Source organism: Panthera leo, chromosome D2 (genome assembly GCF_018350215.1).
Source record: "Panthera leo isolate Ple1 chromosome D2, P.leo_Ple1_pat1.1, whole genome shotgun sequence".
Lineage (NCBI taxonomy): Eukaryota > Metazoa > Chordata > Mammalia > Carnivora > Felidae > Panthera > Panthera leo.
Genome location: NC_056689.1, coordinates 8,122,779 through 8,266,102, shown reverse-complemented (window position 1 = coordinate 8,266,102; position 143,324 = coordinate 8,122,779). Strand labels below are relative to the sequence as shown.

Here is a 143,324-nt window from a genome sequence, read left to right as displayed (position 1 = left end):
GTCTCTGTCCATCGCGGCATCTTACCGCAGAGATTTACGCACGATTTGATATCTGTTTGGCCCAGAAAGTCCACGCTTCTCTGGCCCTGTCGCTTGAACTAATGAAGACGAATAGCACAAATAAAAAGAGCTGACGTGTGCTGGGAACTGTCCTGAGCAGATTCTATACCAAACCTTTACACTAGGACCTCATTTTATCCCACAAGAGCCCTGTGCACTTGGTATTCCTCCTGCCCTTTAACAGATGAAGCAACTGAAGCTGTGAGTGGTCCTGCCCCTGGCAGAGGGGCAACTTGACCTTGGTTCCAAGCCTGGTTCTTAGCTACTAGGCTGCTGTGTCTCAAGGAGTAAGCCATACAGGTCAACGTCATCGGGGGCTCCTTTTAAACGGGCACATTCTTGGGTCATAACCAAAGCGTACTGAGCTAGAATCTCTGGAACCACGGCTAGGGGCTTGAGTTTTCGTCCGATTTCTCTGGTGAGAGGCCCCCGGGGGGCTCAGTCAGTTGAGCATCTAAATCTTGATTTCAACTCAGGTCATGATCTCACCGTCGTGGGTTTGAGCCCCACATCAGGCTCCGCGCTGACAGTGTGGAGCCTGCTTGGGATTCCCTCTCTCTCTTTCTCTGCCTTTCCCAGTTTCTCTCTCTCTCTTTCTCTCTCAAAATATTTAAAAAAGATTTCTCTGATGCCTCTTTTGCACAGCAAAATTTGAGAAGCACTGTAACATGCTGCGACGGAAGGAAATTTCCCAGTTGCAGGATTACACTTACCAGGCAAGGGCGCTCCCTACGTCCTACACTTGAACTTAGGCATTAGTGCAGACACCCTGCAGCCAGATCGCTTTGGTAACTGAGGCAGAAATCACCAACCGTTCCCGTCATCACTGCAGAGTTTACATAAAGTAAAACAAATCCCCGCACTGTCCTACTCGTATCCACCACCAGAGGACGCGGGCTCTCTAGTCAGCGAATGAGGGCTTGGAATAGTCCCAGGATCTGAAGGAGCCATGGCCAGAGGGTGCGACCAGGAGAGCCAGAACCACTCACTAAATGAGCCTAAGTGAGTCGCCCCTTCCTTGTGAGCACCCAGCTTCAGTGTCTCCGCACCGTGCACAGTCCTAGAGCAACACCTCCTCCCCTTGATTCCATAAGATGCCCCGTGATTCGAAGGGCTGGACAGAGTCTCGTGGATGAGCCCGAGATGAATCTCGAGGAGATAAAACCAGCAACATAAGTCTTTGTTGTCAGCGTGGCATCATTCCTGCAGCCAGGCTGAGCTCGAGGCTCTCCAGTAGGATTTCGGACACAGAACGGCCTGGAGAAGAGTTCCTGAGTGCGGTGAGGGAGGAGGCTGTCTGAGCCAATGCACACAGCTCCACCAGGAGCCATGGCTACGACTAAGCCTATTCAAAAAGATTTGGAGGGAAAAAAAGAGATGGAGAAGAGGAGGCGGAGGAGGAGGAGGAGGAGGGCAGCCCTAGGTGTGGCTGTTCCTCATCAGCTCACGAAAACCAGAGTGCAAGCACTGTTCATCCCTGGGAGACCCAGGTTAACTCAGTTACCGTCTCCAGAGCACCTGCTGTCAGCGAGGCCTGGGGCAGGTGCGAGCGCCATGAAGACAAGAGGCAAGGTTCTGCCCACATGGAACTTTCGGTCTACGAGGAAGATGGACGTTGAACAGGTGGCTGGGTGCTCTGTGAGGATTACAAAAGTGGACACGTGCATGTGGGGTATCTTACAGCCAGGGGCTCAGGGGAGGCCTCCCTGGGGAGGTAATGCTTGAGAGAAGGCGTAAAGAATAAGCGTTAACTGGGAAAAAAGGGTGGGGGAGGGAGGGGTGTTGAGGCTCGGGAAGGGGAAGTGGGGTGTCCGTGGCGTGGGTCCCCGGCAGAGGCCCAGAGAAGGGACAGCGTGCACCTGTGTGGAACAGAAAAGAGATCTCCCAAGAACTGAACCACGCACACACTCTAGAAGTTTGACTACGACCTGATTGTAATTTTCCAAAGCAGAGTTCACCACATTTTGCCCGTGAAATGTCTGGCCCGAAGTCAGACAGCAATTGTAAGAAATGAAGACCATTTTGAGTGAGAAAGTTGGTATCTGATTCATTTGCCATTCACAACCACCTCATCTGGAGGGGTAAATTCTTCTTCTCCTTTCCAGAAATGCACCTCGGAAATGAAGACCCCAGCACTGCCACCTCTCTAATTTGTTTCCGATGGTGACAGCCATTCTAGAATGTTCTTGTGATAACTTCATGGCCCCTTTGAAGACCGAAGGGAATACGAATGATTACAGCTTGCCTGGTTGCCTTTGTGACATAGGCTACCTTTAAGCAAAACTGAGGACGACAGAGGCTCTTACGTAGCGTAGTTAAGGGCAGTTTTTCGGAAGCCTGAAGTTCAGAAATCCTCAAGCAGATTTCCTATCCTTGGAGAAAAATATAGGGCACTGTAGACACACCAGTCAAAAGATGGTATTTTCATATTCTTCTTAGGTCACGTCTCTTTCTTTGCCTCCACATTTCGTTTTGAAGTTTATTCCTCTGTCTTGTCATTGGATTGATTCTTGCCTCCCCTTTTAGATCTCTCTGCATATGCCACAACCTGAAACACCTTAAGAAATGCCCTAAAATTGTTTAACATCAGACCTTCCTCTACAAAATGGCATCACCTGCCCTGGGGCGCCCGGGTGGCTCGGTCAGTTGAGGGTCCGACTTTGGTCATGATCAAAGGGTTCATGAGTTCGAGCCCCGCATCGGGCTCTGTGCTGACAGCTTGGAGCCTGGAGCCTGCTTCAGATTCTGTGTCTCCCTCTCTCTGCTCCTCCCCTGCTCACATTCTTTCTCTCTCTCTCTCACAGAATAAATATTAATTTTTTTTTTTTTTAAAAGGAAAAGTTTGTGATTTCAGACGGACGTCCCCAGGGAGCCCTCTTCCATGCGAAGGCATAAACCACTGACTCACGCAAAGCCAAAGCAGGATTTAGATGCCATTAGTATGGCTGTTGTTGGTTGATCTCTCTTCTGTATTTCTAATCCTACCCACTCCAGAAGAGTTGACCATCCTTGATAAGATAAAATTCTTCTTCTGAACATGTTCTAGTGAACTTGACGAATGCCTGGGCCTGGGTGCCCCACAATAATAAGCATGTGATGACAGAAGGTTCTGGGAGCCTCAGGCATCTTCATCATCGGCTCTGATTTTATTATTAAAATTTGACTTTCACAGAATTAAGTCAATAATGTACCGCTCTGTCAAAACCACTATGGGACACCACAAAACACATCTATCATAAGACAAAGTGTTGGCAAAGATGTGGAGAAATTGGAACCCTTGTACATTGCCGGTGGGCACGTAAAATGGTTCGGCTTCTGTTTTCTGTGGAATACAGTTTGGTGGTCCCTCAAAAAGGTAAACATAGAATTACCATATGACCCTGCAATTCTACTCCTATGTATAGACCCTCCAAAATGCAAACAGATACTCAAAAAGTACATGTTCATGGGAGCACTATTCACAATAGTCAAAAGGTGAAAACATGCCAATCATCCACCATTGGATGAATGGACAGTTGAACTGTGGCATACCCATACGATGGAATATCAGCCATAAAAAGGGAGAAAGCGCTGATACATGGTATGATGTGGACAGACCTTCAAAACTCATGTAAGGTGAAAGAAACCAGACGCAAAAGTTCACGTATTGTATGATTCCAAGGATATGAAACACCCAGAGTAGATAAATTTATAGAGACCGCGGGCATCAACGGTTGCCAGAAGCTAGAGGGAAGGAAGTAGGAGGAACAGCTTAATGGGTCAGGGGTTTTACTTGGAGTGATGGGAATGTTTTGGAACTAGACAGAGGTAGGGTTGCACTATATACTGCATACGTACTAAATGTCCCTGAATTAGTCGCTTTAAAATGATTAATATGGGGGTGGCTGGGTGGCTCTTGATTTCAGCTCCGGTCATGATCCCGGAGTTGTGGGATTGACCCCCGTCGGGGAGTCTGCTTGGGATTCTCTCTCCCTCCCTCTCCCACTTGTGCTCTCTCTCTCTCAGAAATAAATAACAATACATAAGTAAATTTAAAAATGATTAATTTTATGTTGCATGAATTTTACCGCCACAAATAGTTTTTTACAAAGAAAAAAATAAAAATAACGTGTGGCCCTGCAAAAAAAACTTCAGTAAGTGTAAAATTTTATTGCTGAAAGGAACCTGCTAAATCAGTAATTCATACACTTCATTTCCAGACCAAACTGAACCGAACATATACTTTATTTCTGTAGGTAAGAAAACCTGGCTTGAAGACAGGAATACAGCAATGTCTTCTACTTGTTTTGTTATGTTTTCCTGGTGCATCAGCCTCTTATTGAGAGAAAACGTTATGAAACTTTTTTTTTTCGAACCATCTGTCAACGCTTTTCTCTCTTGGAATAACTGCACAGGAGAATTTTACACATCCTCTTCAGATTCGAGAGTATAGTGTCATCACTCAGTCCCCTGGTACATCCAGGACCCACGAGGACCGTGAGAACTGGAATAAACCATTTTTCATTTTCACAGTCACTGCAGGGGTATAGGTAATCTCCCTTGATGGAGGAGAAAAAGTATCTCCATGGTTTTAGACAGTCTTTTGGTCTAGATAATGCCCACGGTATTTGCTTCAAACAATTCAGCACAGCCAGTCTACAACACTCAGCCCGTCCCCATTCCCCTTCCCCAGGCCCTTCTCTGTTATTCTGTTTTCTGTCCCTCATCGTCTGTACTGTCCCAAACAACTTCACCCTGAATTCTGGCTCGTTTCCTTTCTCAATAATGTTCTCTCCCCTAGATTTTTATCCCTTCCATTTCTCTAGCTCCCCTTTGATTATTCAAACTTGTACACGCATATGGATTTTATTAAATTCTTTTAAATATAAAAATATTATAAAATTATGGGGTGGCTCAGTTGGTTAAGCGTCTGACTTCAGCTCGGGTCATGATGAGGTTGGTGAGTCTGAGCCCCGTGTCGGGCTCTGTGCTGACAGCTCAGAGCCTGGAGCCTGCTTTGGATTCTGTCTCCCTCTCTCTCTGTTCCTCCCCCGCTCATGCTCTGTATCTCTCTCTCTCTCTCTCCTTCAAAAATAAATAAACATTAAAAAATTTTTTAATTGTAACAAAATTAAAAGCATAATTATAAATCATTATCAGTACAAAATATATTGCTTTAATTTAAAAAACGCTTTCTTTCAAGAAGTCCGTTCTTGAAATCTGAGACCTAGTATGACTTAATCACCTGGCCATTCTTTCTGAAAACTACCTTCATAATGAGTAATTCTGTAAAACTATTCGAAGGCATTTTAACACCAGATCACAGGGAATAGAATAACAGCGATTCATACTCATGAATGGTGCTATTTAATGTAATTATGGGATTTCGGGAGGTGGACAGGACAGCTTCCATAACACATGGCGAATGGATAAACTATCAGCTATTTGGCACTTTCCTTGCTACGGACTGAACGTTTGTACTCCCCTCCCCCCAAATCCATACGTTGAAGTCTAACCCCTGGGGGGATGGTGTCTGGAGGTGGAGCCTTTGGGACGTGATTAAATCATGAGGGTAGAACCCTCATGATGAGCCCTTATAAGAAGAGGCTCTAGAGGAGAGAGATGAGGTCTCTCCACCATGTGAGGACATGGCAAGAAGGCAGCGGTCTGTAAACCTGCAAGAGAGCCCTCACTCAGAACCCAACTGCGCTGGCTTTCTCTCAGACTTCCGGCCGCCAGGGCTGTGAGAAATAAACGTTGGTTAAGCCACCCACTTATGGTATTTCCACGAGAGCAACCCAGACGAAGACATGCCTTTCGATAATTAAAAAAAACGAGTCTTCTCGGACATCCGTATGATGAATCTCTAAAAGCCACTAACCAATGTTCTTGTCAGCTGTCCCCAAGGAAAACACCTTCTTGCCTCATGAAGAGCCAAGACTTCAAGACTCAAAAAGGAAACACGTCGCTTACAGGAACAGAGAAGAGTGTTTCGTCTATTTGTTCTCTCAACAAATAACCAGCTAAATTCTTCTAAGAACAAGGAGCTGAATGCCTGCCTCTCTTCCTTGATCTGTGCCAAACCCATCACATGTCTCAAGCATCTTCTTCACAGAAGACATTCGCTTGCTACCTAATTCTGTAAGATGTGTCGGGTGAGAAACACCTGTTTCACCATGTTTTGAGGCCATGGTGGCTGGTTTCCCAATGAAAACCTCAGTCCCGGTCCAAGTGGTTGTGACAACGTATCCTCCAGTGTGACCTGTGTGGCGGCAGCATGGAATGGAGTGGGGAGAGACACGGACCACCCCTATGATACAACCTTAACTGACACCGCACCTCAAATAGCATGCCAGTCGCTCCTCAAACAAAATACTTCTCGAGAGAATCCAGGAGCAATCTCAGGAGCGGAGAATAACCCACAGACATCCTGCCTTGCTTGTCTATAATTGACAAGGTCTAGGGACAAGAGAGTCATTTCTGCATGACAACAAAGAAAGTCATTTTCAATTCCGTCTGTGAGAAAAAAAAAAACCAAACAACTTCAGTAAACATTTATCGAGTGCTGTATTAGTTTGCTTGACTGGCATAATAAAATACGACAGGTTGAGTAGTGTAAGGGACAGAAATTCATTTTCTCACAGCTCTGGAGGCTGGAAGTTTAAGATCAGGGCATTGGCACTTTCGGTTTCTTCGGAAGCATCCTTCCCTGTGGGGGGCTGTCTGGTCCCTGTGTCCTCCCCTGGTCTTCCCTCTGGGTCCCTGCCCTAATCTCTTCTTCACATCAAGACACCAGCCATATCGGATTAGGGCCTTCTAGTGGCCTCAACTCACCTTAATTACCTCTTCAAATGTTCTACCTCTCAATAAGGTTACACTCTGTCTCCACAATTGTTTCCATTCTTAGGTTTTTCCCACTAATTCAATTTGCCTACATAGCACACAAGCCGCCTATTCCTTGTATTTCATCCCTATCTTTTGATCCAGGTAAATGTTTTTATTATCTAGGTACCAGTCACAAATCCCAATCCAAGCCTGATTACACCATAACATCGTAGTTGTTACCTTATTCAGTCTAAAGAGATTTTTCTTCCAATTTCCCATGCCTTGATTTATATGCAGATACTTTTCATTGCAAGCGTGCTTTCCAAATTATTCTCTTATTTATTCTTTTCGGCTGAAAATTATCAGGTATTTCCTACACTTCATTTCTCCTCCCCATCACCCCCGTTGACTTTCACGGTAACAAGCCGTCCACTTTAATCTGATTCTTTTTTTCTATTCTTCTCTCAAGCGTTTCTGCGTTCAGTCACCTAAATCAAGTTAGTGAATCGTCTGCTACCTCAAGCCCTCGGACACCTGCTCCCTGAGCTCACCGTTCTGGTCTCGTCCATTAGGACCCCCGCAGACGGATCTCTGAGCCGGACTTGCTGACATTGAACGAAAGACGGCTCTACCGCCTGCGGGCATGTTTCTTCTCGCACGTGAAAACTGCTCATCTTTTTCCGCCGGGGGGAATGACTGCAGAACCAGATGGCCTGCCTTCGGACCGCCTGGCACTCAAAATTTCTTGTTTGGAATCACATGTTTCAGGAGCGAGTTAAAGAATACAGCGAAACAGCTAAAGATCTGAAAACATGCGCAGAGACCTCTACAAATACTGGACATATTGTTGTTTGCAGCAAGATTTATTATCTGGTCATGGTATTTGAGTACATTCACAGGTACCGACGTAAAAGCACTGTGACCTCTCCGGAGACAGGGCAACTCAAAAAGAGAACTTCAAAATGTGCAGGAGCAATAAATATCAAACTTTCTGATCTAAAACGTATAAATATAAAATATCAGTCACTTCAGGAAACATCTTAAGAAAATTCGGCAACCACACGTCCATGGGTAGATGTCTGGTGTTGACGGTACTAATCTTCAGAACACGTCACCTTAGATCCAGCATGGTTATTTTTATGTCTTTTACCAACACATGTTTGCATATCTAGGTAAGAAGAAATTGGTTTTACGTCATAAGGTTTAATTAACACGGTTCTCGTCAGAGAGGGGATAGGAGTTCCCTGATATAAAAATGTTCCCAATTTTGAAAAGATTCCCGATCAGAACGGACAGAATCATGTTCATTCATTTCTGGCACGAACGGATTTACGAAGGTTGCCAAGTAGTTTTCATTTTAAGTAGATTCTAACTTCAAAATAATGTTTCTCTGACCTTCCAGCCAGGGAACCAGCCCGCAAGCAGTTAGGAGGAAAGATGGAGTCAAATAATATTTCTTTTGGGCTAAATCCAAGCCAATCAGCAGGTATGATTACGGGGGCCCCTGGGTGGCACGGTCGGTTAAGCGTCTGACTTGGGTTCCGGTCATGATCTCACAGTTCGTGGGTTCGAGCCCCGCACTGGGCTCTGTGCTGACAGCTGAAAGACTGGAGCCTGCTTCAGAATCTGTCTCCCTCTCTCTCTGCCCCTCCCCTGCTCGTGCTCTCTCTCTCTCTCTCAAAAGTAAACCAACATTAAAAAATTTTTTTAAAAAGAATTACGATTACAGTTTTCATTGAACCATTATGAAAAAATTAATGTGGCCACATCGAGCAGAAATAATTCATAAGACATTTAACATCATTTTCTTTAATTGTAAGGAGTCTGAGGAAAACTCTATTTCCATGCACAAATGGAAAAGTAACTTTAGGCATATCAACTCTGCTATAGAAATACTGGCATTCTCTCGTAAATAAATTAATAGTGCAAAGAAACCAGAAGTACCTACAAAGATTAATTTTCGGGATAAGAAAACAACAAACTAAGCAGTACGGTGTTTTATCCATATCATACTCCTACTGTTTCTCTCCTTAAAAAAAGAAAGGAAAAGGTGAAAAACAAGTATCTGTAAAAAATAGTCAACACAGGGGCGCCCGAGTGGCTCAGTTGGTTGAGCGTCTGACTTCGGCACAGGTCATGATCACACGGTTCGTGAATTTGAGCCCCACGTCGGGCTCTGTGCTGACAGCTCGGAGCCTGGAGCCTGCTTCAGATTCTGTGTCTCCTTCCCTCTCTGCCCCTCCCCTGCTCACAGTTTCTCTCCCTCCCTCCCTCTCTCAAAAATAAAACATGAAAAAAATAGTCAACACAGCCTACTCACACTGAACAGCCTGGGGTCCTTGGTGTGTGGATGAAAGCCCTTCTTTTTACAGGCGGAAACCTCGAGCATGCCGGCGTTGGTCAGCCTGAAGATGCCCGTGCTGTTCCAGGGTGGGAACAAATGTACAAAAGTTAAGGATCATTTGGCTTTCCGGGGGCTTTGTTTGAATGCCCCAGGATACATTTTCCTCAAAACGGGACGGAGACAGAAACCACAAAACCAGGAAGTCCACAGAGATAGTTTGAGCCGATTTTGCAAAAACTGGCCCAGAGAGAAACCCCCAGGGGGCCAACGCCAACTCCATGCACCTGCTGGGCTAGAATGGGGAACAGGCAGCTGAACTGTCGTGTGAGACCAGAGTGGAAAACTGACACCCCGAGGGAGGAAATTACAGGTGGCGGATATTTCTACTTTTTCTAATAACGTGAATACTGTTTATAGAAACAGCAAATACTTGTCGAGTGCTAGCTACGGTGCCAGTCACTGTGCCAAGCCCTTTACGCCGACTGCCACGTAGCCGCTTCTTCACGTCAGTCCCGCTGGGCAGGTGTCAAGGATAAACAGACCACGGCTCAGAGCGGTCACGTATCCCGCGAGACACACACCACGTGAGTGTGGAGCCGGGATTCCACTCGAAGTCTGCCTGACTCCTCTGCTCATAATCATTCGACAATAACCACTGTCTCCCAAACCTAGAAAGGCTTTGGAGGTAATTCAGCTAAGGCTGGAAATTGTTTTTCAACAGGAGACGATACAGTGGAAGTAAGATCTCACAAGGCGACCCGGAATAATGTCGTCACTAAATAGAGCCAGTGATTCTACTACGGAAAGGACCTTAGAAAGGAAGAGACAGCAGAGCTACAGGTATAAAGGGAGCTGGCTGGCACCAATCTCTTCTTCCCAAGGGCACGGTGCGTCTGCCTATCTAAGCGCCACCAGCAGCCCCAGGCAAAAGCCTTACTTGGACCCCATGGATCGGCGCACTTACTCTTTGTGCTTCGGTGAGCAAACAATGGCGATGGCCTCTGGCAACATGAGCTGATAGGAACAGTGAGTGTGAAGGTCAACACTGGACAAGAACGCAGTTTGGGTCGGATGTGTCTATAAAAAGAAAAGAGGACAATCACACTGGAGGAGTGGAGTCTTAGCCAAGACCATAGCCCGTGCTCAGAGAAAACTCCAGTGAGTAATCCATCATTAATTAAATAAGGATTTTAGAAAATGGGTCACTGACATCACCCTTCCTTTTGTGCATCTTTGGGATGACCAAGACTTGCAGAAGAGGCTTTTGGAAGTGTTCATGTACTTTCTGCTTATTGGAAAAGACAGAACCGGAAATTAACGCGTATATATATGTATATATATATATACACACACACAACTCCACGCACCTGCTGGGCTAGAATGGGGAACAGGCAGCTGAACTGTCGTGTGAGACCAGGGTGGAAAACGGAGGCCCCATGGGAGGAAATTACAGGTGGCAGATATTTCTACTTTTATGGAAGTATATATATATATATATAGTATATATAATATATATATATACTATATATATATAGTAGTCTCTCTCTATATATGGTATGTACACCCACTCAGACACACACACACACACACACACACACACACACACACACACAATGGAATACTACTCGGTGATGAAAAAGAATGAAGTCTTGCCATTTGCAACAACATGGAAGGAACTAGAATGTATTATGCTAAGTGAAATAAGACAGAAAGATAAATATCACATGACTTCACTCATATGTGGAATTTGAGAAACACGACAGATGAACAAAAGGTAAGGGAAGGAAAAATAAGATAAAAACAGAGAGGGAGGCAAACCATAAGAGACTCACATGGAACAAACTGAGGGTTGATGGTTGATAGGGGATGGGGGTTGGGGAGGGGGGGAAAGTGGGTGATGGGCATTGAGGAGGGCACTTGTTGGGATGAGCACTGGGAGTTTTATGTAAGTGATGAATCACGGGAATCTACTCCTGAAGCCAAGACTACAGTGTGTGTTAGCTAACACAGTACGTATAAAAACTAAAAAAAAAAAAAGAGAGAGAGAGAGAGAGATTCTCATTAAATCATGATAATGAAGCTAGGGGATAGTTTTATTATTATCTCAATTTTACACACAGGGATCCCAAGTCTCCTTTAAGTAACTTGCCCGTGGTCACACAGCTGGTCAGGAACAGAGCTGTGATTGGAAACTCACAGATACTTTATGCAAAACTATGGACACAAAAGCAATGTTTCAATGAATTTCCCACATTTTGCTGTGTATCTTTTCGTGGATGCATCATTCCCTACAAATGGGAGAATGGAACTCTCCAAGTTGTTGAAGGGGTTTGGAACTAATCTTTCACAGCAAGTAAATACCCATATGATAAGAAGGAAGGGGAGGTTATAAACCCAAAGAAGTATCTTGCAGGTTTGGGGCTCTATACAAACGTGTGTTTAGGAGAGACAAATCAGAGGTTCACACTTGAGTATGAAAATACATGCACCTGTATTGATGTGGGCTCAGGCCATGGCTGATGCACAGTCAACCCCAATTCCCCTTGAAAAAGGAAAGTGACCATTTTAATCAGGAAACCGAGGTCCCTGGCATGGACTGCCTCGGTCCTGGTCCCAACCCTCCCTGCCTATATGACACTGAGAAGATTACTTAACCCCCGTGCCCACTTCGCCAGCTGTAAAATGAGAACAATAATCATTTTCTTCATGGGGTTGCTACATTAAAATTAAATGGGACAATCCATGTGAAGTTCTTAGAACAGTGCCTACCGCATGGAAAGGAATCAAAATCATTAGCTGTTTTTGTTGCCGTATTATTGCTGTTGTTGTTTCTTTTAATATTGTCATTGTTAACTGAAGGCCATGGGCCGATAAAAATCGCTTCATGGCCTTTCCACGTAACTACGGTCCGCTAAAGAAATGCAAAATTTTACAACTCATTTCCACTTCACTTTATAGAATTAATAGAATGAGGGTAGAATCCATTGAAATCTATTTACAGAAGATATGTGTTCTGCGAGGAAAAAGTTACCCTTGGTTTTAGTCTATAAAGACGTAGGTCAACAGAAGACTGGCAATTATCCTGGTTTTTAAAACCCAAATCTTTAGAGAGGGTCTGAGTAGAGGGGGTCTAACTGCCTGTTAATCTGATTCAGTGCAAACCTCCTGTCACTACGCAGAACCGTCCATGCCTTGGCGAGGAAGCAAGAGTCACTCAGAGGGACTCTAGTGCTGCAGAGAAGCAAACAGAGTGTCAGACAGACAAATCACGCAGCCTGTCCATTTATTTGCACGCTCAACACACACCACGAGCGTCCTGAGCCCCTCATTTCTGCCAAGAGAATCACTTCTACTCTGATAATAGCAGCTCTCCCATGGGAGAATGGTGCTCCCACCCTACCCCCTCTATGGAAATCAAAATGACCATGACCATGACCATGACCATGACCATAAACCATGACTGTGACAATGGCTGCCGATGCCATTCACTGCAACTCGACAACGTGCCAGGCACTGAACGAGCCACTTCCCACATATTATCTCCTTCGACTCTTACAACAACATGGGACAAGTGCTGTTATTATCCCCATTTTACAGATGAGGAGACTGAGCTAAGAAGAAGAGTAAATAACGTGCAGAAGTTCACAGAGCCAGTCAAGGTGGGAAGGCTACATTTGAATCCAGCCCTATCTGATTCTGATTCAGGCCTTCTTTCCCATGACTAGCTCTGGAACCTGTTGCCACCATTAGGTCAATAAAAATCACAAAACGTCATTTCCAGCCACTACAATTTAGGAATAGGTTTTAAACACGTTTTCATGGAACTTCAATGACTTGACATGGAGAAATAAATAAACAAAAAGCAAAATCCTGGATTTCTAAAATTTGGCCAAATCCATAATCTAAATGATGTAACTTCCTTATTGCCTACACTATATACACAGGTCATACGGGGAAAACCGGTTTTTTAATTTGGCAAATGTTTTGTAAGAGTAACTAACATTGACTCTTCAATGTAAGTATAATATAATGGACTGTCATTCCTTCTCAGTTTATGTTAGAATTTCTTTGCTACAATTTATTTTGCTTTAAAATGCATTCCTGTCGCAGAAAATCACATTAAACTGAACAGCGCCTTGAAAATTCAGCAATTTCTAGGGGCACCTGGAAGACTCAGTCAATTAAGTGTCTGACTTTGGCTCAGGTCATGGTCTCATGGTTAGTGAGTTTGAGCTCCCCCCGCCCCCGCATCGGGCTCTGTGCTGACAGTGGGGACCCCGCTTCGGATCCTTTGTCCCCCTCTCTCTCTGCCCCTTCTCCCCTCTCAAAGATAAATAAACATTTTTTTAAAATTCAGCAATTTCTAAGCACACAGGAAGGCACACTACTTACTGTTAAATCAATCAAATAGACATATTTGGGAAAGTTTTGCAAACTCTTCATTAGAAATAATTTCTTTCATTTGGGAGGCGGTTTTATTTTTCAAAGGGGTCTCACACTTGGTGTCTTACTTATGTCTCACACGAATCCAGTGAGGGAGACAGGGCACTCACTAGCCCTGCCTGGTCATTGAGGGTCCCTAGAAACAAGGAGGAGACTAAGAGAACGTAGTAACCTCTAGGCAGAGCTGGGACTAAAGTCTCCTGCACCCTCTGAAATTACATAGCACCAAGTGCTTGGTGATTTTGTGTGTGTGTGTGTGTGGTGAGGGATCTAAGTATGTGTCCTGCCCCTACTCAGTGCATCCTTGAAAGTCAAGTAAAATAAAAAATGGTCACTAATTGGGGCGCCTGGGTGGCTCACTCGGTTAAGCGTCCGACTTCAGTTCGGGTCATGATCTCATGGTTGGTGGGTTCGAGCCCCGAGTTGGGCTCTGAGCCTGTTTCAGATTCTGCGTCTCCCTCTCTCTGCCCCTCCCCCCTCCTCTCTCTCTCTCTCTCTCTCTGCCTCTTAAAAATAAATAAAAATGTTGAAAAATCTGTACAAAGAGGTCATTAATATCTCTTTCGGGGCTCTTGGATGTGCCCTGAAAATCTTGGCCATATCTCATTCCCACTATCACGGGATGAGTTGTCCTTACCCCAGGTCCAAATGTATAAGACTGAAGAGAAAAGTGTCCCCCCAGACAGATTAAACCATGGAGAGGAAAAGTAGAGCACTGTCACCAAAACCAACGGCTACAATTATCTGAGTTCCTAGAAACATGTGCTTCAAAATTCACTGACGTTATCTCATTCTAACACAGACAATTATCATGGAGTCAATTATTATGACATCTGTTCTATGGATGATAAAAGCTGATGTCCAGATTGCTTCATTTGCCAACATTTCTGTAAAGCATTCTTAGCAGAGCCGAGATTTACACTCAAATCTTTTCATTCGTAAGCCCTTTCTTGATTCTATGATGGCCTGGTGGAGGTTCGAACCCAATATATTCGGCCCCACCACGGCTGTTTATGCAGCGATAAATTCATCCTTGGCCTGTAAGGGAGATGCGGAAGAATGTACGGTCCCTATCGGACGTTTACCAACATCTGTTTGAAAGAACTATTTTTGAGGAATCTTCTTAAAATCATCTACTTTTGACCCATGGCACAGGCAGAGAGAACAGTAACGGCGTAGTCAAGATTAATGAAAACTCTGACTAGGTCTCCATTAGGCCATACAAAAGTCATCAAAGCAAGTCATTTATTACAGGACATTTGGTACACTTGAAAAAAATTACAAATAAGAAGCTATTCGAAGGAAGCTACATGTCCTCAAGGAGGCAAGCAGCACCCCACAGAAAACTGAGCAGAAACTGCAGCTGAAAAAAGGTCGCACGTACGTGGATCCATCCGAGCGTGAGGAGGCCGTGCTGGTCCTGAACGCTGAATAACTCTTCCACATTTTCCACGTCACAGTAGTCCGGCCCCGCAGACTGCTTTGGCACAATCACATGGGTGATAGTAAATTCATTATGCGTCTAGAAAACAATTGGCAAAAAGGATATCGAGCATCTGAAAGGGAAAAAACCGAAAAAACAAAAAACGAAAACCCACAACCTGAAATGGAAATACAGTGATTTGCTGTAAGACCAGAGAGCGTCCGGGCCACCCGGTTGGCTCAGTCGGTTAAGCGTCCGACTTTGGCTCAGGTCATGATCTCACGGCTCATGACTTCGAGCCCCCTGTCGGGCTGTGTGCTGACAGCTCAGAGCCTGGAGCCTGCTTTGGATTCTGTGTCTCCCTCTCTCTCTCTGCCCCTCTCCCGTTCACGCTCGGTCTCTCTCAAAAATAAATAAAAATATAAAAAAAAAAAAAGAAAAAGACTAGAGAGCATCCGTCCCACCACCTGCAACCTCCCAACCCATCGACACTCAAAATCAAAGCCTCCCTCTTAAAAACGGGTTCTTTGCCAAAAACTTGAGAATCAGCTCTCTGGAATTCAAAACCTATGTTCACAATGGAAGATGTATAATAAATAGGAGTTCTTAGCATCCCAGGCTGGTCCACGATGGCTTAGTTAATAAATAATGCCTTGATGTATTACATTTGCCGTGGAAAAAATGCAGAACAAAACAGCAGCAGGTTGATGCGGGAGACTAAGTGCTTTTGTGGTTTTACCGAAGGACGTTTCTAAGGCGTGTGGAGGTTGATGGTCTTGTTTTTATTTTATTAATTATGTTTAATTTCACTTCCAGACCTAATTTTCTTCTGCTACTGGGGCTACTCACGGGGATTGCCCATAATTAAGGTACTGTTCTGGATTTGCATTCAGAAAAAGAAAAAGGCAAAACAAACCACTCCCTTCAGGTAAAAGGTAAGAGTCGAAGGAAAAAGGCTGAGAAGAGCGGGTACGATCCTCAGGCAGGAGATGTCATGCTGACAATGGGTGCCCACTCCTCCCTGAGGACCCCTTTCTCTCTGCTCTGACGGGGCTCTGTTCCTTCGGCCTGGATCGTAACTCCTCCCTCCATCCCCCCTCCCGCCTTTCATGGCTAACTTTATGTATTATCTTCAGGCCTGGCGTAAACGTCACTTCTCAGGGAAACCCTTCTTGACCTTCCCAGACAAGGTCAGTTTCCCAGTCACACACGGCCATGATGCCCTGCACTTCCAGGGAGAGCACCGGCCCCACCGATAACTAGTCACCTGTCTGATTCTTCATAGACACCATGTGAGAGTCACAGGCAAAGACTGTGGCTGCTCTAGGCTGCAAATGCCAACACCAAGCCCAGCGTCTGCCAAACGCAGGTACTCAGCACATGTCTCCCGATGAAGAATGAATGAAAAATCAGTCAATCCATCAAACTAGGTACAGCATATGGTCTTGAAGAGGAAGCGTCCACAGTCCCCGCCCCCCACCCCAAGGGCAAACAAGGTGGCTGTGGGGAGACAGCGGCAGGCCGTGCTCTTGTGCTTGTTGTCTGTGCTTCGTCTCTCCCGGAGGAAAAGTGAAGATGTAGAACTGGAATACGGTAGGAGAACACGTGTCGACTAAAGCGTATTATTCAAGTAAGCAGCAGTTCCCAAGCTGAATGCGCAGGACAGAAAATGTGCCTGGACCCAGAATTGAAAACTGGTATCCAAATGACTCTACGAAGGGCACTTTCAACGAAACATTATTCAGCCTTCTTGCAAGTAGGCAAGTGAGGCTTATGCACATTCTCTCTTCTGTCCTCCTTGTTTTGACATTGTCGTTTCATCGCATATTTCGGATGAAATCTTCCGTATGTAAATGGGACCTGTGCTGTAACATTTCAGCTTCCTGAGACTACCGTCTGAAACCCTCATTTTATTCCACATGTGTCTGAAAAGGGTGGCAAGATGTCACCCACCAAACCCGCTAGAGTTAATTACATAAATACATGTGAAACTAACCGTTGCAATGGAACTCTGGTTTAGAAAACTAGATGGTTTTGGAAATTGTAAGACCTGTAATCCATCATTTTTCTAAACAAAGGTTTAATATGTGGTTTCATTCATTCTTCACGACCAGCTTGTACGGTATCCCTGAAATTTTGCAATCCATTTCCCAGGATTCATTGCATTCATAATGACAGTAGTCTTGTGTCATTAATCCAGGTAAAGATAATTTCATAATTTTTGCAGCTCTTAGGATGCTTTTATTCTGTTCTGCTTATCGCAAGAAAGCCATTACTACTGAACGTGTATCTTGGGCAGAAAGATATGAAACAAAGACCATACCAGTTTTCCACAGAGTATTCCACACGTTTCTACTCCTCTCACTGTATTAGATTCTGCCAGCAGCAGAAATTTGTGGCAGAGGTCTCTGGATAAAACTACACAGCGCAGTCCTTCAACCACTAAATCTAAGAAACAGAAAAGGCAGAAAAAGCTAAAAAAAACCAGATCTTCCATCCCATCCATCAGAGCTATTTTTGGCAAGCAACTACCGGGCGATATAAATATAAAAAATGAGGGGTGCCTTGAGAGGCTCAGTCAGTTAAGCATTCGACTCTTGATTTCGGCTCGGGTCGTGAGCTCACGGTTCACGAGTTCGAGCCCCGCATGGGGCTCTGCGCTGACAGTACAGAGCCTGATTGGGATTCTCTCTCTCCCTCTCCCCAACTCACTCTGTCTCTCTCAAAATAAACTATATATATATATATATATATATATATATATATATATATATATACATATATATATATATACATATACATATACATATATATATATATATATAATTGCACCATATATATAAAGCGTGTGTGTGTGTGTGTGTGTGTATGTATATATATAGTGAAATTATCAGGTGTTCCACTTCCTATATTTTATTTTTAAACTCTTAAAAGTACACATTGACCAGAAGGAAGGTAAAATTCCACTTTGCATATAAATTATTTTGTGAACAAGTGGGAAGGTGCAAGCATTTTTCCATCTTTGTGCCTCAGGTCAACTGTCTGCATAGATGTGTGAGGCTTTTGGAGGTACCAAGCAAATATACCTTCACCTGCACAGGCTGCAGCGAATGGATCTCACGGACCATCAGGCATAGGATAGATATTCTTTCCTGTGTCTTCCGTATGTTTCTGAGAGCTTCGTGAAAGTTGGTGATCGTTAAGTAAAAGCACTGTTTTCAGAACTAATTAGTGATAGGGTAACTTATTAAATAGTTGCCTATCGTAACTCTTTTAAAATAAATGGAAACGCAGACTGCAGTCCAACAGTGTCTGTGGGGAAAATCTACCCCATTTGGTTTGGGAGCTTGCCAGTGCCGACGGAGGGGCACCAAGCAGAAGCAACTGTTGGCAGAAGCTTATAATCCATCTGGAGGGTAACGACCTGTGTGCCGGAGAGCCTCCTGGGCAGGGACATGCTAAACATGTACATTTACATTTGTATTTGTATTTTTTAATGCTTTTATTTATTTTTGAGAGAGACAGAGAGAGAGAGAGAGAGAGCACAAGCAGGGGAGGGGCAGAGAGAGAGGAAGACACAAAATCCAAAGCAGGCTCCAGGGTCTAAGCTATAGCACTGATGTGGGGCACAAACCTGTGGACCACAAGATCATGACCTGAGCTAAAGTCAGACGCTTCACTACTGAGCCACCCATGTGCCCCTACATTTTTTAAAATGCAGGTTTTTTTAAAGTTTATTTTTATTTATTTTGAGAGATAGAGAGCAAGCAGGGGAGGGGCAGAGAGAGAGAGAGAGAGAGAGAGAATCCTAAGCAGGCTCTGTGCCATCAGCACAGAGTCCGATGTGGGGCTTGATCTCACAAATGCAAGATCACAACCTGAGTTGAAGTCGAGAGTCAGACGCTTAACCGACTGAGCCACCCAGGCGCCCCATAACATTTATGTTTACATTTTTAAGCAAACGATTTTCTTAGCATCTTCTTCCCTCTCCGGTGTAAGTATTTACCTTTAACATTCATGTGTTTCTTGGCTAAAATGCATGAAAGAAAAATAAATGCTTGGAATTCTTCTCATTTCAAATCTCTATACCATGACCAGATATAGTCCTGTTGATTACAGCGTGCTGTTCTATCCGGGCGGGCAAATTTTAAGGTTACGGACAGGAAGAGCCAGGTGGCACCCTTCATACCGCATCGTGTGGGGGCCCTATCCCACTGGATGATGAAAAGAGGGGGGCGCCTGGGTGGCTCGGTCGGTTAAGTGTCCGACTTCAGCTCAGGTCACGATCTCACGGTTCGTGGGTTCGAGCCCCGCGTCGGGCTCTGTGCTGACGGCTCGGAGCCTGGAGCCTGCTTGGGACTCCGTGTCTCCCTGCTCACGCTCTGTCTCTCTCTCACTCCAAAATAAATAAACATTTTAAACAATTTAAAAAAGAGAAAAAGGAGGAGCACCTCCCAGCGGTTAGGGGCCGCGGCTCCAGCGGAAGAGAAGCCGTGTCTCGCGGGGATGCGTTTCATCACTTACTCTGCACGGCGCTCAGAGTGGCCGCGGGCTTCAGAGCCCTGTTGACGGGGGGCGAGTGGCTGGCGGAATTGGCCGCGTCGCTTTTGCCAGGCTGGTCCGCGGAGACGTGCAGCAGGGAAGGGCTGTGGCGCGGGCACAGGCAGGACGCGGCGCTGCCGTCGATCTGCTCGGACAGCGCGGGGGGCTCCGGGCTGCGCATCTGCCCGCGGGCCAGTTCCTGCTTCTTGAGCTGGTCTTCGAAAAACAGGAACTGCTCCGACTCCAGCTGCTGCTGGCGCATCCGAGCTACCCGCTTCCTCTCGGCCTCGATCAGGCTCTGATGCTCCAGTCGTTTGAGAATCTCGGCGTCGTACTTGTTCTGAAAAAAAAACGTGGCGGCCGCAAGAAGAGGTTAGTTTCCAAGGCAGCCGCCTCGAAGCGGGACTGGACACTTGCAGGCTTCTAGCAGACGCAGAGACACAGAGGCCGCGGTCCGCCCACGGGGACACTCACGCGACAGCGAGGAAAATGTCAACCATCACGGCCGAGGCCCCTTACGTTGGCCAAGGGGGCAGTCCCAAAGCCACCCGCGTTTTACCAGAGGCGGGCTATGGTAGTCAAGTTCCCTCCATACCCCGCGCTTTTAAAAAGAATTAGGAAATCAAGGGCAGGATGGTCGGGGTGGCCCGACGGACCAAAGCAAAATATCTCAGAAATGGTCACATCACCCAAGACCGCACCGTCCAAAATCACAGCCACTGGCCACATGGACTACTTAAATCTAAATTAAGTTATATGCAATGAAATCGGAAATTTAGTTCCTCGGTCACACCGGCCACCTTTTCAGCACCACGTGGCTAGAGGCTCCCATAACAGCGCCACACAGAACGTGTCTATCATCAGAGGAAGTTCTACTGGACAGTCCCTGCCATAGAAGTTTTTGCCTCTGACTCGAGAACTCTTCCCACTGGGGCTTTTTGGAGAAAGGGGAGTCACTAGGAAACGGTCCAGCCAACTCTATCAGAACGAATGGGGAATTTTGTTAAGATGATGAATCCCAGGTTCCCTAGTCTCAAAAAAAAAAAAAAAAAAAAAATCCAGGCATTATTAGGTCAGAGAATACAAATCTTTAATAAGTTCCTCAAATGATTTTGATAAAAACTAACTTTGGGGATGCTTGGGTGGCTCAGTTGATTAAACGTCCGATTTCAGCTCAGGTCATGATCTCACGGTTCGTGGGCTCGAGCCCCGCGTCGGGCTCTGTGCTGATGGCTCAGAGCCTGGAGCCCGCTTCGGATTCTGCGTCTCCCTCTCTCTCTGCCCCTCCCCTGCTCACACTGGATCTCTCTCTCAAAAATAAATAAACCTAAAAAAAAATTAACTTTGCCGGCTGCCTGGCTGGCTCAGTCAGTAGAGCACACGACTTTTGATCTCAGTGGTGAGCTCCAGCCCCACACTGGGGGTAGAGATTACTTTTAAAAAATTATGTATATAAAAAAAACAAAAACAAAAAGAAAACCAACTAACTTTGGTAGGGGTGGGGTGGGGCACACAGCTTCCAATAGCACTTGGGGTACACACGAATCACCCGGGGTTTTGTTATGAGGGCTGATTCCAATTTGGCAGCTGTGGGCTAGGGGCCGAGATTCCCATTTCTAACAAGCTTCTGGATGATTCCAGGGCTGCCTACAGTGAGGGTTTACTGATGGGTAAACCCATCTCTCTCTCCTCCTCTCTCCTCCTCTCTCTCTCTCTCTCTCTCTCTCCTAGGCATAAAGGCGGCCCTTCTGTCTCCACAGAGATTGCCACATGACATCTACTTTGGGACACTGTTGTGGCCTGTGATATAACTGCTATCATCAGAGGCAGACCAGGCCTTTCCTCCCTGGGAGATCCTGAGGGGGCAACCACATGCATCGTTGACGTGAAGGAAGACCGGATTGGGCTTTTCTCTCCTTTGCTGTTGCTTTGTCTGGGTCCCCCAAATCATTCTTATCTTTCATAGTTCCAGTCAAATCATCAATATGCACACTTGAGGAGTTTCAACATTTCAGATTTCAACATTCCCGCTGTCATTTAATGGAAGCTCAGCACTCAAACCTGGCTATGCCCCCAGGAAGCAGAGACATTCTGCGACCATGTGCCAAGTTCGTGACATTGAACTGAAGCGGAAGTCAGTACAAGCGACAATCCCAAAGCACATAAACACACAATCCAACAAAAAAAAAGGAACGCCACCTTTATAACAACGTTAAAAACAGGAAGAATTCAAGCTTTGAACTTGAGGCCCTACGGACTGGTCAATTTCTTCTTCCAGTGCCTTTCAACCTCTTAGACATCATTATCATGATCTCCACCGTCCATTGGTGATACGATTACATTTCATTCATATGGTTAGCTATTCATCTATCTTAGTGCAATATTGACTGTAATATTCAAGAATCGAATTTACATTTCCAAGGCCTACATAATTAGATCAGAATAATCTAGATCAGAATAATCAGAAACTGTACACTGTTTTCCCTACCTCCTACTGGCTCCGTTCATCACCAAAAAGTGGTCATCTGCCTCCAGGTTCCACTGGCAAGAGTTGGTCAAAAAGCTGTATTTAAATCACCATAAAAAATCCATATTCTAAGTCATTCTCAACGTTATTAGAGTTGTAAGGAAATAAAAATACCACATCTTTGGTGCAAATGCTTAACCTGCATATCCACATGAATTTGTTATTGGCTTTACAGCCCTGTATCTTTAATTTTTAATTGAAAGGCACATGACATTTGAAACACTCACATGAAAATGAAATTCAAAAAATAGTTGCACAGAAAACAGTCGCGAAATAAATGTACCAATTGAACTTACTTTGCTTTGCAAATATTCTTGGTATTCTACGTTATATTTCTTTAAAAGGTCCTTTTTCAATTCATCTGTCCTTGGGAATGCAATCTCCTTCAGTTTCTTTTAAAAATATATATATACATATTGATTAGTGGGATTCTCAGTACAGTCTTTCAGATCATCAGCTGAGAAAGAAAAACAGCTGGTATGCATATTAGAAATCAAGACACAAGTAACCAAAGACGATGGCGGAAATAGAAACTTCTCTTTGCCGTGGCTCCAAAACACAACTTTTCAGTAGGAAATGGAAAGGCTTATCCCTTTTGTAAGAGCCTCTGTTGACTCGACTAGGTGGACAAGGGTTCTGTGGAGTTAGGTACCCCGTGTTTACGTGGTGGGTTTGTGACTGCACACCGCACAGCAGGCAAACAGTGCGGCATCAGGATTAAGACACTGGACAGCATGGTAGGGAGGGGCCGCTGGGCTTGACAGACCGTAACAGGCAACTGGGGCGCTTCGTGTACAAATACAGATTCCCAGGCCTACGCCCGGTTTCCCCGAATCAACGTGTTTCGGGGCAGGGTTGGGGAGTCTGGACCTCAAACAACTTCTCAGTGATTCTTAGTGGCCGGAAAATCCGGGAAATCTGATTTAGCCCAAGCACCACCCTCCTTTTCAGAGATGAGGGAACAAAGGCCTACAGAGACGAGAAGTCTTCTCCAGTATCATGCAGCTAGCTGGTGGCCCCATTATTACTAGAATCCGAATCTAACTCTGGCCAGGCTGTCCCACTAAAATGTCTTTTCTTTTAATTTCCTGTCATCCATCCATCCATCCATCCATCCATTTATTCAACAAGCATACACAAAGAAAACGTATGTGCTTTTGGAGAATTTTTTCCTATAAGCAAAAATAAGAATAACACTAAATTAGAGCAAAAGGCTCAGCTTGGTGGCTGGGCCCTTGGGTCCCCTGTAGAACCGTCTGAGGTTGAAAGAGGAAGAGGATTGAGAGAAATGCTACATAAGGTATGGCAATGAGGGCCCCTTCGGAGAAGTGTGTATAGAGATTTTTAAAAATGTAGATGGTCGTTTGACAAAATCTGGGTTCTTACAGGCCACCTCAGGCCACATGTAACTGGTAAGAGAGCCTTTCTTCTATTATATGGTCAAGTATCTTCTGAGAGCTATTTAAAATTCCAGGCTGTGATTGGCTTTGTATATACGGTTTCATCTTTCTCCATGTAAGTTCAACCAAACTACTTAAGGCAAAGGAGAAACATTAAAAACGTGTTATTTAAAAGGATATATTCTCCAGCTAAAATTGTTTGAAGCTTGATATATCAGTTGCAAATGTTGATGGTAAATAAATAACTTTTCAACAACTCTCTCCTTTTCCTTGAGAATATTTCAGGCTATCCACAAACACTTTATTATGCCCTTAGGCTAATCCTACAAGAAGAAAATAGCTAGAACTTTGTGGCCGCCTTAACAATCGGCACTGATTTTCAAACAGTTTTGGGGTTCGGGACTATATGGGATAATCAAAACCAGTCAAGATGACGCTGAAACAAATCTGGGGAATTGGACACACTTTCCGACAGTCTCTGGGAAGAACAGTGAATAATTCCTCCTCACGCCACAGGGCAAATTGAACACATTCTTGATCTTCTTTTCTCCCCCCGCCTCCCAGTTTCAATTAGACATCCCACACTGGCTCAGTAACGATGATTAAAGGTCCAAGAAGAAATCGAAACATCTTGGCTAATGGAATTTTCTGTGCTCAAGCTCTCAAGAGGATGCGACGAAGGAGGAAAGGAGGTAGGGGCAGATCAATAACGGAGACTCGGGGAGCATTTGATCCCTCAGGGGAGAATCGACCCCACGATACCTTCATAATATCCTGTTTTTCAGGTACCGCACACTGCTGGTAATCTCGATGGCTGGGAAGCTTTTCTACAAACAAGCTAGAAAAAGACAAAGCACATCCTTAGCATGATATAACAGAAGAAGCAGGTGGGCAGTGGTTTCTAGTATGAGAAAGAAACTCCTTTTCCAAATGGACATGTTTATTACATTATTATTACCCAACATCCTTTCCATCAGCCTTTTCACCAAAGGCGGACACGAACCTATGATTTTGGCATTACAGGGAGGTAAGCTCAGCGGACGGAGCACTGAGGTTACGAGGGTGAGGTTGCTCCCTGACGGACCGTGTCACATTGGTCCTTCTCGAGGTGCGGGGTGCTCAATCCCGCCACAGCGCCACCTTACTCACTTGTGGGGCTGGCAATACAGAGGGTCGTGGAAGAACGTTAAGAGTCTGAAAAGATCAATGTAATCTCTTCTCAGCCCTGAAAAAGACTCAAAGGACCACTGATGAATCCGTAGTGCCGTGGTGTCTGCTGAGCAAAAATTCTTCGCTGAAAAGTCACAACTAAGAGAAATAACAGCCAGAATCCCTAGTGGATTAGGAGGTGCTCACTAGGAGTTCATTATTCATCACCTTCTTGAGGAACAAGGGACAGTGGACGTAAAGGGAAATCCCAAGAGCAAACCAGATGCATCACTTTCAGGGTAAACGAACATTTTGTTTCACAAGGGCAGGGAATTTTGGGTGTGTGTTTTTTTTTTTCTTACTGATGTATCCCTACTGGTAGAATAGGGTCCAGCTCATAATGTGTGCTCAATAAATATTTGTTAAATAAAGAAATAGTCCTTCCTTGATGGATCATGGTGGGCTATAAACACTATTTTTGATCAGCTAATATATGATACCTTATCATTATTGGCGTTCTCCTCCTTACAGATCACACCTGCTTGCCTTCGTCATGCTGCCTACAGGCGACAGTGGAATGGTAAAATAACTCTCATTTCTTCTTTTTTTAATGTTTATTTTTCAGAGAGAGAGAGAGAGACAGAGAAAGGGGCAGACAGGGAGACAGAATCCGAAGCAGGATCCAGGCTCCGAGCTGTCAGCACAGAGCCAGATGCAGGGCTCGAACCCACGACTGCAAGATCATGACCTGAGCCGAAGTCGGACGCTTAACCAACTGAGCCACCCGGGCGCCCATAACTCTCATCTCTTTGAATAAGAAAATTACGGCTTAAAGAGGCTATGTAAAGTGTTAGTTGCCTAAAGCTTTATAAACAGAATAAAGTCACAAACGTTTAGAGTTGAAGAGAGCTTAGAGATTTCTGCCCGTAAGTCTTCCATTTGTAGATAAGGAACTGAGGCCCGCACAGGACAACTGAATTACAGGTTGTCTCGTGGTTAATAACAGAAGGGAATTCACACACTCTGATGACTCAGTATAGTGGCTTTTTGGTTTTACCACACTTAACGTTTCCACAGAAATGTGTACAAACACGCAAGGAGAAGGCAAAACAAGAAATATTAACTTAGAGTTCAGAAATTAAGACTTTTGGAACACGTGCACTATCCATGATGCCTGGTGGCCTCCAATTTCACATTCATTGGTTGGCTCTCTAGAAACTAACGGTCTTCCCCAGTAGGCTGAGCGTTGCGAACCACCAACTTCTCAGAGGTCCTCGGGTTAAGTCCCCAGTGGAACTAGTGAAATCAACCAACATGTGAGTTTCAGTTAAAATAAAAGTACGAGTTTCAGCTTAGATTGAACAGTTACTGGTAACAGATCCTCCCACCAGTAAACGGGCAAATGAGGGAGGAAACTCCAGACCTCACTTCTGTTAATTCTCAAGCCGGGACACATTACTAAAAAGTGTCTAACGGGAATGATGCTGTTTTCTACACGGCTGTTCAGAGGCAGCCACTCCCACTCAACGTTCTGGAAGCTCTTTTATCCAGAACGTTATTACACAGCTAAATAAATTGCTTTTGTAAAAAAATATTCACGCTAGAGGCGCCTGGGTGGCTCAGTCGGTTAAGCCTCTGACTTGATTGTGGCTCTGGTCGTGATGTCGAGATCCATGAACTGAGCCCCACATTAGGCTTCGCACTAGCAGCGAGGAGTCTGGTTGGGATTTGGGATTCTCTCTCTCCCTCTCTCTGCTCCTCCCCTGTTCGTGCACGTGCTCCCTCTCTCAAAATAAATAAATAAACTTAAAAAAAAAAAAAAAAGAATAGCTCTGCTCTGAGCCAGGTAGGCTCCATATTTGCTGAAGTTCTCTCCATTGCTTAAAAAAACAAAACAAAACAAAACAAACTACAATGTGAAACTGACTGTTCCTTTCTATCCCTGAATCAGATCCTTCATATAACTGCCAACTTATCCCCCAGTCGCAACCCATCCAATCAAACTTTAAAACTGTTAACGGCAGGGCGCCTGGGTGGCTCAGTGGATTAAGCGTGCGACTTCGGCTCAGGTCACGATCTCACGGTTCGTGGGTTCGAGCCCCACGTCGGGCTCTGTGCTGACGGCTCGGAGCCTGGAGCCTGCTTCCGATTCTGCGTCTCCCTCTCTGTCTGCTTCTCCCCTGCTCATGCTTTCTTTCTGTCTCTCAAAAATAAAGAATAAAAAAATTAAAAACAAAAACCTGTTAATGGCATGTTCTAGGCACCGTAGACAGAGCTACAATCTGGCTCCTACTCGCGCAAAACACTTACATCCCTGTGGGGGAGAATGGCATAAAACAAGACATTTCCTTTGTGAGAAGTGTCAAAGAGAAAGATACGCAGGTCACTGCACTGGCCTGTAGAGAAGGTATCTCCTGTCCCCGAACCTCACTCCATCCCGAGCCTCAGAAATGGTGTGGGGACGCGTTTGAATACATTCCTTCCTGACTTAAAAGCCTGGACACGTAACGCTTTTAGAGATTGCAAAACTGGTCTGAATGGGAAAATATTCCCGGCGTCCAAACCGTCTCACCAAAACAGCTTGTGAGCATGTCCCCACTTTTCTCATGTTGAAGGCCTCCGAGACTAAAGACTTACGTTATAAATTTATTATAAAGGACAAAGGCATTTTCCAAATTTCCTTCCTCCATATACACCGAAGCCATCCTTTCCAACTCCACTCCGGATCTAAAGTAGCGGCGGGGGGTGATATCTTCCGTGATGGTGATATTACAGCCAAGCTTGCTCAGGGCACGGACTCGCTCTTCCGGGCTGAGGGAAACATCCGTGTGGTCAGGCATGGCAGCTAGCTTTCTCTGCAAAGCAAAATTTGAATCTCTGGTTATGGTAAGAAATGAATAGGACTGCGATTCTGGATGTATCTTCTGTACTAAGTACCTGACGTCAGTACCCAAGGAGAACGTTCCGTAAGAGTTAACGATACGACGGGGTGCCTGGGTGGCTCAGTCGGTTAAGCGTCCGACTTCGGCTCAGGTCATGATCTCACGGTTCGTGAGATCATGTCGGGCTCTGTGCTGACGGCTCAGAGCCTGGAGTCCGCTTCGGATTCTGTGTCTCCCTCTTTCTCTCTCCTCCCCCCCTCATGCTCTGTCTCTCTCTTCTCAAAAATAAATAAACATTAAAAAAATTTTTTTTTAAAAAGAGTTAACGATACAACAAAAGCGAAGCCTTTGTGCGACAAGTGTATGTGACAAATTCTTAAAAACGCAATGATCGTAAGCCTTGTTCCAATGCTACTTATATGCAGTTCCCAACCTCTGTGTCATGAATAGTGCCTTATGCAATAAAATTTGTCTGCAGGTCTTTAAAAATCATTTTAGGAAAGGATGGTCAAGATAATGCATCCGGCGGGACAGTAAAAGCAAACCACAAAAAAATAGTTCAGGAAAGAATTGAAAGAAAGAATGGAAAGAATCTAATGACATGCCTGTATGAAAATCATAGCCTATAAATGAATTTATGGCCGTTGCAGATTTTTGTATTAGTTACTTTGGAAAGAAAGTATTGTACTGCTGTCCTTGAAGGACACAGTTGAAGAGAGGTTTGGTTTTTTTTTTAATGGAATTAGCCCAGAGCAGAATTAGGTCTCCAAGTCTGCCTCCGTCAGTCTAGGGTCGGTGGACTACAGTCTGGGCAGAGCACGTGATGAAAAGGTATGTGGACAGCTAAACGAGTAATCGAGGTAGACACGGTTTCCGTCTGGCTGTGCGTTACGGAGCCAAGGTTCAAGGACAGGGTGCAATGAATCGGACGTTTGCAGGTCTTGCAATGGCCTGAGGTCTGTTTTGGTGGCAGTTTTGAAGGGACCTGGAATCATTCTTCTAGAAAGTATGCTCTATAACCAGCCTGAGAAGCACAAACACATTCTCTCTGTTTCCTTCTCCCTGAGAAAACTCTCAGGGCCTGGGCGTCTCTGCCCCGAAGGTCTCCCAGGACTGGGTGCCCAGGTCAATTTAGAACAGAAGGGACAGGGGCGCCTGGGTGGCTCATTCGGCTTAGTGTCCGACTCTTGATTTCAGCTCAGGTCATGATCTCACAGTTTGTGAGCTTGAGCTGTGCGTCAGACTTCGGGCCGATAGTGCAGAGCCTGCTTGGGACTGTCTCTCTCCCTCCTTCTCTCTCTCTCTCTGCCCCACCTCCCTCAAGATAAATAAATAGACATTAAAAAAAAAAAAAGAACAGAAGAAATAAGACTTATCAGCCTCCCACAGCCTGTCTTTGGGTCCAAGTTATGAAGAAAACCTGGGACACCAGATTTGTGACAATGGCACCTTAAATCTACTCTCAAGTGGCCCAGGATTCTGAGATCAGACAGGTGTGAGTGAACTCAGCCCTTCCTAAGAGACTTCACCTTAAATTAAGGCACACTTCCTTCTAGCCAAACCCTGCGGTGCCATTCTCATTTCTGAAAAGACTTTCTAATTTCAGGGGCATCTGGGTGGCTCAGTCGGTTAAGCGTCCGACTTCGGCTCGGGTCATGATCTCGTGGTCCGTGGGTTCGAACCCCGCGTCGGGCTCTGTGCTGACCGCTCAGAGCCTGGAGCCTGCTTCGGATTCTGTGTCTCCCTCTCTCTCTCTGCCCCTCCCCCGCTCATGCTCTGTCTCTCTCTCAAAAAATAAACAAACATTAAAAAAAAAAAAAGACTTTCTAATTTCAGAGAAGCTGTCAGAGGCTTCCGCTCCTCAGAGGCAGGAATGGAAGCCTGTGGAGGCCGAGCCTCAGGTGCCTGACTAGGGTGCCATCTTGTCACTAGGTGAGAAGTCCAGCAGCACAGCCACCACGCTCAGTGCAGTGCTCAGCAGCATTAAAGGAAAATGTCACCATTCGACCACAGATAAAGGCTTCGGTGACGTCAGAACATGATGGGGAGAAAGAAAAATCTGTGGAAATTAGCGCGCTTTCCAAAGGGGGTTTCCAGCCTCTTGTACGTGCAAAAGTACTTTGTCCACTTTTTATTACTATAGAGTCCACGCTGAATTATAATTATTTGTGGATACTGTTTTCAGTTCGTTGGGAACTCCTGGAGGGGCAAGAATCATTGTCCATCCAGCCTCGCTGCCTAGGATGGAGCGTATTCCTTGCGGCACAAACGATAATCAATAAATGTACAAAGAAAGGAGAAACAGAGAAAAAGCTGCAATGTGATTATACCTAGATTATCTTTTCCCCTGAAAGTAAAAATACGATTTACTTTTCCTCTACTGAATGGTCCTGTTCTTCCCAAACGCAAAACTGATTTCGGAAGTAAACCGGGAAGAGCCCGGCACCTTCGTCAATCTGTAACGTTGGTTGGGTTTGCGTGTGGGGTTCTTGCATGAAAACGCAAAATCCCCAGCTGGAAAAGCGCCTAACTGTTCATTTTTACATTGAGACGTCCACTAACATTTTAATCATTTCTACACAATGTTCTAGAAAACACACAAGACCCTCGAAAAGGATGAGGGGGGCCGCCTCGATTCCCCCACGGTGCCCGGACCACACGGGGTCGGAAAGTGAAGAAGTTCCTACAGTTCTCTGCTCCTCGCCCTGTCCGAGCAGCTGAGCACCTGTGAGGGCGATCTTGGCAAAGAGGACTTGGGTCCCAACCTGTTTTGGAGCAAGAACCAGGCCCTGCCTTTCTCTGTGTTCTGGGGCTAAAGCTTTGCAGATGTCAGGCGCTCGGTGCACTGTGGCTGTTAGTGCTGTCCACGGGGCCACAGGGCTGCGGTGAGCGGGGTGGGAGGCTCGTCAGGAGAAGGGGGACGGTCCTAACGGCTCCCCTTTATCAAGCCCTCGTGACAGGCTGGGAACGTTAAAAATATTGTTCCCAATTGTCGAAAGGCACAAAGTACAAAAACGGGGCCATGGAGATTATATAATGTGCCTACATTCTCACCCAGAGAACGATCTGGGACACAGACTATGCCTCTGTGATCCCGGGGCCCCTGTTACTTCCTCTCCGCCATCTTGTTCTTTCCAAGATGCACCTGGAGAAGGTGCCTACGGTGTTGGGTTGTGAGGGGAAACGTGAGAAGAAGGAAGTTCCAAGTACGCGGCCATTTACGCAGGATTCCAAAGCAGTGTCTACGTGTTACACACAGAATGTTTCCCTGGGTCCCTACCACACAAGGTAAGCTTCCCATTTTTATCTGGAAAGAAGCTGAGGTCCCTCCTACAAAGTCAACTCTGTAGTTCTCCTTCCCCGGTGTTCTGCTGAAGGACCACGCTCTTGGAGTCTAACCAGAGAAATTAAAATTTCACAGTTTTGTGGACCAAGGCATTATTTTTAGTTCCAGCAAAGATGGCTTTATTAGTCACTTCCTCAAAGGCGAGGACCACACAGATGGATGAAAAGCGACAAGTACAAAACTTCTTGAAGTAATGGTGACTCATTTCACATTCGCTATGTTTCTGTTCTTCTTTTTGGGTTTTCAGACCATCTGTAAGCTATCGGTGGGCATTACCTACCAGAGAATTCACAGTAAATGGCTGATCCATGCTGTCCGGTCTATAGAAGGCAGGTGCTGACGGTTTCTTCTCAATCACTTCGTCTGTTTCAAAGACAAAAAGCAGAGCCCCGGTTATTTTTTGAGAATTCGAGTCTCAAATCTCAAACCCCAGGGTTATTTCTGGCTCAGAATATAAACAAATCGAAATGACTTATATAACCTGAGTGTTTGGAGAGACTTTGGAAGTCTCTTCCTGAACTTACAAACTGCAGGTTGTTATGGTTTCTCTTAAAACAGACCTCTAAAAGTGGGGGTGTGAAGAGAGTTATTGCGGAGTACCCGGCGTGTCTTCTGAGTGTTTTCTTTTCTTTTTTCTTTTTAACGTTTATTTATTTTTGAGAGAAAGAGAGAGAGAACGCACGTGCACGCAGGGGAGGGGCAAAGAGAGAGAGAGAGAGGGAGAGAGGATCCCAAGCAGTTTCCGCTCTCTCGGCACAGAGCCCAACACAGAGCTCGAACTCATGAACCGTGAGATTGTGACCTGAGCTGAAGTCAAGAGTTGAACTTAGCTGACTGAGCCACCCAGGCGCCCCTGGGTGTTTTCTTACTTTCTTCAAAGGGAGAAAGGTCATAAGAGTTAACAGCATGGACCCTGGAGCCATGGACTTCTACACCTGGAGTCAGTCTGGGCCTAAGCTTAGCTTTACTAGCTCTGGAAGGGGAACTGTGACAGCCCTGTGGCCCCTGCGGTTGGGTATCCATGGGTTTGTGTAACCCTTGAGTGTGGATGGACCTGTAACTGACTTCTAATCAAAGGTACATAGCAAAGGTGATGGAATACTACTCCCATGTTGATGTTATGTCACATGGCAAGGATGAGGTGGTTTTCCAGATATAGTAAGAGATCTAACCAGTCGGCATTGAATTAATCCAAAGAACGTTTCTCCAGGGTGGGCCTGACCTAATCAGACGACACCTTTCAAAGAGTGAGATCTTCCCCTGCTGATCTTGGAAGACTCAGTCGCCCTAAGTACCACAGCCCCAGGGACATGGATTCTGCCAGTAGTCACGTAAGTCTGGAAGAGCACCTGGAGCCTCATGAGATTCTTACCTGGTCGGCAATGCCATTCCTGCCATGTGATACCCTGAACACAGGACCCAGTTCTGCTGTGCCCAGGCTCCAGACCCACAAAACTCTGAGGCAATGAATGTACGTTGTCTCAAGCCACGAAGCCTGTGGTGATGTGTAAAGCAGGAACAGAAAACGAATACGCCAGCTACGTGCCTGCACATGAGTTTTACAGCCTTTTTGTGCAAACCGACGGTGGGGCGGGGGGGGATCTCACTGTTGGTGGGTTCGAGCCCTGCATCAGTCTCTGTACTCAGCTCAGAGCCTGGAGCCCGCTTCAGATCCTGTCTCTCTCTCTCTTCCCCTCCCTGGCTCATGCTTTGTCTCTCTTTCTCTCAAAAAATGAATAAACATTAAAAAGAAATGGGGGGGGGGGCGCCTGGGTGGCTCAGTTGGTTGGGTGTTCAGCTTCGGCTTAGGTCATGATCTCATGGTTTGTGAGTTCGAGCCCCACATCGGGCTCTGTGCTGACAGCTCAGAGCCTGGAGCCTGTTTCAGATTCTGTCTCTCTCTCTCTCTCTCTCTCTCTGCCCCTCCCTGGCTTGCACTGTCTCTCTCTCAAAAATAAATAAACATTAAAAAATTTTTTAAATAAATAAATAAACATTACAAAAATTGAAAAAAATTTTAATGCAGATTCCTAGGATTTACCCACAAGGACTCTGAATCCATCAGTTTTAAGCCCATGAACAGGCATTGATTGTTAAGATGTGGCCCAGGTATATTTGATTCATGAGGTTTCCAGCCTGGCACCAGAAAGTGCAGACATCTGGCACGTTACATTTCCAAAGGAGTGAGAAAGGTAGATTCCACTGGCAGAAAAGGTAGATTCAGCGGGTAAAGAAGATGTGGTTTATATATATAATGGAATACTCCTTGGCAACGAGGAAGAATAAAATCATGCCATTTGCAGCAACATGGATGGAACTGGAGGCTATTATGCTAAGTGAAATAAGTCAGGCAGAGAAAGACAGGTATCATATGTTTTCATATATGATAAACTTGTTTCACGTATGAGAAACTTAACGGAAGACCATGGGGGAAGAGAAGGGGAAAAATAGTTACAGAGTGGGGGGAGGCAAGCCACAAGAGACTCTTAAATACAGAGAGCAAACTGAGGGCTTATGGGGGATGGGGGAAAGGGGAACATGGGTGATGGGCATCGAGGAGGGCACTTGTTGGGATGAGCACTGGGTGTTGTATGTAAGCGATGAACCAAGGGAATCTACCCCCAAAACCAAGAGCACACTATACCCACTGTATGTCAGCCAATTTGACAATAAATTATATTTAAAAAAAAAGAAAAAGAAAAGGTAAATTCAGGGCTGGGCGGCCAAAAACAATGCTCAGCGAGCACAAAACTCACACCAACCTCTCTGTAACGAGCTTCTGAATGTCTCCGATGTTTAATGCAGTATATCTTAAACACCAGAATCTAGTCACTTCTCATAGATGCAAACCGATCACTGTTAAGTCCCACATGAAAAGTTATTTCTAGTTGATAAATAGAAACCAACTCCCCTCAATCTAAGATGAAAGACGTTTACAGATTGTTCGGTCAACATATTTTTTTTTCTTTTTTTTTGCACCATTAACTACTCAGTGGCAGCGTTCCTGTCTTAATATGCTTTTTAATCTCTAACCCTAGCTCTCATCAGTTTCAATACAATTACCCAAGTCCACATAACCAGGCTGTGTTCTCTAGACCAGTAGCTGTCAAAGTGTAGGGTCCCCAACATCCTTGTAAGGGATGTGCTAGGTCAGCGTTATTTTCATAATACCGTGAAAACATTGTTTGCTCCGTTACCATCGCTCCCTCACAACTCTGCAGTGGAGACTTCCAGACGGCGTAAGTGAATGGAATACTTCTTTGCATATTCCTGTAAATGTCTGTTTTAATTTTTAATACGGTAAACCCAAATCAATATGGCCCAGGTAAGCAAAGCTTTTCGGTATCCTTGGTAACTTTCGAGAGTGCAGCGGGGTCCCGAGACCAAGAAGTTTGGAGACTGTCGCTCTAGACCAGCCATGAGAACAAACAAGACAAAACCAAAGCTCGCCAGGCTCCTTGAATCTAACCAGAAACGCGGTGGGCCAGAAGAATCTGAAAGAGAGAAACTACATGTCGAGTATCACCTTCCACTTGTGCTGCTGGGGTCCTGCTAAAATAATTAAAAAGCTGAGGGCACGGGGCCACCTGGGTGACTCAGTGGGTTAAGCATCCGGCTCTTGATTTCGACTCAGGTCATGATCCCGAGGTCAGGGGATCGAGCCCCACGGGATCGGGCTCCACGCTGGGCGTGATTCTCTCTCTCTCTCTCTCTCTCTCTCTCTCTCTGTCTCTCTCTCAAGATTCTCTCTCCCTCTGCGCCACTTCCCCATCCTCTCGCTCTCTCAAGTGAAAAATAAAATAAAATAATAAATAAATAAACAAACAAACAAACCGAGGGCACAGTGAGAGGTGCCTGACCTCACAGAACCCGAGACCCAGAAGAACAGATGCCACAGACTGCTTGATATTTGTGAGACCCATTCTCTTTCCCTCACAGAAAAATATAATGTTTAGCTGATATATAGCCACCCGGGTAGAATCTACATTTTTCCAGCCTGTCTTGGCCTTCAGTGTGGCCATGTCCCCAAGCCCTGCCAAGGGGGTGTGACCAGAAGTACTGGGATCACAGTCTGGATCCCGCCCTTGGAGGAAGGGCCGCCTCCTCCTGCCCCTCCTGCCGGCTGGAATGTGGCTGCACAGGGGCAGGTGAGCCAGCACGGCCAGGAGCGAGAGCCAGGGCAAAGCCAGAAGAGAAGGAACCTTGCAGCTTGCTGACCCTCAGACCATGACGACAGAGACGCGTCTCTGTCTTGTGTAACCCTGTTTCTTTGTTTAGGCAGCTGGGCCTGCATCCTGACAGATGCAACGTGTTTCACCTGGAAAGGATGATTCAGCATAGCCCAGGGGAGACTGTGACGAGTGCGGATGTGGAAACACACACCCTCCGTCATCGCCCCCTACTCACTCGGCCTGTCCTGCCTCCTCCCCTCCGCCCTGGCTACAGGGAGTAGCAGAAACATCCCCCCTTCCTCCTCTTGTCCTCACAGCTCACCCAAATCCTGCCCAGCCTGTGAGATCCCACGTACCTAGAAGGTTCTAGAAGGTCCGAACCTTCTGTTAGCTAACAGATAGCACAAGCTACAGCCCCAAAGGCAACATTCGATTCTTATGAATGTTTCATTTGGTTGTTAGGGTAAATTAAGCAATTTTTAAGTTAGTTAACAATATTTACAAGTTGGGAGATTTCATGTACAAATTCAGGTTTCAGCTTCTCTTAAAAACAAAATATCAGAGGATCTGGCATCATTAGGCCCAGTACCTGGGACATTTATTTGTTTGTATCTTCTATCCTGAGTTTAGAACAGCACCTGCTACAAATGCATATTTGCTGAGTGAATGAAGAAACAAAGTTTACAGTATTCGCCCCATCACATTCCCAGACGTACAGCAAAAGTAAATACTCGGCTCAAATAAGGTCTAAAATACGTCCCCCAAATGCACCAGCCTTCAAGAACATGCGGGCAGCTCATTTAATTCTCTTAATACACACCTGTTCATTAATTCAGTCATATATTCATTCAACAAACATCCACTGACCATCTAGGATGCACGGAGGCATTGTTCTAGGCACGCGGGACATGACCAAAACTGGCAAAGATTCCTGCCCTTTGTGGCGTTTACAATCTAGCCGGGAGAGACAGATAAATAATAATCCTCTTACATAAATTGTACGGTAAGTTAAGATAACACATGCTTTTGGAAAAAGAAAAAGAGCAAACCAGGAGCCCTGGGGAGGGGTCGACTGGGCAGCAGAGGGCAGTATGAAGTGGGGTTTTCAAGGGAGGGGGTCTCACTCTGAATCCAAAAATGAAGCAAGGGCTTGAAGGAGGGGAGGGAGAGGAAAGAGAGAGATGGTGCAAAGGCCCTGGGGTAGACGCATCAGCAGGCTTGAGAGAAAGCAAGAAGGCTGCTGGCTGCAGCAGAGAGGAGGCTGAGGAAATGAAGCCAGAGGGGCGAGGAAGGTGAGGAGGCATACAGGTCTCCATATCCACCTCTGCTCTTGCTTGGACTGAAACGGGGGACTTTTCAGGGGGTTCAGCGAAGAAGTGATGCAAACGGCATTATAATTTTATTTTTTTTTAGAAGAGTGGGTTTTTTTTTTTTTTAATTTGTAGTATTTATTTATTTTTTTGAGAGAGAGAGTGAGACAGCATGAGCGAGGAAGGGGCAGAGAGGGAGCGAGACGCAGAATCCGAAGCAGGCTCCAGGCTCCGAGCTGTCAGCACAGAGCCCGACGTGGGGCTCGAACTCACGAACCGTGTGGGATCATGCCCTGAGCCGAAGTCGGACATGAACCGACTGAGCCCCCCAGGCGCCCTGGCATGATAATTTTAAAAAGCCTCTCGGGCGTGCCAGGGAAGAAGCCGGCGGTCGGTGAGGGGGCCACCGCAGGGATCCAGGGCAGAGGTGATGGTGTCTTGGTGACACGGGGAGGTGGTGACAGCGCATGAAGCCAGGAGAATGTGGAGTCCCCGCAGAGGACACTGAAGCCACGAGGACGGGCAGACAACAGAAGCGTCATCGCTGGAAGCAAATGGCACTTGGGGGAAGGCAGCAACCCGTGTGACGACGGCACGGCAGGCTGGCAGGACGCCGGCCACACCGTGCGGTCCAGCTCCTCGCCCTCCGGCCGCCACAGAGGGAAGCAGGGCAAAGATGACCGCGGGCGCTAAAGAGAAGTCAGCGCTGCGGCTGGAGGGCCGGACATCAGCGGAGCGAGGCGCCGAGAAGGCCGCAGGCGGTGGTCACCTTCACGCACCAGCGACACGGAGGCTCCCTTCGCGGGTGGAGGGCCCCGGGGCAGGGGCGGCCTTTGGGACCGGCCTGGCTGCGTCATCCGCTTGCCTGGCGTCCCTCCTGGACACCCCCTCCCGCCCCCCCAGGGTCACCTCCCTCGCCCACAGCCGCGCTCGTCGTGGCCCCACTCCCTCACTTCACGGCGGCCCCCAGCCGACGGCAAACACCCCTCGGGAAAGCCGGCTTCCATCCCAGCCACCCCCAAGGGGACCCCGCCTTCCCGCCACCTGACGACCTGAATCCGCAGCCCAGAGATACACTTGACCTGCGCCACAGCTCTCGAGAGTTCTGTTTGCTTTAGAGCCCCCGTCTGTTTGCCTGCACCCCCTCCGCCCCCTTTCCTGGCGGCCGCCTCCCAACACACACCGTCTTCCTCTTCCAAAGACCTTTTCAAAGAGGAGTCAGGGGAGGGTCCGCTTTCCGGGAAGCCTGGCACACAAGGGCTTGGGGAGCTGGTCAGAACCACGTCTATTCACACGGAACAGCTTAAGGCCAACTCCCGTCCCAGCAGCCCCAGCCGACGAGGACCTCGTGGAACCGACGAACGGCTCCCAACCTCGCCCAGGGAGGAGGGGACGGAAAGAGGGTGGCCTGCGAGAGGCAGGAGCCCTCCCCATAGTGACACTGCACAGCTCCGAGGTGACGAGAGTTGACTCTCCCTGCGTCCCCAGTTTTACAGCCCAGTAGCAGAGTCCTGTGGAATTGGGGGTCCCCATGTGATGTCACCAAGTCCCAACTCTCCCCGACACGGTGCGGAAGCAGCTCTACAATTCTGCCTTTGAATTAAAAGCCAGCAGCAGGGGCGCCTGGGGGGCTCAGCCGGGTAAGCATCTGACTCTTGGTTTCAGCTCAGGTCACGATCTCACCGTTCGTGGGACCGAGCCCCGTGTCAGGCTCCGTGCCGACAGTGCGGAGCCTGCTTGGGATTCTCTCTCCCTCTTTCTCTCTCTGCCCCTCCCCTGCTCGTTCTCTCTCTCTCAAAATAAATAAATAAACGGTGCCTGGGTGGTTCAGGCAGTTAAGCATCTGACTCTTGATTTCAGCTCAGGTCACGATCTCACCGTTCGTGGGACCGAGCCCCGTGTCAGGCTCCGTGCCGACAGTGCGGAGCCTGCTTGGGATTCTCTCTCCCTCTCTCTCTCTGCCCCTCCCCTGCTCGTTCTCTCTCTCTCAAAATAAATAAATAAACAGTGCCTGGGTGGCACTCTCTTCCTCTCTCTCTCAAAATGAGTAAATTTTAAAAATTAAAAATAAATAAATAAACATTAAAAAAGAGAAAACCAGCAGCAAATAATGCCAAGAATGAAGAAGAAAATATTTGACCTAGCACAGTGTGTATTTTGTGACATGTCCCATCCCTTAACTTTCCTTTCTTTTCTTTCTTTTTTTTTTAATACCTTTTTAGGCGGCTAAGCTCAGAACTCTGACCCACTTTCACACACAAAACCATATTTTCCAGAACACAGAGGAGTCGACCAGGCACTGAGCAGTCTCCTTAGAGACCCAGCAGGCACAGGAGCCAGTGAGGCGAGTTCCCAAGCGGGCCATTTTCTCCAGGGCACAGCAGGCGACCAGAGGGCTGTGGTATGAACTGGAAAAGCAGGGGTGTCCTGCCCGCAGGTGAGGGAGGCCGGAGCAGCCCCCAGCCGGCAGCCTTTCTTGTCCCCACTGGGTTAGAGTTCACGTGCCGTGTCTCCCTCTTTCCCTGCCCCTCCCCTGCAGGAAGAACATGGCGCCATTGACTTTGCTGGAGATAAATAAAGGAAACGACCATAACCTAGGCTTTGAGCGGCAGGGTCATAACCTGATTCAGATAAAAGGGGGTAAGCTGTCATTTGCATGCCTCAAATGACAGAGACGGAAGGATGCCTCTCCCGCGTCAGTCACTCTCTTACAGATTGGGACCTGCTTTAGGAACAAAAGGACCGAGGCCCACACTTGCTGTCCTTTTCAAAAGCTATACAAATTCCAGACCTGAAAACCAAAGATTACTATGAGTCTTTCATACTCATCGTAGGTATCTGCACATCAGAAATGCGCTGGTCCAGATAAACATGTCTTTGCAAATAAGAGGGCACTTTATTTGTACTGCAGCACCGATGAGGTGAATATGAGACTTGAGGAGAAAATCAGAAACAGCTTTGGTTGCATTTTCCCCCTCTACTCGTGAGTACCACCTATGAGTACCTACGAGGCATTCATCTCCAGTCCCTGGAGGGAGGGATATTCTGGGTTAGACACACCACAACACTGGGCTTTAGACCAGATCAATCAGCAAGAATGCGGTTGCTGCAGGAAAGGTTATTAAATAAATCACCACTCCCGACGCATGTTTGAAATTACTCCGAGGTAAGTCTGGGCTACCTTGAAAGCTATCGAGTCTCCCGTGGGCCGTAAAGTAATGATTTCTCATAGCGTGACATCGTTTTTATCCCGCCACCAGAATGGAGTGCTTGCAGCCCTTCAGCACCAACAGCTTAGGCTTTGGGGCCAAATACACCTGTAGGAGAATACAGCTTCGACCACTCATGAGTTGGGAGGGTTGTGACATCTTTTTTGTGCATTTTATCTCCCTCTATGAAATGGAAGGGAGGAACACCTTTCCAGAGGAAGCTTAAACATAAAAGGCATACCTCACAGATATGTGAGGTAATACATAAGGTAATAAATATAAGTTCCATTATAGTTCCTGGCGTGCAGGAGAAACATCAGAGAAAAGCAGTCCCTTCTCACACTGAGTTCTCAGAGAAGTCAGGTTAATTGCTTCTGTCCTCCAGTCTTGATGTCTATCACATTTCAGAAATAAACATTTAAAAAAATTCAAAAGTAATAGTAACAGTAGAAATTTGTGAGATTTAACCATTTTTGAAGGAAAGATCGCCACGATATTACCTTCTTCTTTGATTAAAATATAAATATTATTTAACTGTTGATGATTCCACTCTATTTCAACGTACCAACAGCAACGCCTCACTCCATTTCTAATTGGCACCTGTGTAGAAAATCAATTTAAAAAGAACTTCTTTATGAAACATCTCTGACCTCAGTATTTCTGTGCTTTTATTTTTTTTCAATGTTTGTTTACTTTTGAGAGAGAAAGAAAGAGACAGAGAGATCACAAGCAGGGGAGGGATAGAGAGAGAGGGAGAGAGAGAATCCCAAGCAGGCTCCCCACTGCCAGTGCAGAGCCCAACGCGGGGCTCGAACTCGCAAAATTCGAGATCGTGACGTGGACCCCGAAACCAAGAGTCAGACGCTTCACCAACTGGGCCACTCAGGCGCCCCAGTCTTTCTGTCCTTTTAGTCTTAGATCACTGATAAAATAATTTAAACTCACTTGTAACATTAAAGTGTAGACTGGACACAGATCTCAAGGAGTCTCCCTGTGAGTAAACTATGTGCTGATCACAGTGAATGTGCTCCGTGATTTCCAAACAGGCTGTGCAAAGAGCATTTTCTTACTTTTCTTTTTTTTTCCTCCGCTGTCTTCTAGATAAGAGCAAGCCAAGTTCTGGGCAGGTGAGGTATGACTGTAGGACGACACATCACCTTCAATACAGTAAAGGAGCTATCTATCATCATCAGAGTAAGTCGTAGTAACAGAAAGCTTTCCTTCCCTGGTTAACTGTTAGAATGGGCTAACACACAGGATCTCGAGCCTCTCCAGAGCCTTCTCGGCAGCTGAACCGAGAGGAGACGGGCAACCTCCAGGGTCAGACCACTTGGGTTCAAGTTCTGACTCCAACCACTCGCTACAGGATCACGGCTTCTTGGACGGCGAAGTGGGCCTGGGAACAGTAACCAGGAAAAAGCTGTTGAGAAGCGAAGATGAGATGATGCCTGTAGAACACAGAGCATGACTCTTGGTGTCAACAAAGGACCACCATCAGCTCCGTGCGACAGAGGAGGAAACAAGAGCCCAGGACAGGTAAGCACCGTGAGCCAATGGTAGAGCAGGATCTCAGAACCAGGTGCACAGGGTCCCTGAGTTCAGGCTCAAATAGCATCTGACGGTCGGTCAATGGTGAAATCGGGAGAAGGTCAAACCCTTGGGGCATGGATAAGGACGATAGGCTTTACTTCGGAAATGAAATGTCACGCCTTGAAAATCAACTGATCTGGGAATAAAAATGGAGGAGGTTGGTGGTGCGGTAGGAGTTGGGGCATCTGGGGAGACTTCTAACTGCCGATTGGATTTTTTTAATGGTTATTGGGAATATTCAGGTTTCCTCCTTTCTCCTGGAGTCGATGTTAGTAGTCTTTCTAATTTTTTTCCATTTTATCCAAATGCAGATGGTGTTCTCTTCAGAGGTTTTAAGTTACTAATGGTTCTGTGGTTAAGGATCCCTTTTCATTCCTAATGTTAATTATTGGAGGGTTTTCTCCTTTCTCTCTGGGTTAATATTGTCAGAAATGAGGTTTTCATTGATGTTTCCCAAGAATCAGCTTTGGGCTTGGTTTATCCTTGCAACCTTATTTTATTAATTTCTTATCTGGACCACTTTATCCCTTTCACCATGTTTAGAATTAAGCCACCATTTTCAACTTCTTGAGGACGGTTCCTTGTTTTCTGTGATTTATGATTTTTTAATAAATGTATTTAAGCATTGAAAATAAAAAAGAAATGAAATTTCAGTTCAGCATCACAGAGCTCTGATTCACAATCTTCTCTCTGCCAAATACATAAAAGGGCATTCATTCCCTCGCTTATTTTTTAGGCAGAATGATTGGGTGTCTGTGGACCGACCAACTGGAAGACGTAGTCGAGAAATTCAAATACATAATTATTCTACCAATTCAAAATATTTGCTGGTTTTCAGTGTAAGTTCTAAATCGTGGTATTCAAAAGGCATTTCATATGCTCATACATGTGCTAATTTAGGATTCTGTATGTTTTCTTGTTAATGAGATGATCCAATTAATATGCATCATAAAACATTTTGTATTCATTTAGAAAATGAATTGGAGGGTCAGGGGGAAATTCCTATCTGTACCCAATTATTTCGTCATCTTAAATCCATATGAGCATGTTAATTTTGTTTTTCTGCTGTTGAGATACTCAGATTTCCTGGAAATAGTTGCATTCTAAATATAGGCCATCTGTAAGCCACTAAACTTTAATGTACATTTTCACATACTTCCTTTTTTTGCTGCCATAAGCTTGGAATGGAATACTACCCAGGAGTTATCTAATTCAATGAAGTATAATGAGTCAGAATACATTACAAAAATAACATCATTTTCTTGCCCGCCAGTTGCCTGAAGCTCAGAGGTAAGGTCAGTCCTGGGGCATCATTAATCAGTTTTATTTAATTTTCATCAATTTCCTAAGGACAGGACTTGACCAAGACGAATGGAGCCCAGCACTACTACTCAAAAGCCGTGCTGGCTGGAATACTTCTCAGCGCGCCTCTCCCTACGGCCCCTGACCACAGGAATTGTAACTGTTCAACATGTCCCTGCAAAGAGCTGCGCTCACATGTTTTGGTTTGCAATGCGGCGAACGCGAGCAAAACAGGCGAGTCCCTCCCCTCCATAGCTTTCCGTTTCCTCCATCGCAGTCCGTTTAAAAATGCTTCGAGAGCTGCCCCCCTACCCAGTGCTGCCAGAGTCGTCGGCACGGGCCCCGTTTGCTCACCAGTCACTCACTCCCTTCCTATTTTCCTGCCCGGTAGCTGACATCCTCCTACCTTGGCATAAAGTCTCCTCCGAGTGTGGTGCCCGGCCCACCTGCACCGCAGTTATTCGGTAGAGGAGGAGTGTGGTTGTCACAAGAAACAGATTTCTAGATCCCACCGAGTCAGAATTCCTGAGAAAAGGGCCCCACAGATCTCTATTCTCACCAAGCAGCCCAGCAGCCCTCGATGCACATCAAAAACAGACAAAACTGCCCCAAGACAGTTACAAAGACCCTTGTGGAAGTCTGGCCTTCGTCAGCCAGACATTCCCTACTGCAGAACCAGCCCCGGCCTTGGCCTCCGGAAAGTTCCCCTACGTCTTCCCTCACCGTGCCTCTCAACTATTAACCTTCCGTCTTTTCTGTGAACGTGCTTTCCTTCCATAGGACGTATTTTTTTTCGTGACTCGAACTGAAGCTTAACGTGAGTGTTAGCAACACGGTTCAAATGCTCTCCATCCATTTCCACCGGGACCTCCAACTGGGATTTGTCACTACGTTCCAAGGCTAAAGGCATCTTTCCCACAAATACCACTGGCTCCAAGTAAACTCCCTCATTCGTTTGTACAGTATTATTTATAAGCCGATAGTCTGTGCTAAGAATCAGTGATACAATGGTAACCAAAGAGATAACACCCGATCTTATGACACTGACATTCTGCTGGGGCAGGGGTGAGGCGGAGAGGTGTGGTCACCGTGGTAACTGCTACAAAGACAAAATACAGGAAACACAGAGAGTTGTGCATTTTGGGGGGCAAAAACGACCTCAGAAATGACAGCGTGTCTTCCTCAATGCATCAGGAGGCGTTGATTTGCCCCCTTATCGGTGATGCGAACTTTGATCTCTTGGTTAAGTGCCAGGCTTCTCCCCTGTGAAGATACCATTTTTCCCTTTGTAGTTACAAAGTATCTTGTAGTGTGGGAGGGGAGATGGGCTAAATGGGTAAGGGGCATTAAGGAACCTACTCCTGAAATCATTGTTGCACCGTAACTTGGTGCAAACCCTAACTTGGATGTGAATTAAAAAATAAATTTTAAAAAATAAATAAAGTGTCTTGTAGGGAGTTCGGTAGTATACAAACATGTGTCTGCCCACTAATTTCAGCATCCACAGATGATTCTTGCCTGGAACAGCTGTTACTGCGGTGTTTGAAAATGGTGACTTTTCTATTTCCATCCTCCCTTCTACATTTATCAGTTTAGGTGGCGTTTAATTTTTGTGCGAAAAACTTCAAACTTTACTCTGTTAAGGGGTTCCATCTCTTCTTTATGGTATCTGGGTTTTTCATCATCTTTTAGAAAGTCTTCAAACTCACTGATGACAAAATTTTTTTAAATATGTCCACCCATCTTTTCTTCCAGTACTTTCCTGACTGGGTATTTCTGAATAAATACCTTTGATCTGTGTGGAATTCATTTTTTGTAAGGAGTAAGTCCAGGCTATGGTTGCTTTTCACCACTAGGCAAAATGGCCCTGAAACCCTTCGATTATGCATAATTTCTTATTTAACTCGCAACTCTGCCCCATAAGGTGATCTGCCCCAACTGGGCACTCAGGACGTAGTTATTAAATGAAAGTAATTTCTACCAGTTACACTTCCATAGAGCTGAAAGAAGAAAGTCTGGCAGCAATGGATAAATTTCCAGAGGAGAGGAAAAGGCACCCCCTAGGATGATATGCGACTGTGGATGAGGTACCCCCAAGTCTGGGCTGAGTGGTAAGAAGACTGGAGAACAAATAGCTCTTGGGAGAAATTCTGAGGAAAAGCTATAGACCTTAGGAGTTAAGTGGACTTAGTGAAGCACGGGAACAAAAGTACGCAAAGATACTGTACATGTGACATTTCCAGGAACCGGAGACCTTGGTGCTTTCGACTTGAGCAGAGTAAACCTCTCCCCCACCTCAATGAATGGTACCCACATCTCGTCAATTGCACAAAACCTGGTGAAACGTGGAAATGGCCACCCTGAGTCTTCCTGGTTCCTGAACTCCACAGCCAATCTGCCACTGTGCACACACACACGCACACACACACACACACACACACACACACTCTCTCTCTCTCTCTCTCTCATGAAGAAACATCACACCCACCCAAATGGAGGGATTTTCCATAAAACAACCAGCTATCGCTCTTAAGAAAGGGTCACAATGATTAAAGACAGAGCAACTGTTTCAGACTGAAAGAGAATACAGTTCTGCAGGGGCTCCTGGGCCAGAAGGCTGCTAAAGAAACGTGCATTGAGATCTGTGCATTAGACAGAGCAACGTGAGAGTATTACTTTCCAGATGTGACAACTACTGTGATAATGAAACGGGTTCACATTTGGGAAAACGGGCTACAGGACGTACAAAAATTCCATGTATTATATTGCTGCAATTTTTTGGAAGTCTGCCATTACTTTAAACTATTGTTTTTCAGGTCCAATTAGTACCTTAACAATCCCTCTGAAAGGAAACGAACAGAAGGACAAGAGTTTGCGTCCCTTGCGACCCTATAACATCTATTACCTCTTACTGTTTGCAGAACAGTAAGAAAGAGGTAGAGAGTTGAATAAAAACAGGAAAATGGAATGAACGCGTCATAAGAGAAACATGAATACCAAGTAATGTGAATAATGCTTCATTTCACTAATAGTTACGAAACTGCAGATTTGAGCAGGACAACTTCAGTTATTTGATTAATAACATTTTCATGATTGATCAGAATAAATATTGATGAGGATGGGAGGAAAACTTGGCAGTTTTTTATAATATGCATTCCTGTTTATAATATGCAATTCCAATTCTAAGATTTCCCCTTAGACCAAGTAACATCACACACACACACACACGCGCACACACACGCACGCACACCCCTTCCTCCCTCTCTCTCTCATTGCAGCATGGTTTAAAAATATGAAAATTTAGGAAGTAAAAATAGCCATCAAAAGGCTGTTACTTAAAATAAAGAATCTGTAGAATGGAGGATGCCATTAGAAAGGACTTACATCTATATGCACGGAACCAGGAAGATGTCCCAGTTATAGCATTAAGTGGGGGGGAGGGGGGGGCAGCAAGTTGTAGAGTAACAGAAAGTAGGACTCCATCCTTGCAATACTCATCAGTGGGTAGTTGATATATACGGGCATTTGCAAGAAAAAAAGTCTGACCAACATACGCTGAATGTTTCTCAGGCTGTTCTCTCAACGATGGGATCCTGAAGGACTTTTCACATTCGATTCATTCATGTCTGTACAGTTTGTCACAAGTAGGTATCACTTCATAATCAGACAACTTATACTTCTGTTAAGTCGATAAATTTAGTAGGTAAATTAAATTAAATTAAATTTAGTAGGTAAATTAAATTAAATTAAATTTAGTAGGTAGCTCCAGATGCTAATCCTGGCCCTGCCGGTTCCCAGATGCGTGGATTTTGGTAAATTACTCTCCGAGCCAAGTTTCTCCAGAATGAAGTCAGAGTTTACTTGTGCCTTTCTTCCTCCACGGTATTGTTAAGGCAGTGGTGGTTATTCAGAGGCTTTCTAAATGCAGAGAAGCTGGTCCGGCCTGATGGCCGAGCTGGGTGGCCTTACTGTCACACAGGAAAACGAAATATGTAGTTGCTGGAAAGAAGATTTCTTTGAAAACCCATACTTCAGGGGCGCCTGGAGTGGCTCAGTCGGCTGAGCCTCCAACTCTTGACTTTGGCTCAGGTCATGATCTCACGGTTCACGAGTTCGAGCCTGCGTCAGGCTCTGTGCTGACAGTGCGGAGACAGCTTGCAATTCTCTCCCTCTCTCTCAGTCTCTCTCTCTCTCTCTCTCTCCGACCCTCCCCTACTCATGCTCTGTTTCTCTCAAAATAAGTAAACATTAAAAGACTTTTTCTAAAAACATATATTTTAACTTCTTGGATGTTTCATGAATCAGGAAAACAAAACTTCACACCAAGGATTCCAAATAATTTCCATCTTTTCCTTTTTGTTTTGTTTGCTTGCAATTCAATATAGATTCAGTGAGCAGTTTCTCTGCCCCATTTTTACAAGAAACGGCTTATTTCAGGCCTCTCTTTTCTAACTTCGTTCCACCCATCGTGTCTATCTGCTTCTCCTGTTAAAGACGACTGGACTGAGGAACAGCTCATCAACCGGCCTTTCACAGACAGACTCAAAAAAAAATTTGAAGGCTGAAGCATGAACCCACAGCCATGAAGACCTGTCTCCATGCCTTCTTGGTGGCTGAAATGCACCTTTCTGGCGTTAAAATCTACAGTTCTAGCAACAGGACGAATAAAATCACATGGTCCTTAGAGGAGCTGCATTTAACCATAACTGCTATTACTCATTACAGTTTTCTTTCTGCCTTTGACTAACAGGTGCACAGCCAGTCAGTGCCTCAGCCATTCACATCTGAAGTGCTACACTCCCATAAGGCCCCCACACTACAGTGACTTTCTGAGCACGGGTAAAGGCAAAAGAGGCAGGCAGTGTTCACCCCGAGCCAGGAAGGGTTCATGATGAGTCATCGCTGGCCTCCTGTTTCCAAATTACCCAGAAAGTCATCAAGTCCATCAAAATGAGTCATTCCTGGCAGGTCCCTGTAGAGTTTTCCCTTGCATGAGCTCGAGTGGGATCTTTGGTTCAGCTTCTGTGATACCATTGCAACAAAAGCATACCAGAGGTTTACACAGTAAAACACCAAATCCACCGAAACTCAAACTCTTTCATCCTTAACGAGGTTTTCTTTTTTAATTCAGAAGACGTGTTTCTCGCGTGCCCTGACTCTCTCTTGGGAACAGGGCCACGAGGCATCTCGTTCAGCCTCCTGCCTTGCTTGGCATCCTGGGGGCCGTGGGCTGCGTAGAGGAACCGATGGGCTGCGTAGGCCCATCCAACCTAGAGATGCTAGACGCAGGAGGGCGGGAGGCGTGGCCAGAAACAGAGTACCAGTGAGCAGGTTCCTCCTTCCAACCCCAGGCAGGCTCCCGGGGGGTGGATCCAGGGTATGAAGCCTCCAGGGCCCATCACGACCACAGGTGGTGGCCTGTGGCAAATACCATCTTGCTCTTTCAAAATCGGGTTTAAATTCTCAAAATCTGAAAATAGTTGCTTCATGGGCCCCTGGGTGGCTCAGTCAGTTAAGTGTCCCATTTCGGCACAGGTCGTGATCTCGCAGTCCGTGGGTTCGAGCCCTGTGTCGGGCTCTGTGCTGACAGCTCTGAGCCTGGAGCCTGCTTCGAATTCTGTGTCTTCCTCTCTCTGCCCCTCGCCCACTCACGCTCTCTCTCTCTCTCTCTCTCAACGATAAGCAAACATTAAAGAAATTTAAAAACAGTCACTTTAAAAGGAATTGAACTTGAGTTAAATAATAATGTGCAATTTATACAAAAAATTAAGTCAAAGTACACAGACGATATCTTTTAAGATGAGATTTAAAACTTTTCCTCAACAAAATAGTACCTGTTAACTTTATACAAGACTAAGGAAAGTTTTTGCCTCCCTAGGAAAAAAAATACCAGTTATAGATTTCTGAAAGTTATTTATCAGAACAAAGAATTACAAGGACTAATGTAATGGTAAAATATTGAAATCGGTGATGACATATTCCATTCTAAAGTAGCTCTGGGGAAATTAAGGATTTTTTATTCTTTGTTGCTATGGCAGTCTTCCCACCTATAATTAAAATCTGGCCTCTTCTAATTAAACATAATAACTTCAACAAGTGAAAAAAAACACCTAAAATTATTTGGATGTTATTCTATAAAATATTCTGAATAAAAATGGTTATGAAAAGTCATTATAAACTCACTGTGGCTCACAAATGGGAGACAAGACTCTGGGAGTGTAGAGAGAGGTGAAGGGCATAGACGTGGTCCAGAATGCTGGTATCTGCCCAACTATATAATGTACACATACTCATTTGTAATGTCTCTCCTTTTTTTTAAGTTTATTTATTTATTTTGAGAGAGTGAGAGAGTTCAAGTGGGGGGAAGGCAGAGAGAGACAGAGTGAGAGAGAATCCCAAGCAGGTTCGCCAGCATGGAGACTGATGCGGGACTCGATTCCACAAACCACGAGACCATGACCTGAGCTGAAACCAAGAGTCGGACGCTCAACCAACCGAACCACCCAAGCGCCCCTGTAACATCTCTCCTTGTACCCAGTGATTCCTTGTATACAATGTGTCTCCTTAATATAATGTATTACATAGTATATATTATATAACATATACAGATGTATATAATACATGCTATATGATGTATATACTATATACATTGCATAAAGCTTATATACCTTATATTATACAAACACACAGTATCACATTATGCATTATGTAAATAATGGATCATGTACACATTATAGTATATATTAAGGAGACCTATCCTCTCTACCTCCAGCAAAGAATCACTGAATATAAGGAGATGTAACAAATGAATATACACTGCATATGTTAACTGTTAGAAACAAAAATAACCAGTATTTCAAGCACAGGTGAAAACACACATTGGAACCATGCTTAATAAAGAACTTAAGGGGCACCTGGATGGCTCGGTCTGTCTGTTGAGCGTCCAACTTCGGCTCAGGCCATGGTTTCGCAGTTCTTGAGTTCAAGCCCCACGTCGGGCTCTGTGCTGACAGCTCGGAGCTCAGAGCCTGGAGCCTGCTTCAGATTCTGTGTCCTCCCTCTCTCTCTAAACCTCTCCTGCTCTGTCTCTCTCTGTCTCTCAAACTAAATAAACATTTAAAAAATTAAAAAAATATATATTTTAAATAAAGAACTTAATGAAACACAGGATTTACAAAATACCAAAATATCAAGGAAAACCAGCAAAAATTTTGTGCAACAATCTGGGTATGTATTCTCTTTTGGAGATGGCAAATTCCACAGTGGAAATGACTGGAGCCCTCAGTCTCCATCGACAAGCCCCCACTTTCCACGCTCCCTGCAGTGTTCCCAGCACCTGGTATGGGTTACAGGCGACAGACGCGCGCGCACACACACACACACACACACACACACACACACGTTCGGAAAGCAGGCACTGGAGTCTCTGCCTGGGTTTCACTCCCAAGTCTATCACTTAGCAGCCTATGACCCTGAGCAATTCCCTCGCCTCTTTGTACCCCCGTTTTTTAATCTGCAAAATGATACCTATTCCATAAGGTTGTTTTATGAATTAATAATAACAACAGCAACACATAAAGCACTTAACTTGGTGCCAGAAACTTCTAAACACTTTCATTTACATCTACTCAACCCTGCCCCAAAGCCTATGAGACAGAAATTAATATCCCAATTGAAAAATGAAGAAATAGAGGCTCAGAGAAGTTAGTGACTTGACCAAGGACACACAGCTGGTAAATGGCAAAAAGAATCCATGCTTCTAACTACTCCATTGTCCCTGCGAAAACACACGTAAGGTTTTGCCCAGTGTCTGGCATATTGCACATGTTAAATATTTATTAATAACTATTAATAAATATTTGCCAGATGTTTGCAAGATTCCGAGGTTACACCAGGGCTCAAGGATGCTGTGACCGACCAGATATGGAACAAATGGGTGGTCACACTCGTGCCCAGGTTCACCGTCCGTCTTGCACATGAGGTCTGACTGCCTGGCATTTTCCCTTCTCCACTCAGTGTCACCGGGAGGCTATGCCATCAGGCCGTCATTACTGACACTTGATTCCACCCCCTCCCCCTTCTACAAATCCACTCAAGTGCCAAACACTCTTCTGAAAGAATGCCTTCATCACTTACTGCTTTCAAGGAACCTACCTTGAATTGGCTACCTCATCCAATCAAAATTGCACACCCTGGCTTTCAAGGGCCTTACTAAGACATGGCAGGAACATGCTTTCAACTCTTGTTCAAGTGCTCAAGTGCCTACTTCCCAAACAACTACTTAATGAGAATGGCCATGTTTCGGTACGCAGAGAATAGCAGTGTTTATGTCACTGCAGAACAGTGATGAGCTATTTTTTAATTTTACATATTTATTTTCAACACCACCCAACAGAAAAAAAAATTTCAGCGATTAAGGATCTCATCTGATTTTTGTTCAGAATGAAACAAGCTTGACTGAAACACATAAAAGGAAGGCTAGGCAAGAGAAAAGTTCCATTATTAATATGCACTATAATGTTAATATCCGGGCAAATTTCAGACAGCTTTCTAATCTTTCATCCTGAAATTAGATCATGAGCCACAGGGTAAACCTCTAGTGATTGGGGATGGAAAGTCAGAATAATTAAAAAAAGAAGAAGAAGAAGAAGAAGAAGAAGAAGAAGAAGAAGAAGAAGAAGGTAAAACACTCTAAATCATACAATGCACCCATTTCCAAGAGTACCTTGAAAGGCTAACCAGAGCAAATCAAAACATATGAATTATTGGTACTTAGATCAAGGGGCTGCTTTTAATAAATACAAGTTACTAAGTGGGGCACCTGGGTGGCTCAGTCGGTTAAGTGTCCGACTTCAGCTCAGGTCATGATCCCACAGTTCGTGGGTTCGAGCCCCGCGTCGGGCTCTGTGCCGACCGCTCAGAGCCTGGAGCCTGCTTCAGAGTCTGTGTCTCCCTTTCTCTCTGCCCCTCGCCTGCTCACACTCTGTCTCTCTCTCTCTCTCAAAAATAAATAAACATAAAAAAAAATTAAAAAAAAATACAAGTTACTAAGTAACCAGCAGTCTGAATTAATGTGTCTAAGGCAACCACATCAATGGGCAAACATAACATGGGTTTAATTTAAAATGTAAAAAAATCAAACAACATGTGCTTTGAAGAGTTAGCAACTTGCCAAATGTCTAACCGGCTTTTCCACTTAGCATGAGGAGATACAGGACTGTACTAGAAGTTCATCTGATTTGCTTAGAGGTGCAAATAATTTCTGACAAAAGCCACATCTAGATGTGGCTACATCCAGATCATTCCTGAGTCGAGCATTCTGATGTCAACTCAGGACTTCTGAATGTACACTCACATGTCCGACCGGACAATTGACATGTTTGGACAGCTGGAATGAGCAGGTCAACGGGTACAAACACAGTGCTGTGTGTTTATGTTTTGTTTGGAGGGTTTCTTACAGTCCCTTTGAGGAAGTCAGTCTTCTTACATGAATGTATCAACTGGGCTTCAGTTGGATGGAATGATTAGTAATCCATGCCAAGGGATGGCTAAAAAGAATCCATACTAGAAGAGGTGATGATGCAGTTAAATTGGGAAGATACACATTTTAGAATTGGTACTCATGTAACAAATCTTTATGGAGCAGCTGTAATCCATTAGCCTTAGGGACCAAAAGCTGATTCAAATATTCTCCAGGATGACCGTGAGTCATTTCTCCTGGTCTCAACCGAAGTTATTTACACACCTCTCACAGGGTTGACAAAAAATGCTAGTGTTGGGCAGAATCACGAACCCAGTGGATTAAAATGGATCTAATTTATAAATGCATCCTTCCAGGTAGGCAGCTGGGATTTGGGGGCACCTCTCACATTCCTCCTACTCCCTCATAGTTTGTGCAAGAATCACCAGGCTTTGCTTCCCTGTAAAAATCAACCTCACTTCCCGGATTGCAGCTGTAAATTGGCTTGGGAAGAGTCCTTAACGGAGGAACACGACGACCAAGCTGTGTCGGTTACATCCTCTGTGCTGAGAGTAAAAAGAGGCAGCTAGCATGAACAACTCTCTAATTATTTTTATCAGTCTTCTCAGGAACCAACCCCAGAGACCTTTTTCTCTCCAGGAGAAGCCTCTCTGCGGAACATACCCTGGGGCCATGGTTCTGTGCTCTCTCCCTCCAAGCCTCCTGTGAAACAGGCACAAAAGCAGGCAAGAAACTAGCCCCAAAGTTGTCAATATGAATAACGGACTAGAATCATCTGCCTGGTAACTTAAATGGTGCATTTTTAGCAAGGAGTATAAGAAAACGCAGCTCTTAAAATTCCCAAGAACCAGCTGATACATAAATCACAGCTCAAGTATATCCCAAGAGGCCAACAATTTGCCATATATGTACTTGGACAGACGCAAGCAGCCAAGTCGTCTTCTAGGTTTGCAACAACATTTTGTGTCTTTGAATGAAGACGCTGTAATGGAGCAAATGGTAAGAGGAACCTCTTTCTCAAAGACACTGACTTGTATGAAAAATATAGATTTTTCTAGTGCACCTACACAATGCCTACTACAGTGCAATCCGAGAGCACACTTTTGAAGTTTAATTGAACATCCACCCCGCAAATGTAAGACTGCCAACCAAAACAAGGTCTGGAAAGAAACAGAACACAGTGGTTTAATCTCTGTTGTAAAACCACCATAGAAAAAGGAAGCACCCCCGCCCCCTTGGAACAGGAACTCAAACATCCAGGTGTAATTTAACTGTTAGAACAAATCTGCCATATTGACCTTGACGGGCCTTGACTCATGAGATCCTAAAACGGCACCCTAGTGATATCCAGGATCATTCCCGACACGCCTTAAAACCTAGGACTTCGTTTAGCAGGATGTTTGCAAAGCAGGGTGCTCACTGGAGCTTACGTTGAAAGATGTCTGTTTTACTCACATCAGACACTGATTTCCAGAAAGCCGTCCCCAACCCACCCCCAGTGCCAACCAGATAGAAGACTTTTTTCGATCCTCTCGATGAGGTTCTGTTTCCTAAGTTACTCATTACTTATACAACTTAAATACACCCCCCCCCACCCCCCAGTGATTGTGGCACCTTAGGCTCTTAGATCGGGACTGTGGGTTGTTTCAGAGAGTTTTGGAACATGACGTTTCAGCTGACTATCCACTTCTTTGTGCTTTCGGTTAAGGCTTGAATTATTCAGGGGAGGGGAAAATGGCATAAAAGTCAACCTCATCTAGGAAGGCGCCCCACTCGCCCTGCAGGGGCGGGTCACGGTCTGCTTTTCCAGCCCCCACGCCGCGCACCCCAGAAGCAGCGCGGTGGTCCTCCGGCACGCCGGCACCCTCCCCAAGGCTGCACCCCGAGTCGGAACGAGAAGCACACGCGCACAGGTCACCGCCAGAGTCCCGCCCCGCCACCGGCAGCCACCGCTTCCTGCCTCCCCGGTCAAGGTGAAAGCAACCCCCAGGGAGCCGCGCACAGGACCGGCAGGAAGGAAGTGAGCCGCGGCAGAGCGCGCCTGCTCCCCGCCGAGCGAGCCCCGCAGAGGGGCCCGCGGGCACCTGCCCCCCGCCTGCGCCCCCGCCCGTGCCGGGGCGCGCTCACACTCACACGCGCGCGCGCGGCCACTCACCCGCAGCCCCCCGAGGTCCGGAGCCCGCGTGGGACGGCGGCTGCGGCGGCTGTCCCCGCGCCTGCCGTGTGGCCTTGGCATCCGTCTGGCCGCTGCAGCCCGGGCCGCGGTGGCTTTTGCTAGAAGGCCCTGCGGCCGGGTGACGCGGCCCCCAGCGTGGAGCGCCCGCTCGCCGGCCTCGGCCGCGCCGGCCCCGCTCCTCGTGCGCGCAGCGCGCGGCTCTGCTCCTTGCACTCGCGCCGGCCCGCGCCTCGCTCCCCCTCTCCCCTCCTCCCCTCCCCCTCCTCCTCCCGCTTCTCCCCCTTCTCCCCCTCCTCCTCCTCCTGTGCCCCTCGGCGGTCGCGCTCCGCAGAACCCGCGCCGACCAGGCCCCTGGGGAAGCCACGCGCAGGCCGGCCGTCCCCGCCGCCGCCACCGCAGGAAAGAAACTGTCACTGCGATGGTCCCGGCCTCCCCGGCCGCGGCCCCTGGGTGCCGCCTCCGCCGCTGCCTCCGCCCCTCCCCCGCGCGCACGCTGCAGAGAAAGCTCGCAGGTGGCCTCGGGTCCCCACGGCGGGCCTAGCGCGACTGGGAAACCGCCGGCTGCCACTCTGCCATCTGAGACCCCGCGCGTCCCCTTCCCAGCCCGGAACCGCCGGGACTCGCGTTAGCTGCGCCGTCGGTCTCCCCACCCCCACCCCAGGTGGCCCCGGGGGGTGCCTTTGAAGGCTGCGGGGTACAGACGGCCTGAGGCGGCTGGACGCGACCGCCAAACTCGAAAATCGCGCCGGAGTCAGAGAGGGACGGGGTGTGGGTGAGAACCCCACTTATGCCTCGTGTGCGGAATTCTGCCTTGGGGTTTATGCGCAACACCCCGACTCCCCCCGCTCCCTGCTTCTGGCTTTGTGCACCCCGAAGATACCTCCTGGGCATTGTTTAGTATCTTGGGCAGTGTTTTCAGTGTGGTCCTGGCACTCCGCCAGATACTCTAACTATGGCATCTCATTTTGTCGTCGCCCCGGCCTATGGAAAGGCCTTCTAACTTTTCCCATGCCTGGGACACAGGTAATTTGTCCCCGGTTACCCACTTAGGAAGTAGCAGAAGTGAAGGTGTGAATTCTCATCCGAGACACTAAAAAGGTATTTCTGCAGGCTGGGCAGATTCTGTTCATTTACAAACGTTTTGCAAACGCGGCTACTGCTGGAAGAAACACAGACACTGTTCCACTTCTCTGGAATTTGGGTAGGAGGTGATTTCCGAGACAGAGATGTGACTGCGGAGACAAGGCAGTGGAATATGAAATGTAAAGATTTGACTTTGGAGGCAGCCTTGATTTTTATTTTTTTAAAAACAATTTTTTTTTTTTAACGTTTATTTATTTTTGAGACAGAGAGAGACAGAGCATGAACGGGGGAGGGGCAGAGAGAGAGGGAGACACAGAATCGGAAGCAGGCTCCAGGCTCTGAGCTGTCAGCACAGAGCCCGTCGCAGGGCTCGAACTCACGGACCGCGAGATCATGACCTGAGCTGAAGCCGGAGGCTTAACCTACTGAGCCACCCAAGCGCCGTCAGCCTTGATTTTTAAAAAGTGATGGCTGTCATTGTTTTTCTACTTTTGAATTTGGTTCCAAATTTTAAAATCAGGAAATTTCACAAAAAACCCTCAGACCTTGGGCGTATTATGAAAAGTTGAAGAACTGGCAATCTTTGGTTCATGGTAGGTTCTAGCAACCATCAGCTGGGGCCAAGAGGTTCCCTTCACACAGGGGGATAGTGCCCTCCAGTCCTCCAGGGTCCCGACCACTCTTGTGTGCCCTACCCTGCTGACATTTGAAGATCTGATATTTGAGTTTGCAGTTCTGGACTAGATAATCTCATGGCCTACTAGGCAATCTAAAAATTCAGTCATGATTAAGAAGATGAACCAGATTCCTAAGAAAAAATATGAAACAAAGAATTTTATGTAAATATTTATAGTGGCCGTTGATCAAGGTCTTGCTACCTACAACCCAAACTCTCACCAAAACCAAAATGGCCCAGGGGCACCTCCGTGGCTCGGTGGGTTGAGTGGCCAACTCTTGGTTTCCGCTCAGGTTATGATTTTAACGGTTCGTGTGTTCGAGCCCCTTGTCATCCAATCCCTGCTTGGGATTCTCTCTCCCTCTCTCTCTGCCCCTCCCCCCCCTCAAAATAAATAAATAAATAAATAAATAAATAAATAAATAAATAAATAAACTTGTGGGGGCGGGGAGCCAAAATGGCCTAATACTCACTGTCTCCATCATGTGACCTAAGTTCAGCCCATGAGAAGTTCCTATCTAGGTCTTTGAATCTGGAGTTGGTGACTCAAAAAGGAGACATTTTAGAAATAATGGCGTTATTTGTGCCCGCAGATAGCAGTGCCAGAGGTGAGAGGTGGGCATGTCCAATGGCAATACCAATGGTGTCCTAAATGGCCTGTCCTAAGTGGTCTGACATGTTTTGACTCCAACAACCAAGCTACCCTGTCTGTTTGATGGAACCAAGTCTCCAGTCTTCCTCTCTATGGCATGCTGCCTGCTGGCCTTCCAAGGCATTTCTCTTCTGATTAAGTAATCAGAATCGGTTTTGGTGTTTGTCACCAAAACCTTGATCCAATGGCTTTTTGGATGATCCAAGCTCTGCCTCCCTTTCACTCACCGAATTAATGAAAACTAGGCACAAGTGTGTTCATTCAACTTTTATGTTACAATTTTGAAGTGTTCTAGGGGCGCCTGGGTGGCTCAGTCGGTTAAGCATCGACTTCGGCTCAGGCTCAGGTCATGATCTCACGGTTTGTGGGTTCGAGCCCCGCATCAGGCTCTGTGCTGTCAGCTCAGGGCCTGGAGCCTGCTTCGGGTTCTGTGTCTCCCTCTCTTTGCCCCACCCCCGCTCGCACTCTGTCTCTCTCTCTCTCTCAAAAATAAATGAAACATTAAAAAAAAATTTTAGGGGTACCTGGGTGACTCAGTCAGTTGAGCATCTGACTTCGGCTCAGGTCATGATCTCATGGTTTGTGGGTTTGAGCCCTGCGTCGGGCTCTGTGCCGACAGCTCAGGGCCTGGAGCCTGCTTCGGATTCCGTGTGTCCTTGTCTCTCTGCTCCTTCCCTGCTCACACTCTGTCTCTCTCTCAAAAATAAATAAAGATTAAAAAAATTTTTTTTTTAAATTTAGAAATTTAAAGTGTTCTATAATTTTACTTGCACTTTTAAAGATTTTATTTTGCTATTAATCTAACATGCAATGTTTTTTTTAAGATAGCATTTTCGTTTGTTTATTTTTTTGCTGTTACTGATCATGTTAGCAAAGATCTTGTGTTAATGAACGTTGTCCTCAATACTGGTGAGGGTACAATGAAGTGAGCCCTCTCATCGGGTGGCATAATCTTGACACACTGTCAGGGAAAGTAATTTGCCAGCATGTTAACACAAGCTGTGAAGTGTAACTTTTCCATGGGTAATTCCATGTCCAGGAAGGAAATGATCCTAAGGAGATCTGAAATGAGAAATAAGGTTTCTCCACTGAGATATTTACCACCAATTTTAGTCATTAAAGTTAGGCTTATGATGAGTCTTCTTTTCTCTTTCATTTTACTTTATTTTAGAGAGGTTGGGGGGGAGAGGAGCAGAGAGAGAAAGAGAGAGAGAATCGTAAGCAGGCTTCACATTCAGCATGGAACTCGACGTGGGGCTCGATCTCACGACTGTGAGATCATGACCTGAGCTGAAATCAAGAGCCAGACGCTCAATGTCCTGAGCCACCCAGACGCCCCATATGATGAGTTTTAAACAATATTGAAGCTGCTTATCATCCAACGTTAAATAAGGAAACAAAATGGCACACACATACCATCTCAAATAGGTAAAACCACAGGAAAAGGATCTAGGAGAATTTATTAAAATTACCCCCTAGAGATTAGTTATGGGCAATTATAATTGCCTTCCTTATACTTTACTGTATTTAACATTTTCTACGATGGGCATGCTTTTCCTCTCATTTAGGAAAAAAGAATATTTACGAATTAAAAATACACAAAATTGGTAGCCAGAAAAATATGAGGGCCTGTTTATGACAACGCCTCATTTATAGTGGGTATATAATTAATATTTGGGGAAGAAAGGAGGGAGGGAGGGAGGGAGGTCATGGTGTTTCACGAGGAATGATGAATTGAGGGACTGTGACATCTCTATCATTTGCTTAGCTGATGATGTAAATAAAAACAAGACAGTACATTCTAAATTGCTCTATTAAGTAATGGTGCATTTGAGTGTTTCCCAGTTGTGGCATGTGGCAAAACATTGAATGCTTTTCTCACTGGATGGGTGATACGGAGCCAGCGCTCAGAGCTTTCCCTGCCCCACATCGTCAGAGATAGATCTGAGAAGGTGGAAGAACCAGGGTGTTGGCGTTCTAGACAAAGAGGCCCTCTCTTGCCTCTGATTGGCCACCATATGGAGGTCTGCCCCTCTCTTTGGGGCACCCAAAGTCCGAGAGTTGGGGACAGCCTCTCGTCTCCACATCTGTTGACGTCCTAATTGAATCTTACTTGTTAGAACTCACAGTACAAAGATTAAGTGTGCCTGGTTGAATTCACATTAATCGGGGAACCCACTCTTGCATTCGTGTACTCCTGTAATTGTGTGGTGTTTGCACAAAAAGCAATAGTCCCTGGGGTAATCACGGCCCTCACCGGGGGATCCTCACTGAGACTCTATGGGTTGGAGTCCTTGTTCATTGTTTAGAATTTCCTGGCTCTGGATTATCTGTAAAGCCAAGGGAAAGACAAGAACTAGAATACTCAGCTGATCCTATTAGAAGGGATATATCCAATATAGTATCGTCTAGTTTATTGTATATATAAAGGAAAGTAAATATCATATTCTTAAAAACATGTGTTTTTAAAATTAAGGGGTTTGCTGTTGTTCATTCTACTGGTTCTCAACGTATAGCCCAGTGACCCTGGAAATCCTTTCAGACAGACTTGAAGATCAAAGACTATTTTTATAAAAAACCATGAATACATTAGGTGTTCGGCCAGGTGGTGGGTGAGCCACCTGGGTGGCTCAGTCAGTTGAGCATCTTGATTTCGGCTCAGGTCATGATCTCGAGGTTGGTGGGATTGAGCCCCACGCTGGGCTCCGCGCTGAGAGCTCAGAGCCTGCTTGGGATTCTCTTTCCCCCTTGTCTCTGCCCCTCTCCCCTGGCATTTCAAAATAAATAAAATAAACATTAAAAATATGAACCCATCATTTGACTTTTTCACTCTCATTCTCTCAGGGCTTGCAGTTTCCCAGAGCTATGTGAGTGATATCGCCACAGCTAGAAGGCAGAAGCCTTCTAGGAGAATACAGCCATCTCTGAAGCCAGATGTGCAAGAGATTTCTAAAGCTATAAAACAATGCCAATGTTCTCTCCAAGTTTTGTTTTGTTTGGGAAAACATAGTTATGTTGTAATGACAATGAGATATTAGTTTAAAAAAATTTTTTTAACGTTTATTTATTTTTGAGAGAGAGACAGAGGGTGAGGAAGGGGCAGAGAAAGAGGGAGACACAGAATCCGAAGCAGGCTCCAGGCTTTGAGCTGTCAGCACAGAGCCCGCCCAATGAGGGACTCAAACCCACAAACCGTGAGATCATAACCTGAGCTGAAGTCGGACACTTAACCGACTGAACCACCCAGGCGCCCTGAGATGTTTAGTTTAACGTGAGACCAGTATGTTATTTTTTGATAAATTGATAAAATACTTAAAATTTTTTCAATCTTATTTTCTAATGTAGCAAAAATGGACAGATAGAAGTCGCATCAACAAAAGCTCTCCAGAGTCCTCAACAGTTTTTAAGATCATTTTAAGAGGGTCAAGGAGTCCTGAGGCCAAAAAAGTTTGCAAACCACTAGTCTATGCTATTACAAAGCTAGTAAGTTTTAAATGACCTATTCTTCGTTTGAGGAATTGCACAATAACTATGGCAACTAGTCTGTGTCACTGAATGCAGGAAGTAAGAGCTCCAAAAACAGAAACGGCAGGCACATTTGACTTTTTCCATTTGTGAGATTTATTTTGGTGCTCTCTTCCTGTTAGCTACTCTAGGCTCGGGGAATTTTGTGTCTGTTACGTTCCCGTAGCCAGTACACTCGACGAGGCTTGGCGTTCCTGGAACCCTGTCTTCCTGCCACTTATTTTCCTGAGCCTAGTTTTCAGACAGCTTCAGACAGCTCTTAAGGTTTAAGTCCTGAAGCTAACGAGTATGCTAGCATTTTGAAAACCGTCCTGCGCTTTGTGGATGGAAGACTTACTACTTTCAAACATGTCAACATCCAGGCAGACATTTGGTGAACATGTAAATTCCCTTGGCTTTAGGTACGTAAGACATGGGTAAATGTGAAACAAATATTATTAATAGGAGCCCCTGGCTGGCTCAGTCAGTACAGCACATGACTCTTGATCTCGGGGTTGTGAGTTCGACCCCCACGCTGGACACAGAGCTTACTTAAAAAAATATTAGTAGTGTTTGGGTGCTGTTAGACTTTTTTCTTTTTTATTTCTTTTCCTTTTTTTTTTTTTTTTTTTTTTTAATTTTTGTAAGTTTATTTTTGAGAGAGAGACAGACAGAGTGTGAGCAGGGGAGGGGCAGAGAGAGAGGGAGACAGAATCTGAAGCAGGCTCCAGGCTCTGAGCTGTCAGCACGGAGCCCAACCCAGGGCTCGAACTCACAAACCCTAACCCTAACCTGAGCCAAAGATGGACGCTTAACTGACTGAGCCACCCAGGCGCCCCTGTTAGACTTTTTTTCTAAAGACCTTTTTTTGCAGGATGTGTGTGGAAGGTAGAAAGGTGAAGGGAAGGGGGAAAACTGTAGAATAACATCTGATTCTCACTGCCAAAACATAGCCTCTAACAGTCACATCCCTCCTGGGACTGCTTCCATGCAATAGAAATCCTTCCGTGGCAGGCTCTATTATTTAACAGCTACTTGGCAGGTTTGAGTGGCATCCTTCTGAAAGAGAAAGCACAAAACACACAAGTTGGCATTATATTGGTTATTTAAATTTAAAATTTCTTCGGTCAGCAGAGAAAGACTCTATCTTCTGTTTATAGGGGGAAAAAGTGCCCACTGACGTTATTTCTGTAGCGAATAATACTGTTTTAAAATACTATTCTTAAATTTATGGCTACATAAGCAAAGACATGACCTTTTCCAAGGATAAATAGTAAAAATAGCAGATCTATAAATATATATTTAGGCATGTGCTGCTGGGCTTAAAACTCAGGTTTATACTGTAGATAACACTTCTGTCTTAGCCTGCTTAGGCTGCCATAACAAAATACCACAGACTGGGTGGCTTTAAACAACAGAAATTTTTTCTCACAGCTCTGGAGCCTGGAAGTCACGGTCAGGGGGCTGGCTGATTCGTTTCCTGAGAGCTCTCCTCCTGGCTTGTCTGTGCTCACCTTCCTGCTGTGTCCTCCCACGAGAGGCAGGGGGGGATCTGTCTCTCCCTCTTCTTGTAAGGATCCTGTAGGATTAGGATAAGGATTCTGTAGGATTAGGACCCCAACCTTATGACCTTATTTAGCCTCAATTACCTCCTGGAAGTCCTGTCTCCAAATACAGTCACATTGGAGGTTAGACTATCAATATGTGAAATCTGGGGGGGGGGGGGGGGGGGGGGGACTCAGTTCAGTCCATAGAACTTGTTTGCTTTTTGAAAATAAGTACACAATAAGTCATAAATGAAACCACATAGCTTCATACTGGTCTCTTAGAAACTACAGGATTCTAGGGGCGCCTGGATGGCTCAGTCGGTTAAGTGTCTTACTCTTGATTTTGGCTCACGTCATGATCTCATGTTTCGTGGGATTGAGCCTCACATCATAGTTTTTGCTGACATTGCAAAGCCTGCTTGGGATTCTCTCTCTCTCCCTGTCTCTCTGCCCCACCCCTGCTCTCACTCTCGCTCTCAAAATAAATGAACAAACTTAAAAAAAAAAAAAAAAAAGAAACTACAGGATTCTTTGTGCTCCAAGGGACAAAATAATCAGGAATATGTCATTGTACACAATAATTTATTCAGTTTCTCTGATTAAATGTCAAACTTTGCCATCACAGGTCACTCTGTCATAGTATATCACTATGTTTTCAGAGACACAAATAAACACACGGAAACACTTCCTCCTCCAAAGAGGGAGGAGGGAAATTCTAAAAGATTATTGATATCGCCTTTGTCTGATGTAATGGCTTTTTTGAATCAGAAAAATCTCTCATTCCTTGAGGTGGAAAATAGCATCCGTTCAGAAGAAGCAGAATCTTCAAGTTTTAGAATCAGAAGGAACCACAGGTATCATTTCATCCGACCTCCTTACTTCACAGAAGAGGAAAGGGAAATCTTCAAGGTGGGGGTGACGTGTCAAGGTCACTGAAGACTGTGTGTGTCTGTTCCCTTACAGTCAGGAAACCCGATTGGCTCACCACCAGCTAGTGCGATTAGACTTTACCTTTATTGATTGTATGTCCTTTCCCAGGCATTATGCCAGTGGGTTTTCTTAACAACCCTGTGAAAGGAAGGCCATGGTGAGGCCAAAGGATGAAGATTTGTGTTTCTAGAAACGGGACACAGAAAGGAAGGGGAAGAAGACTTCAGACCTGCAAACCACAAAACCATAAAAGTCAGCGTTAAAGGGAGGGACTCAGATGCCACGTGGAAACAAGTGGAATTGGGGCTCCTGGGTGGCTCAGTCGGTTGAGCGTCCGACTTCAGCTCGGGTCATGATCTCACAGTGTGTGAGTTCGAGCCCCGCGTCAGGCTCTGTGCTGACGGCTCAGAGCCCGGGGCCTGCTTCAGATTCTGTGTCTCCCTCTCTCTCTGACCCTCCCCCATTCATGCTCTGTCTCTCTCTGTCTCAAAAATAAATAAACGTTAAAAAAAAATTAAAAAAAAAAAAAGAAACAAATGGGATTACACAGTATAAAGGGAGTAAGTGAACTCGTGAAAGTGGACATTAGGTGGCAGAGTCGTTGATCACGAAGAGTGGGTACTTCCAGTCGGATGCATTGCACTTCTAAGCTGATCAATTCCTCCGAGCCTGTTTCTTGACTGGTAGATAAGGTAGAGCCCTTACAAAGATGAAATGAAACCACCTCTCTGAAGCACGTAGCAGCACGTCTAGCATAGGAAGGGATGTATGGAGGTTTTTGAGTCAAGCGATAATGTGGGCTGCAGTAAGATGCTTTTGCCCTGGAGACAACAGCAGAAGAGCCGCATGGAAACCCTGACCTGGTAATCGCAAGAAATTAACCTTGAGGTGTAGATTTCAGGGGTCATGCACTGAGTAGAGGTAAGTGAAATCCGGAAAATGGTTGAGGGCCTCAAAGGCAGTGAATGAGAAAGGCCTGAGGGCGGAAGACTGAGCCTCCGCGGGCACTGGGCGGCAGGAGGGGGAGCGTGTTTTCCGGAAGAGGAGTGTGCGCATGCGTACACGCACCGGGTTGCAGGGAACTGGTGAGTGTTGGGGGCAGGACTGAGATGCCACCCGCAGACCAGTTACGGCAACGGAAGGCAAGAAATAGATGGGCAGTCAGTCGTAGCTTCTAACCCTAACCCTGTGGGCCCTCCGTGAATGGTCACCGTCACTGCTCACAGTAAAAGAGAATTTCTGATTAGCAAGTCAGTCAGATGGGCAGAGTCAGCTGGAGAGAGTCCCTGAGCTGTGTGTCCTGCAAGTTCATTGGCCACACAGAGATACAAAGCTATGTGTGTTGGGGGAGGAGTAGAGAGGGAGAGAGAGTCCTGTCTACACACTTACGGGCCATTTAGCGTGCAAATATCCAAGCTTCCTTTCCTAGAAAATGGTGATCTCGACTTGGAAGCGTCGGTTCCTCTTTTAGGCCTCATGTGAGAGCCAAAAAGAGGTTTCTACAATGCAGACTAGACTCAGGAGACAAACGCATCTTTCAGCAGATGTTTCATTAAGCTCTGATTTAGCCTGATTAAAATCTATATTGACCGAGGCTAAGGAAGTTGTTGTTTTATGCCAGTGCCTAGAGAATGATTTAAATTCCAGAAGAGCTTGGATGATGGGGAATGGTTTTATGTGTGATTTAAATTTCGTCTCTTTCTTTGTCATTTTTTCCAACTGCGTTATTTTTTCAGGCCTTCGGCAAAGAACATCTATGGCTTGTATGATAATACAAATTGGAAAGTTACGAAAGAAATACGTCTCCTGTCTCACTAACACGCGGGCGTGAAAAGCCAGTTTGAAAGGGGGAGTCACCACCGTGTTCAGGGTGATTTGCAGAGGAGTGGACCTGGAGGAAAGCATCTGGGCTTTAACCCGGTAAAACTTTGGCTTTATCTCCAACTCGTTCTTTTTTTCTCTCCTCCTTTCTCATTCCTGTCTTCCTGTTCATTGCAAAAAAAAAAAAAAAAAAAAATTGTCCTAGAAGGATAGAGATTTTTGGTTGCTGCCAGAGAGGCTGGGCTGGGGGTCAAGCTTTTGCTTTAGGAGGCCACCTGATTGCTCTGAGGTTTTATAAAAAGCTGAGGCCCTGCAGGGAGTGTTGGGATGAGGGGATGGGGTTTGTGCCTCGGATGCTCTGGTTTAAACTAAGAACTTCCGGTGGGTGTTTTGCAGAGTAAATCTAGGAGGAGACCTTGAGATTTGGCTTTTAAAAAGCTGCTATTTCACCTGCTTCCCGTAGCGCTCTCTTTATGATGATCCAAACTTTCTTCCCCTCTCAACCCAGTCTTTAGGACGTCAGACACCATTTCTGACGGTTAATTTTGTGTGTCAAGTTGACCAGGCAGAGGGATGTCCAGAGCTGGTGAAATATTATTTCTGGATGTGTCTGTAAAGGGTGTTTCTCGACGAGATTAGCATATGAATCATTAGACTAAGTAAAGAAGATCCTTCTCCCCATTGTAAGGAGAAGTCCCTTCTCCTTTTCTCCCCATGTAGAGTATACATGCTCCTAAATTAGAGTATACATGCTCCTACTTAACCCTCTTTTTTTTTCTCTTCGTGTACAGTGAACATTTCCCCACATCTTTGCATGTATTCTTACAATATAATTCTCCCCTCCAACTGTGTCTGCTCGACAGATTGCCACCAGGTGACTTCTAAATACCTAGCACTGAGGCAGATGCCATAAGAGTCCTGGATCAATCACTTGCAAGCTCTTGAAGATAAGCTACCGAACTTCTCCGAGCCTCAAATGGTAATAATATCTACTTTAAGGTTTGTGGGATGTTTAACTAAGACACTGCATTTAATGTATGGTTCCAGGCATATGGTAAACACTCAGCCAAGATTAAATAACATTGTTCTCATTTGAAATACTGTTACAAAGCTTGTCTTTTTCAATTTTTAATTTTTTGAAGTTTTAATTCTTTAGGTAATCTCTACACCCAACATGGGGCTCGAACTCATGACCCCAAGATCGGGAGTTGCACGCTCCACTGACCGAGCCAGCCGCATGCCCCTGATTAAGGTCGTGTCGATACTTTTCAGTGACGTCTGTCATCCTAATCCTGGAGGGCTGGTCATTGCCCCGCAGAAACTCCCATGTTCTTTTCTCGGACATCATGGAGTTCAAGGGCACATGAAGGACCATGTCGGTCTAGAAACTCCCATGTTCTTTTCTCGGACATCATGGAGTTCAAGGGCACATGAAGGACCATGTCGGTCTAGAAAGAACCAGCCAGGTGTTCACTTAACGTCACTCAGGACACGTAAGTCTAACTTTACATTTCGTCATCACCACGTGTGCTTTGCTCCCGTGAAACTCTATCCTCGGAAGCTCTGCGGTGGAGTACACGGTCAACACGTGTATAAACTCATCAGTGGTCCTCATGAAGCCGAGCTTCATTATATCCTAGGTTAAGACAAAATCTCCCGGGTCCTAGCAACTTGCAGGCCAGGGATCCAAAACCTGGAGTCTAATGATTCAGAAAGTGTATTATCTGGTGGGGGAGGGGAGGATTCCTGGGTAGCTCGGTAAATTAAGCTTGATTTCAGCTCAGGTTGTGAGTTGAGCCCTGCTCAAGCCTCAAGCCCCGCTCAAGTGCTGAGCCTGCTTGGGATCCTCTCTCTCTCCTGCTTTGCCCCTCCCCTTCTCACTCTCTGTCTCTCAAAACTACATAAATAACCGGTAAAAAAAAAAGAAGTGTGTTATCTGGGGATTTAACCTCAGCTCCAGGAGCTGTGGGTGATACAGAACCCACTTCGTTTTTCTTTAAGACTGGACTAGGAGATAGATATCTTATATCTTTAGTGGATGAGACGGCAGATGGTGTACCCAACATCTAAGAGACTAAGTGAACCAAGAAAAATAAAGGGCAAGAAATGGATATGCATAGGCATTTTCCAATGAAGTCACCACGTCTTTAGTGTGTCAGTCAGAATGTGCAGGTGTGAGTGAGAGAAACCAAGCAGAAAATATTGGCCAGAGCTGACTGACTAACTCCAAACGGGTCCAAGAATCAGGTTTGTAGACCATGCAGCCAGAGCCAATGCCGGAAACAATGATGCAAAACTGGTCTGGTAAAGGCACCACGGGTACCATTGTTCAGTTGAGTCACTGCAATTAACACGTCCGATTTCATCAACCCTGGTCATGGAACCCCGGGTTAGGAGACATTTCTCCATTGGCGCCTTGCTTTTCTTCATGTCTTACAAACAGAGGTCCTGGTTGCCTTTGTTGCAGACTATCCATCCAGGACAAAATGTGCATATTTTAAAGAGGTGCTGTTTTTCATTATATTGAATTAACAAAGATGCTGGTGAGGGTGTGATAAAATGGTCACTTCCATTTTGACAGCATGCACAGAGGATGAATTGTCACCAACATGACTGGGAAGGTAATTCAGTGAAATGAACGACAACCTTCAAAGATTTTTGTATCTCTAGTTTCCCAGAAATCAAATGACTAGATCTACCTCACAGACATCTTCTCAAATATAGAACGTAATTTACAGCCAAATATATTCTTCCTAGTGCTAAAAGAAACAGACCAAACATCCATAAGAGAATATAAAAATCTGTGCAGTTATATCTGCTATGGAATACTACATAGCCTGCTCCAAATAAAGGTTCGGCAGTTACCTAGAGTATATATAGCAAAATACCAATGTATGTTGGTTTACATATTTGATTGTAACTACATTTATCCAATTTGACCGCATATCCAATTTAATCGTAACTATGTAAATGAAACACACAAAAACCTACGGAAGGAAAAACATAACTGGATGGAAATAGACCAAAATTTTAATAGTAAAATCATATATATACATATGGTTTTACTGTCATATATATATATGTGTATATATATATATATATATACACATATATATATATAAAACTGTTTTACTGTTTTTTACTGTTTACTGTTTACTGGTTTTACCTATATATATATATATACTGTTATATATTTACTGTATAACGGTAAAACCAGTAAACAGTAAACAGTAAAAAACAGTAAAACTGTTATATATATATATATATATATATATATATATATATATATATATCTCCTTGGAAGGTAAAGACAATATTTCCCTACAGAACAAAGGTTAGACATGCTTACTGCCTATTATAAAAGATCCAGTGTGTTCCCCTGTGTTCAGGCATCTGTCTGGCCCATCTGCTTTGCTCCCATGAGAATTAGGGCCAACGGCACCTGCTGTATGTGCGAATGTTCATGATGTTTGATGTGCTTTGAGTAATAGAGCCCTGTGTCTCTGACCGAAGGGTTTAGCATCTTCTACCAGCATCCATGAAACTGGCAGGTGAACCTATTAGCCTGTAAGTAGAGTGAAATTTCAAACCTTTAGTCCTTACACCTCGCTGCTGCTGAAATTGCTCCTTTGCTGTCTTTAGAAATGGAGGACCGTCACTAGAACGGAAATGGCAGTCTCGGACTTTTCTCTTCTGATCTTCCGATTCTAAGTTCATGTGACAGGTGCTTCTAACTGGTGGCCCCTAGGTCATGTGATGCCTGATGTAAAGGGAGTCCGGGAAATCCAATATTTATTTTCCTATAGTTTCCATAGTGGGAAAGTCTCCAAACATAGCTTGTTCAGGATAACAGGAAAAAAAAAAGACAAATGTCCACTACATCAGTAGTTATTCTAGATTTCTCCAATTGATATATGACAGGAATTATTAGGACTTTGTCAAAGGTTAAGTCCAAAGACAGAGGTCTATAATGTTCTTCAGGGAAAAGCCCTAAATTCCATGACTCGTAGCAGAGATGTTAGAGCCACTTGGCCGAAAATACACCAGATGGCACTCTAACTAGTAATGATACTTCTGCTTTCCCCCTGACTGTTTTGGGTGCTTTGTCAGGGCACAGCAGGATCCTTCTAGAAAAAGAAGAGGGATGTGGCCAGATTCCAGTTTCTCCTATCATGTTTCACAAACAAGATGGCTTCTTATTTGGCCATGGGTGATGCTGGGGTAGGAGGGGGCAGGTGCTACAGGTGTCCAAGGCCTACCACAACCACAAGTGTGACTCAGTCAGCACCACTGGGGCAGCAAGGGGACGGCAGGACTGGAGGTGGGAGGATTCTCTAAGAGGATGGTGGGCTGGTGGGAGTGGGGATGCAGCACTGGGGGAGAGAGGATCCTAGAAAATCGTATTTGTTCGAGGTGTAAGTCTATTCATTGGGTAGAAGCCTTGATGTGTGTGTGTGTGTGTGTGTGTGTGTGTGTGTGTGTGTGTGTGTGATGCTTAAGAGTAGCATACGTGTAGGGACATGTGCAAATCATAAGCTCAATTAATTATCCTAAAGTTAAGATACCTGGGAATTCCTACCCCAGGTCAAGAAATAGAACATTAGCAGTACCCAGAAACTCTCTCAAGTGCCTCCCAATGACCATTTCCATCCCTTCGCCTAAGATAACCACTACTCTGATTCTAATATCTTGTATTAGTTTGCTTTTTTGAACTTCATAAAAAATGGAATTGTATGTACGTGCTCTTTTGTGTCTGGGTTCTTTGCTCGACGTTACGTTTGTGGGATTCACCCATATGTTTGCATGTGACAACGGTCTGTTCATTTGTACTGTTATATAGTATTCCATATATTGCCATAACAAAAGTTATTGATCTCTTCCACAGTTTATGGAATTTGGGTGGAGTCCAACTTTGTCTATGACAAATAATGCCACCTGAACATTTTTTGATGTCTTTGCTATTTCCATTTGGGTTAAGTGTATACTAAGAATAGAATTTTCTGGGGGTGCCTGGGGGCTCAGTCGGTTAAGTGTCTAACTTCTGCTCAGGTCATGATCTCATGGTTTGTGAGTTCAAGCCCCGCATCAGGCTCTTTGCTGACAGCTCGGAGCCTGGAGCCTGCTTCGGATTCTGTGTCTTCCTCTCTCTCTGCCCCTCCCCTGCTCACACTCTGTCTCTGTCTCTCAAAAATAAATAAACATTAAAAAAATTTTATTTTAAGTTTCTAAAATGAATTTTCTGGTCCTAGGATATTCATGTGAAGAACTGCAGTACATATTTCCAAAAAACTTTCCAGAGTGGCCGTCACGTCTTACATTCCATCTGTTCTGGGGTTAAACCTTGCGGGACATCAAACACCTGAAAATGTATGGAATGTTCCACCTTGGATCATCAAGCTTCTTTGTGTGCTTAACCGATGCTGAGGAGGAAGAATTCTCTCTGCCCTTCAAGACCCTTCTGGCTGGACTAAGAAGCCAATTGCCATTGACATGAGACAGACTAACAGGAGAAAACCAAATTTAATTTTGTGTGTGTGTGGAATCCACGTAGACGTGGGAATTCCAAAGGCAGTCAGGCAAAATGAGGTATATGTGTGAGTTTGAATTGAGGAGAAGTGGCGAGGGGTCTGGGACTTCAAAGGAAAGAATGCACTTCACGGGAAGATAAAGAGCAAATGTTTGTAAACGAATGTATACTGGGCCCTTCAGAAACAGTAGGACAGAGGACTTTGATCACACAGCCCTTGCTAGGCTCCTCCCTCTCTACTACTCCTCATATCATAACATAGTTAACGGTAGTGATCGCTCTCTTACTGGAGCAAGTCCTCTATCTGAATTCTTTTTGGCAGTCCAGTGGGGAGGTAAAGAGCTTTTTTCTGAATTTGCTGGGTTTTGATTGCATTTAACTCAAAATGACCTTCACGCCCGAGGGGCCCACCTTGGGTCTGCCTGCCCTTGGCCCCCATGCTGAATCTGTGGGCTGAATGTATGTATAGGAAGGGCTCGTATTTCACATCTTTCACATCTTTCTTTGTCAGATTGTTCTTTCCTTCTCCCTTACTTTGTTTCGTCCTGAATCACTGCCAAAGTCCTGAATATAGTCCCCGAAGGGTGAGAATTGCTAACTAAGTGTCACTATTTGGTTCAAACTAGGTTCAAAAACTCACGGGGAGCTCAGCTCACTAACTTGGCCACACCATCAATTTCCTTCAGGAAAGTTTATTTTTTCCCCCTTGGGGAATGGTTTTGCATATATCTCTCTTTTTTTACAATTTCAAAGACACACATTGAAACATGGAAGATGATAGTTGGAAAATAGCATTTTTTTAATCATCGTCTCCTTGGAGATATAAAATAGCCACAGTAAATGTGAACACTTTGTTACTTTTCTTCCTACTTAATATTTTTAAACACAAAACACACAAAAAAAATTGGCTCCTACATGTTTAATATTTTTCCTCTTAAAATCGCACAGGAAACCTGACGCTAGCTCTTGGCTAATTTGGCCTTCCTGTTTGGCCCACCTGCAAAGAATGCTGCAAATGATGCCATGTGCCTCTGGGCAGGTGTCAAGATGAGCCTCTCCGAGCGGGGACCATTCTAAGAATGATGGATTTATCTTCTGCGCCATTTGTTTGTCAGAGTTAATAATGCCCGTGTCGTCAGGCAACAGGGCAAGCTGAACTTGGAAGGAGGTCAGGAAATACAAGCCCGCAATCAGCAGTCTGAAGTATTAGAGGTCTAGTGGTGTCTGGGGAGCCAAAAATGAGCCAAGGTCTGGGAATCAAGACGCCATCATGGCAGCAGGAAGTCCACCTGCCTCTACGGACTAAAGTGCATTAAGACCAACTTCATTATGGTGTCTTGGAGGCAGCAGGAGTGTCCAATAGTTCGGCCGAGGGCCTTCGGCTGCGTCCTGCCACTTGCCACCTGCTGATTTGCAGCAGACAATTTTGCTTCTCAGAGTCTTAGTTTTCTCATCAGTGCAAACGGGGACACTACCAGTGTCAGCCTCAGCGGGTTATTGCAAAAGAACACTAATGGGGATGTGGTCCCTGAGATGTGTCCAGGGAATAGTAAGCACTCAATACATCCAGCTAGTATTTTTTGTGTTATCATCTTGAGGAAGTACTTTGACCATTGAACTAGACGATATCCGTGAAGCTCCTGGCAGAGAGGGGTTGGCCATGGTAAGTGCTAAACTGATGAGAGCAGTTAGCATCAATACCAAGGAAACGTGAATGTCATCACGAAACACGACATTGAAGACCATTTTGTGACAGGAAAGAGTGTCATTAGGTACTGTCCCAGGGCAAAGGTAGGATGTGAATAATTGCACGCACACAAAAATCACTTTTTGCAAGTTAATTAATTAGGTGCACACACACCCATTGGACGAGGTGAAGGCTGTGTACCGAAAGAGAGGCCATAGACGATAATGGCTAGAGTGACAGATTCTGAAACTACGTGTCGCGGGTTTTGACCCTCGTATTGCCGTTTATTAGTTGTGTGACCCTGGTGCATTACTTAATGTCTCTGTGCCTCAGAGACACATCTGTTCAATCCCCCACCTGTTAAATCATTGTTGGGTTTAATGTGGTCAAGGACTGTTGACCATCTTAGAGGAGTTAATACACGTAAAGGGCTCAGACTTCTCCCCGGAGCGGTGAGTGACATCTACGTGCTTGGTGATGCTACGCGCATGGATTGCTTGTGCAGCAGGATGCTCGGAAATCAGTTTCTTCTTTATTTTCCGACCTCAGAAGTTGTTTATTTTACAAACTAGAAAATTAAGATCGAAATCAGTCGAAGCAGTGTTTCTCAAACTTTCCTTCATGTTTCTTTTTAAGGAAACTCTGTAGACGTCCTTCTGTAATTGACCCTCCTCTGTGAAATTTTAGTATCACAGATACACTGTATATCCATTTATGTACTATATTTATATCTGGGCTATATTCATGAAAATTATCAGCTTTTCTTTTTCTCTCCAAGAAGTAATTTTGCTTGGAGCGGGGAGTGATATCACCCCCACTGAGCACACATTAGTTAAAATGAGAGAAACAAACAAATATTGATGGCCAAGGAAGAAAAATCTAGTGTAGGAAATTTAGTAGGTCCAAACCTTGGTCCCAGCAATTCAGACGCATGCATGAATCCGTTCCTATTTCATGGGTTATTTACCATAAGGTCTTTTTTAGGTTTTCTGCCTAGAATAGAAATGAGCAGGCAGTTCTGGCCCCAAAATGGCCTATGGAGAAATGAGTATTGCTGTTGAGAGAGTAGAGGCATTAAGGTCAGGAATATTATTCATTATCCAGCTTCATTAATTTTATGTGAAGAATTTTTAGAATCTCATACTCAAATGCATTTATATACGGGTCCAAAACTGCCTTTGGAACCAGATGAATGCCTCCTGTCCAAGAAGATCAAAAAGACTGGAAAGATAAAAAAAAAAAAAAGAAACCAAGGCTTCTGATATGTCCCAAGGAAGGGGAAAACCCAGTATGTGAGCGATCTTGGATGTCTTCAAAGCGTTGGAAAGTAGGTTCAACCCACTTACAGTCTGACTTAAAAAATAAGGATGTGGGGGGCGGGATACCTGACTGGCTCAGTTGGAAGAGCATGTGACTCTTGATCTCAGGATCAGGATCCTGAGTTTGAAGGACAGAGAGAGAGGGAGACACAGAATCCGAAGCAGGCTCCAGGATCTGAGCTGTCAGCACAGAGCCCCACGCGGGGCTCGAACTCATGAACCATGAAATCATGACCTGAACAGAAGTCAGATGCTTAACCAATTGAGCCACCCTGGTGCCCCAAATAAGTCAATTTCTAAAGAGGAAGGATCAGAATATGGCCCACCAAAGTCTGACAGCCGTGACCTTAACGATAGCTTAATTTAAGAAACAAAACAACAAAATCCAAATGCAACACTTTATTATAAAATGGAACAAGACCAATGAGACCCCATAAAAACTTGAGACTGCATTTCATAACCTCAGAAGGGAATGTGACGCAACGAACGTTAAGGCCCCACAAGAATGTTGATATGAATCACCTCTTTTTCAAGCCCCACAAAGCACCAGGAGTGAGAGAAAATTGTAGTTCTAAGTGTAAATAAAGTAGGCAACATCCTCCGTCCTGGGGTAGAGCAGTAAACCCACACCCTAAAGAGTATAGCTTGTCTCATACTGTGAAACTGGTTTTACCACAAAATTGTAAGAGCCTTATAATTTAATTCATCCAACACATTCCTGAGTCATTGGAGGAAGAGTGGACAGCTTGCAGAAGTAGTTGGTTATATCCCGAAACACTCATCCACCGTAACAGGATTTGTCAGCGGTTTTCTGTTTTTACCAAGAAATAAAAAAAAGCTCTTGTCTCAGATACGTGAAGTTATCTAAAAAATTAAGCAACACAAATCATAGCATCCCAGTGATTGTGGGACCAGGAGTGTGAGTTTACTCTTTGCAGTTTTTTTAAGTTTACTTATTCATTGGGAGAGAGGGAGAGGGAGAGAGGGGAAGAGGGGAAGAGAGAGGAGAGAGAGAGAGAGAACACAAGTGGGGGAGGGTCAGAGACAGAGAGGAAGAGGGAGAATCCCAAGCAGGCTTCTTGCAGTCAGTACAATGGAGCCCAACATAGGGCTCAATCTTACCAACCATGAGATCATGACCTGAGCCAAGTTTAAGAGTCTGATGCTTAACCGACTGAGCCATCCGGGCGCCCAACTCTTTGCATTTCCATTAAAGCACATAATTACTAATTCTGTGAGTACATGACAGAGGATGACACAGAAATAGAACACACGGAGAATTAAGTGTTGCCTAAGTGCTAAAGAGCTAAGTGACCTGTTTTACATTTAAACTTACGATGCCAATGTATGTTTTTATTTTAAGGGCTGGCTGACCCCGTTTCCTTTTTCCATTACCATCAGTTTCTTAATTACTGGAAAATTCAAAAGTGATTTCAAATTTGACAAGATTTTTTAAGTCTTCGAGTAAAAAACCCTACATTGGTACAAAACAATGATTATTATTGCAATTTGGCCTCAGAATCCTGGGCTTCCTTTTAAGCGAACAAAAAAATATAAAAAGGTGTCACAAGCAAGAGAATTATGGGAGGAGATGGCTGAGCTCTGACATATAAAACTCGGAAACGCAAACATTCTGATTAGCAAAAGTACTTATTTGATTAGATAGCCATTGTTAACATTTAAATGTGCTAAAATGACAAGAAAAAGCTGTTGTGTTATTTAAGGAGAATGACCCTATACAATCAAGGAATTTATACAGGTTGTGTATGAGCGGAAAGACTCTAATAAGGTATCTAACCTCTCTCATTTCTTACTTTGGGAACTACGGGTCTATTTGCTGATAATTCTCAGCAAATCGCTGCCTCAACTCTGACTGTAAACTTCTGCAACCACATAACAAACTTCCTATTGGATATCTGCACTTAGACGCGCTAAACACAACTTGTGCTTAAACACGACTTGTGCAAACTGGAACCGACTGTGTCTCCCCAGTCCTTCCCTCACCTTATTTCCCTTCCAGTGTTTCGCGTTTCGGCGAAAGGCACCAAGCGGGACACATGCGTGCGGTCCTTGATCTGGGATTCCCCGTGTCCCTTATATCAGCTTGAGAATTTCTGCTATTTGTAGCTTCTGCACATCTCTAGAGTACTCTATCAGTCAGACCCCAGTAAGGAAAACCACACTAGTTATTTTAACCAAAAGAATTTAATACAAGGAATCCTTTCGGTGGGTATCGCAAGTCTGAAAAGGCCAAGGGAGAACATTGAGGTGACAGAGAGCCCCAGGAGGGGCTACCATCTCTTGGACTGGGGGAACAGAGAACAGAGGTTAGGGTTACCAGCATTTAGGAGCTAGTGGGAAGGACCCTGAAATTCTTGGGGCCCAGCCATTGAGAAGGGGTTACTATCTGCTTGCGGCTACCACTACAAGAGCTCAGGGGAGGAGTTACACCTGGTTGAGCTGGAGGCGGGAGATGGTTGGTATTGGTACCTCTAAAGGGTGTGATTAGGCTGGTTTAGGGAAGGCAGGGAAAAAGCCAGACCAATGGCCGTTTCCAAGATCAAGGGCTATTGCTGGTAATGGGATCAGCAAACACATAGGAAAGGGCAGCTCTTTTCTGCCTCCTTAGTCTTACTGTCCTCCCCCAGTGCTCCCTATGGGGGAAATCTAACAGGAGGCCAACGGGGAAAAGAGAAACATAGCTCATGGAGAGCCAGTGTGAGCATCCCACAGCAACATATGCAGACGTGTATTTGGTGGCAGGAGACAACAGTTGTCAAATGAGGACAATAAAACAATTTCATGTGATGTCCTTTATTCAAGGGAGAAGAGGCCGTGGATTGAGGGAGTCAGTGCCCCACGGTGCCGGGACACTCTCCCGAAGAGATGATGATTGCACAGAAGTGAGTTCTAGAGAGCGTTAGAAGCAGCACAACACGGAAACAGGGCATCCGTGGCTAGGAGGTCAGGAATTTCCTTCCAAGGCTAGCAGGTCAGTCAGGGAATAAGGAAAACGTATTTGGTGTGAACTACTTGGCCAGGGTTGCATAACTGACCTTACTTAGAACTACGTATCGGCACCGATTCCTAGCAGTTGGGGATTGACTGGGTGCAAATACTGCCTTTCTGGTCAGATGGATCATTTATAAGAATAAGAAAGTTGTTTCGGTTTTGGTTTGCTGATGTGGCATTCTGAGCAGGTCTGAGTCCATCTTGGACATAGAAATTTATTTCAACACAGCCTCCCGATGCATTTTCAACAAAAAGCCCGTTATTTCTACTTCCTTTGGATTTCCTCCTCTTCTCTCCACCCCCACTGCTGCTGTCCTGCCTTAGGTCCTAGTATCTGTCTGCTGACCTAATGCAGTGGCCTCCTAACTCATCTCATCTTGCTGTTTTCTCTCTTGTCTGCCTCAAATCCACTTTCTTGGTCTAAGCTCAGGTCTTGATCTCAGGGTGTAGGGTTGTGAGTTCAAGCCCTGTGTTGGGTTCCATCTGGGGCATGGAGCCTACTTAAAAAATTTTTCTTAAAAATTGAAAAATGTATCCATCATGAATAAAGTTATCCATTATGACAGTGTTTCACCATGAGGAGTACCAGAATCTATCACCCTAAAATATGCCTCTTTGGCACATGGGTTATTCTGAGCTAATGGCCTTTGAGAACCAATAGGTGCAAGAAAAGCTTGAAAAACAGAGCACAAGTTTTCCTTTTATGAAGGAAATTTACATCTATAAAGGAAATTGCAATTTGTGGTGCACTCTTACCTCTTAGCTGTAGAGAAGACACTGACTTAAATCTGCCTGACAAACCTTACTGAACATCCCTTGTTTGCAGCACCTTCCCTGGTCACCTGTCCGTAACTCGCTTCCCCCTTTCCTTCCATCCCCTCCCCAGATCCTCTTTTCCATCAGCCTAAGATTGTATATAACCTAAATGCTAAACACCTCTTTGACTTCCACATCCCCGAGCTTCTTCTATACAGATATGAGATACAACAAGCTTCTCTTCATTTTTCTCTTGTTAACTTATCTTCTGTTAGAGAACCCCAACCAAGAACCTAGAAGGGTAGAAGGAGAAAGATTTTTTCCCCTCTCTGCAACCATGTTCCATTCCAACACTGTAATTCACCAAGTCCCCTTCTTTCACATTAAATTCTCCCATTGACCTCGATGAGGTTTTCTCTACCCTTGCACTGTTTTGAACAGGGTAATTCTTGGCTGTGATGTGCCGTTCCGTGCACTGGAATTTGTGTAACAGCGTTCCTGGCCTTCTACCCTCTAGATGCCAGTAGCTTGCCCCCACTTCTGATGGTGGCAATCAAAAATATCTCCAGACATTGTCAAATATCTTTAATTTTCAGTTAGACAACACAATTGTTTAGTATAAGCATGCCCCGTGCGGTATTTCAGAAATTTATCTAAAATTCAAATTTAACTAAACATCCTGTATTGAAAAAAATTCTTAATGTTTATTTATTTTTGAGAGAAAGAGAGAGAGCAGGGGAGGGGCAGAGAGAGAGGGAGACACAGAATCCGAAGCAGGCTCCAGACTCTGAGCTGCCTGACATGGGGCTCAAACTCACAGACCATGAGATCATGATCTGAGCTTAAGTTGGCTACTCAACCAACTGAGTCACCCAGGCGCCCCTAAACATCCTATATTTTTATTTGCTAAATCTGGCAGTCCTACCTGGGGGCCAAGTCATCGCTGGTTGAGACTCATTGGCCTAGAGTGTTCTTACCAATGGCAATGAGTCGATTGCTTTTTTATTGGCTTGTTTTTAAGAGGCAACCCTACATGGAAGCAGATGCTCTTCCATAATTATAATAGTTTTGTGCCTTTAAAACCAGACTGTAGGGGAGGAAAAAGAATCATTCCTCTTCTCTTCGAGGTTCTGTGGCTGAGAACCCTGCATAATGAAAGAGGCATTAATAAGAAGAAAACAAACTGAAGTTCAGTAACATGCGTACCTCATGTGTACATATGGGAGACCCAGGAAAACTGAGTAAAATCTCTTGAAGTGGCCCAAACCAATGCCTTAAACACCATCTCCAGCTAAAGAAAAAAGAAGATGTTTGAGGGTGGGGAAAGTTATGGGATGCTACCGGTAAAAACACAGTAAACAGCGTCATTTGTTCTCTAGACTTAAGCCATTGTCTTCTCCATTAATTGGAGAATTAATCTCCAAACGAGATTTAGAGTCAGTCTACTCTTCCAGAGGGAGACACCTTAAAAATAGAGATTTCTTTGCTAAGGGTAGGTGTCCTTTACAGAAAGGTAGATTCCGCTCTGTTTTCAGAGATTCTCCTGTGTGGCTGCAGGCTTTCAGTAACAACCAAGTCAAAACAATCCTCATGACAAACAGGCGTGTTTTAGGGTGGTGTATTCTGCTCTCCTTGGAGATGCAGTCTAGAGAGACATGCGGAATCCCATCAGATGAGTTTGGGTCCTGACAGGAAATTAAAGAAGCCTCTCGAGGTCAATCAGGGAGGAAGAAGTGTGGAGAAGGAAGCAATCTTAGCAGAGAGGTAGTGAGAGTGAAGAGGTCTGTCCACACCACTTAGTTAAAAGAGGTTACAAAAGAAGCTAAAAGGGGTTGCAGACGATTTGCGTAAGAGCATGAAGTACCCAGTGGAAATAACATTAATGCTTACATCTAAAGGAAAGACACCGAAAAGGTCTTAAGACGTTTAAAAAATGCAAAATCGAACCAAGCCAAAGGGGAAGTCAGCCGCAATTTTAGTGGTTATTGCACACTTCCACCTTCAACAGAAAAATTAGTTAATTCTTTTGTGTTTAAGAAAAACATTTTTTTAAAGCAACCCCTACACCCAATGTGGGGATGGAATTTACAGTCTCCGGATTAAGAGTCACATGCTGTATGGACTGAGCCAGCCAGGAGCCCAAAGAATTAGCTAATTCTTAAACTCCCAGGAGATTGGTCCTAATCCCAAATCCAAGGCAAAGTATGTAATTCTCGTAATAACACGTATAAAAGTAGCTCATCATGTTCATCAGTGGTGTAGGAAGAAGTTCCCTGAATACATGTAGGCTCAGGCCTTGGGTCCCGGCCCCTGTTCTTGGCCACTGAAGAAACTTCAATGATTGGAAGAATCCCGACAGTTTGCTCGGGATGGTTGAAACTAGCTCTCCCATAGGTGTGTGTGAGTGTTCTAATTCTGGGAAATTTTCACGCTTTGCTCTGATTGTGTTCAGAGATAGCGTGTGAGTATTTGGTATGATATTTAGTATACAAAATGTGTGTAATGTTAAAGAGATTCGGCAAATTAGAACGTTTGGCCAAGTCGCCTGGTGATTCCATTTAAGATACGTAACAGCATAGGGTGCCTGGGTGGCTTAGTTGTTTGAGCATCCGAGTCTTGATTTTGGCTCTGGTCGTGATCTCACGGTTCATGAGATAGAACCCCACGTAGAGGCTCTGTGCTGACAAAATGGAGCCTACTTGCGTTTCTCTCTCAAAGAGAGAGAAACTCTCTCTCTACCCTTCCCTCACTCATTCTCTCTCTCTCTCTCTCTATCTCTGTGTCTCTCTCGCTCTCTCTCACAATGAATAAACTTAAAAAAAAATATGTAATAAGCCAAATGATTTTAGACTCATTTAAAATAGACAATTTTAAAATTGAATATTATAAAATATTTGGCTGAATATATAAACAGTATCAGACTATTTAAGACAACTTAATACTTATTATGATAGTAAGTTTATTACATTTATAAGACCCTTTAGCTGGGAAAGTATTAATTGTTAGGTTCAGAACTGAAGTGTTTACAAAAGCAAATTAAATATAGTGATACTGGGCCGCCTGGGTGGCTCAGTCGGTTGAGTGTCCGACTTCAGCTCAGGTCATGATCTCACAGTCCGTGGGTTCGAGCCCCTCGTCAGGCTCTGTGCTGACAGCTCAGAGCCTGGAGCCTGCTTCAGATTCTGTGTCTCCCTCTCTCTCTGCCCCTCCCCCACTCATGCTCTGTCTCTCTGTCTCTCAAAAATAAATAAACATTAAAAATATATAGAGTAGGGGCGCCTGGGTGGCTCAGTCGGTTGAGCGTCCGACTTCGACTCAGGTCACGATCTCGCGGTCCGTGAGTTCGAGCCCCGCGTCAGGCTCTGGGCTGATGGCTCAGAGCCTGGAGCCTGCTTCCGATTCTGTGTCTCCCACTCTCTCTGCCCCTCCCCCGTTCATGCTCTGTCTTTCTCTGTCTCAAAAATAAAAACATAAACATTAAAGAAAAAAAAATTAAAAAAAAATATAGAGTAATACTTTAAGTGTAGTTTAAACATTTAGAGATAATTTAATTAACTAGGATGTAAATGGGACTGATTCTTCAAAGAGGTTAGTTTTTTCAATTTGAGTTGCTCAAGCTTTACTCAAAGATGCCCTTGAAAGTGAGCACATTCGGGGCGCCTGGATGGCTCAGTCAGTTGAGCGTCCGACTTCAGCTCAGGTCATGATCTCACGGTCTGTGTGTTTGAGCCCCGCGTCGGGCTCTGTGCTGACAGCTCAGAGCCTGGAGCCTGTTTCCAATCCTGTGTCTCCCTCTCTCTCTGCCCCTCCCCCAGTCTCACTTTGTCTCACTCTGTCTCTCAAAAATAAATAAATATAAAAAAATTAAAAAAAAAAAAGAAAGTGAACACATTCATGTATGTAAAATAATATGGCTTAAAAATTGACCTTCATCTGTCACTTGACTTATTACTTTAATTTGTTTTTATTAATCAGGAACATCAAAGAAAAAAATTGACCTTATCTGTGCTGAAAGATCGCAAATAATCCATGGTGACAGTTCTTGAAGATTATTTTTCATCAAAGTCAAGCCCGTGGCAGACATATGCGTTCTAACAAGTGAGTTTGGCCATCCCTAGCCTTTCTCAATAGCCACTGAAAACCAGATTTCAGTTAATGTCTTAAACACAGTATCCTACTTTTTCCCCACAGTACCCCATGTTGAGCCCTGAGTCCTTCCTGTTGGGGTGAGAACTTCCCTTTCACTCTTGACTTTGCTCCCGTCATCCCACACATCAGTACTGGAAGAGCAAATATGACTCAGAAACCGGTTCCCCAGGGTTGTAACATCAAATGAGACACACTGGGGTCATTACGCTGTAAACCAATGCCTGTGTTTCCCTGGGCTGGGTTCTCTAGAAGGTGTGCGGCTGACTGAATTGCCAGAAGAACGTTCGCAAGTGTGGGAAGAAAGGACTTGCCACCAGCCTTGACTTCTAGAGACCTTTCTCTGGGCCGGGACGGATTTTATGTGAATCAGAAATACCTCCGGAAGATTCAAGAAGCTGTAGGGGTGACGCAGATCTGTGGAGGGCCAGCATGGGAATCCTATACTCTGAGGTATGTGACCTTTCTGGAAGTAAGATTCCAAAGGTGTTAAAAATTGCTCTTGCTTTCCAAATGTAATTTCCCGTTCCTGTGAAAATGTCTCCTTTTTTTCTGCATAGCTTTCCGTGAGAGTGTGAAGTCAAAACGAAGTCTTGGGCGTTAATCTTTTTAATACACTTAATATTATGAGGTAAATCATTTTGTAATTCTACAACTCAAGCTAGGTGTAAGTAGAGAGTTATACAATATATATATGTCCCGATGTCTAGATGATGTTTGTGGGGGTAATTTGGATCTTGCAGGGACTTAGGAAAATGGAATTAACAGAGTCATGTTTTCTGATGTCAAACATCCAGAGGAAAAGTGAAAATTGCGCCCCACTGGATTTTCTAAACATGCAAAAGTAGACTGACTCTTCTGTGGAAAAGCAGGGACGGACTGACACCTTTGAACTTGGTATTTGAAAAGAAAATCACTACCAGCGATTATAAGTAAAGATTATCCCTGTATAAAAGAGGGACAAAGGCAGAATGTATATTTTTTGGCACTTTGAGTTTTTTCTTTTCATATCTGATGGATACAAAAACGCTTTCTTTCCCCTGTATTGAAAGTAACCTATTAGAATCAAATAAATTTTTAAATAATGTTTCAAAGACGTACACGTAGTGTACGAACTAGAGTAATGATGTCATTATTCACAATTTACTCCCTTCCCTCTCTAACACAATTAACTGGTTGTTCTGCATTTCATTACAAATGCTCAACAGAACCTTCTCCGGTGGTTCTTCTACTAAAGGCGGTTTCTCTGCGTTTGCAATTTTTTCCAATGCCGTGTGTGTGTGTGTGTGTGTGTGTGTGTGTGTGTGCGTGTCTTTATAGTAAATGTACTCGTTGATTAGTTTAAGCTTTAGATTTAGGCAATCTAAAGTTTGAGAAATTGCTTCACTCACTGTGGTAGAATGGAGAAACTTACTTTTTAGGGGGGCAACCCAGTGATTCTCAGGGAGAGGAGCAATTTACCTCCCTTGGGAGAAACACTGCTCTAGGCTAGTGCTTTTCAAATTTTAATGTGAGGACCGATCACCCAAGCTCTGGTTTCAATGCAGATTGTGGTTCTGTAGGTTTGGGTGGGGGTGAAGATTATGCATTTCAATTCCTTGATGCTTGTATTGTTGGTCCCTGGACCACACTTTAAGCAGCCAGGTTGTAATCTCCGTCCTGAGACCAAGTACGTTAAAAAAAAAAAGTCTCTTCCTGTGCAGTGCATATTGTTTGTTTATCGGGTGTTGATCTGGCAAGTAGTTGAGTCAAGGCAAGATAGGAAGAATTATTTATAAGCATTGCTGGGGGAAAAGTTTTTCCTCTACAAAATTTCTTCTGGTTGGTCTACGAACTAAATTGACATGAGACAGATTAACCGGAGAAAATCAAATTTGATTTTGTACGTATGGGAACACTACATATATTGTTTCTCTTGAGTCTACTGGATCTTGACTGCCTCTAGCTCAAAATAAGACTTCAGGGGCCCAAGTGGCATACCCTGGGGAGACTTACCCTGGGCCCCTTCAGGGTCAATGAGAATATCCCCAGAAGTGGAATAAATGTTTCACTTTTCAGATATATGGAGGACAAAGCAACTTGGAATGTACTACGATATTTAAAGACAAATCCGACACCCCATGTGCAAACACACACATACACACGCACCTCTAAAAATTCCTAACATGCCTAGACGCTCATAGGTAATTATTCAAAGCTCATAATTAATATCGAATCCAAGATAGTCTAAGGTAGTGTTGAAATAGACGTTATGGCCATGCGACTCCATATCACAAGTGGACGTGGATTCTAGGCCCTTCCGTCTGACTGCGCACACTTGTTCACTAACTCTAGTAACAGCAGTATGAAACATATGAGCACCTGGGAGGTTCACCATTTTCAGAGAGAAGAGAGTTGCCCACCCTTTTGGCAAAGAGTTTCTCAATTTGCAGGATTCCCCATTGATATCGACTTGGTTTTTGTTGTTTGTTTTTAAGGTAAACGTAGCCACCGCTGAGGATGGTAAAGGCAGTGGTAAAACTAGCTTGAGTAGCAGGTTCCTATGAGGAGTAAGTGTTAGATCTTCCATAGTGTCGCTGTGCCAAGGATGCTGTTTCCGGAAAAGAGGTGTGTATTCTGCTTTCTCATTACTCGCCAGCAGCCTCGACCCTGGGAGGTACTCATCTGGCGTGAGGGTGCTCTTACTGAGCTCTGCTGCAGGGACTCTGGTTTGACTGCTGGCTTTAGACGCTTTGCATTTTCAGTTGACTGAGCGATGATGTCCCAGAGTAGTGGGTCAGAGAGCCTGAAGAGAAGTGGGTCCTTGGAAATATTTTTTAATGTGTATTTATTTTTGAGAGAGAGAGAAACAAAGAAGGGGGAGGGGTAGAGAGAGAGGGAGACCCCGAATCCGAAGCAGGCTCCAGGCTCTGAGCTGTCAGCGCAGAGCCCGGTGCAGGGTTCGAACCCATGGACCGTGAGATCATGACCTGAGCGGAAGTTGGACGACGCTCAACCTACTGAGCCACCCAGGCGCCCCTAGAAGTGGGTGCTTTTAGATGAGAAGAAGGCTTAGCTTGTTTTCCGGAAGCTGGAACTGTAGTTGCATGTGGGAATTACAGGTGAATGGAAAAGACAACAACCTAACTTAGTCTTATCCTCTGGTGTTCTGAGGCAGTCTCTCTGCGAGACTCCCCCACCTCTGATTTTAGAGAGGGTGAGAAGCTCTGAAGTAATTCCTCAAATGTGTAGACACGATGTCCTCATCTGTCATGTAGGTGCCAGTCGCTTTGGCCTTGTGCCAGTTTCCTTCTACGTTTCCTAAGGCGTAAAGAATGCAAACCACCGAATGAGAACAGGACGAGAGCCGACCAGTTTTCCCCATTCATTCCCTGGTCCTATACTTTTTAAAAACATTTAAATTCCAATGTAGTTACCACACAGTGTCATATTAGTTTCAGGTGTACAATATAGTGACTCAATAATTCTATACCTCATTCAGTGCTCATCATGATAAGTGTCTCTTAATCAAAGCACACACGGGAGCACCCAGTGATGAGTAACTCAAAGGGGTGATCAGAACTGGGACGCTTACACCGTCTCGACAAAAGGACCACATATTTTCAGAGGAGCTATCAGACACAGCAGAAGGACTTTGATTTCTTAGGGTGGCAAACTGTGGAAGGCAGATATATGGGGGAGCTAATGGAAGGCAAGGGCTGCTGAGTAAATGTTATTATGTCTCTTCCTTTGGTGCCTTCTCTGGGCTGGCAAGGGTAACTTTTGTCCTTCTTGGCAGAGAGGGGAGGGGGAACCCCTTCACAAATTTATATCATGCTTTTAAGTAACTGGGAGGAAGGCAGAGAACTTTCCTTGTATCTGCTTCTTCTCTGTTGCCTTCAGCTCAGAATAATCATTATGCCAGGGGTGTATTTTGGGGTGCCTACACTGCATATATGTATACATCTATTGAGGAATAATTGACGTAACATTATATTAGTTTCGGGTGCGTAGCGTAATGCCTCCGTAGTTGTATGTGCTGCAGTATATTTGTATATTACCGCCAGTAACTCCAGCATGGTCCTCCTTACCCTTGGGTGGCCATTGTTTGACAGAAGGTCCCAGCGCCCAGGAGGCTATAAGGGTGACGTTCCTGCTTCCTCTGGGCTCTGCACTCACCTCTCGGGTGGTCTGAGGTGGTAGGAAGGTAGGCTTCTGATCTGCTCGATCCTGGCAGCGAGAATTCACCTTTTCTCCTCCTCGTTGGGGGAAAAGGCTTTCTTGCTCTCTCCTTCTTGTCATCACTGACCTCAGAGCTTCTCAGGTCTGATGCCCAGCAGTGGGGCCCCATTAGTCTTCCAGCAGTAAAGACAACATACTCTCAAGGAGACCTTGTTGGAGAAAGAATACAAAACAGATAACTATGCTCTGCCTCCATTTCTCCTCATTGCTACTCTTCTTTACAATTCAACCACTTCTGGAACTTTCTTTCATGTTACATAAAAGCTAAATGGGCCTAAGTCAACCTTGAAAATAAAAAAACCAACCCTATGCTTTTTTTTATTTGCCTTCCAGACAGGATTTATTAAGAAATTTCCAAATTCCAGCATGTGACAAAATGAGCCATCAGAAAGAAAGGCTTGAGATTAATTGTACAAATAGATGGACCCTTCAATACTGTTCCCTAAGATTAGTTAATCTGAAAAGGAAAAAAAGACTGTCTTGTTTTCTCTCTCTTTTTAAATTAATTAATTTATTTTGAGAGAGACAGAGACAGAGAGAGCACTCCAGCAGGGGAGGGACGGAGAGAGAGGGAGAGAGAGAATTCCGAGCAGACTCCGTGCTCAGCGCAGAGCCCAACGTGGGGCTCGATCCCACAACTGCGAGATCACAACCTGAGCCTATATCAAGGGCCAGATGCTCAACAGACTGAGCCACCTAGGCATCCCATTTGTTTTCTTTTTTTTGGGGGGGGGGGGGAGTACAAGTGAGTGAGGGGCAGAGAGAGAGAGAAAATCCCGTGAGGGAGGGAGAGAGAGAGAGAGAGAGAGAGAGAGGAGCAGGGCTCACCCCAAAATAATGGGACTCATGTTTTACCCGAAGTGGGGCTCGTGTTCCCAGAAGTGGGACTTGAACTCACGAACCGCGAGATCGTGACCTGAGCGGAAGTTAGATGCTTAACTCGCCCAGGCTCCCCCATCTTCTTTTGTTTCCCGAGAAGACATTTCATCAGTGCGCCCAGGCTCTTTACCTGAATCATTTTGCTTCAAAAAGCACAAATCCTTCTCAGAAATTTTTATGAAACCTCTCACGTGGTGTGGAGCTTCAGCGCGGAGATGGTTAATGAACAACTGACCGAGTCCCCCGGAGAGCAGGCAGAGTTCCACGAGCTCTTTCCCTACACTGGGAACCAGCGAAGTTCCGTTACTCTGTAGGAGAATTTTCACCACGGTGAAGGTGGGGCGGGGGGCGCGTCTGGCTCTTAGAGACACTGGTAATGGTGCACGCAGCTCAGGTATTGCTGCGTGGTTAAAATAACACCAAGTATTTCCCAGCTGTGATGTCTCCGCCACTGGGATTGGTGTCCAACATGATTCTGTAAATGATACACATAGAATATTTTAGCGGATCATTTACCTGCTGAACGTGTCATGACCTCCCCAGAGACACTCCTTAAATTTTAGGCCCTCGGAGAGTGAGATACAAAGTGGGCAGGGGCAGGGTTCTAGCACCAAGTTTGGGAGTCTTTTTATTATCTATCTATCTACCTATCTATCTAGTTAGTTAGTTTGAACTAGAGAGAGAAAGCATGAGCTGGGGAGGAGCAGAGGGAGAGAGAGAATCTTAAGCAGACTCCACACCCAACACAGGGCTCGATCTCCTGACATCATGACCTGAGCAGAAATCAAGAGTTGGACACTGAACCCACTGAGCCACCCAGGTGCCCTTGGGGTATTTTTAAAACCAGGCACACGGCGAGACGAAAGTTCACAAAAAGTGGTCCCTGATGTGTCAAGTTTCCTGAGTTTCTGATGCTCCTTAACGAACATCAGTGTAAGAGTTGCAGTGTTTCATTAAGGGTTACCTTTATTATGGGGGCTCCTTTCTTTCACCTCTGCAGTGGTTCCCAACCCTCTCTATGCCTTAGAAACACCCAGGGAACTTTTTAAAATAACACTAATACCCCCGCCTTACTCCCCATACCCTCTTCCCTAGATTCTAATTCGGTTGGCTAGTGATGGGACCCGGGGCCTGTACTTTAAAAGGGCCCTAGGGGCGCCTGGGTGGCTCCATCGGTTAAGTGGCCGACTTCGGCTCAGATCATGATCTCGCGGTCTGTGAGTTCTAGCCCCGCGTCGGGCTCTGTGCTGACAGCTCAGAGCCTGGAGCCTGCTTCCGATTCTGTGTCTCCCTCTCTCTGACCCTCCCCTGTTCATGCTCTCTCTCTGTCTCAAAAATAAATAAACGTTAAAAAAAATTTTTTTTTTAAAAGGGCCCTAGTGCTTAGTCAGGGTTGAGAACCACTGGTTCTCACATCAAGGATACAGTCTGGTTAGAGGGACCGGACTTAACACGCAGGAAAAAGGCCAGTGAGCAGAGTGAGGTGCTGTGTCGTTCATGCTCTCAGTAGGACAGATCAAGGAGGTTCCTTGGACGTGAGCCATGAAGTGGGCCTTGAGGGACCCATAGTGCAACTGGGAAGTCACAACGGTGGCAAGCAGGTAGCTAAGGTGGGAGTGAGGCCGTTGGACTGAAAGAGAGGCCAGAATAGGGGGAAGAACAATTGAGGGGCTTTGAACATGGCAAAAATCATGGCCACCTCACTCTCTTAGGAAATGGGGAACATTAAGCTCAATCTCCATAATAATGGACGCAAATTAAAAAAATCACGCAAATTAAATAGACGCAAATTAAAACAGGGTGATGTGATAGACCATACCTGGGCTGGGGGACGGATGGCCAGTGGTCAGGGAAGCCTGTCTGAAGAGGTGACGTGTGGGCTGAGACATGATTTATCCTGGAAGAGAGCCAGCCGTACACTCACAAGCAAGTGCAGACAGAATACAGAAATGCACGTGGAATGTTCCTGAACTAGCTGGGAAGGATGAGATGGGAGAGAAAAGTCCGTTCACTAGCGTGCTCCCTTCACTCTGTGCCTCAGTTTTCCAGGTTGCACGGAGCCCAACTCCAGGGGACACCATCCCCACAAGTCAGTGGATGTGAACTCACACACACTCTTGGTACATACCCTTCTCTTCCTTCCCTTCCGTCTCCTCTTTTCCACCTTCCCCTGCATGTCCACTGAAGTCTCGTGGCAGTCTCTCCTTCGATCTGTTTCTTTCTTGTTCACCATTATTGTTGTATGACAATGGCTTGAAGTCTTTGCTTGTGCCCTTTTCTCTATTTTCTCACTTTTGCCCACCCTCCTCCAAGGACCCACCCTTACCTCCCTTGATTCCGGAGCGCAATTTCCCCTTTCTTTCTGTTCCCTGGGGTCATCTGCAGTGACCTCCACACCCCCAAGCATTCCCTCTCTTCTCCGGACCTCTGCCTCTGCTCCAAATCAACCACCCCACATGACCGCTCGTGACTTCTAGGGACGAAGCCCAGTCTGCAACAGGTAGGATTCGGTGACTCTGCCTCCTATCCCAACTCCGTAACTGGTCCCATTTCCCACTAGATCATGCGTGCTGACTCTGCTCTCATCCTCCTTCGTGTTTCTATCTGCTTGTCTCTGTTTCCAAGTCCATCAGGCTCCACCTGGTTTCCATGTGTCGTCCATTCAGTCTGTATCCCAGGGTGAGCTGCTCCTCCCAAGCCCTTGCCTGACAGACCTGTTTCCTAACCTTCGTTCTTTGCCCCTGTCACTTTCCCCACACCTCCCTGACGACAGATGTGCCGAGGAGAACTGCAAACCTGTCTGGTAGTCTAACGCGTTTCTACATAACCTGACGCTTCAGGCAATTTGATGTTTTTTGTTCATCTCATGCAGCGCTTTTCATGAATGGCTGTCCCAAATCTTCCCCACCAGGTTCCAGAACCTCTTCTATCCTTGTCTCAGTCTTGTCTCCTGTGTTACTAACCTGCTCATCTAGTTAAACGTAATGGTGGCTCGTTGAGTTATCTGTCTATGCCCGTTTATTTACGATAGATACGTATTGGCATAAAGCATGGAGATCAAAACTTCAGGCTTCTGGGAGAAAAGTTTGACCGACCTGAAACGTTCTTTCTATCCCAACCACCTGAGTTGCCTCCCGTGCTTTGCTCAGAGCCCGGATTGTCATCCTGTTTAAGGCCAGGGCTTCCACTGCTGTTCATTCCCTTTCATGACCACCTCTGCCCATCTTCCCTGGCTCCTCATGTTTTAAATAATTACAAGAGTACTTTACCTTAATGGAGGGCTTGTTATTATGGGTCTGATCTGAGCTGAGTGTTTCATCTATGCAGTCACGTTCCTGTGACCTGATAAAGAAGATTTGGTGATCATTATTTTTTAAAGTGTCTATTTATTTATTTTGAGAGAGAGAGCAAGAGTGCACATAAGTGGGGGGTGGGGGCAGAAAGAGACAGGAAGTCAGAGAATCCCAAGGGAAGCTCCACGCTGTGAGCACAGAGCCTGATGTGGGGTTCGATCCCACAGACCATGAGATCCTGACCTGAGCCGAAATCGAGAGTTGGATGCTTAACCAACTGAGCCACCCAAGTGCCCCAAGAAGATGTGGTTATTAAATCTAGAAGGGAACAAAGCACAAAGAGGCTAAGTAAGTTGTCCAGCTAACAGTACTCTTATGTGGCAGTGTTGAGATTGGAACCCAGAGAGTTTCTTTCCAGAGCCCGCGTTTCTGACCACGCGATAGCACTTTGCCTACGGATGTGCGGAATGAGGACGAGACCCTGCTGCCTCCCTCTGTGCTCCAGGAGCTCTGTCTTGGCTTTTACTGCCAAAGTGACGACAATTGCTCTCCAGTCACACCCTCTGATTCCTCGTAGACCATGTGCTCAGGCCCCAGTGTTCTGCCTCCTGCCCCATCACTCTATGAACACTGATCTTTGGATACTTATTCAGGATCAAATCCAGAGTCTCTCCTTACACTTCATACCCTTACGTCCATTTTGCAACTTTTCCTTCTTTGCATCTGGACCAAATCTTTTTCTGGTTTCTCCTGCAGCCTCTCGGACCATTATTCCTTTACCTCTTGGCAGATATTGCTATATCCAGGTCAGTTTGGAGAAGAATCTGGATACATAACCAGGAAGGCTTGGACACCAGGTGATCAGGGCGGAAAGGGGACAGACCAGCCTCCTGAGAGTGTAGACTGTAGCTTAATTGGGGTGCAAGTGGAACACAAAATAACCTCAAATGCAAAGTCTTGCAGCCAGAAGGCATTCTGAAGGCTGTTTTTCAAACTGCCTGAAGTAATTACAGCCGGAAGAATGGATGTATTCCGTAGTCATTCCCCTTGATTTCATTGCTGGCACTGCTAGTTATGAGCTGTGTAACCACGGGCGCGGAAGGCAACTTCCCTCAGTCTCACCAATACAAAAGGGGCATACGGTTTTGCTCGGAGGGTTGTGTGAGGGTTAAATGAAGTAGCTGAAGGACTCAATAAAGGCGAGATCACGTTACGACTCATTCATTCCCTTACTTGTTCACCAAATAGACATCGGATGCCTACTGTGTGCCAGGCATATGCTGGATGCCGGGGATAGAATGTTCTAGTACAGACACAGTACCTGCTTTCACGGAGCTTACAGTCTAGCTGGGGAGATAGCTGTTAGTAATACTCGTGCCTTTCTTCACTTAGATCAAGGGTACAGAGAAGGCGGTGGTAAGAGACGAAGTTGGAAAGACAGGATTTGGGACATCCGAAGAATCGTGTGTCAGCTCGAGGACAGCATCCTAACCCAGCGGGTCATCAAGTGACCAAACGTTTCGGGAGGGAAGTGACAGGAAGCTGCCGTTTTGGCGGTCGGACTGGGGGCTGGAAGGGGGAGACAGGAGGAAGCAAGGTCAGTTAACCACCGGTTTTGCAACAGTCTTGGTGAGAACAACGAAAATCTGAACTAGTGCTTTGCCAGTGAGGATGGGCACAAGGCACCAGGGGATGGAAGTATCATGACGATCTCCCAAGGTCTCCACCGGTTTCCTCCTCCCCCAGAATCCCCCAAGTTCCAGAAACTTCAGAGGCCAACAGAATTCACGATAACTCTTCCCTCAAGGCAAAAGACAGCCTCTTCCTCTTTCTGGGCCCTAGCTTTTGTATTGGGCTTCCCTTGGGTCCCCATCCGTGCTTTCATGACCCCGAGCTGCCCCCTGGTGGAGTCTGGGAGTTTACAACAGCGCCCAACCCTTCCCGTGGTTCACTCCACCAGCCACTTGGGGGTCCAGCTGAACCAGGATGGCACTTTACTTTTCAAATACAGGAGCTCTGTGCCTGGGACACAGGAAGCTCAGGAAAGATTAAAAGATAAGATCAGGGTGGTGTTTTAAGGACGGTCGCTTGAATGGGATTAAGGAAGAACTCAGCCCTACCGGGTGTCTCTTGAAGGCAAACTGTCTACTTGTCCCCTCCTCCTTTCTGATGAGGACTCTCAGTGAAGCCCACGCAAGGGGGGCTTTATTTGGTGTCCTATGGGAATGTGGGCCCAGCGTTGTCAAAGCTTTAAATGTTTTAAGAGAAGTTGGGAAGCCAGATGAGTGCATGAAATGTGCCAGGATTTTTAATGTTGTAATTTAAAATCTTAAGAAGAAAGAAATTAACTCTATAGCCACCTGCTTTCAAGTTCAGTATGGTGGTCTATCAGTTACCAAATGCTAGTCCTATAAAGGATGAGTCGTAATCTGTGGCAAATTTGCACCGATTTATGGTGAAATTAGAAGAAAAAAAAAACAGACAAAGAAGCAGGGTTTTCCATACAGCGAAATCTGTCTCATATAAAGGATGGCTTTTTTTTTCCCCCTCTTCTGTGACTGTGTCCTTGTATATTTTGTTAAAATAGTTTTGCTCTTACATTTATGCTAAAACACCCTTTATTTTACTAAATGATGATGTTGTTTCTCACGGATTTACTTGGCAAAATTAAGAGTTGGCGACTCAGCATCACTGTTGTGTTTCGTTCTGTTTTGTTCGTTGTTGAGATCTAAGTGGCTGGGCGCCACTGCTAAGATAAGGGCTGAACGCCGTGGGGTAGTGTTTGCGCTTCGAAAGGACTTCCCCACCACCTCGAAGTGGATGGGGCAGATGCGTTGGCTGGGGAGAGACTGGAGGGTGGCAGTCACAGGGTGTGACGACGAAATGGAATTTCGCCTCATTCTTTTGTCTGGTGACTGAGGACACCAAGGCGCACGACGGGGAGAGATTTGTCCACGGTCGCCAGGCGGCTAGTTGCACAATCACGACTATAACCCAGTTTGCTGACAGCAAACGCGTCCTTTCGAATGCTCTGGTCGTTTGCACGTCAGCCCCACAGAACCTGGAGACGCTGCTGAGCCCAGCTTGTGATGAGGCCTAGGCACGGGATGACCCCAGGGTAGCGGAAGGGGGGTTGTGTGGTTGGGCATTTCTACTGCATTTTGGACCCCTGTATCATGCCCATTTCTTTGGGGGCACAGAACTTTGCCTCTTATCTGCTATTGAGCTGACTTGCCTCTGGGATGTTTCTTTTGTGAGCGGGGCCTTGGGTTTAAAAGTATCTTACTATTAGGGCGCCTGGGTGGCTGAGTCGGTTGAGCGTCCGACTTCGGCTCAGGTCATGATCTCGCGGTCCGTGAGTTCGCGCCCCGTGTCAGGCTCTGTGCTGACAGCTCAGAGCCTGGAGCCTGCTTCACATTCTGTGTCTCCCTTTCTCTCTGCCCCTCTCCCACTCATGCTCTGTCTCTTTCTCTCAAAAATAAATAAACGTTAAAAAAATTTTTTTTAATAAATAAATGTCAAAACAATTTTTTTTAAAGTATCTTACTTTTGAGGCGCCTGGGTGGCTCAGTTGGTTGAGCATCCAGCTCTTGATTTCGGCCCAGGTCATGATCTCATAGTTGGCAAGTTCGAGCCCTGCGTTGGGGCTCTGCGCTCACAGTGCAAAGCCTGCTTGGAGTTCTGTCTCCCTCTCTCTCTCTGCCCCTCCTCTGCTTGCATGCACGCGCTCTCCCTCAAAAATAAATAAACATTAAAAAAATCTTACTTTTAAAAGCTCACCGATTATGATATTTGGCTATGTTAGAAACATGAATTGCTTCGCTAACGTACCACTCAGCTTTCTCACTGGTGCTCATTACCCCAATCTGTGCTTCTTTAACATTGTTTTCTCACTGTTGAACGTGTGTGTGTGTGTGTGTGTGTGTGTGTGCGCTCACTCTATATTCCCAACTGGTAAGTACATTTTGCATGGTTGAGAGTATTTTGTACACCTGTCCCCGGCAACTGCGACTGGGACACAGCAGAGGTCTGACCTTGTCGCCAAATTACAGAACGACTGAATAAGCAGTAATAATAATTTCCATAAATTGAGCATGCCAGGTGTGATTCTAAGTGCCTTTTTTTTTCACACTCTCTAATTAAAATCAGTCTGAGAATATTTAGTATTTGCCTACCATGTGCCAGTGCTGTGTTACATACTGGGGGTATGAATGGAATAAATTCAAACATTACGTGGAACAGTATAGCCTCTATCCACACGAAGCTGGCAGCCAGTGCCTTCCCGCACTCAATGCTGCCTCAACCCCTCCCGATTCGTGCTGGTCTGCAGCGTGCCATTATACAGAATTAAGACAAGAGTGGACAGTTAGGCCAGTTGCTGTGAAACAGGGCTGGAGTCAGGAAAGACGGGGTAAAGTAAAACTTAAGTGATGACACGAGGGATGGGCCAGAGGCAGCCAGGTGAGCAGAGAGGGGGAAAGGTGTTTTGTGCAGAGGAAGCAGTAAGGGCGGGGCCCAGATGGAAGAAACCAAACATGAAGCATTGAAAACAGAAGACAGGTCCAGAAGGAGGTGGGGGAAAGTGGGCAAGGGGAGGAGGTCAGCTTAGGTCTTGCTGTCAAGCTCCCATGATGCTTTGCAAAGCCCCTTAGGACACTTTCTAAATAAAAAGCATCGGATCCAATCAATGATGTCATTTGTTATTTATGTATTATTTGTCTAAAATGGGTCTTTTCCACTGGGCTGGTTTCCTGGAGCACAGGGCGCCATATGTCTTTGTTTGATCATCTAGTGCTGCCCTAAATTCCTCCGATGCACCTACTCTATATTCGGTGAAATCCTGCCTCTCTGACAGGCGTCATCCATCCGTGAGCACACTCTTGAACGCATCTGTGTGCCAAGCAATTTAGGAAATCGTTGAGAGGTTCCTCGTGGACTTGGGCTTGTTCTAGATTTAAGGCTTGGCATAATGGAGACCAAAAATCTCATGTACAAAGTGATACACAGTAAAACCTTGCTTTGCGAGCATAATTCGTTCCAGAAACATGCTTGTAATCCAAAGCATGTCTCTCAAAGTGAACTTCAAGAACCATTGGCTCAGTTGTGATCACGTGACATTCGGCGTCATGTACGACTCGTATTGCAAGACATCGCCCGTTTATCAAGTGAAAAGCTGTCAGAAATTCTTGCTCGTCTTGTGGAACCTTCACGGAACAGGTTACTCGCAATCCAAGGTTTTACTGTATCACGATTTGGAAAGACTTGAGCTTTAAATTATCGGGTGGTGATTTCTGTCTTACGGGGGGCTTCGTTATGCCGGTATTTCAGGACCTGCTTGTGGTTTTCCCCTCTTAGCCCATCTGCCAGGCGGCCTATCAGAACGACTTTGGTCAAGTGTGGCGCTGGGTGAGAGAGGACCGCAACTGTATCAATGTGCAGGATGGCTTTAATGGAGACACCCCCCTGATCTGTGCTTGCCGCCGGGGGCACCTGAGAATCGTTTCCTTCCTCTTGAAAAGAAATGCTGATGTGAACCTCAAAAACCAGGTAGGCCATTACACATGAGTGGAGACAGCAATTGACTGTGGTAATCCTTTCTCCTCCTAGCAGTCGAGGATGTGCCATTTTCTCGTTGCCTGTAGCTCCTGATACAATTTTTTTTTTCTTTAAAGGGACTAACACATACCATTCTATCAGGCTAAAGAGCCAAAATAAATCATAGTTCAATCAGCAGGCGTATTTTATGGTTAATTATGTCCTTGTACTTCTGAAAAGAAAGGTTCATTCATTCCTTCATTCATTCATTTGACTAGTTGGAGCTCTCCCTTTCCTTTCCTCTTCCTCCTCATGCTTTTTCCTGCCTTCCTGCTTCCCTCTCCCTGCTCCTCCTCCTCATGATTCCAGAAGGAATGGGAAAGATTTCCTGGAAAAGAAATGCTGACCTGGTGGTGCTATTTCATGAGGTTTTTACCTACTGGGTCAATGTTCTCCGGGAGATCCTACCGTTCGCTCATAGGATTGAAGAAGGCCAGGTAGGTATTTGCCGAGGACAAACAAGGTCACGAACCAGAGGCTCCTGGAAGCCACACAGAGAGGCAGAAAGATGGTACTTAAAGATGCAGTGTTAGCCGACGGAACCCTCAGAATCAAGGACGAGCAGAACACAAGTGTATTGCTGAGAACATCTCTTTCGGAGCACCTTGGAACGGCCAGTGTCTGCATCCGAGTAAAGACAGCATTTAAAGTACACTCAGTAAATATAAAAAGTCATTATTTGTAATACTGACGAGTGCTCTGTTTCCACTCACATACACGGAGTGAGGAAAACACAGCCTGTCGGGCCCGCTTACCCCCTTCCGAGTCAGTATCGACACCAGCTGCTCTGGAGCAATCGCGTATTATCAGCAAATGGATCGCTACCGGGCCTTCTTGCTGGTACTTCCTATTTTTTGCTTGGTTGGGTTTAAAAGCAAGGCATGCCTGCACCGAATGTGACAGCGAAGCAGCTTCGTGGACCGTGACACCGTCTCCCTTGCACACAGCTGGAGGGCCAGGTGTGTGGGCTTGTGGTGAGTGGGAGTGGCGAAGGCAGATGTCCGTGGGTTCACATCCTCTGTCGGGGGGACGTGCTCATTTGGAAGCCGGGGGAAGGCGATGTCGGACAGCACAGGGATGGGGCCGAGAAGGCGGAGAACCTCAGCCAGCCTGCAGGGATCCTCTGGCATCAGGAACATCTTGGGAAGGACTTTAGGGATATGTTAGATAAACAGAGACTTTATCAGAAGGAGGGTTCGGTTTACATTTTTTATTTTGAGAATAGTTTTAATGGTTTTTAAATATTTAATCTTTCCCAAACACTAATCTTTGCACGTTAACAGCTTAACCGGTGCCTTCTCGTGTCTTAAATCTATGTTCAGGAGTCATTTTCAGACGTCCTATAAACAAAGGCCTGAAAATAAAACGAAAAGCCCTGTGGGTGATTCACATGCATGCGCCTAATAGAGACCATCGATTCTCTGGAGAGCACATTAAATTAAAACATAAATACGCTCTTTTTTTGGCTTGTCAGACTGAGCAGGATTAAAAAAGAAAATCAAGGGTTGATCGGGAAGAAAGTTTAAAAATTTTTTAATGTTTATTTTTGAGAGAGAAAGAGAGAGAGAGGGAATGAGTGGAGGAGGGGCAGAGAGGGAGGGAGACACAGAATCCGAAGCAGGCTCCAGGCTCCGAGCTGTCGGCACAGAGCCCGACGTGGGGCCGGAATTCACAGACTGAGAGATCAGGACCTGAGCCGAAGTCGGACGCCCAACCGACTGAGCCACCCGGGTGCCTCAGGAAGGAAGTTTAAATCGTTATTGTACCCGAGCACGGTTTAGCGCAATACGAAAAGCATTCACACATTTCATGTTAGCGATTATACTTTGAGAAACTTTTGCCAAAGACAAATTTAGAAATGTTGACAAAGCCTTATGAATGGAGATGTTCAGGCAGTATAATTTATAAAAATAGAAAGCTAAAAAACTTGAAATGTCCAACAGATAGGGTTTGGTTAAATAAACTAGAATGGCTCCATTCAGTAGAAAGTCATGAAGCCGTTATAGGCCTATGTTTACCATTTTTAAATGGCATGGAAAAATGCACATATTCTAAATGTTAATTAAGTTCCACCGCCCAATGTGGGGCTCAGACTCATAACCCTGACATCAGAAGTCACGCGCTCTACCGACCGAGCCAGTCAGGCGCCCCAGAAACTAAACTTTTTGATACGGTAATCTGAAAATATGAAATTTGAGACAAATATTAATGAGGAATCCTTTTCTTAATTTTCAGAAACAGAGAAACTGCTTGCATTATGCTGTGAAGAAAAAATTCACCTTCTTTGATTACCTACTCATTATCCTCTTAATGCCTGTTATGCTTATTGGGTATTTCCTCATGGTAAGTCCACTGTGCGTGTGACCAAAGGGCAAACGTGGAGATCAGCAGCATGAATCATCAAGTTTTGCTGGGCCGGTCATGTATAAAGAAATAGTAACAAAAATGAACTCTCGGTTTGCATTCTAAAAATGTACTTTCTTTCTTTCCTTTTTTTTTTTAATGTTCATTTATTTATTTTGAGAGGGGGAGAGAGAGAGCGAGAGCAGGGAGGGGCAGAGAGAGGGAGAGAGAGAATTCCAAGCAGGCTTCCTGCCGTCAGCACAGAGCCCGACGTGGGGCTCGAACCCACGAACCGTGAGATCGTGACCTGAGCCGAAGTCGGACGCTCAACCGACTGAGCCACCCAGGTGCCTCCCTCTTTTTACCCCCCAAAGAACACCAGCTCTGTGCTGACTCATTCCCTTTTTTCCATCTGGTTCCCTAGTGGCTGGTTCCACCTTTGAGAGATGACTCAACACATGTGTCACTTACTCGTTACATGACCAAGCTCCCTTCTCCTTGCAGCTAATAGACCGTGGATGTTAGTTAGTTAGCTGTCTTTGCTAACGTGGGCTCCGGGACAAAATCTGCCAGTTGGAAGTGTCATTGTTACCTCCTTGGGTATTTAAATGTTACAGAATTAGATATGATAGTGTTGATTTTGATGCTTCGATTTATGGGAAAAAGAAAACTGTAAGTCACTGATAAACACATACTCTGTTTATACCCCGGAAAAGTTCTCGAAAAATTACTTGTGTGTTTAGTACATGGCAGTTGCAGTTTCAGGGCCGGTGAGAGATCTTCCGTGTAGTTTCAAAAGGATCGAAAGGGGGATTAGAAAGACTCGTTCAGAATTTGTTGACTCACAACGCTGCTTTCTAAGACGGTCAGATGTTTAAAAGCCGGAGGCCCTGGCAAAAATACCAATTGGAATGAATAACCGCCTCTTAATGCACATTTTCCTACTTATTCATGGGGCTTGAATCTGTGCAGTTGAGATATGTACGGCATAAGCGACCGGGGAGGAAATTTCAGAGGAAGGGACCAGGAAGGACTGTGTCACTGCAGAGAAAGGCAGTGTAGATGTTGACAGAGGAGGGAAGTATAACCAGGGAAGAAAACTGGGTGGGGCTTCCTGTATGGCTAAGGGCTGACCTCCGGGACGGCCAGGACTGCCGTGCTCCCCTAGCAATGGGACGTTGGGGTGACGCCCAAACTGTCCTGTGGTCAGGGTCTCGGGGAACTGGGTAGGAAAAGGGGATTTCTGAGGCGTCTGGTTCATTTCGTTTCTTTGTTCGACCTTCTGGCACACTCTTGCTGGGGCCCTACTACGTGCAGGCACTGGGTGTGAGGGATGCAGAGATGAACCAAACAGATGGAGTCCTGTCCGTGCAAGAGTTCGTTGGAGGGCAGTGAAGAACGCATGAGTAATAAAATACGGCAGAAACGCCTGTAAAATTACTCTGAAGTAGGTAATACAGGGAGGTGATCAGTGCCACGAGAGCCCAGAGAGAGATTTCACCTGGCCGGGTAGGTCAGGGAAAGCCTCCTGGAGGAAGAGGGGCTCGGGCTGGGATACTAAAAATGGATTTAAAAATAAAATTAAAAAAAAAAATTTAAAACAGGGCTCTTGGGTGGCTCAGTTGGTTAAGCGTCCGACTCTTGATTCTGGCTCAGGTCATGATCCCAGGATTGTGGGATCGAGCCCCACGTTGGGCTCCGCTCTGAGCATGGAACGTGTTTGGGATTCTCTCTCTCCCCTTCTGCCCCTCTCCCCACTTAGATTCTCTGTCTCTCTCTCTAAAATAAAATTAAAAAATTGTTTTTTGAAAATAGAAGAAGAGAGGAGAGGCTTCTAGGCAGAAGGAACATTCGGGGCGGGGTGAGCCGGCAGGGACCAGAGGCCAAAACAAATTGGGCCTTGCAGGACAGGCTGGGAAGTTTGCTTCTGTCCTCAGAGCAATGGGACAGTGCCTGTGGGTTCTGAGCCAGGAAGGGAAAGACTGGTCCCTGGGCCCCAACCTCAGTAAGATTTGGCAGGTCTGGCGTGGGGCCGCCGAATTTGCATTTCTAAGTTCCCAGGTGCCCACGCTGCTGCTTCAGGACCACAGTCTGAGAACCTGATTGGTACTGGGCGGGGTGAGGAGGCGGGGAGATTTTAAGACAGATGCATAGACGCATAGAGGTGTTGGGATTAAAATAAACCCCGTGGAATAGAATAGTCCAGGCACACGATGGAGAAAACGCTTGTCAATGAACCTCCTCTTTACGTGTTGTTTGTAACAGGTGTCAAAGACCAAGCAGAACGAGGCTCTCGTTCGAATGCTGCTGGACGCTGGCATCGATGTGAACGCCACGGACTGCGTAAGTTCGTGCGTTTAGTCACCTTGAAATGATATTCAGAATGGTATTTGCGGGCAGAGTATTTGTCACCTACAGAGTTACTCGCTTTGTTTTCCTAGACACGTCTACATGTTCCTCGTCTTTCTTTACGTTTCATTTTTCTTTCTTTTGGTTTTCACTGCTAGTCAGGCGAGCTGGGGGTCGGTTAGATGCTGCCACTAAACTCACGGGGATCTTTATGGACTGGAGGACAGTTTTAGAACTTTTCAAAATGTTTTTATTTTGAGAGAGAGAGAGAGGGAGAGGGAGACGAGTGGGAAAGGGGCAGAGAGAGAGGGAGACACAGAATCCGAAGCAGGTTCCAGGCTCCGAGCTGTCAGCACAGAGCCCTACGTGGGGCTCGAACCCGCAGACTGTGAGATCATGATGTGAGCCGAAGTCAAAAGCTCAACCGACTGAGCCGCCCAGGCAGCCCCCAGCTTCTCATGTTTTGCTGTGGGCGTTTTCACAAGTCACACACGTACTGGACTCTCCATTTGTCACCTGTAATGTGAGGGTAGCCACACACCTACCTTGCGAGGCAGACTCATGTAGGGTGCTCAGCAGAGTGCCTGGCACGCAGTAAGTGCTCAACGAACAACAGCTGCGGTGGCCAAGCTCCCAACCCACCCGTAAGCGAGTCCCCACCTGTAAACTCCATGGATGAGGATCAAAGTCAAAGAGCCCAAGTGGCGCGGAGGGCGTGATGAGCAAGCAGCAGTGAACTTCTTTCTGTCTCTAACTAAATATAAGGTTTTGTTCTCACCTTTCACCCTTACACCCCGCGTCCCTCTCCCTCCCTTAAATGATCATAAATGGGCCGGATGTTTATTTGTATGACGTTTTATTTGCTTATATTGATTGGATGAAATTTTGGATTCCCAATTGTTTATTGAGAAAGGAGGCAAGTTGAAATTTGAGTAGACACGAACCAATATTCTGTGATCCTTGATTTGTTTTATGCTGTGTGCACCTCTGTGGGTGCATGTGTGTTACCGCTGTTCTGTGAGAGAGAAAATGTGCCCATCCCTGTTTCTATTAATTATTTACATCATTTTAGTTTTGATTATATTGGTATCATCATATGTTTAAACGGAGGTAGCTCTACGTGTGTGTGCACGTGTGTGTGCATGTGTGTGAGAGATTGAGAGAGAGAGAACACAGGAGAATAAGTTACTGAAGTGTATGTTTTTCCTTTTATTTAAAATAGAATTTTGGGGGATACCTGGGTGGTTCAGTTTGGTGGGCGTCTGACTCTTGATTTTGACTCAGGTCATGATCTCACGGTTCATAGGACTGAGCCCCGTGTCACTGTCGCTGTCAGTGCAGAGCCTACTTGGGATTCTCTCTGCCTCTCTCAAAGTAAATAAATAAACATGAAAAAAAAAAAAGAAAAAAAGAAAATAGAATTTTTGGGTTAATTTGGATAGATGACTACGGTGCTCTGTCATTCCTTAGAAAACTTCAAAATGTACTAAGTAAGATGTTATTAAAGATTGGGTGAATGGTTCGCTGAAGGTTTTTCTTGGTCCTTTCATTTAAAGTCAAAAGGTTTAAAACTTTGCCTGTGATCAAAATTTCTCTAGGATATTTTTCTGCTTCTCGATATGTATCTCTAGCTGGACTGTTACATTCCACACACACACACACACACACACACACACACACACACGCGCGCGCGCGCGCCACCATTTTTCTAAGACTATCTGAATATTCAGATAGTTTTTCCAACTCGAAGTAATGCGGTGCATTGTATTTCTAGGTAATTACACTCACTTTATTTCACATGGAAAAGTTCAAAGCCAGCTGTTTGGTGCATGATGTTATCACTTAAGAAAAATCAGCAATTGCAGCATTATCCGTTATGCTCTTAGAAGAGTTAATAAGGTCTGGCATTAATTCGTCACATACCCAAACCATGGTTGTTGGGCTGCTTTTTGAAAGGCAATATCTGGGGCACAAACACCCTAGCTATCCATCTCTTTTCACTTGTAGTTGGTGTTTTAAGTTAGTACCAGCAGAGGAGATCCGCTATTTCAGAATGCAGAATATAAGCCACAGCAAACCAAGCATGAGAGGTTTCTACATAGAACTAACTGCACCGATCCTGGAGCTGGGCTGTAGCGACATGAGCACCGTCTTCAGGTTGCGGGGATTTTGATCAACAACCACGGGGCATGATATTTGCAAAAAAGCCCGCGTGGGGACCCTTGAGGAGAAAAGACGGTACGATGATCGAGGTGGCGATTGCCCAGACATATAGAATTCCACAAAGAAACCTTGAGACAATTGAGCGTTAACTTCTTGCAGGCTGTGTTAAGTTTGGAACAGAAAATGAGAAAGGAAGATATTAATGGCGTATAGGACGTTAACCATATACACATGGAGGCAGGGAAGCCTTTTGAAATACAAGAAAAGTGGGTGTGCGTGGATGATTTGCAGACCGGTTTGCTTGGGTGGACCCTCTAGGATGTGACAAGTGCTTGCCGAAGGAGCCGCCTGCCGGGTCCGTAGAGCCCACGATGAACTCACTGTTGGTCTTTCGGTTTCAGTACGGCTGCACTGCGTTACATTACGCCTGCGAAATGAAAAACCAGAATCTCATCCCTCTGCTCCTTGAAGCTCATGCAGACCCCATGATCAAGAATCGGGTAAGAATCTGTGGGCTGTGGTCCGAGGTCCTTCTAGCAACAGCATCTCCTAACTTGGGCTGTGTGCTGAAGTGAATTAATTGCCTCTGATGTTGTTGACAGCAAAGCTAATTGTCCTAAGGAATTACGTTGTCCTATTCCTGTTAGAACCAAATGACCTTCAGAGCCCTTGCCGGGCTTGTAAGTCAGTTGGTCTAGACTGTTTGCTAGGCCTTTTGCATCGACCTTGGACTGCACTGGAGACAAAGGACCGTAATTTCTTTTTCTCCTCAGCGTGGTGAGACTTCGCTGGATATTGCACGGAGATTGAAGTTTTCCCAGATTGAGTTAATGCTAAGGAAAGCATCGTAATCCTAGAGGCCTCACGTGGAGAAATAGAAAGAAACCAAAGCACCGTGTTCTCTCTCCATTTTGGACAATCAGTCTGTGGACCGCTCAACCTGGATGCTGCAATTTTACGGTTACCATGGGTAACCCTAATGGCGGTTGCCATGGTGACATTTGTGGGAGAGCTTTGTACTGATGATTTTTTTTTCTCCCAGTGGAGTTCACCATGGTCATAATCTTTCTAGGAGAAACACTGAAGTCGTGGGAGTTTCCACTTTGGTCAACACAAAGGTGACATTTCCACCCCGGTTGGTCCTGAAGAAGAGAATCGCAGTTGGTTGGCTCGGTCCTCTCTTCTCAGGTGTGCCACTGTGACCAAGAGGTGGTCCTGTCTATATCATACCCAAAAAACGACTGTTTCTCTCCGTCCTTTTGAGTGGTAAGAGGAAGATTCGAAGTAGATATATTTGTATAGAATGATGTGTTGGGGGGGGTGGGGGGAGAGCTTCATATGTAAATATTCATTTGGTGAAACAACTTCAATAAAACCATCTATCAGTCATCAGGGGTGGGGGTATTTAGGCCACAGTCATATTGGGAAATCCTACAAGCCAGGGCTTTTTCTTTCTCTTTCCCGAGAGCCAATTTAACTAGAATACCTCTAGACATTTTGCTGTCAGCTTATAAGTAAAATCCGTCTTAATTATGAACAAAATTAGGCAACTATCAAGATGTTTCCTCACGGGGCGCCTGGGTGGCTTAGTCGGTTGAGCGTCCGACTTGGGCTCAGGTCAGGATCTCATGGTCCGTGAGTTCGAGCCCCGCGTGGGGCTCTGTGCTGACAGCTCAGAGCCTGGAACCTGTTTGGGGTTCTGTGTCTCCCTCTCTCTGCCCCTCCCCCGCTCATGCTCTGTCTCTCTCTGTCTCAGAAATAAATAAACATTTAAGAGAAAAGATGTTCCTTCAAAAATACCTTTATGATTCTCTCGTGAATGCCAGGCAGCTACTAAGGTTGTTCTTTCTGTTTATTTTCATTGTTAAAATTCAAAATATTATTGTTAACGTGGGACAAAGGATTTCTTGACAATAAATAGAGCAAGAGAAAAAGATGCTATCTGCATTATACTTCCAGAAGGGAGACAGTGAATATCAAAATACATTTCCCAAGTCCTGTGTCAATGGCACAGAGTAGAAATAAACACATTTAAAAAATGATCAAATTTCGCCAAGCAAGACTGAATCATTAACATCTTTAGACATGGACTGAAGTGTAGACATATCACACACTATATGAGGTAACGAACAGTCTAAGAAGAAAAGATTTACCATCCTTGAACAGAACAAAGGGTTATTGAAAATCAAATCCAGAATATTTATTGAGCCTTAAGGTGTACGTTTTGTGAAGGAAATAGTAGTGTGTAGGTACAGATTCAGAAGCCCCTACGTGTCTCTGAAATTATTTTAGACACATGGCACCGAATCGAGTTAGCAGGTGACTCTGGGGGACTGAATCAACAAATGAACTTCACACACCAGCGTACCTTCCACACGCACCTGTGTACCTTCAATTTGGTTTGCAAAATTACGCTATCACTCATGTGTGACCGTAACTGTCATCTTTGAGACGGTGTGAAAATTGAGCATTTTCTTCTATTTGTGACTGACTCTGGGCAGTTACCAAGATCAAAGAATAAAATACGCGACAGTTTGTTGTCTCTATGCTCATGACATCCTAATACTTTCTTCCTAGTTTTTCGTTTTTGAAGGCAGAAAACCGGGGCAGACATTTGTGGACATTAGGTCTTCTAGCGTCAGTCAATGAACTCTCCAACGAGCTGGGCTAGGTGCTAGGTACTGAAATACATATACGTGCTTCATGGAGTGCATAACGTGCTTACGGAAAACTCATTAAATTCCTCACAAGATTATTTCCTCTGAGACTTAACTATAAAACCCTGGTCCTTTCTAATGGGGCTTAAAATGTATTTCATCCATATTGTCCCCTCCCTCCCTCCCTTCCTTCTTTCTTTCCTTCCTTCCTTCTTCTCTCCTTCATTCCCTCCCTTTTCTTTCTTTTTCTTTCTTTCTTTCTTTCTTTCTTTCTTTCTTTCTTTCTTTCTTTCTTTCTTTCTTTCTTTTTCTGTCTTTCTTCAGCTCAGCTTCCTGGAGTAGTATTATGTCTCTACAGCAATAAGGTGAAAATGTCCAGCTTATTTTGTCAAAGTTACAACAATCCAGAGATTCAAGACCTCTGTCTCTGTCCCGATCAGTCATTTTACTTGACTGGTCCAAATAGATGGCTTATAGAAAAAAATTAACATTTTAAGGGGCTCTCTCTGAATGACATAGAGAATCCTAGATAACCTCTAGCGGTCAGGTAAAATCGACCCTTCAGGATGGTAGAATATGACACATGAAACCTATGTTCACCCAATCAATATTTTAATTAGCTGATAAAAATTTCAATGTCAGTTTTAGTGTCAAATACAGGAAATCTCAAGGAATATATACTATATCTCTGTCCTCCCTTCTCCACCCCCCTCCTACTCATATGGTGGGTTTTCAATTCTGGAAATCCTTAAAACCCTCCATTTAAGGGTTCCCTCTTCCCCGAGGCTTTTCTGAGACTTGTCAGTGTCCACGGTTTCACAATCGGATGCCACACACTCCCTGGGAAAAGCTGGTTTCTTCCTGCTTCATCAGGTGTATGATTTCATTGTACACACGGTGAGGAGCGTCCAAGCCCCAGATGAAGTCCACGTGTGCCCATTCAGGAATGTTCTTATGGTAGATGAGATTGGTCACCTCGGCCAGCAGTGTCTTCACATCCTCTGGGTTTGAAAGCCAGTCCTGACCCCCCGTCCACATCGCCGTGGGGACCGTCATGTCTCTAACTTTGTACCTTACAGGAGTTGGCTAGAAAAAAGGAACATAGGTAATGTTTGGGTTTTCAAGCTCACAATTTATAGTTCAAATAAACGATAAAAATATGCCACGTGTGGGGCGCCTGGGGGGCTGGGTCGGTTGAGTGTCTGACTCTTGATTTCAACTCAGGTCATGATCTCATGGTTCCTGAGACTGAGTCCAGAGTTGGGTTCTGGGCTGATGGCTTGGGGGCCCGCTTGGGATTCTCTTTCTCCCTCTTTCTCTGCCCCTCCCGCATGCTCTCCCTCTCTCTCTCAAAATAAATAAATAAATAAGCTTTTGAAAAAAAAAAATATGCCATGTGTTGTGAAGAAAGGTGCTCGGGCACCCGCAGCCAAGCAGAAATTCATCAAGAATTTCTGTTCAGCCCCTGCTTGAAGGCACAGTTGGTTAACCTTGCTGGGCCTCACTTTCTTCATCTGGGAAATGGGGATGACACCTGTAATAACTTAGGAGGTTAAGGGAGAAACCATGTAAGTTGGCTTCCACTTTAAGCATTAATTTTCCATTACTTTTCTTCCTATTAATAAATACTTAACACACACATTATCTTTGGAAGATAATGTTCCTGTCCTTTTAAAGGATGATTTCAGAAATTCCACAAGACTAGAGGGAAATTTTATATATATATATATATATATATATATATATATATATGTATTTATTATTATTATTTTCAATATAATTATTATATATATAAATTTAAATATAATGTTCTAATATAAATATATTATATATATTATATAGTATATTATATATAATGTATATGTATAATATATGTATGTATGTATATATATGTATGTGTATATATAATATACACACAATGTATGTGTGTGTATATAATATACACATAATAATATGTATATACATGTATGTACATACACATATATGTATATACACACATATGTATACACATATACATGTACACATATACGCGCATACATATATGTATGTACATACATGTATGTGTACATACATGTACATACATACATACGTACATCCATACATATATATGTATATATACATATATATAATATACACATAATAATATGTGTATATATATATATATATATATATATATATATATGATTCTATAGAGAAAGGCAAGAGATTGGAGCCTCACTGAGAAGTCCTTGGAATCTTCACAGAGACTTTCTGGAATAACAGAAAGCCCTTGAGGCAGACCCAAGCTCAAAACCTGGGGAAGTCAATGGCACTGGAATGCAGGTAGTCTGAACCAGGCGAGGTAACAGTTAGAGCCCAGCTCCGGTCTTCTATCACCTGAAGAAAAGTATCCAGGAGTCCTAACTGACACTTTTCCTTTGTCAAGACGTGCTTCCAGATCATACTGGCTGTTCGAGCCCTGAGGTTGATCAAGCACCTAGAACTCTCCACAGTGAAGCTGAGGCTCATTTCTTCTCAGGAAATCCACTGTGGAGCCAAGGGGTCAACCCAGGCAGTCCTGGTTGAGTCTCTGGGGCTTTCTAAGAATTTACAGTTCTGGCCTGAGACTGTGATTTAGAATAAGAAATATATATTTGGTTTCCATCCCCATTTCTGGCACAGCTCCTAAAACCCTTGGAGTTTACCAGGTGATGAGAGCCAACAAAGTGTCTTTTGTGAAGTTAATGAGCTGACTTTTGGACTTCACCCAAAGATGGGGGCTGGCCCCCCAGTGGACACAAGCACGTGAGGGCTGGAACTTTCAGTCCTGCCCCCAGACCTCCAGGGAGGGGAGAGGGGCTGGAGACGAGTTCCATCGCCAGTGGCCGATAATTGAATCAATCCTGCCTATGTAAAGAAGCCTCTATAAACATCCTACATGGTTGGGGACCTTCCTAGCTGGCGAACACGTGGAGATTTGGGGAAAGTGGCATGCTAGGAGAGAGCTGGAGGCTCTTTGCCCCTCGCCCACAACCTTGCCCTATACAGCTTTTCCATCTGGCTATTCCTAGGTCACCGTCTTTTGTAATAAATGGGTGATCTAGTAAGTTAAACGTCTGTCTGGTTTCTGCTAGCCAATCCGGCAAATTAACAGAACCCAAGGGGAGGGTTGTTAGATCTTCACTTTATGGCTAGTCGGTCAGAAGCACAGGAACAACCTGGGCTTGAGATTGGCATCTAGCTGGAGGGCACGCTCAGCAAATCGAGCCCTTGATCTGACGCCGTCTCCAGGTAGTGCCCGAATGATGTTAAATTGTAGGACCCCAGCTGGTGCCCGGAGAACTGCTGGTTGGTGGTGAGGGATCTCCCCGCGCTCACACACACACAGAGGAATTGAGTGATCGGAACTACCTTCTATAGCCTAACTTCGACACAAAAGGTCGGAGCATTCTATGGTGCCATTAATGCATTTTTCTCTTTCACGTGTGAGAACACTGAACTGAATTCGGGTCGAACTCCAAGGTGCTGTGATTCTACGACACCTTTTTGACACGCGTGTCTTCCTTTCCTTTCCCTGACCATTTCTAGGGCCTACACTGCACACGCTGCTTTCTCTAGAATGTAAAACATTTATGTTGATAAAACTATCTTGAAGCTAGACTGCTTTCTCCAAAGGCATGTTTTAGGAAACAGTGAAGAAGGACCTAATAAAAAGTAGCTGATGGCTGTGATGGATAATATGCTGGTCAGGGCGCTCCCAGTCTGTCCCATTTCTCGGCTTTTTACATCTAGACCCTCAGAGGCTGGCTTCTATCGGGCTCCCTCTGGCTCTATGTTTGCATGGTCAGTATTTGTTTGCATTCACACAGAAGCCAACCAATAATCTTCAGTGGGGATTTCATGCTCAGAAGAGTATCCTAGTCCCTTTGGACTTTCCACAACTGTTAATTTTATCCTGTAGCATCGACTGTGCATTTTCTTAGGTAATGCAATAACCTTTCCTATTTTTCACTTGCAAATGATAGATTCATTAAAAGTGTGACCAGCGGGACTCTTAAGGGTTATCGAGTCCACTAACTTTTAAAGACGGAGACATGGGGGTCTGCAGAATCAAAAGCAGCTCGCCCAGGACCACACAGAGGGTCATGCAAGAGAAGGACCCATGGGCATTGAGTGCTCTTTCATGGGCCATGAAGCAGCCTGACCCCTGCCATCTTCATTCATGGTTTTGTTTTTTATTTTTATTTTTTGATCCTAAAAGGATCCTTCTACTGACCACCACAGGCGACACTCTTCCCTTCACTAAATCTACCCTGTCTTGCTCCTTAGAAGCCCAAGTGCCTTCTTCCTGGAGGCAGCCTCATCGAGAAAGTTCTGCTACTCCATTATGAAAGCAGGAGGCCTCTTGGCTAAGCCGTGAACTTCTCTAGTTTCTTTTTTTTAAAGTAGACTTCACACCCAGTGGTGCACAACGCTGGGCTTGAGTTCACTCATGGCCCTGAGACCAAGACTTGAGCTGAGATCAAGAGTCTGATGCTTCACTGACCGAGCCACCCAGGTGCCCCTGAACTTCTCTTTTCAAATGGAGTCAAGCCCGAATTGTTAGCTGCTGGTCAAATTCTCATATTTTATTCCCGCCTTGACAAAAAACAAAAACAAAACCAAAACGAACAAAACAAAACAGAGACCCTGCCATGATCACTTCCCTCCCGTTTATTGCCAAAACAGGATGCATTTGATTTTCTTACCTGATTGCCTTTCTCCAGATTTTTGGTCTCGCTCCCCCAGTCAAACGCCCGGAGTTCCCCAGAGTTCACTGCCTAAAAGGAGACAAATGGACATGGCCTTCAAACGCACCAGACACATCTGCTACCACCGTCTGTAGTCAGGAGGGAACTGGAGAACCAAGGCTGAGGCTGCTCTTCCACTCGGGGCTAGGATGCTTTCCGGGAAAGCGTAAAGGCAAGAGTAAGGCCCTTTCGGGGAGAAAAACGTATCTGGAAAGCACTTCCCACGTTGTCCTACAACTGCAGGAAGTGCATGCCCAGAACAGCCCATGTGCAGATGGCTGTCCCGCAGGACCAGCCGGCTGCGGCGGGAGAGCGCCCCCTAGCGCTCGCGGTGGGGTGGTGCTCGGAGAAGGCGACCGAAGTACAATCCAGGTCAGAATTCTTCTTTGCTTTTGATTATAAAGTCTCTCTCCCGCCCCGCTACCGCCCCCCGCCCGGTGTACACACACACACACACACACACACACACACACACACACACAGCAATGACCTTAGAAGAACAATCTGACTAGGCTCTAAATCCTTGGAGAAACAGGACCCATATTTATGGCTTTTAAAGGTCCTCATCATATTCTTAAAACTTTCTGCTTACAGTAGGATCCCTCTGGGATGTTTTGTTCAACAAAGTCGTAGTTTTATTTATTTACGTGTTCCACGAAGTGGTAGTTGCGGTAGATGAGAATCTAAGGTTAACCACGCTCTAGCTTTCTGTCTTTATCTCCGTTCTTCCTCCGACAGCCAGTCTACATAGACTCTGCAGTACGTTTCTAACGAGCAATATTAGGTGTGGTGCTTCTCCACGTGTGAAAGGCTAATCAGCATCCACACGGTCCGAGAATCCGTTCTGAGCGTTCCGAGATCCACCTGTGGCAGTACCTGTGTCTCATGTACATGAGACAGTACATGTGACTGGTGATCGGGACCCTCCCGTCTGTGACTGTCGATGAAGTCAGCAGCACAAAGGACTCCTGTGAAACTTCTTGGGGTATTTAGGTCCTGCCTTCACATTTTTATCACCACTTGACTGTGCTGCTGGAGAAGCCGAAAAAGAGAGTGGAAACGTGATCTCCAGCCTCATCTGTGACGTGTCCAGGGACAGAGAAAGGTCTCTCTTGGACCATCTGAAGTCACATTCTTCAAAAAAAAATTTTTTAGTGTTGATTTATTTTTGAGAGAGAGAGAGGGAGAGAGAGCTTGAGCAGGAGAGGGGCAGAGAGAGGGAGACAGAATCTGAAGCAGGCTCGAACTCACAGCTCACGACCTGCGCTGAAGTCGGATGCTTAACCGACTGAACCACGCTGGCGTCCCTGAAGTCACATTCTTAAGGTCCACCCAAGATTCCTTGAGCCATCTCCCTCCCATCTTCCCTCCCATCTCCTGAAAAGATTCACTGCTCTAGATTAAATCCACGGCGGAAACAGCATTGACAGGATCACGTTTCCTGTTGGAATACATGTGAAATAACACTTGCGCAGTCAAAAGGACATCCTTCGACTACTTCAGACAAAACGCACAAAGACCCTCAGCCAAGGCGACACTCCTACCTGGCTCCAGTGTAGGATATTTTGCACAGACGTCCCGGCGGGCGTATGCGCCACATACACGTTTGCTCGGCTCTGTAACAAAGCACGAGTGGTTTGTGGGGCGTGGGAAAACTCACGAGATGTGCACCTTGACAAGACCACATCTCCAGGGGGTCAGAGTAAGACATGGGACTATCGTTAGTTTAGCAGCAATTATCTACGAAACAGACATATACACATGCACCTAAATTTTAAAAATGCCACTAAATGTATTCTCAGGCACCTGTATTTTCTCATCTGAGAACAGCTTCTCTTTAGACATCTAACTTCTTCTAAAAGCTTGACTAAGATAATTAAGCATGAGGGCTCTAGAACTGCTAGAACTGGGTCTGTATTCAAATCCCACCTCTGTCATTCAATTTGGGAGTTCTTTAATGCATTATTTATTTATTTAATTAATTCTTTAGGTATTTAATGCATTAAGTCTCAGGATACTAGTCTATAAATGGACGTATTGATAATACCTGTCTCATAGGGTTGTTATAGGGAATCACTTAGCCTGGCATATAATAAATGGTAGCTATTAATCATATTATTAATAAAAAAGGGAAAAAAATCTTTAGGAGTGAAAGACGTATGCCCCCGGCTGCTGGGAGCGTGGCTGGCAGACTGTTGGACTTCCTTGGAGTTGGGGGGGGGTCGTCCCAGTTGCAGAGAGCTGTCCTGCCCAACGTCTCCCCCGGTGACATCTGTAGTAAGTGACGGGTTGAAGCGGGATTATAAAGACCACCCCCTTCACTCCGACTTGGGACAGCTTGGAAGGGTCATCTGATATTCACATCAACCGAGGTTCCCACCGAGACCCCATAGCGACTTGAGGCTTTCAGTCTACTGAATCCTGGTTCTTTCCTTGCCCTGGGTGCCATCCCAAGGGTCTCACTCCAAATCATTCTGCACACTAATCTCCAACTCAGATGGTGCTTTCTGAGGAAGCCTGCCAGCGACCCCACCAACGGTGGCTATGCCTAAGCTGAACTGAGATTCCGAGACGTCCCCTTAAACTACAAACTGGAAGGACCTATGGAGAAAGAAGAGGTGTGTGATGTCTGGCAGTTAACTCACCGCAGTAGAGCTGCTCTCACACCTGTTCCATCCATAATCTATGAAGTTAATATCTAGCAATGCCCTTACGTCAACCTTGACTCAGCCCGTGGTGAAGTATTTTCTGCGTTAGTATGATTTGAAGAAAACCGAATTAGTTGGTGTATGTCATTTCTCTAAGCCTGCCCTGTAGTAGCTCACTTTCAGGGACTGAGACCGATCACTCCTAGTGGAAACAGGATTTATTAGGCTCCCACTTACCATGTTCATATTGTTGGCGTTAAATCCTCCCAGAAGTAACATGACGTTGCTACAAATCTGATCAATAATCATCTGACCACACAGGTAAATAACAAACTGTCTGAAGAATCTGGTCTGGTACAGAAATTCTTTTTTGCCAAACAGCCCCTGTAAAAATATGAAATGGGGTAGTAGTTATTACATTAGAGTTCAAAAGAAGTGAGTCTAATTTAAAAGCATACAGATCTTCCTCAACTTATGATGGAGTTATGTCCCCAATAATACCTCATCATAAGCTGAAAATATCCAAAGTCAACGATGCACTTAATACACTTAACCTACTGACATCATAGCTCAGCCTAGCAGACCTTAAACATGATCAGAATGCCTAGATTAGCCTACGGTTGGGCAAAGTCACCTAACACAAAGTCTATTTTATTTATCTATTTATTTTAAAGGAGATTTAAAAATATTTATGTATTTATATTGAGAGAGAGAGAGAGAGAGAGACAGACAGACAGACAGAATCCCAAGCAGGCTCCACACTGTCCACATGGAGCCCTATGTGTGGCTCAAACCCATGAACAGTGAGATCAAGACCTGAGTGGAAATCAAGAGTCGGACGCTTAACTGACTGAGCCACCCAGGTGCCCCAACACCCATTTTACAATAAAGTGTAATTTATTGGGTACTGCGCCGAAAGTGACAAACAGTGGCTGTGTGGGGACAGAAGGGTGGTAAGTGTATCATTCGTTGACCCTCGTGACCCTGTGGTTGCCCAGAAGCTGTGGCTGCCGAGAAAGGATCGTACCAAATGTCACTAGCCCAGGAAGAGATCAACATTCAGAATTCAAAGTATGGTTTCTAGTGAATGCTTTCGCGCCGTCATAAAGTCGAAAGATCATTATGTCGATTTTATATTCTGCGTGTCGTGGCAAATCGGGTTGGAGACTCTTCTACACAGACAGGAAGTTCTCTGAGGACTCACATACCTTGATCATCATATCCGGCAGCAGCAAAAATTTGGTGCCAGGACTTTTGGCGTGTTTGACAGTGGCTATGGGTGCTAAAGCAAAATACATTTTGATTTTCTGAGCCAGTTCTGGCATGGTGGAAAAAGCAATAAAGCCTACAAAAGAAGAGATACGTCAGTGTGGATATTGAATCTCCTAAAACCCGTAAAATACTGATTTCACTCTGGTCAAGTTATTTCAGGAACTCCGTGCAATGGTGTCTTAACCGTCCCAGGGAAATACAAGCTCCTTAAAAGGGGAAAACACCAGCCACCAAAACACCTCTGTGTCCCCTAAGACATCTTGCAAACACTTTCCAGCTAGTAGGTTCTCATTACATTACTGAATGGACCTATTGAGTCCAAAAGTACAGACTCTGAGAACATATATATGTAGAGGGAAGTAACTGTGTGCTAGACAGTTTTCAGGGGACTTTTGTAGCTCTTCCTTCATTTAATTCTGACTCTTGCGAGGGAGGTATTGAGGCAAATCTCTGCTTTATGGTGAAAGAGGTTGAGCGTTAGAGAAATCACCTTGTTTATTGGTAACGAGCATGTTCCGTAATATAATGGGTGTTGGGAGAGCAGGGTTTACGCTGGCCTCCTTGACTCCTACCTTTTCTGGAGCCCAAACTGTAATGTAATCTAAGTTGTCTCGTGAACTGGGTTTCAACTCTTATTGTTGTCGTAGACTAGGTCTGGGACCCTGGCTACCCAGTCCGTGCCTCGGTTTCGGTATCTATGAAACAGTCCAAATTACCACCGTGTAGGGGAGATCTCTGTGGAGCCTTGGGGAGAAAAAGGGGGCTTTTAAAGCCAGGCCAAGGTCATCGAGTTTGAAATACTCTGTGCACTCAGATATTTGCAGCTTGAGCGGTAGGGGGCAGGGCAGACGGAAACCAGTATCACGTGACTTCCTCCCGTTCCCAGAAGGTGAGTATTCACGAAGAGCACTTCCTTCTCAACTTCTCCCTCCCTGTGATTAGGTTTGCCAGCCACAGGCCAAGGCAGGTTCAAGAGTAACTCACTCGTAGCTTTTGCCCTCCCAGCTGTAGGTCCTATCGCAGGACGGAGCCGGAACGCCATTAAACTGTAGTCCAGCTTCACTGTGACCCTCTCTGAACTCCCTCGAATGTCAAGTTTGAGAACTCCCGCTAACTTCCCCCAGTGATACTTCTCTTTCTGCAAATCAAGTACAAGTTTTCCGTAGGAACAGCTCCATGGTTGACCACTAGAAGAGTCCTGTGCTTTTTTGGCCCCCTTTTTCTTCTCGAAATAGCATTTGGCCTCATCAGTAGCACCTTGGTCTTAATGTCACGCTGGACAATTTGAGTGTAGAGAAGAGAAAATCTCAAGGGCCTCTGGACATTAGAGCAAGGGCAGGCACTAACACCCCAACTTTCCTTCTGAGAAGTGTGTGGGGAGACGGGAGCGTCACCGCAACCGGTTAAGGTTGTTGAAAAATCCAGAGGAGAAAATGTGGAAGTCAGACTCTTCATTGGCCAGAGAGCACCAAATAAAAAGAAGCCCACTGAACACCTGCCCCGAATTCCAGGAGGTGTGCTTACCTGCCTTCTCAGAACCCCATACCCTGGCCGTCACCTTTGGGTTTGGCTCTGGGTGAAGGCAGAGCTCTCTCAGCCCTCCCGGGACAGCCTTCCCCTCACAGCCTGCGCTGGGCCCCTCCTGTTCTCCCCTTGTCCTGATCTAAGCCAAACACACTTTTCCTACTGGTTTCGGTCTGAGACGAGGCGGGAGGCCGCAGACTGCACTCCCGTCTCCCCAGTAGATGACCTGTATCCCGCAGGGGCCGTGCGTTACGGTCTCTCACAAGTGCAGCGAATGCAAAAGGACAACAGCACAAAATTCCAGGCGTTGTCCTTCGAAAGAAAGGAAAAAGACCTGGATAAAATCCCCCATCACTGCTGTCCGTAGCGGGACGACAATGCTTGCTGTGTATTGAATTGCAGGTACGCTCTGGGCCAGAAACGGCTCTGAGACGAAATCCCTGCCTTCCCAGACCTTGTATACATTACCATTGAATGGTCCAAACTACCTCTAACTCTGCTAAGAAGGAGTGATTATCACCATCTTACAGATGAGGAAACCGAGACCCGAGGGGCTGGAATATCGGCTCAAGGACATTCAGCTACGAGGCCCCAGAGCCAGATGTGATCTAATTCCATATCTGTCCGCCTCGAAAGCCCTCGCTCCTTCTACCACACCACAAGCTTCTCTCAGCTCAATCCCTGGTTTCCCACAGCCCTCGGAGTGGGAAGAGGATGGGGTCAGTTTTGAGACGCATGTCGGATGACAGATCCCAGGCATAGCCACGCGCACTGTATGCCCGCATTTCTGACTGTACAAACCTGCTTTCCTTCGAACCTACCCATGGTAGTGCCCTGTGAATAGCCGACATAATAGATCTTTTCCTGGCCGGTTTTCTGCAAAATAAAGTTTATGACTGCAGGAAGGTCAAACCTAGCCATCTCATCATAACTATAAGGGGGGAAAAGACAAAGTTACATGAAAAATTATAATCAGAAATGACAAAAGCAGCCCCGGGGTTTACAAACAAGCCCCCGAGGCGTCATTCCCACTGGCCTGTTACTGTGCCCCTCACAACCCTCAGAGTGGACTTGTTTCACACCCGGGACACATGGGGGCCTCTGGGGCCACCAGCTATTTGCACACTGCTCTTTTCTCCAGATGTGATCGCAGAGCGGTAATCATCTTCTGTGGATGTTTACTGAGCACATGACTTACCTCCCAGTGGAGGTGTCCTGTTACACAGTTAGTAGAACAGCACAGGGCCGTGCAGATTCATTTGTATAGAAAGGATTGAAAATGCTGCGGGGCCCTTCTCTGATCACATGGATAAAGAGCAGGTTGAATGCCAATAGGTACTTTAAATAAAAACATTAAAAACCTTTCGTAAGAGTGTGAGATATGTATTAGTTAAATTGATGGTCCCTAAGACTTCATGATTTCCCTCATATCTTTTTTTTTCCTTTGAGAGAGAGAGAGAGAGAGAGCGAGAGAGCATGAGTGGGGAGAAGCATAGAGAGAAGGAGAGGAAGAGTCCCAAGCAGGCTCCGTGCTGTCAGCACAGAACCCAGTGCGGGGCTCGAACTCACAAACTGTGAGATCATGACCTGAACTGAAACAAAGAGTTGGATACTTAACGGACTGAGCCACCCAGGCACCCCGAGTTTCCCTTATGTCTTTAATGTTGCCTGATCTCATCACTTTCTGGGTATCAGTCCTTGTCATTACTCAGGGGGGAGTTAGCCCCAGGATGTGCATCTACAAGGAAATGGACCTACATCTTCTCTCCCCCCAGTCTCAACCACCTGACGCCAACCACCATTTTCGTCCTTTTAGCCAGACCCACCTTCTACTTGGGAAACCCGATCTTCCCCACTCCTCCCCCCAAAGAACCGCTAGTGAAATTAAAACAATTGAGAGACATCACGGTAGGATATTGATGAGCCAACCAAGGTAAATTATCCAAATGCTAGAAGCCATATTCTTTATCCAGTTCTCCCAAAGACATCTGTGTCCGCCTCCACTCTCAACACTGTCGTATACCTGAAAGCCCAGAACTCATCTTGGTCAATGGAGAGGGTCTTGTGTTTCCGAGACCAGGTGTTTCCCCGGCTGTTCCCCAGCCACACGTCAAAACCAGCATCGGCCAGAATGAAGCCCAGGCTGTTGTTGGGAAGGTTGGAAATCCAGTTGCTGGCGTCTCCAAGCAGGCCATGCTGCAGGAACACCACAGGCTTGGAACCTACACGGGAGAGAATTTCAGCCGCGTGAAATGTTCTCCACCTTTCTTGTTACCCTCTAGGGTGTAAGGGCTTTCAAGGTCAAAGGACCTGTGTTCAAATTTTGATTTAGCTGCTTGCTAGATGGATTGTGTTGGTTGGTCACTCACCCTCTCTGCTTCTTGATTTCCTCATCAGAAGAGCAGGATTTTTGTTATGATTAAGTAAAATAGTGCACAAGGGGCAGATGGGGCCATGCCGGGCATAGAGAAGAGATCAATAAAGTTCAGCGTCCTTTGTGGTCTTTGTGTAGTTTTTACTATCACTAGATGTGTCTGGGCACCACAGAGGACATTGGAAGTGTCCTGGAGGCAGTATAGTATCATGATTAACATAATTATGTAATGACAAATATAATTATCTATCATATACTTTTAAATGTATATATAATGTATTATTATAAAATTATATATAGATGTATGTTTCGCATATACCATATATGTAACGGTTTAATGATTATGGGCCCTTCATGTCAAAAGCATTCATTAGCCAGCTTGAAGAAGTTCCCACTTCTCAAATATGGGAACATTTGAGACTCAAAATAAATAATGATAGCAATAAGTTATATCCCAGTGAATACATTAAGAATGCATAAAACTATATTGATACCCATCAATAAAAGAATAAACAAATAATTAGAGAGGGAAAGAAAAGCTCTTACTTACAGTGAAATATCAATAAATATGGAGAGATTGATGGCCTTATAAAATCATCAGTGGATGCTAAAATCAGTGGGTAAAAGTTCAGAGAGATATAGTATATTTACATGATCTGAAAGCATCTCCTCAAAAATTATTTGTTAGTTACAAAGGGGAAAATGTTGGATTTAGAGTAGAAAACCTGACAGACTCTACCTTAACAAAATTGTTATAAAGTTAATATCGCTAAAGGGAACAGGACCAGTCATGTACGCCATTCACAAACATTAACTCAAAATGTATTAAGACTTAAATGTGAAGCCTGAAACCATAAAATGCCTGGAACTAAACATAGGGAAAAATCTCCTTGACATTAGTCTTGGCGCTGATGTTTTTGGATAAGACACCAAAATCGCAAGCAACAAAACCAAAAATGAACAAGTGCGACTGAGTCAAACTAAAGATCCCCTGCAGAGCAAAGGAAACGCTCTCATAATGAAAAGACAACTCACAGAATGGGAGCTAATATTTGCAAACCATGTATCTGATAAGCAGTTAATATTCCCGAATAAAAAGAACTCGTACTGCTCAATAGCAAAAAAAGCCAATCTGATTGAAAAATGGGCAAATGATCTGAAAGGGCATTTTGCCAAAGGTGACATACGAATGTTCAACAAGCACATGAAAAGGTGCTCAACATCACTCATCGTCAGGGAAATGCAAATCAAAACACAATGAGCTATCACCTCACAACTGTTCGAATGGCTGTTATAGAAAAGAAGGAGTAACCAGGACGTTGAGAATATGGGAGAAAAGGGAACCCTTGTACACTTGCGTGGTAACATAAATTGCTACCGCCATTAGGGAAAACAATATCGAGGTTCCTCAACAGATTAAAAATAGAACTACCAGATAAACCAGCAACTACACTTCTGGGCATATGTTCAAAGGAAATAAAACCAGTGCAATCTCAAAGAGATATCTACATTTTCATGTCCATTGCAGCATTAAAAGATTGGAAACAACCTAAGTATCTGTTGACTGAGGAATGCATAAAGATGTGGTGTCTGTGTGTGTGTGTGTGTGTGTGTGTGTGTATAATTTAGCCATTTGTGACAAACATGGATGAAACTGGAAGACATTATGCTAAGCAAAATAAGTCAGGCAGGGAAAGACATACTGTATAATCTCACATATATGTGGCATCTAAAAAAAAAAAAGAGTTGAACTCCTAGAAACAAAGAATACAACAGTGGTTACCAGGGACTGAGGGGTGGGGGAAATGGGCTAATATTGGTTAAAGGGTACAAGTCTTCAGCTATATAATGAATAATTCCTGGGTAGCTAATGTATAGCAGGGTGGCTATAATATTAATTGTAATATTAATATGAAGGTAATAATAGATAATGTCAATAATATTATCAATAGGTAATAGGTTATATCAATAATATTATCAATAATAGGTAATATCAAGCTAATAATATTGCATTTGCTAACAGAATAGATCTTAAGCATTCTCACTACAAAAAAAAAACATAAGTAAAATAAAATGGTAACTCTTGGAGGTGATGGATGTGCTTGCTAATTAACCTGCTTGTGGCGATCAGTGCATAATGTATCAGAGCAAACCATCACACTGTGCACTTTAAACATATACAATTTTGTCAATTATGCATCCATAAAGCTGGGGAGAAAAGAAGAATATTTTTTAATAAAGCGAATATCACCAGTATCGGGACAAGCCGTTATCATGTGCTCCAAAATATGACACATTGAGGGCACACCTCTGCTTCTGTGGCATTCCCGCCAAAATGTATAACCTGCATCACATCATGAAGAAACACCAGACAAAACAAATTGGAGAGCGTTCTGTAATAACTGTCCAAAACGCTTTTAAAAAAATGTCAAAGGCAAAGAGACAAAACCTCAGAAATTGGTTCAGTTTATAAAGGAGAACCCCCCCCCCCAAAAAAAAACCCCCACAAAACATGACAACTAACTGTGGCATATGACCCTGGATTAGATTACTGACCAGGGATAAAAGCAAACATAAAGGACTTTGGTATAACTGACATAATTGTAATATGGGATATGCAGTAGGTAATAACATCAATCATTTAATTTCCTACGTTTTGAGAAATGTGCTGTGATGAGATAAAAGAACATTTTTAGTGAAGGCGATCAGGATACCGCCTAGCCTCCTAGGGGATTTTCTCCTCGAAGAGGCCAATAGAAGCTGCAGAACCAACACTGGCCACGAGAGGGGAGTATTCTGCATCAACGACCCAAAAGGCAGGTGGATACACTGAACTCCAAACTCGCGTGTGACGAGTGAACAGTCTAAGTAAACAGGATGCGAGGAAACAAATTCCATTCATGAATGGGGGCTGCAGGTGATTCGTGAGCTTAGGAACTGCCACAGTCACTCGATCGCTCAGAAGAGCTGTGCCTGGTTTACGTCCTAGGACTAGCAGGGCTTGGTGAGAAGTTCTTTCTGCAACTCCCGGCTACTTGTTTATTTGTATAAAATTCATTAAAATTCATTCACTCCGTCCACGTATGTTTATTGGCATCTAGAACGTGTGTGGCACTCTTTTAGGCACTGGCTGTGTAGCCTTCAAGAGAATAAAGTCCCAGTTCCCGATGAGTTTACATTCTGGTTGGGGGAGACAGATGGTGAATAAGTAAATATCTATCCCACCAGGTGACAGGTGTCATAGGGAAAAGGAAGCACGATAAAACGGCGAGAGTGTGCTAGGTGACAAAGGGCTGCTATTTTGAAAAGGGTGGTTAGGGAAAGAAGGTGATTGAGAGGACCTGAATGAAGGCCCGGGCAGACTGTGTAGCTATCTGATGAATTAGCGGTCCAGAGGGAGCACGGTTAAGTTCAAAGGCACCGAGATTGGGGCATGCTGAAGATATATCAGGCAGGGTTGTGCAGCTGGCATAAAACAAGTTGGTTTTCAAAAAGCTGCCCAAGTGTAAGTTGCAATAAAACAGAACCCTAAAGTCTGTTCACACCGAAGACCATAGCATTCACCCAGCCTTCCCTGGTTCTAGTTAAGAACGTGGGCTAGAGCGGCAGACAGATCTTGATTTGCGTGTGGGTTTTGCAACATTCTAGCAAGTGCTAGCACAGGCTTTCTGGACAAGTTACTTAACCTCTGTGAGTGGCAGTTTCTTCGGAGTATTGTGAAAGTTAAATGAGACAAATGCAAATAAAACCCGTAGCCTTGTACCTGGCGTTTAGAAAGAACACAACATGAAATTATATTATCTGTACTCATCACAAATAGTGTAGTTGCTGTTACACACGTAGAGCTAGAGTATTCAAAGGAACAGAGCCACATGGAGATAGAGGGTGGGCACACTTTCATTGGTAAGGAACGCGAATTTTTTAAAAACCAGCATGAGCTGAAAATCCCATATACAAAGAATGGGATTATATGAATTGTAGAGAGGTCTAACAAATTTTAAATGTACACGTGTTGCCTGATTTTTAAAAAATTTTGGTGAGAAGTTGGGCAACATCTCAAATACTTAAAGTGCTGTTCGGATGGGGAATAGAGTGTGCAGGGGTGGGTGTGAGATGCCATATTGAAATTTGCATTCTTCATGAGCAGGGCCTGGTGTGGTCTGGTCAAGAGACTGTCAGTGAATATTCTAGAATGTCTATATAAAAGGAGTTTGGGGATGGGTTATATGCTAGAAGGGGTCAAGAAATGGACCTTCCTGGAAGGTTTTTTGTTTTTGTTTTTGTTTTTTAAGCAACCACTATGCTTCTTTGGGATAATTGGAGATATTTGGATTAACGGGGTGGTTGTGATGGAGATTATGGGGGGTAGTGAAGCTATCTTTTGACCCGAACAATGGGCTCCAGTCTGTAACAAGAACACAGACTCCCCTCTACACCCCCAAATCACAAGGAAGTCATTACTGTAGGGAAGGCTGCCATATTGGAGGGGCATGGGGTGAACCATACCTGTCTTCTTAAGTTTCGTTAGGCCTTGAGGAATTCTGTTAACAGAAAGGATATACCCATCTTCTGTCACGACTTCATACTCTTCCCAGGGATAGCCTTGATGTTGGATGATTTCACTCTAAGGAAAAAGCACAGTGTCTTTTGAGTTCAGTTCTGTATGGCTATGCTCTCAATAGTTCAAACGTAGTAAGTAGATTCCTTGACCTGGAAGATGTAGACAAGACGTCCCTTCTGTTCCCTAGTTAAGCGTGTTACCTTAGAAAAACTAGCCACCGGGGCGCCTGGGTGGCTCAGTCGGTTAAGCATCCAACTTCGGCTCAGGTCATGATCTCGCGGTCCGTGAGTTCGAGCCCCGCGTCGGGCTCTGTGCTGACAGCTCAGAGCCCGGAGCCTGCTTCAGATTCTGTGTCTCCCTCTCTGTCTGACCCTCCCCCGTTCATGCTCTGTCTCTCTCTGTCTCAAAAATAAATAAACATTAAAAAAAAAAAAAAAAAAAAAAAAAAGAAAAACTAGCCACCGACACTAACGCCAGCTTTCTTTGCCTTTAATGTGGAGAACGGACCAGAACAATGGTTCTCAAAGTGTGGGCCCTGGACCCAAAGCATCAGCATCACTTGGGCACTTGTTAGAGTTACAAGTGATCCGTTTCCCTCCACAACGATTGAATTGGGAACTGGGAGGGATTTGTGGTTTAACGAGCTCTTTCGGAAATTCTGATTCACCCTAATGTTTAAGAACCACTAGACCAGAATACTGGTTCCAAAGCCTGAGTGGACATCAGTATTATCTGGGGCACTTAAATGTACAGATATCTGAGCCCACTTCAGGTTAGGGATCAGGTAATTCTAATGCAGTCAATGCGGGCATCTGTCCCAGGAGAGCTCATGAGAACCCTTAGACCACGGAATTTCCTAAGGTTCTCTTCAGATCTAAAAACCACAGACTCGGGACACCTAGGTGGCTCATCCAGTTGAGCATCTAACTCTTGGTTTCAGCTCAGGTCATGACCCCAGGGTCACGGGATTGAGACCTCGGTCGGGCTCTGCTCTGGGTGCGAGACTGCTTAAGATTCTCTCTCCCTCTCTCTCTGCCCCTCCCCTGCTCATGCTTTTTAAAATACAATACAATAAAAACCACAGACTCAAGAACATCAGTTCTTAACATTTTTAGGTCAAGGATCCCTCGGTGAATTCGAGGAGAACTATAAAAAGGAATACACACATGGACACACAAACACGTTTTTGTGTATCCTTTCAGGAGTTCCTGATTTCTTGTTGCCTGTGTATGGACCCCTGTTTAAGGACCCCTACTCTACACAGTTATCACATGTAGAAGGTCTTTGTGAAATACGAGGCTTCAGAAATCTCCTCCGTATCTTCACTATTCCTACCCACTGTCATCACCCAGAGGAGGGGATTATTTCTATCAGCTGCTGCGTTTAAAGGACCGATAGAGGAGAAAGCCGGGACTGAAATGCCCAGCGTAGTACCTGAGGAAAAGCCTAGTAGTGGAGAGAAAGTCCCTGAGGTCCCACTGCTTGGCTTTCATTCCTGGTTTGAACACTGATACACAAACCAGCTGTACGATCTTGGGAAAATTAGTTAACTTGTCCTTGTTCCTCAATTTATAAACCTATAAATGAGGTATGCCCATGGTTTATACTCCATGGGGTTCTTGCAAGGAATGTGAAGAGATAATGCACATATAACACTCACTAGATTACCTGGCACATAGTAGGTGTTTAATGCACATTAGCGACTACTGTAACTAAACATCACGCCCACCCTCTCAAGTAACTACAATTCATGTTGCAGACGTGAGGTTAAGAGACCTTTTTTCAGAAAAAAACTTCCTGAATTCTCTGGATTGGGTCCCCCTATTTTATGTTTTCTTCTTTGATTTCACTGCTCTTGTCATTAGCAATTGAGTGTCTATTTTCCCTGATGGACGGTATAGCTCCATGAACTAGGGTCTTTTGGTATCCTTAGATCTCTGTAACCTAGTGATTAGCACGTATCAAGGGCCTAATAGGTGCTCAGTTAACACCAGCTAGAAAACCACACGCATGAAGCCAGCTGTCTGCCAAAACATAGGAGAGATTATATCCGTGTAAATCAGTATACGGAATCAAATCCGTTCAGACTCCGAACAGCTTGTATTTCATTTCTTTGAATCAAAACCAGTAGTTATATGAATTTCCTACTTTACTTTGCCTCTCCATGCATGAACTCTCAATGGCAGAGTCGGGTTCAATGGATTTTAGTATTAGGGCTCCTGAGGTCCCAAGGGCGCCCGGCGCTGGGCACACCCAGTGGGTGAGGCCAGGGAGACCGGCTCTGTCTTTGGCTAGAGAGATTCCCTCTAATTACTCAGAGGAATGTGTGTGGGACCTTCGCCGGGCCAGGAGGCAGGAGGGAGCCTCTCCCCACCTGGGAGGGTTCACTGTGCAGCGGTTAGAGTGATGAGGCTTGTGTTCGGGCAGGCCTGGACTGAAGTTGAAGCTACGCTACCTGCCAGTGGTGTGGCCCAATGGATGCTCCTCATAGCCTCTTTATTCTGTTTCTTGATTTGAAATACGGAGATGATCCTACGTACTGCAGGGGGGCAGTGAGGAGGACACGGCCCCTCTGCCGTTTTCATGACAGTATCTGCGACGGGATACGCACAACTTGATGAGGGGCGCTGCTGAGCTCAACTAAGAGCTCGAAAGTGAGCTGAAAACTTCTCTGGGATGCCTAAAAAGTCGTCACGCCGTTCATGAGTTCTACCCCTCTCTAGATTTCCTCTTATTGCCAGCCAACCGAGTGACCAATCCAAAAGAGGGTAAGGAGAATAGACCAGAACGGGCACAGGATGTGATTAGGAGCAGGTGTCCTGACAGTAAGGAGTGAGAAGCGAGACCCTTCTGATCCACACGAGATGGCAACAATCAAGGGTCTGGGTGTGGCTCAAGATACCACAGTGGTTTCTCTGCTCCTAGAATGAGCCGAAGAATCCAGGAAAGAGTTAAGTGGTGCTCGAAGCAAAAGGATTAAGCCACTCGCCCAAATTCACTGAATTTGTTCAAGGAGAACGCAGGCTTACTCACACCCGTGTTGGCTTTCTTCCCAGTACCGTGTGCTGATCCATGACTACGCTCTGCCAGCAAAAGCCACGACCACACATAAATATAATATATAATGCAGATAATACACAGTGCAAAAGTTAACGTGGGAGCCGCGTCATTTCCCCCCAAGCGTGGAAAATCCCAACTTACAATATTCATGAATGCTTCTGGGTCCGCTGCTTTAGTCGGCAAACCTCCCGAATTCACATTTCTTTGGAACACATATGCCACCACAATCAGAAGCCACATCTCCGTCCTGTGTGAGACAATCCACACTCTTGACAAGAGTTTTGACATGATCCAACATCTGCATGTGTGTTTTTTCCCGGCGATAGAGCAACCGGTTCTAATGTCAGAAGGATCTATGGGTTTAAACACTGTTTCCTGAATGTCCCATCTAGGACGCTTCCCCCAAATTCTGAGACAAATTCAACAAGCTTGGTTGATAGGAAGGAAACAGCACCAAGTAGACTGGAAACGTGGCCCAGGATGTCCCAATGCCACCAGGCTCCTCCTACCGCTCACACGGCTCAAACTCACCAATCCTCACCTTCTAGGTGTGGGGAACTTTCTTTGATGCAACCTGGAATTATGCGCACGTGATACAGCCCATAAAACCCCTGTTCTTCATCATCAGGAAATAAGAACCATAGGGAAGATCATTTTTCTTTTATTCCTAGTTTTTTTTTTTTAATGTTTATTTATTTTTGAGAGAGAGAGGGGTGGGGACAGGGGCAGAGAGAGACAGAGACAGAATCTGAAGCAGGCTCCAGGCTCTGAGCTGTCAGCACAGAGCCTGACATGGGGCTCGAACCCACGAACCGCGAGATCATGACCCCAGCCAAAGTTGGACGCTTAAGTGACTGCGCCACCCAGCTGCCCACCCCCCCTTTTCTCCCCTAGTTTTCAATCTCTCTTCCAAGGGTGGAATCCAGTCTGCAGAACGCATTACAAGTTTCGATAGCCACCTTCTAGGGTTTCAATGATCAGTCCTTTTATTGAAGATCAGTGTAACTTATAAGGAGTTCTATTTAACATGTCAGAAAATTACAGGACATTCCCTCTTTTTTTAGTGATGAGTGAGATCATTGGTTGGAAGAAAATGCATCTTCCACGTTTAGACCCTTTTTTAATGTGGCTCCATTAAATAGACACGTGAAAAAAGTTTCATGTGGGGTCGTAACCACTGGCTAATTGCCAGGAGATGAATCAGATGGATACTTGGTAATTAAATCGTCTGCAATAAGTAGAATGAGTTGCAGCCTAGTTATTTGCATGAGCTAAATGTCCCAGTTTGTTGTACTGTGTGGTCACGCGAACCCCTCCTTACCTTACTATTATTTGAACGGGCCGGGAGGATAGATTTGCTGTCGTTTTGAGAAAGAATGTGTTCACGTGTCAGAAAAAACACCTTATTTAAAGTCATATATTTCTTTACCCCTACATTAGCTCCGTAGAGTGGAGCAGAGAAGCAGACTAACTTACAGCCTTCTGGAATGTGGCTGGCCAAGGAGCCCAGGCCAGAACAGGACTGATGGGTCTGTGAGAAAGTACCACCCACAGTCTGGGCCTCACCCAAGCTGGGCCGGCTGCACAGGTGCTGTGGGGGAAGCTGGAGGCTCTTATTCAGACCCACCTCAACATTCCCACCAGGCCGATCAGATGCTCGCTAAGGAGGGGCCCTTTGACCTAGTTCCGGACAGCAGGGACAGCCGTCTAGCTCTGAGGATCCCCATGTCTCCAGGACCCTCTACACTCACTCTCCAGTTCTGCAGAGCCAGACTCTGGCTCTCCCATCGCTGCCCTCTTGGGACTTCTCGATGTCACATAGCTAGAAAAAAAGACAAATCTTTTGTTTTTAGAAATGCGAAGGCATTAGATGATTGGCCAACGTTACCTAGGTGGGTTGTGGTAACACCAGAACTGACATTCAGGCGTTTTAATTTATTGGTGAGTGTTCCTGATGCATGGGGGGAAAAAAAAAAAAAGAAGTGCCATATTTCAGTGTCCTCTTGCCCATTCAGGGACAAAGCCTCACCACCATCCGAAGAAATGACATCAGTCGCTGGTAATTGGTAACTGGTCTCTTTAAAACATCCTCTCCTGGATTTGAGATTCAAAATTGTTCTGTGATTTCATTATAAGTTGGGAAATCTACTCCCATTTGCTCCAATATATTCGGGTAAGATCAACTCCCACACTGGATTAATTACCTTGTGAATATCACACAGATTTATTAATAAAAGAATTGATGTCTGTTCAGAATGAATCCTATGTTTTGGGTAGTTTTGTTTTCAGCCTTTATTCACTGTGTCCTCCGTGGGTGTGAACAAGGCAGAGAAAATACAGTTCAATTTGGCTACCAAATTCTCGGGTGACTTTTAGGAGCCTACAACTGTCATTTTGGAAGCAGGTAAATGACACTCTAAATCCAGCTGAAACAGCTACACTTTGAACAAATGTGATATAAGTTCAGTTCTTCCCCTTTCCAGAATTTTGACCCCATGAGCAACTCTTAAACATGGGAAGCATCAGAAGCATTAGAAAGGGACATGGGGGTCCAGCTGTTCCAACGTGACTTCCAACTTGGAACTATTTATCCCAAGAGATCTATCTTCAAGGGTTTCTATCCTCCTTTCATCCTTTAAATGGGTTTTTATTGGGGCGCCTGGGTGGCTCAGTTGGTTAAGCGGCCGACTTCTGCTCAGGTCATGATCTCGCGGTCCGTGAGTTCGAGCCCCGCGTCGGGCTCTGTGCTGACAGCTCAGAGCCTGGAGCCCGTTTCAGATTCTGTGTCTCCCTCTCTCTGACCCTCCCCCGTTCATGCTCTGTCTCTCTCTGTCTCAAAAATAAATAAACGTTAAATGGGTTTTTATTGTGTCAGTACATAAAGACAGAGCATCTGCAATACTCTGCCATCTTGAAACTAAGAAAATGGGTCTCTCCCAAAGTACACTACGTGCAAATCAATTAAATATCAAAATTATGTAAAAGCAATGGGTCTTATTCAGTAAAAAGTGAATAAGGAATCAACATGTAGCCTTCCCTGAAGATGTCGTGTGTGTAAAAACTGTAAAAATGGAAACAGTTATACAAAACAGGAGAAAACCCAAAAAAACAGAAAACACACAGGAACACAAGAGTAAAAAAAAAAAAAAAAAAAAAAGGAAGATGAAAAAAAAAAAAACAACCCTCAAACTGGAAGAGAAATCTTTTCTGTTTGAGTTGTGGGTTAAAGGGCTTTCAACTTAGAGCTGTGTTCCACCAACGTTGAACTGAGTCTTGTTACAACAGTTCCTTCAGGTTTTACAAGCTGAAGCCCTGAGTCCGGCGGAGGCTGGGCTGTGGGATCTATCTGAAGTCTGAGACTGTGCTCTGATCAGAATCTCTCTGTGATCAAACATCCGGAACTTCGAACTCAGGCCTTGAACTCAGGCCTGATCTCTTCCTCTCTCACCAAGAGTTATCTTCAAGGACGCTCCAGGCCTTCAGGCAAATGGCCTTTTGGCTTATCTACTCTCCCGGTGGGTCAGACATGCCTGAAAATATGTTTCTCATTTTGAAATCAAACAATACCTCTCAGCTATAGTAATCAGCATAGGTTGGCTCCTTTTTTTTTTTTCTTTTTTTAAGAAAATAGAAATTATTTTAAGTTAGAATAAAGTTATTAAAATTTAAAATAAGTTGTAGTTAAATTAAAAAATTTAGAGTTTGCAGGGCACCTGGGTGGCACAGTTGGTTAAGCACCAACTCTTGATTTCGGCTCAGGTCACGATCTCATGGTTTGTGAGTTTGAGCCCCAAGTCGGGCTCTGTGCTGACAGTGTGGGGCCTGTTTAGGGGTCTCTCTGTCCCTCTCTCGCTGCCTCTCTCTCTCTCTCAAAACAAATAAATAAACGTTAATTTTTTTAATTTAGAGTTTGGGAAAAATATTTAAAACATGATTGCAAGACAAAACAATAGAATATATTTAGGTTTATGTGAGACACAAGGAAAACTACAGAGTTTTAAAATACCAATTGCACAATATCGTGGTGGCTGGGTAAACAGTGGGTTAATTTCTAAAACCAAATATACAAGCCCTAAAAAAATTTCCCTAAGCTTTTGTTTGTCCGGGAAAGTATTTATCTTGCCTTCCTTTCTGAAGGACGACTTTGTGGGTAAAGCATTCATGGTCTGCAGTATCTTTCATTAGTGCTTTGAATGTCTCGTCCAGCTCTCTCCTGGTCTGTAAGACCTCTGCCAAGACATCCACTGATGGCTTTGTGGGAGCTCCCTTATATCAGATAATTGTTTTCCTCTCACTGCTTTAAAAATTGCCTTAGATTTTAGGCAGTTTTATTATAATGTATCTTGGGGAAGATCATTCTGAATTGAAACTTTGGAGTGACCTAAGAGCTTCATGAACCTGGTCATCCAACTCTCTCCCCAGATGTGGGAAATTCTCCATCAGGATTTCTTTAAAGTTTATTTATTTTGAGAGAGAGAGACAGAGAGAGAGCAAACAGGGGAGGGGCAGAGAGAGGGAGAGACAGAATCCCAAGCAGGCTCTGTGCTGTCAGCACAAAGCCTGATGTGGGGCTCAAACTCATAAACCATGAGATCACTACCTGAGCTGAGATAAAGAGTTGGATGCTTAACCGACCAAGCCACCCAGTTGCCCCTCCACCAGGATTTCTTTAAAAAAAATTTTTTTTTAATGTTTATTTACTTTTGAGAGACAGAGACAGGGACAGAGTGTGAGTGGGGGAGGGGCAGAGAGAGGAAACACAGAATCCCAGGCAGGCTCCAGGCTCTGAGCTGTCAGCACAGAGCCCGACACAGGGCTTGAACTCAGAAACCGTGAGATCATGACCTGAGCTGACGTCGGATGCTGAACCGACTGAGCCACCCAGGCGCCCCTCCACCAGGGTTTCTTTAAATAAGCATTCTGCTCCTTCCCTTCTTCTTCTTTCTGGATTCCAGTGATGAATATGCTGTTTCTATTCATGTGTCTTATAAGGTCCTATAGGCTTTCTTCTTTCTTTTGTATTTATTTATTTTTTATTTTTTTAGCTTTTGCTCCTCTGAGTAATTGATAATTTCAATTCATCCGTTTTCAAGCTCACCTCTTTTTTCTTTCGGTTGTTCAAGTTTTGCTCGAATTCTTCGTTGGATTATTCAGTATAGCCATCGTGTTCTTTAGCACCCAAATTTCCGTTTGGTTCTTTGTTATGTTTTCTACCTGTTGAACTTCCTATTGAGCTCCTGATACCATTAAATTGTTACCTGTGTGTTCACTTTTTGCCCTCTGGGTATCTTTACAAGAAGCAGTTTTGAATTCTTTGTCAGGCAGTTCCTGGATCCCCATTTCGTTGGGGCCAGTTATTGGAGGGGCACCATATTCCTTTGCTGGAGTCATGTTTCTCTCATTCTTCATGATTGCTGTAGCCTTGGACAGGTGTCTGTTCATTGAAGAAGCTGTCACCTCATTCAGACTTTGTGAACTGCAGTTGGTGAGGGAAACTTTCGCCTGTGGGGGGAACATGCTGTGATACCAGACCACGAGGCACAGGGTGCCAACGTGGGAGGTATGTGTCAGGCACTGAGTCAGGGAGGGAGTGATGTCGTTTTGGCTCAGGCTGCTGAGGTCCATGGCATCGATAACTGTGTGGTCCTTGGTTGAGCGCTGTGAGGGTGTGCAGGGGTTGCAAGGGCAGTTGGGGTCCTCAGTAGGTCCAGGGGCTGGGGATCAGCGTAAGCAACAGTGATGGCTGGGGCTGGTGCTGTTCACGCACTTGGCCGCGGGGGCCAGCGGCAGGGGCCGACGGCAGACGCACGGGTAGTAGTGGGGGGTAGGGCAGGCAGCAAGGACCAGGCTCAACTTTGGGCATGCTGGCTGCTGCGGGCTGTTATGTGCTGTCCGCTGACTGCACTGTGTCCCGTTGGGCACGTGCATAGCAGCGGAGGTCAGTGACCGGCGTCTGGCGGGTGGTGTGCAAGAGGACGGCTGAGAGACTAGCCCTGAGTGTGTGCGTGGCAGTAAGGGGTCAGCCGGGGGGGTCTAATCTGGTGTCTTGCTCTCATGCAGCTGCAGGGTCTGGGCTGGCAGCCGTTGCAGCCGAGGCGGGGGGTGGAGGGGACCAGGCACTCGGGAGGCTTGTGTCAGGGGATGTGAATACCCACGGAGGAAAAGCTGGTGAAATCTGCAGGGCTCTGTGCTGGCCGCTGGTGTCTCTCGTGGGGACAGTTGCCAGGTCTGTCTGCAGAGCAGGTGCCCGGGAACCGGGATGGCTTCTGCTGCGTGGCCGTATGGGTGGCCCCTGCTCTCTTCTTTGTTCCCCCCTGTCTCTCAATGTCTCAGCTCTGCCGCCTGGGTGGGGTGAAACCAAAGCAGGTTCTTTCACGTGGTGTCCTGAAAGGCCAGGGAAGCTCACCACTTAGCTCCTTCTTTCTTTCTCAGGCAGGGGGACTCTCTCTAGCTGGGGGGGACTCCCCCTTCACCCTGGGCAATGCCGGCTTCGGGGCTGGGGCGATGAGGGCAAAGCCAAGATATCTTCCTTTATTCTCACGTGTGGTTGTCCTCCGGTTATTTGTTACTGAGGTTCCTTAAGTGGACCCCAGAACCCTCCCGGAGCTGTTGTTGTTTGCGGGCAATTGTCTACTGGTTGAGTTTTATGCTGGGGGGGTGGAGGCTGGGGTCTCCCCTGCTTATGGAACGTCTGACTCTCTGCCACTTTCTTACCTTTGCTGAGCCTCGGTGGCCTCCCTTGTGACACGTGAACAGTAATGGCACCTCCTTCCTGGACTTCTGTGTGAGATAAGAAGGCAATGCTTGGTTCAGAGTGAGCACCGAGCCCATCGCAGCAATCTTATGTCATGCAGATCGTGGTGGTGGTGATGCTCGGCAGGCTTCAGCACCATGGCCTCCTGCTGGCTGACTTGACCTTGATAAGATAAATCGGTTTGGGGTCGCCTGGGTGACTCAGCTGGTTGAGCAACCGACTTCGGCTCAGGTCACGATCTCACGGTCCGTGAGTTGGAGCCCCGCGTCGGGCTCTGTGCTGATGCCTCGGAGTCTGGAGTCCGCTTCGGGTTCTGTGTCCCCCTCTCTCTCTGCCCCTCCCCTGCTCATGCTCCATCTCTCTCTCTCTCAGAAATAAACATTTAAAAAAATAAACCAGTTTGTCTATCAACCAGTAAAACTAGGAATCATCCAGTGTGGAGAGCCACAGTCACATGCACTGAAGGCTGGTCCAAGCCTGACTCCTGACTCTGTCCCTTCCTGGCCCGGTGACCTTCGTCGTCTCAGCACCTTGGTGAAAATACAGCGCCACGACGATAAATGGGAAAACATATACAATGGGCTAAGTGCATGTGCCTGCTTAAGGAGCAGTAAGCTCTCTCCCCGTTACTCTTTCTTCTCGAAGGATCCTGTGATACGGACACAAACTTGGTGGCTTAAGTTCTCAGATTTATTTCCAACCCGGGATTAATTAAGCCACAATTTGTTAGAGCTGAAATCACAGACTTCTGAAATCAATGAGCTCAACTTCCTGACTTGCATTCAAAAATTATATGTTATGCAGAATACGTATTTGCAATAAAACCTCAAACACTATGAAGCACACAGAATAAGATGTTCATCCTACTTTTCTTCCTGGAGAGAATCCCCATTGATCGGTCCGCATGTCACCTCCAACATACTTTTTATATGTTTCCATACACATAATTATACATACACACAAACACATGCAGCTTTATTTACATGAAAGATGCATTTATCTGTAGAAATACGTGTATGTTTCCATGTTTCTATATAGCCTTGAAAATGTCTGCCATAGAAAAGGCCTTTTTATTTCAATATTTTAAATCTACCTCATTCGATTTCACTCCTGCAAAAAGTCACATGGTGGGGATCAGGATATGAAAAGGCGGCAATCATTCTATGCTCATGGCTGGCTCTCGTCTCTCTGCAGTGTTTATCACAAACAATACCATAGTGAGTATCATCATATCTGCATGGTGTGTGCACATATGAGAGTATTTTTGTAGGATAGACCGAAGATGGGGAATACTAGATCAAAGTTTATGCAGTTTGTACATTGTCATAACTCCTGCTAAATTGTGTCCAAGAGATAGACCCAATGTAAGTTCTCATAATAAGGCATGACCATGATTTTTGATTCGCATCTGCATTTATCGATTCTGCATTTCCTAAATTTGTTTTTTTTTTATTGTTTTGAGACAGAGAGAGAGAGGAATAGAGAGAGGATCCCTAGCGGGATCCGCATTGTCGGTGTAGAGCCCAACGTGGGGCTTGAACCCACAAACCATGAGATCATCACCTGAGCCGAAATCAAGAGTCAGATGCTCAACTGACTAAGCCACCCAGGTGCCCCATTTCATAAGTCTTTTTAATTTTTCCAGTCTGATGAAATCAAGATGATATTGTGATTTTTGTTTGCATTTTCCTGAGTTACAATGGACTTGGGAAATTTTCATGTGCTTTGGCTAACTGATTTTTCTTTACGAACTGCCCTTTCAAATTATTAGCCTATTTTCTCTGCCTTTTAAAAAATGATTTGCTAGGCTTTTTATTTTTATTGAACATTGATCTTTAGTTGGTTTTACGTGCTACAAATACTTTCTCTTTTCCCCCTTTTAAAATGTTGCTTATGGTGCCTTTCTTTCGTTCTTATTTCATTTCACAGACGCATTAACATGCTACGGAGTTAAGTCTCTTGAGGTTTTCATTTGGGGCTTCTAGGTTTTCTGATTTTTTCCAAGACAAATATTCTTGACCCCAAAGTTCTATAAATACATTCTATATATTTTTCTCAATATCTTCCCCACGCTTTTCATCTAGAACCGCAGACCATTTGAAATTCATTTTCTATATAGGTGGATGTCGAATCTGGATTTTTTTTTTAAATAAGCAGTTATTTCATTTTACAAGTATAACTTGCCCTGTAGTCTTTTCTGTCGGATTCCACTGCTCTGCATGTGACCTTTCCTTTATCATCTTCTATCATAAGCTTCCGAAGCCTCAGAGAACTTACAGGGTTTTCCTAGAGCAAAGCTTCTCAACTGAGAGCGATTTCGTTTCCACTTTTGGCAACGTCTGGAGACATTTTCGGTTGTCGCTGCAAGGGGGGATGCTACTGGCGTCTAGTGGTAGAGGGTCAGAGATGCCGCTAAATAAACATGGCACAAGGCCGTCCCCCCACCCCTCACATACCGCACCCCTGCAAAGGATTTCCCCATTCAAAATGTCATTGATGCCGAGGTTGTGAAATCTTGTCTTAGAGCCATTACGGCATATGACTATAGGTCTGAGAAAAAAAAAAACAAATCCTACTTGGAAAAGGTACATGCACATGTTTTAAAATCAGTATTTACAATTGCTGGCTTTTCGTATCCGTTGATAAATCCTCCGAAAGTAGTGATGCGTAGGAGCTGGCTGTTTTCCAGGTGAGAATACTGTGACTTTTCACACTGTCATTCTTTTTTTCTTCACTTTTTTTTTTTAATGTTTTTTTTTGAAGGAGAGAGAGGCCGAGCGTGAGCCGGGGAGGGGCAGGGAGAGAGAGGGAGACACAGAATCCGAAGTAGGCTCTGGGCTCTGAGCTGTCAGGCTCTGGGCTGTGGGGCTCGAACCCACCAGCCGTGAGATCACGACCTGAGCCGAAGTCAGACACTTAGGCGGCTGAGCCACCCAGGCGCCCCTCACACTGACATCCTACGAGATGCTCCCTGTCTTCACTCCACAACTGGAATATTTTATTCTCACCGACGACATTGTTTGTTCCTTTGAATGACAAACGCATATACCAATTGTGTGCTCTTTTCAAAGCACTGGCTGTGAGCAGACCAGGTGGGGCGCAAGTTTTCAAAGCTGACTTTACCCCCTTACGAAAACCGGACTGATGGGAGAAGCATGTCCAGGTTTGGGACCCGGGGATTTGTATTTTTTTTTTTAATTTTTTTTTTTTAACGTTTATTTGTTTTTGAGACAGAGAGAGACAGAGCATGAACGGGGGAGGGTCAGAGAGGGAGAGACACAGAATCTGAAACAGGATCCAGGCTCTGAGCTGTCAGCACAGAGCCCGACGCGGGGCTCGAACTCACGGACCGCGAGATCATGACCTGAGCCGAAGTCGGACGCTTAACCGACTGAGCCACCCAGGCGCCCCCAGGGGGATTTGTTTTTTATCAGGTGAACCGGATGGTTGTGAGGATGAGCTGGGTTTGGGGACCGCTGCATGCGACGCTCACAGACATCCTGCCCGCGGGAACAGAAGCTCCAGAATGGCTCTTTGCCCTGAAGGGAATTTAACCCTGAGGATAAAGTAGGACCGGGGCTTTTAGGGTTAAAGATTTCCCTGTATCCACCAGCATCAAGAGATGTAGTAAAAAGATGACTCATAGTAACCACGATCTCTTTGAGGTTTCAAAATCTCATAAGGGAAAACCAAGGGGGTTGAAGGAAACAAGTATGCAAGTTGCTCATTTTCTATGGCTGCTAATGATAGGTTGTGTGGGTTTAGTTTTCTTTCATCTCAAAATGGATTTAAACATTAATTAAGTATCATAAGTCTGCGTTGCGTCTAACAAACAAATATAGCTAAGCCTAGAGAATGAGATTACATGGATTTGGTCCGCACGATGCCAAGAAAGTGCCGTGAGTCACCTAATGCCACCCACGGAGGCATTTTGCAAAATCTTCTGATAAACGGACCTTTTGACGTTTATCAAGATGTTTAGCGTCCGGGGCCACTCAATCCCAGAGATAAAAGAGGTCTGAGCAGAGCGGTGAAAGGCTTGAACTTCCAAAATTGCTTCCGCGATAGCCAAATCATTTTCTCAAGCACACTGAGCAGTTAGAAAGCGACGACAACCAACGGTTGTCTTCAAGTCCTTAGATGTTAGCCTTCCCCATCCGTCCTATCTATCATCAAGTTGGTTTCCTGCGGAGTGTGTCAAAGAAGGAAGAAAAATTCGAAGTGAACTGACAAAAATTGAATATATGCCTGCCAATTCATAAAGATACCTGTGGTGGAAGAATTATTTTAAAAAAAAGATCCGAGAGTTAGCTAGACCCAGGTCCCTGGTGGAGAGCATTTTGGCAAAGGAAAGTGAAGGGTAGAAACCAGAGCATGTCTGAGGTCCCTGTTAATCCTAGGGACTTGGTGACATCTATACACAGTCAATCTGTCATCCAGGTGATATGAAATCTGGCTAAAGATGGGATGGTGGGCAAAAGAGGGCTATTTCTTCCCATGTACATCATCTACCGAGAAAATTAGGGCATCCGATAGCCCTGATCTGAGTACTGACTCACGACTCCCTCTGAAGCCACATCCAGAGTGTGTGGTTACTGGAGCAGGAGGTCTGGCAATTTGAGAATGACATCCGAAAAAAGGAGGGTCTTAGGATTTTCACATCTGTAATAAATCAGCAGGCAAGGGGCACCTGGGTGGCTCAGTAGGTTGAGCGTCTGACTCTTGATGTTGGCTCAGGTCACGATCTCATGGTTTGTGGGTTCAAGTCCCAAACTGGGCTCCCTGCTGACAGTGCAGAGTCTGCTTGGGATTCTCTCTCCCTCTCTTTCTGCCTCCCCCCGCACCTCTGTCTCTCTCTTTCTCTCTCTCTCTCTCAAAACAAGTAACTAAACTTAAAAAGAAATTAAAAAGAAATCAGCAGACGAAGAAGTGTCAATGTTGAACTTAAAACTACCTAAGACTTGTGACTACATCTATACAGGTAAATAAACCCGGTAGCAATCAGACGTGGGATTAAATCACTCAAGAAGGCAGATAAGTAATTCAGGAGCTATCGAAATCAGTGCCTTTGTCCCCAAACATCTTTTCTTCCCTAATTATGAGAAATTACTCTGTTTTTCATAAGGCCTGAAGTTCCAAAATAAAAAAGAACTTGGTTAACGGGGCACTCAAGTGTAGGGGACGGAGCACTGGAGTAGGAGTCAGGGTCTGGGGTCGCTGGGTCGCTAGTTGTGTGACCCTGGGGCATTCACTTCCTCCAACTAGGCGCTGGAGTCTATACAAATTCGGCTGAAACCAGATTGGTAGTTTTCAAACTGTTGAAGTCTGGTTTCCGTAGAAGGGCTGCAAGGAGTCTGCCAACAGGGGCATTCAGTTTTGTTTTCAAATGTAATTTTGCTCATGTATTTATTTATTCTTAGTTTTCATTTAAATTCCAGTTGGTTAACATACAGTGTTATGTTAGTTTCAGGTGGACAATATCGTGATTCAACACTTCCATACAAGTCTTGGTGCTCATCACCTTAATCTCCATCATCTGTCTTACACACCCCACCTCCCACCCCCCACCTCCCCTCTGGTGACCATCAGTGTATTCTCTATGGTTGAGTCCATTTTTGGGGGGCACCTGGGTGGCTCAGTGGGTTAAGAGCCCAACTCTCGATTTCAGATCAGGTCATGATTTCAAGGTTTGAGAGTTCGAGCCCCACGGCAGGTTCCATGCCGACAGTGCGGAACCTGCTTGGGATTCTCTCTGCCCCTCCCCTGCTCTCTCTGTCCCTGTCAAAATGGATGAAAAAATAACATGTTTTAAAAGTCTGTTTTTTGGATAATTTTACTCATTTAAATAACTCAGTTGGTATACAACATACACATTTGTGATTACGTGTGATTCTGTGCCGACAGCTCGGAGCCTGGAGCCTGCTTGGGATTCTGGGTCTCCCTCTCTCTCTGCCCCTCCCCTGCTCGCACTCTGTCTCTCTCCCAAAAATAAAATGAAACATTAAAAACATTTTTTAAAGAAATTTTTTTTTAACGTGTATTTATTTTTGAGACAGAGAGAGACAGAGCATGAACGGGGGAGGGTCAGAGAGAGGGAGACACAGAATCTGAAACAGGCTCCAGGCTCTGAGCTGTCAGCACAGAGCCCGACGCGGGGCTCAAACTCACGGACCGCGAGATCATGACCTGAGCCAAAGTCGGCTGCTTAACCGACTGAGCCACCCAGGTGCCCCTAAAAACATTTTTTAAATAAAGTGATCACCTTTATAGGAATACAACATATCGAGGCTGACAAAGTCCTGGCAGATCAGCTCAGAAGAGGGAGACAGCGTGCCCACATGGTTAAGACCAGCTTCAGCGTGATAAGGGCTAAGGCAGGCAAGGCGCACAGGGAACCAAAGGTGACAGGTGGAGGGGAGAGGAAACAGGCTAGAGCCAGGTCCCTGCTGGCACACTGCAGGCCTTCAGGGGACACCCTAGCACCATCCCCTGTTGCCCTATAAAGGGACTAAATAGGAAGTGTCCCTGCGTCCAAAAGTTGCTTCTCCTCCCTCATAATTCTTGCTTGGGGATTCTCTCCATTTCCAGGATGTAGCAGCCTACCTGGCCTTGTCATTAATGTTGACATCTCTCCATTCTAGAAGATTCTCCCCAAGGGTTCCTGCCTTGAGATGTTTATTTGGTTGTCTGTTATAAGCCTAGTCTATCTTTCCAACAGGGAATACGCAGACTCCTTAATCACATCAATAAACACCAAATAGATCAAAACGAACAACAACAAAACCCGGAAATTCCAGAAGCTTTATAAACAAGTTCTTAAATGTCCTTAAAAATAAAGACAAAATAACTTTTATTCCTGCTTTTTCCAACCTGTAATATACCCAGCGAAGGATGGAAAAATTGGGGATCATGAAAGACTCGAGGTATCCCCGAGTTTCTTCAAAATTTTCTCCCAGGGCCATTAAGGGGTAAGCACGGGGATGTGCAGGTTCAGCTGTGGAGCCTGGAAATCCCAACTGAACGCTCAAGACACAAGCTCACCTAGTGTGGACTCCCACCTATCAGAGACTCGGAGGATGGTGGAATGTGATAGATCTGGGTTCAAATCCCGGCTCTGCTCCCGCCAACTGTGGGCCCTTGGATGATCTTCTGATTTTCCCTTTTCTTACCTATAAATGAATAATGACACCTTCCTTGCAAGATTGCTGGAAAGCCTAGGAAACACCATCATGGGCGAAGTGCACAGCATGGTGTCTGGCATCTAGAAGCCACTTAATATGTCGTTGGTATTTATTGTTGCCATTCTTCTAGGATGAATACCATTTGTAGGCTTGAGGCGGAGAAGACTGAAAATAAATCTGACTACTGGGAAATGTGCTATTTCACGTTTCAGTTAAAATATCTGAGGAGTTGGAAGCCGGCGATCCTGACAACAGACGGCGCTCTTTTAAGCGGCTCCCGTTTGCAAGGTCAGGTTTAGGCGGACCTGCCTGGCCCCGGCTCTGAGGCTCTGCTCGCCACCGGCTTGGTCGCGACAACGCTTGGCAAGGAGGAAATATGGGAGTTTTCCGTCTAACAACCTGTACAGGCAGCTGAAGCAGAAATTCACTTTAAGGCTATACGATCTGATCTGATTGCGTTGATTAAATCAACTGGGTGCCTCCCACAAGACTTTTCTAATAAAGGCGAAGATTTTGAAAAGAACTTCCCCATTTGCCGCAGTGAGAAATGTCCATGCACCATATCTCTCTGTGATGGGAAAACACGACACAAGACGTGTCTATAAGCTCATCTAGATATTCTAGGGAAAAATAGTCTCCCTTGTTTTTTTTTTTCTTTAAGGAATTGCTCCATTTCTAGAACATCTCTTTCTTTTTTTTTTTTTTTTTTTTTTTTTAACATTTATTTATTTTTGAGACAGAGAGAGACAGAGCATGAACAGGGGAGGGTCAGAGAGAGAGGGAGACACAGAATCTGAAACAGGCTCCGGGCTCTGAGCTGTCAGCACAGAGCCCGATGCGGGGCTCGAACTCACAGACCGTGAGATCATGACCTGAGCCGAAGTCAGCCACTTAACCGACCGAGCCACCCAGGCGCCCCTCTAGAACATCTCTTTCTGTCCTTTTTCTTTCTCCAGTAAGAAAGTCAAGGGGAAGGTAAGCATGGTCTCTTATTCAACACGTGTAACATGAAGTGAAAAGGTTCTCCTCATTCTTTCCCCCCAGATAGTCACCACTTATTACCCTCTCTTTTACTCATTCAATCTTGCAATTAATTTCAAAAGTAAATATTCTTAGTTCGGAAATTTATTTCTAGGGGCCATCCCTGGCGAGCAAAAACGGCATAAGTACCGTGTGAGGGAAATGGTTACATAAATTCTAGTTCATCCTGAGAACAATACTCTCCAGTCATTACATATACATTATAGCAGCGTATTAACGTGTCCATAACAAGTTTCAAAGGGGAGGATGAAGGCTACTAAATAATCTTTACTGAATACTTTTAAGTGATAAACAGACATGAATAGAAAGAAGACCAGAAAGAAATCTATCAAAATATTAACCGAGTAGTTTTTCTCTGGGTGGTGAGAATTGTGGTTATTTATTATTTTCTTTGTTAGTGTCTCTGTTCTCTAAGATACCTAGGATGAGTATATTTTACTTTTGCCGTTGAACACAAACAAAATAAACCTTTTTCTTTTAATTTAAGAGACTATTCCCAAACCTACTTGAAACCAGAGAAAGGCAGTGCAATTTAGGAACAGAAAGAATCATAGGATGACCTACCTCAGGGCAGGATGCATTTGCTGAAGGAGGGCTAATTCAGGAATGCTGTCGCCTCAGCTCAGATACTGAAGGAGGGGAGGAAGCAGGGCACTGACCACACGCGCCTCCCCTATAATCAGCCATCATCTCGGCGACCAGCTTCGCTGCCTCAGGCGTAAATTCTTCCGCAGTTGCTTTAATCTAAGGCTACCCTTCTCCCTGATGACCCAGTGGAGGTCCCTGTTTCCCCAAAGGTAGGCCATCCTCTGCTGGGACTATGGACGATTTTAGCTGCTGCACAGGCTACAAAATAAACAATGGTCTTAAGTCGTATTGAACCACAGGATGGGAGAGTCCGACTCTATGTTAGTTTCCTATTGCCACTGTAACCGAGAACCACAAATTTCGTGGTTTAAAATTACATAAGTTTAGGGGCACCTGGGTGGCTCAGTGGGCTAAGCGTCCGACTCTGGCCCAGGTCATGATCTCGCGGTTCGTGGGTTCGAGGCCCGCGTCTGGCTCTGTGCCGACAGCTCGGAGCCTGGAGCCTGCTTCGGATTCTGTGTCTCCCTCTCCCTCTCTGTGCCCTCCCCTGCTTGTGCTCTGTCTCTCTCTCTCTCTCAAAAATAAATGACCATTAAAAAAGGAAATAAAATTACATAAGTTTATTCTCTTGCAGTTCTGAGGGTCAGAGAGCTAAAGCTAGGATCAAGGTGTTGATAGCTGCACTCTTTCTGAAGACTTCAGGGGACAATCTGCTTCCCTTGCATTTCCTGACTCTGAGAACCTCACACCGCTTCTGGTCGTTCCAAGGTACTCTGTCTGACTTTGACCTTCTTGCTGCTGCCTTTTCTTCTCTCCTTCCTCCTCTCCTTCCCCTCCTCCTCCTCCTTCTTTTTGAGAGAGAGAGAGAGTGGAGAGAGGGGCAGAGAGAGGGAGAGAGAGAATCCCAAGCGGACTTCATGCTCAGCTGGGAGCCCAATGTGGGGCTCAATCCCACCACCCTGGGATCAGGACCTGAGGTGAAATCAAGAGTGAGAGGCTTAACTGACTGACCCATCCAGGGGCCCCACTTGCTTCCTTCTTATAGGAACCTTTGTGATTACATCGGGCCCACCCAGGTAACCCAGTGTCCTAACATAATGACATGGACCAAGTCTCTTCTGCCTTAGAAGGTAACAAACACATTCACAGGTTTCTGGGATTAGGCCAAGGACTTGTTTGGGGACCATGATTCATCCTACTACAGTCTCCCTAGTGAATTTCTTTCCACTTTCTGGGCATCTGGCTGCCTCAGTTGGTAGAGCACATCACTCTTGCTCTCAAGATTATAAATTCAAGCCCCACATTGGGTGTAGAAATTACTTAAAAATAAAAATCTTCAGGGAGCGCCTGGGTGACTCAGTCAGTTAAGTGGCCGGCTCTTGGTTTCGGCTCAGGTCCTGATCTCACGGTTCGTGAGTTCGAGCCCTGCATCAGGCTCCACACGGGGAGTAACGCTCTGTCTCCCTCTCCCTCCCCTCCCTTCTCCCACTCAAAATAAATAAATAAACTTTAAAAAAAAAAGGTAAGAATATTAAATTTTTTTCTCCAAATAAAAGAAATAAAAATCTTTAAAAAACAAAACAAAACAATTTACTTTCTGCTTCATTCACGGTGTATTCTCTACATGGACAGAGGGTGGGCCAGGAAATCGGGAGAGACGTCTTCTTTCATTCAGGGAGAATACAAATTAGCAATGGGAACATCGAACAAATATGGAACGCTTCATGAATTTGTAAGTCACCCTTGTGCAGAAGTGACGCGAATCTTCTCTGATTCCAACTTTAGTTTATGGGCTGTTCACGCGAGCACTTAAAAGTGCTTATTAGTTTGATGAAGCTTATGAAGACCCATCGTATCCCAAGTAAGTTAGCTTTCTCAGCCCAGGGGACTGAGGTTTGGTTAGGAAAACCATCTGCACAGATTAAAATGACAAAGAAAAACCAAAGCAAACCAACCAAAAACGAACCAACGGACCCAGCCACGGGCCCGTGAATACAGAGAGCAAGCTGACAGTTTGCCGTGGGGACGGGGGTGGAAAGTTGGGAAAATGGGTGAAGGGGAGCAGGAGACACAGGCTTCCAGGAGTAGGATGAATAAGTCACGAGAACAAAAGACGCAGCACAGGGAATCGGGTCAACAGTATTGCGATAGCGTCGCGAGGAGACAGATGGGGGCTACGCTTGTGAGCACGGGTTGTCTAGGGTTGTCGAGACCCTTGTCTAAGGGTTGTCCACCCATTGTGTTGTACAGCTGACACGAATGGATCGCTGTGCCACCTATGCTTGAATAAAACACTTCTTTTGAAATGGCAAAGGTGCAAGTTGCTGAAAAAAAAAAAACAACACCGTTCCTTTTCTTTTATTTATGCTTCACACAGATTTTTAATGACTGCTAGGTAGTATTGTCATTCTTCTTTTCATTTGGCTTGGCTCTGTGGGAGACGGGATGATGCTGATGGAGATTTTGAGGAGACCGAAGTCCCCTCGCACCCTGACGCTGGCTGGGGGAGTGTTTCGTAACCGTCAAGGTGTGAACACCAGCGATCTGTTTTCACTACACCCCCAAAGCATTCCTGACATCCCATCAGAACTCTAAAATGTAATGAGAACCACATCAATGTTTTGCGATCTCTAAATATCAGATTAAGATAGGCGTGAAGGACTCTGCAGTCAAGTCAATGGAAACGCAGAGAAACTGACACTTCTCAGGGCAACGTATACAGCAGGTGTCAGCATGGAATCCAGCTTTGGGTAGGACTGGCAATTAATTCAAATTAATGACTCCAACCTGAGCGTTTTCTTCCTTCAAGTCACCTTGCTAAGCCCTGACAAGTTAAAAGGTAAAAGCCCGGGGCGCCTGGGTGGCTCGGTCGGTTGGGCGTCCGACTACGGCTCAGGTCATGATCTCGCAGTTCGTGGGCTCAAGCCCCGCGTCGGGCTCTGTGCTGACAGCTCAGAGCCTGGAGCCTGTTTCGGATTCTGTGTCTCCCTCTCTCTCTGCCCCTCCCCACTCTCTGTCTCAAAAATAAATAAACGTTGAAAAAAAAAATTAAAAAAAAAAAAAAAAGGTAAAAGCCTGAACTTGGAAACAACCCAGAAGTCCTTCGGTGGGTAAATGGTTAAATAAACTGGTGGGCCCGCATCATGGGTGCTGCTTGGCAACAAAAGGGAACAAATTTCATACACGTTAACAGTTAACAGTATGGATGGATCTCAAGTGAGTGAAATAAGCC

At 45.2% G+C, this 143,324-nt stretch overlaps 3 protein-coding genes, 1 long non-coding RNA gene and 1 other non-coding gene across 8 annotated transcripts; 2 read left to right on the top strand and 3 right to left on the bottom strand.

Annotated features, from left to right (window-relative positions):
* Positions 1 to 7,678: 7,678 nt before the first annotated feature.
* Positions 7,679 to 54,368, bottom strand: STAMBPL1 (STAM binding protein like 1). 3 transcript variants are annotated; one of them, XM_042909244.1, is made up of 11 exons: positions 54,140 to 54,368; positions 31,201 to 31,283; positions 27,330 to 27,547; positions 24,306 to 24,381; positions 22,440 to 22,535; positions 19,599 to 19,956; positions 17,398 to 17,522; positions 15,036 to 15,173; positions 10,173 to 10,285; positions 9,185 to 9,284; positions 7,679 to 8,032 (listed from the first exon to the last, which is right to left on the bottom strand). In XM_042909244.1, the coding sequence occupies exons 2-11, from the start codon at positions 31,228 to 31,230 to the stop codon at positions 7,976 to 7,978; spliced, it is 1,311 nt and encodes a 436-aa protein (XP_042765178.1). In that variant the 5' UTR covers positions 31,231 to 31,283; positions 54,140 to 54,368; the 3' UTR covers positions 7,679 to 7,975. The 3 variants fall into 3 exon arrangements, with proteins under 3 accessions (XP_042765178.1, XP_042765177.1, XP_042765179.1); XM_042909243.1 differs by lacking the exon at positions 54,140 to 54,368 and adding an exon at positions 39,584 to 39,844; XM_042909245.1 differs by lacking the exons at positions 27,330 to 27,547; positions 31,201 to 31,283; positions 54,140 to 54,368 and adding an exon at positions 25,193 to 25,318 and having other exon boundaries at positions 7,681 to 8,032.
* Positions 54,369 to 64,292: 9,924 nt separating this feature from the next.
* On the top strand, positions 64,293 to 65,572 carry LOC122202245. Of its 2 annotated transcripts, none has more exons than XR_006194541.1 (3): positions 64,293 to 64,472; positions 65,237 to 65,352; positions 65,530 to 65,572. It is a non-coding gene; the product is annotated as an uncharacterized LOC122202245 (long non-coding RNA). The 2 variants fall into 2 exon arrangements; XR_006194540.1 differs by having other exon boundaries at positions 65,165 to 65,352.
* Positions 65,573 to 81,034: 15,462 nt separating this feature from the next.
* Positions 81,035 to 103,293, top strand: ANKRD22 (ankyrin repeat domain 22). Its single transcript, XM_042908976.1, has 6 exons — positions 81,035 to 81,273; positions 94,569 to 94,760; positions 97,044 to 97,151; positions 99,417 to 99,494; positions 102,065 to 102,163; positions 102,437 to 103,293. The coding sequence occupies exons 1-6, from the start codon at positions 81,253 to 81,255 to the stop codon at positions 102,512 to 102,514; spliced, it is 576 nt and encodes a 191-aa protein (XP_042764910.1). The 5' UTR covers positions 81,035 to 81,252; the 3' UTR covers positions 102,515 to 103,293.
* Positions 103,294 to 104,616: 1,323 nt separating this feature from the next.
* LIPM (lipase family member M) lies at positions 104,617 to 124,824 on the bottom strand. The gene is made up of 9 exons (XM_042908362.1): positions 124,670 to 124,824; positions 121,414 to 121,531; positions 116,557 to 116,755; positions 115,355 to 115,464; positions 112,946 to 113,082; positions 111,975 to 112,121; positions 110,634 to 110,705; positions 109,048 to 109,119; positions 104,617 to 105,406 (listed from the first exon to the last, which is right to left on the bottom strand). The coding sequence occupies exons 1-9, from the start codon at positions 124,814 to 124,816 to the stop codon at positions 105,137 to 105,139; spliced, it is 1,272 nt and encodes a 423-aa protein (XP_042764296.1). The 5' UTR covers positions 124,817 to 124,824; the 3' UTR covers positions 104,617 to 105,136.
* A 16,974-nt stretch (positions 124,825 to 141,798) lies between these two features.
* LOC122202895 lies at positions 141,799 to 141,901 on the bottom strand. The gene has a single exon (XR_006194949.1). It is a non-coding gene; the product is annotated as a U6 spliceosomal RNA (small nuclear RNA).
* Positions 141,902 to 143,324: the final 1,423 nt, after the last annotated feature.

What these genes read in the sequence shown, in the direction of transcription:
- STAMBPL1 (XM_042909243.1), bottom strand. Translation starts at nt 39,632, where the DNA reads ATGAGAAATCATTACTTTACGGCCCACGGGAGACTCGATAGCTTTCAA. An exon ending in CATTTACTGTGAATTCTCTG is followed by an intron (nt 27,548 to 31,200) that starts GTAGGTAATGCC and finishes TTTGCTTTGCAG; the next exon opens with AGAAAGCTAGCTGCCATGCC. An exon ending in AAAAACAGGATATTATGAAG is followed by an intron (nt 22,536 to 24,305) that starts GTATCGTGGGGT and finishes TATTTTTAAAAG; the next exon opens with AAACTGAAGGAGATTGCATT.
- ANKRD22 (XM_042908976.1), top strand. Translation starts at nt 81,253, where the DNA reads ATGGGAATCCTATACTCTGAG. An exon ending in TTATTGGGTATTTCCTCATG is followed by an intron (nt 97,152 to 99,416) that starts GTAAGTCCACTG and finishes TGTTTGTAACAG; the next exon opens with GTGTCAAAGACCAAGCAGAA. An exon ending in ACCCCATGATCAAGAATCGG is followed by an intron (nt 102,164 to 102,436) that starts GTAAGAATCTGT and finishes TTTTCTCCTCAG; the next exon opens with CGTGGTGAGACTTCGCTGGA.
- LIPM (XM_042908362.1), bottom strand. Translation starts at nt 124,816, where the DNA reads ATGTCAAAACTCTTGTCAAGAGTGTGGATTGTCTCACACAGGACGGAG. An exon ending in AACGAAACTTAAGAAGACAG is followed by an intron (nt 116,756 to 121,413) that starts GTATGGTTCACC and finishes TCTCCCGTGTAG; the next exon opens with GTTCCAAGCCTGTGGTGTTC. An exon ending in ATATCCTACACTGGAGCCAG is followed by an intron (nt 109,120 to 110,633) that starts GTAGGAGTGTCG and finishes GTCTCCTTTTAG; the next exon opens with GCAGTGAACTCTGGGGAACT.